At 38.9% G+C, this 110,000-nt stretch overlaps 3 protein-coding genes across 7 annotated transcripts in view; all 3 read right to left on the reverse strand.

Annotated features, from left to right (window-relative positions):
* Positions 1-11,413: 11,413 nt before the first annotated feature.
* On the reverse strand, positions 11,414-63,971 carry kdm4b (lysine (K)-specific demethylase 4B). 2 transcript variants are annotated; one of them, XM_062028068.1, is made up of 23 exons: positions 63,837-63,971; positions 50,514-50,930; positions 49,996-50,171; positions 46,672-46,786; positions 44,981-45,174; positions 40,602-40,651; positions 36,106-36,209; positions 35,272-35,409; positions 30,199-30,395; positions 29,870-30,117; positions 29,544-29,788; positions 29,316-29,436; positions 27,870-28,030; positions 27,430-27,637; positions 21,551-21,627; positions 21,367-21,422; positions 20,301-20,409; positions 18,629-18,814; positions 18,300-18,515; positions 15,449-15,568; positions 15,245-15,337; positions 12,690-13,290; positions 11,416-11,753 (listed from the first exon to the last, which is right to left on the reverse strand). In XM_062028068.1, the coding sequence occupies exons 2-22, from the start codon at positions 50,898-50,900 to the stop codon at positions 12,736-12,738; spliced, it is 3,756 nt and encodes a 1,251-aa protein (XP_061884052.1). In that variant the 5' UTR covers positions 50,901-50,930; positions 63,837-63,971; the 3' UTR covers positions 11,416-11,753; positions 12,690-12,735. The 2 variants fall into 2 exon arrangements, with proteins under 2 accessions (XP_061884051.1, XP_061884052.1); XM_062028067.1 differs by having other exon boundaries at positions 11,414-13,290.
* A 1,260-nt stretch (positions 63,972-65,231) lies between these two features.
* Positions 65,232-91,213, reverse strand: uhrf1 (ubiquitin-like with PHD and ring finger domains 1). Its single transcript, XM_062027519.1, has 17 exons — positions 91,059-91,213; positions 83,577-83,739; positions 82,354-82,620; positions 78,436-78,590; positions 78,028-78,243; positions 75,921-76,036; positions 75,642-75,828; positions 74,638-74,761; positions 70,337-70,444; positions 70,069-70,173; positions 69,122-69,228; positions 68,868-69,030; positions 68,634-68,771; positions 68,460-68,559; positions 68,120-68,268; positions 65,788-65,886; positions 65,232-65,692 (listed from the first exon to the last, which is right to left on the reverse strand). Exons 2-17 carry the CDS (start codon positions 83,727-83,729, stop codon positions 65,546-65,548), a joined length of 2,334 nt encoding a protein of 777 aa, XP_061883503.1. The 5' UTR covers positions 83,730-83,739; positions 91,059-91,213; the 3' UTR covers positions 65,232-65,545.
* Positions 91,214-92,971: 1,758 nt separating this feature from the next.
* LOC133635185 (small conductance calcium-activated potassium channel protein 3-like) overlaps positions 92,972-110,000 on the reverse strand; it is a 27,792-nt gene continuing 10,763 nt past the window's right edge. For 3 of the 4 annotated variants that reach the window (XM_062028070.1, XM_062028069.1, XM_062028071.1), the window contains 6 exons: positions 108,527-108,945; positions 101,390-101,531; positions 99,458-99,568; positions 99,260-99,387; positions 96,437-96,506; positions 92,972-93,959 (listed from right to left, as the gene is read on the reverse strand). In XM_062028070.1, the coding sequence (XP_061884054.1) occupies positions 93,693-93,959; positions 96,437-96,506; positions 99,260-99,387; positions 99,458-99,568; positions 101,390-101,531; positions 108,527-108,945 (1,137 nt within the window). In that variant the 3' untranslated portion in view covers positions 92,972-93,692. The remainder of the gene's footprint in view (positions 93,960-96,436; positions 96,507-99,259; positions 99,388-99,457; positions 99,569-101,389; positions 101,532-108,526; positions 108,946-110,000) is intronic. The other variant, XM_062028072.1, reaches the window with a different exon arrangement.

The following is a 110,000-nucleotide window of genomic DNA, read 5'->3' on the forward strand; positions in this document are numbered from 1 at the left end:
GTTATAGGGGACTCCATCACCCGAAACATAAAGCTTAGCAAACCAGCCACAATAAAGTGTATCCCCGGGGCCAGAGCACCTGACATTGAAGCTAATCTTAGGGAGCTAACTCGCAACAGGCCTAGTAAACACGTACGACAGGCTAATCGCACCACTAATTATGCGAATATAGTTGTACACGTTGGCTCCAATGACACTAGAATGAGACAGTCAGAGATTACAAAGAGAAACATAGCCAGGACTTGTGATCTCGCCAGAAAGATGTCCAGGCATCGAGTAATTGTCTCTGGCCCCCTGCCTGCGAGAGGCAATGATGAGAGATATAGCAGATTAGTCTCGCTTAACAAGTGGTTGGCTAGCTACTGTAGGCAGCAGGGACTAACGTTTATTGATAACTGGCCCTCTTTCTGGGGCAAACCAGGCTTGCTGATGAGAGACGGCCTTCACCCTAACCAGGAAGGCGCCATCATCCTGTCTAGAAACATAGACTACTATTTAAGTCTCACTTGACTGACTACACTAGAGCAAGCCCGGTCACAGGCAATTACAATGTCTGTTAGTCCGGGTGAGGAGTCAGTTAAGCTAGAACTAGCCAGCGCCAGGCTGGATAATCCATGTACGCATAGCAATTCTCTTAGAATAATACACAATTCACATAATGTTTTTTCTGTTGTGTCTGTGTCAGAGGTGGACATGCATTCTACTGAGGTGGCAAATTATGATATGTCCAGTCTATTGCAGCACCAAGCAAACAATCGGAAAATTCCAGTCATATCAATTCCTAGATATGGTCGAAACTATTTAAAGTGCACTACGCATAATAAACGCAACATTGTTAATATTGCCACTACGGATAATCTTAACAAAAACTCGTCAAAACAGCCCAATACCTATAATATGGGCTTTTTAAACATAAGATCATTGTCTCCCAAGGCGTTATTGGTTAATGAGGTCATTAGAGACAACAATCTTAACGTCATTGGTCTTAGCGAAACCTGGCTCAAACCGGACGAATTTTTTGCGCTCAATGAGGCATCTCCTCCTAACTATACGAATGCGCATGTTGCCCGCCCTCTTAAAAGGGGAGGAGGTGTCGCACTAATATACAATGAAAATTTCAACCTTACCCCTAACCTAAATAATAAATATAAATCGTTTGAGGTGCTTACTATGAGGTCTGTCACACCGCTACCTCTCGACCTGGCTGTTATCTACCGCCCCCCTGGGCCCTATTCGGACTTTATCAGTGAATTCTCAGAGTTCGTTGCTGATCTAGTGACGCACGCCGACAATATAATCATAATGGGGGACTTTAATATCCATATGAATACCCCATCGGACCCTCAGTGCGTGGCGCTCCAAACCATAATTGATAGCTGTGGTCTTACACAAATAATACATGAACCCACGCATCGCAACGGTAATACAATAGATCTAGTGCTTGTCAGGGGTGTCACCACCTCCAAAGTTATGATACTTCCATATACTAAAGTAATGTCCGATCATTACCTTATAAAATTTGAAGTTTTGACTCTTTGTCAACAAGCTAATAATAATAATAACTGCTATAGCGGCCGCAACATTAATGCTGCCACAACGATGACTCTTGCTGACCTACTGCCTTCGGTAATAGCACCATTCCCAAATTATGTCGGCTCTATTGATAAACTCACTAACAACTTTGACGATGCCTTGCGCGAAATTATTGATAGTATAGCACCGCTAAAGCAAAAAAGGGCCCCTAAAAGGCGCACCCCATGGTTTACAGAAGAAATTAGAGCTCATAAATTATCATGTAGAAAACTGGAACGCAAATGGCGCGCGACTAAACTTGAGGTTTTCCATCAAGCATGGAGTGATAGTTTAATAACTTATAAACGCATGCTTACCTTAGCTAAAGCTAAATACTACTCAAATCTCATCCGCCTCAACAAAAACGATCCTAAATTTCTGTTTAGTACAGTAGCATCGCTAACCCAACAAGGGACTCCTCCCAGTAGCTCCACCCACTCGGCAGATGATTTTATGAATTTCTTTAATAAGAAAATTGAACTCATTAGAAAGGAGATTAAAGACAACGCATCCCAGCTACAACTGGGCTCTATTAACACAAATACGACTGTATATACGACGGACACTGCCCTCCAAAATAGTCTCTCTATTTTTGATGAAATAACATTAGAGGAATTATTACAGCGTGTAAGTGGGATAAAACAAACAACATGTTTACTTGACCCACTTCCTGGGAAACTTATCAAGGAACTGTTTGTATTATTAGGTCCATCAGTGTTAAATATTATAAACTTATCACTTTCCTCCGGCACTGTTCCCCTAGCATTCAAAAAAGCGGTTATTCATCCTCTGCTCAAAAGACCTAACCTCGATCCTGACCTCATGGTAAACTACCGACCGGTCTCCCACCTTCCGTTTATTTCCAAAATTCTCGAAAAAACTGTTGCACAGCAGCTAAATGAACACTTAGTGACTAACAATCTCTGTGAACCTTTTCAATCCGGTTTCAGGGCAAATCACTCTACGGAGACAGCCCTCGCAAAAATGACTAATGATCTATTGCTAACGATGGATTCTGATGCGTCATCTATGTTGCTGCTTCTTGATCTTAGCGCCGCTTTCGATACCGTCGATCATAATATTTTATTAGAGCGTATCAAAACACGTATTGGTATGTCAGACTTAGCCTTGTCTTGGTTTAACTGTTATCTTACTGACAGGATGCAGTGCGTCTCCCATAACAATGTGACCTCGGACTATGTCAAGGTAACGTGCGGAGTTCCCCAGGGTTCGGTTCTTGGCCCTGCACTCTTTAGTATTTACATGCTGCCGCTGGGTGACATCATACGCAAATACGGTGTTAGCTTTCACTGTTATGCTGATGACACCCAACTCTACATGCCCCTAAAGCTGACCAACACGCCGGATTGTAGTCAGCTGGAGGCGTGTCTTAATGAAATTAAACAATGGATGTCCGCTAACTTTTTGCAACTCAACGCTAAGAAAACGGAAATGCTGATTATCGGTCCTGCTAGACACCAACATCTATTTAATAATACCACCTTAACATTTGACAACCAAACAATTAAACAAGGAGACTCGGTAAAGAATCTGGGTATTATCTTCGACCCAACTCTCTCGTTTGAGTCACACATTAAGAGTGTTACGAAAACGGCCTTCTTTCATCTCCGTAATATCGCTAAAATTCGTTCCATCTTGTCCACTAGCGACGCTGAGATCATTATTCATGCGTTCGTTACGTCTCGTCTCGATTACTGTAACGTATTATTTTCGGGCCTCCCTATGTCTAGCATTAAAAGATTACAGTTGGTACAAAATGCGGCTGCAAGGCTTTTGACAAAAACAAGAAAGTTTGATCATATTACGCCTATACTGGCTCACTTGCACTGGCTTCCTGTGCACTTAAGATGCGACTTTAAGGTTTTACTACTTACGTATAAAATATTACACGGTTTAGCTCCAGCCTATCTCGCCGATTGTATTGTACCATATGTCCCGACAAGAAATCTGCGTTCAAAGAACTCCGGCTTATTAGTGATTCCCAGAGCCAAAAAAAAGTCTGCGGGCTATAGAGCGTTTTCTATTCGGGCTCCAGTACTCTGGAATGCCCTCCCGGTAACAGTTAGAGATGCTACCTCAGTAGAAGCATTTAAGTCTCATCTTAAAACTCATTTGTATAATCTAGCCTTTAAATAGACCCCCCCTTTTTTAGACCAGTTGATCTGCCGTTTCTTTTCTTCTCTCCTCTTCTCCCCTGTCCCTTGCGAGGGGGAGTTGCATAGGTCCGGTGGCCATGGATGAAGTGCTGGCTGTCCAGAGCCGGGACCCATCGGTTGGGGACATCTCTGCGCTGCTGACCCGTCTCCGCTCGGGATGGTTTCCTGTTGGCCCCGCTGTGGACTGGACTCCCGCTGATGTGTTGGATCCACTGTGGACTGGACTTTCACAATGTTATGTCAGACCCACTCGACATCCGTTGCTTTCGGTCTCCCCTAGAGGGGGGGGGTTACCCACATATGCGGTCCTCTCCAAGGTTTCTCATAGTCATTCACCGACGTCCCACTGGGGTGAGTTTTTCCTTGCCCGTATGTGGGCTCTGTACCGAGGATGTCGTTGTGGCTTGTACAGCCCTTTGAGACACTTGTGATTTAGGGCTATATAAATAAACATTGATTGATTGATTGATTGATTGATATATATATATATACATATATATATGTAGATATATATACTGTACATTTTGTAAGGGGTAAAGTTTGCTCTCTTTGGTGTCAGTTTGTGTTTCTAAATATAAAATATTTTACACACAAGTGGTAACATTTTTTTTAGGAAAGGTAGACTAATGCGTTTGCCAGCTAATATTTATTAATAATTTAATATTATACATCCAAGGTCCTCGAGGATTTAACATGCATGAATAATTCAGTCCACCCATGCCAAGTAATAGCGAGCAAATTAACCTGTCTAATGCAGTGTTGTAGTTTATATACACACACACACACACACACACACTATGACTGCCGTACTGTTTTTTGTCACCTGATGTTTCGATGAAACATTCAACAGGTGCATCATGTCCGTGTCTCCCCCAGTACGTCCTCCCCTCGGACGGAACGCCAGGACATTGTTGACAGATTGACTGAGCCATGACAGTAATTCTGCTTCAGTAACGTGATTTACCAGGCACACGTGTAATAATGACTGGAGGTGATAGTGGAGTCTGTCAGCTTGTCAACATAATTGCCACTTCCAGCGGTGATTATATTCTGCAGCCATTCAGCGCTCATTGCTGTCCTCAGCTGCGACGACTACTTTTCATTGGTTCTGTGATGCGAAATTGGAAAAAAAAAAGAACAATATTAATATGTGACATGCATGTTAAAAAGAAAAAATATTGGATAAAAACAATTGTTTTCAGTCAAACACACCATCCGCAGACTCTCCATATTTTCATGGATAAATTTCCTTCGTTTTGATAGTATTTCAGCGTCCTCATTCTGCTTCAGTATGGTACAGACTAGCAGGGCTATGTTTTGTCATGTTTTTTGATGATTTGTATCTTTATCCAATAGTTTCTCAGCACGGTCTTTCGCACTCATTTTATTTGTTCCCATAGTTGGAAAAACAAAGTTATGTCAATTTCTAGCTACAAGCTAATGCTACCGAGTAAGACACTGGATGTTTTGGTCAAAGTTTACTGTGGCATTCGCTACGCTAACATTACAATAATTTTTGCCAGCAACCTAAAGCATAACAATCATCCAAGAGACAGACAGTGTGTATACCAGGGCTATTCAACTACATAATGAAGAGGGCCACGGATTCAAGAGTCCAAGGTCTCAGGGGCCGGACATCGAAATGTGAATGTCTCTTTTAGAAAGTGCCTCAGCAGGTTATGTTCCTTTGAGACTGCGTTTATTTACTGAGTAAACACATCACCTTTCACACTGTAGTCAATAAATTCCTTATTCTCCCCTCGCTACTCGTTTCCAGCGTGTGCAGCTACACAGATAGTTAACTGCATGAAGAAACCGAAGCAAAGTTTTGTTGACTGATGTTGCTTCTTTTTCATTATTTTTCTTCCTCAGTTTTATTTCTTTATACATCTTCCTTTATTTAGGTTTGGAAGACAAATTATAAACATAGGGTATTTTACATAAATGTACATTACTGTATGTATGTTACAAAAATAAAATAAAAGGTTTAGCGTTAATACACACAGCCAACATTGCACACATGTGGTTTAACACAATTAAACCTAGGGTGTAGCTTTATCACCCGCTGCTGGTCAAATTGAGCACTACTTGTATTTATCAAGTTTTGATTGCCATTTATCAACAACACCCAGAATACATTCATACTTTGTTGTGCAGTCGCTGTAAAAAGTCAGATGTTTGCGATTTATTTTGAGGGTTTTTTTTAGGGTCGATGGTGCCATCTTCTTCTACTTACCCACTGCCGCTTCATTGTGGCGGGAGTGCTTGCATACATGACCAACCCTGTTTTGGATGCTTTCAGCAAGCCTATTTGGGTGATGTTCGGGCGGGCCAAATGAAAAGCTTTGGCGGGCCAGTTGAATAGACCTGTCGCATGCTAAATAACTTGTAAAATAAGTGATTTGCAAATCATTGTATTCTGTTTTTATTTACCACTTACACAACGTGCCAACTTCACTGGTTTTAAGGTTTTGTAGTTTTCACTACCAAAATGTTTCAATTGCCATGTAAAATCACTAATGCAACCCGTAGCCCGTCAATGGCAAATCCAATGTAAATGTGCATCAAGCGTTGTTAGGGCTGCGAGAAACATATTGAAATGTGGCACCATTTGATTTCACATAAATCGATACCTGGTAGCGTTCCCTCCCTTTTAAACAACCGCATAGTGTTTATGCCAGGGGCCGGCCCTGACTGCTAGACTTTTGTTGCTGCATCTCTACTCGGGTCAACATAAACTTTTGTCCTTTTGGAGTCGTCTTCCTCATTAATTCCTTCCCGTCCAGGTCCAGCCGAATGGAAAAATTCAACCGTAGGAGTTGTTAAAGTAATTGCCAGGCTGGCACTTCCCCAGCTCCTCTCCAAAGACACCGCGGGCCCCTCAGAATGTTAATGGCAACCCTGAGCCGGGGGAGGGCATATGCACAAGCACAAGCACAGGAAGTGTGTGTGTTGTCAATGACCTCCTCTCGCTTTCTGCATTTCCATGATGTCCTCATTGGGCGTCTTCCAGCTGCAAATGCTCGTCACACCGATGACTCGACAATGCATCCCGTTCGAGCAAGCGGACGTTAGACAGAACAACGCTTGATGCTCTTGACCAGCGTACATTCTGCTGCTCCGAAGATTAATTTTACATCCTTTTTTTTTTGCAGACGGCGAATCAGAAAATAATGTAAACATGGGCCGTGATGTCGCCCACAAAAAGAAGCAGAAACCTAATTTAGTATAAAAGTGCAGCTTCCTCTCAAAGGTCAGTGACATTCTACTTGGCATTATAATGTAAAAAGTGCATTTGTTTGAAGGCGATTTACTGCCATCTTGTGACCGTGTAGTGGTATTGCACCGACTCATGTCAGGCAGCACGAGGATGAGCAATAAAGACAACTATTTTCCATTATCATTAAAAAACAACTAAAATATTATTTACATGTGATTTATTCGTTTTTGGACGATGAATAGAACAAGTGTTTCTATTGATCATCAAAAAATATATAGTAATAATAAATACTAAAAACTCACTCCTGTTATTGTTAGTCCTGTTTCGCAAATGAGTCACCTTCGTAACCTTATACAAAAATAGAACCCTGTCCCTTAATTTTAATAATAATAATAATAATAATAATAAACACATGTACATAAGTATTTGGAACATGGGACTTGTGAATTAAATTAAAAATATGTACATATAATATTGAGAATATGTAATGTTGGATAATATATATTGCTTTTGTCTCAGATTCTTCCCTAAAATATTTTTACAAGAGCTGTTTTTGCTAAAAAATAAAATAAAAAAAAGTCATGGTTAAATAAAAATATTTTTAAAAAATATTGAGGTTATGCAATGCCGCCAGATAATATGCAATATTATTGGTTTTGTCTCTTATTTTGTCTTGAAATATTTTTACAAAATCAGGTTGTATTGAAATATTACGAACAGATAATAATGTTGCATGATATATATTTTGTCTCCGATTTTGAGAATATTTATACAGGTTTAATTGAAAATATTAAAGACTATACAGAACAATATTATACCATTTTTGATATTGTTGTCTCAGATATTGTCATAAAAATATTTTTACTAAGACAGGTCTTATATAAATATTATTATTATTATATTATATAATACAAATATTTTTACTAAGACAGGTCTTATATAAATAGTATTATTATAATATTATATAATATAAGTTCTGTCTTAAGATATGTTTTAATAAAAACTGTTTTTTTTCTTTGTTAAATTAAAAATATTTAAAAAAAAACATTGAGGTTATGTAATGTTAAATAAACTGTCCTATATTATTTCTGTCTCTGATATTGTCTTACAATACTTTTACAAAAACAGGTTTTATTAAAATATTAAAAATATATGTTATACATATACATTATTGTCTCTGAATTTGCTTGAATATTTTTACAAAAACCGGTTTTCTTAAAAATATTAAGCATTGTGTGTGTATATATATATATATATATATATATATATATATATATATATATATATATATATATATATATATATATATATATATATATATATATATATATGTATATATATGTATATATATATATATATATATATATATATATATATATGTATATTTATTTTTTAAATTTTTTCATCAAAATGTCTTTCCTAAAATGTTTTTAGAAAGACAGGCCTTATTAAAACATTAACATATTTTAATAATATACAATTTGTCTTAAGATTTATTTATTTTTTTTACAAAAACGGGTTTTATTAAATTATCTTTCAAATTAATTATTAAATAAAAGATATATTTTTTAAATTATATTGAGGCTATGTAATGTTAAATATACACTATTTTTGTCTCGGATTTTGTCTTAATATTTTTTACAAAATATAGGTTATTAAAATATTATGATAAATATTTTTGTCTCTGATTTTGTGGGAGAATATTTTTACAAAACAAGTTTAATACAAAATATTAAGGGTCATATATAACAATATGATATATTTAATAATTTTTCTTTTGTTTTGTTCTAAAAAATATTTTTGCAGAGACAGGTCTTATTAAAATATAGATGTAGGACTTTTTTTTTACAAAAATAAAAAAAAATTGTTAATTGTTTAATGAAAAAAAATATATTAAGGATATGTAATATGATAATGTTAAATAATATGCAATAATATGACACTAAACTCCTGTATTGTTTGGAATCTGACACAGCAAAAAATATAACAATGTATCAAAATTACTTTATTGTATTTTGTACTAATCTTATTTATATTCAGGCCTGATCTTTACCCAAGTCCTTTAACATGTATAACTAATTTTGTGCAAATTTAAATTTAAAAACTGGCAGTTAAAATCAAGATGATGTGACATTTTTTTCTGGTTTTATTTAGGAATGAAGTTAAGAGATTTGAGCAAAACAGTATAAAAAAAATGTTTTAAAAGTATTAAACTGTACACTCTTACCTCCAATAAGACTTTTTCATCCTGGCATGTATTAACTGGGCTAAAATATTTTCCCAGGGTATCCTTTATCTGAGATAATTATATATACAAATTAATAAAATTGAAGGTGGGGGAAAAAAACCTTTAGAAAAATGATTCTAATTAAAGTAACAACCAAAGTTATGGCCAAAAGGACGGAAAACCCCTCATTATACTCTAAAGAGTTGAGCAAAAGATACTGATTGAGTTGAAGGAGCCATATGTAATAATTGTATGTCAAGTCATCATTAAATGGCCCTGATATGTCAAAAAGCATTAATAAATCATGTTATTTTCGAATACTTTTACAATTGATAACGGGATATGCTCATTTCAATATTACATTTACAGCCCCGAAATATTGTTATCGTTTTCATTTCGATGTCCCGCCCTCTACCGTTTGACCAATTAGAAAGTCTGTGAGTGTATTCCAACTGACAGGGCAAAATATCTGTGGATATGGGTAGTGTCAGTGCCTATTTCCTTCTCAATATGCTGACACGCTGAAGAAATGGGTTCCAACATTAGCACGGCTGTCATGGCAATGTGAAACGTATGGAGACAGCCAAATCACATGATAAAATAATTCTTCATTGCATATTGTGGACTACATGTACCAAGTTATATGGCAATCTGAAACGTTTGAAACAGTAGCCTATGTAGAATGTTCGAGGGTGTGTTCCTGGTTTCTAATGCAAGTTTATTGTAGGCATGCATATGTGACAGCCTATAGCAGGCCTGGGCAATTATTTTGACTCGGGGGGCAACATTTAGAGAAAAAAATGTGTCTGGGGGCCGGTATATCTATTTTTCGGAACACTAATACAAAACCTCACAATGTCTGATTGAATGCTAAAAACATTATGACAGACCGCCTTAAAAAACGTAATGGAATTTTACATTTTTCTATGAACGATAAAACACTGAATATTGACAAAATATGAATGTCACACCCCCTTTAAGATCGACATATTTTACAATCAAGTGAAACGCAACAAAAATGCAATGCGAAGGGTACAAAATAAACCCACCTACAATCTGATATTTGCTGAATTTCCCCCAGGGATCAGTAAAGTACTTTCTATTCTATTCTATTCTATATATCACTAAGCTTTAGAACTTTGTTGTGAAAATCTCCTTCCGTGTCGGTGGAAACGCTTCCCACCCACACTGCTTGGTGCCTCTTCTGAGCTGCTGTGACATAGATTACCATAGTAACTAATTAGATTACCATAGTAACTGGTCAATCATCCATAAGCGCAGATTCCAACCATTGAAATACTTTGTATAGTTGAAGACTTACGGTCATTAGAAAACATCACTGCACATCATAATGGCAGCTACAGTTTCCATCTTAAAGATCTAAAAAAAATTATTTGGGAATGTCCGGCGGGCCAGATTGAAAAACTCAACGGGCCACATGCCCCCGGGCCTTAATTTGCCCAGATCTGGCCTATAGGCATACCTTGGTAAATTGTCTCCTTTTCAGTTTTGGGCGTACATTAGGCTGCTAAGCATGCTCTACTTATTTTCAGCAGTATAACCATTGCTAGTGTTGGTTGTAGTTTGTTTGAGTCTTTGTTTTCTGATAGTTCAAAGAATAACCATAAGATGGACATTTGTTGTGATATTGTACACAGGCATGATGTACTTCTTCCTGAAAATAGCCTAATTTCTGTGTAAAATGTGTGTTAGAGATTTGTTCTTGATAAAACGCTCATCTATTCAGCTTTTATGCACATCAACCCCTAGTAAGAGGCAGTGGAAGTTTGAAGTTAGTGAAGTGAAGAGAATTATATTTATATAGCGCTTTTCTCTAGTGACTCAAAGCGCTTTACATAGTGAAACCCAATATCTAAGTTACATTTAAACCAGTGTGGGTGGCACTGGGAGCAGGTGGGTAAAGTGTCTTGCCCAAGGACACAATGGCAGTGACTAGGATGGCGGAAGCGGGAATCGAACCTGGAACCCTCAAGTTGCTGGCATGGCCACTCTACCAACCGAGCTATGCATAGTTCCTTGGAGTAGCCCAGTCAATCGAGCTGGATTCAGCTGCGCATCTGGCCACCTCAGTCAGGGAGTGGGTGAGGGGACTGTAGAAATTTGACCGTGATTGCAGTACCATTTCTGGCCAGATTTTTTACATATGGCAAAATACAAAACACATGACATATTTTCCCCACTGTATTTTTAAATGTAACTAAATTCCATATTGTTAGGCCAACTAAAATCGTAAACAGACAGACAAAATATCTGGCGACTAGCAAGCCACTTTAATTTCTATGACATTTTTTTTTCAAGGTTATTACTTTAGACACAAAACCACTTTTTCCAACATTTGTGGTGACGGGGGTGGGGGGTTAAGATTTCATGTTTGACATTTAGAGATTTAAATCACAATACACACTAATGACTTGATGCTATGTACAAAGTGACAAGGAGAAGGTGAGTCCATCAGTAGTCGGAGATCAAAATGGCCATAGAAAACCAAAATACAGATTAATAATCCATACAAATTGAGTGATCATCCAAGGTACACCTGTAAAAAAAAAATCATTAGTATTTAAAATGGCCAAGTTTGTGTGGACTTCATGGACTAGGAAAAAGCTACAAGAAAAATGTTTAACAATATTTCACACTTCCGGGTTCCTATGTTGAATCATTTGAGCTAACAGGAGAAATATGTTACATCTAAACCGGGGCAAACAATTCCTGCTCCGATCAAAAGCAAGCGATCCTTAGCGGAGCGAGTTACGCCAAAGTTGTTCTTGTGGATGTAGGAACCCTGAGACAAGATTTGCAAGTGGAAAAGTGGGAGTGGCCTAACGACCATTCAATACGTTGGAGGCCTGCTACAGCCTTCACAATAATGCGATGCATCGCGTGGACTCGTACTACATGTTTGCATTGGATATGCTTCTTCTATCACCATTCCTTAAATATCGAAGACATATAAATACTGAGAATACCCACAATACATTGCAACCCCAGTGCCCCCATTTCCTGCTAACAAAAAACACTTTACAGTAGATGGACAACATGTGTGTGACTTGGCTAGACTGAAAAATAGATCTATTTGTTGCTGGTTGCTTTGTCTTAAAAAAGAAAGATGTCCTCTACAGCGGGACAGTAAAAGACTCGCTTGCTTGACCCCCCCAAAAAACGTGCCGTTGTCGAATAAATGCAACGAGGTACAGAGTTGATACCACCCAGAGATATTAATAATAAGATGGGAAAGAAAAGCACTGCAGGGAACCAAAATAAAACCTGCTGAAAAACACAAAGGACAACAATAATATTGGGAAAGAAATAGAAAATGTGTGCTTCAGAGCGAGCTAAAGCTACAATTCAATCACATCAACTCAAAAAAAAAAAAGAAACATGCATTTTAAAAAGGAGTGCTTTCATGTCTTTTTGGAGCACTGAGCTTTGAGAGACGATGCAACATGTTTGTGTCCGTTAATGCAGCACTCACCGCCGTTAGCGTCCCTCCCCTTGGTGATGGCTGGAAACTTGGCGGTCTAAAACAGAGTCCCGGGGCCCTCGTCCTGGGGGAAATGTGAATGCAGTAGGGTCTCCATGTAGGAGACGTAGCCGCTGCTTGGCGTGTAGCTGTCGGACATGTGCCGCGGGGGCGGGGGCAGGGATGGCGGCGGGGACAACGCGGACAAAAGGGGGTCGGAGTTCAACTGGCACTGGAAAGAGATGGGATTCAGAGTTAATGCGGGGTCTGAGGCCATGGTGGAGTCCGTCAGAGGGGTAGGCAAGGCCCTGCTCGTGTCCATGGGAGCATTGAGAAGCTCCTGAATCACGCTGGTGGGGGCGCCGTTCGCGGAGGACGCCACGCTAAGGTGGCTTAGGAGTTGTGAGGCTGGCAGTTTGACAATACTGTTAGGTTGTGGTGGCGGGGGCTTCTGCGGGGCGGGCGCCGTCTCCATGGGGGTGGGGGCGATGCGGACGGGTGTCGTCTGCATAGGGGCCGCCTTGCGTGGGGCGGAGGGTGAGGGCAGGCATCGACGTTTGGCCGCTCCAGCTCCGTCTGCTGAGGAAGTGTTCTCCTGGGACATTGGTATCGCCTGGAAATAAACCGGTACACGTTACAGAACACTTCTGGATTCAACTGTTCTGACAGCTGGCTGGGAAAATGCATTCATTCTGTTACGGGTGACTAGGAAGCTGGAGTCTACCCCAGCTGATATAAACCGAGCAGGATACACCCTGAACTAATAAGCTGTCAATCCCAAAACTCCAAAGAGACAACTAACTAGGGATGTAAAAAATCCTTAGGCGTGGGCGATATGCCGGTAACAGGTATATTTTAGTAAGGGGTATATATTTGAGACAATACCGCCACACCGGTATCTTATGCTGTGCCTTTGTTACAGCCGTTCGCGCCACATTTGCCTTCGCGCACAGTCAACGTGCCCGCACTGCGACTCTGGCGGCTCCTCTTTATCAACCAGACAAGCGAGTGAAAAGATCCAACAGAAAAGCCGTCAGAGCCGATAAACTGCCGCTGCTAACTGCTAAAGCGAACTAATACAGTGAAAACCTCGCTTTTATATGAAGCTTCTCTCAACTGCATGTGACATATTTAAAGTTTTTAAGTAACGCATTATTTACTTTCCCTAGTAATTAATTACATGTACCGTATTTTTCGGAGTATAAGTCGCTCCGGAGTATAAGTCGAACCGGCCGAAAATGCATAATAAAGAAGGAAAAAAAACATATAAGTCGCACTGGAGTATAAGTCGCATTTTTGGGGGAAATTTATTTGATAAAACCCAACACCAAGAAGACATTTGAAAGGCAATTTAAAATAAATAAAGAATAGTGAACAACAGGCTGAATAAGTATACATTATATGACGCATAAATAACCAACTGAGAACGTGCCTGGTATGTTAACGTAACATATTATGGTAAGAGTCATTCAAATAACTATAACATATAGAACATGCTATACGTTTACCAAACAATCTGTCACTCCTAATCGCTAAATCCGATGAAATCTTATACGTCTAGTCTCTTAAGTAAATGAGCTAAATAATATTATTTGATATTTTACGGTAATGTGTTAATAATTTCACACATAAGTCGCTCCTGAGTATAAGTCGCACCCCCGGCCAAACTATGAAAAAAACTGCGCCTTATAGTCCGAAAAATACGGTATCAAAATAATTATACTACTTTTTGGGTTCAGTAACAAGTAACGTTTTCAAAGTAATTTGAGAACACTGGTAGTAACAGTAATGTGGTGTGGAGTTTAAACAAAACACGTCGTTTGAAATACCGTTATATATTGTACCTAAAACCTAAAAATATCGGGATATCAGTTTTGGTCAGCCCTATTTCGAATGAATCGCGATTCCTATTTGTAACGATTCTTAATCATTGTAGCGATCTGGCTGTTAAAATGTAGGAGTTTTGTGATTTCAAACTGAGTACACCACAGGGCCAGTGACGGTGTGTGTGCGTGTCGGCAGGGCGGCAAAAAATGAGGACAGTTCAGCTAGTTTTTGTTGTTTGGGCTTGTTTGTTAAATAGAAAGTTGATCCATCACCCCCTGTTTGTGTTTGAACACAATATACAACGCTAAACAGTACTGTATATCTAACAAAGTATAAAAAACGAAAATATGGGCTTTTGTCAAGGCTGGAACCCATTATTAATTTTTATTTACATTTTCCTAAGGAGAAATTTGCTTCAATATACAAACTTTTCTATCTATGAAAGGACCGATTAAGTTTGTAAAGCGAGGGTCCACTGTAAAACCAACAAGCATAAGACAGTGGCTTAGTATCCTCTTCTTAAATATAGTTTAAAAACATAACATATTGTCACACATTTGCTACGATACAAACCAAAAAGCTCAGTTTTACCCGTTACTCGTTTTGCGTCATGGACAATTATGCAAATTAAAACGATGACTACATCACCACAAGTACATTTCAGAACTGTTCATAATTAAACCACACTGGCCTGTATGGCTGACGAAAAAATAAAACAGAACTTGAAGTGGAATACTCACAAGACGGGTCCGGACTCTCTTGGGCAATTCCTGTTCCATCAGATGAATCTCTGAATGTTTCAACAGCTGTTGACTCTTGTCCTGAAACTCAACCTGGGCAGATCAAATTGAAGATTAGATAATTGTGACAACTGCACCACTGTTTCAATGACAAGGTATGTAAACAACACTCATGAAGCTAATTAAGTGTTCGTTCTTATTTACCTGGTAGAGTTTGTGGATGTGCACTTTGACAAAGTTAGCATTGCGGTCCTGACAATCCTGAGTTCTGACCACGATCGACTCCCCCGCGGGTGGAGGACCACTACGCAAGCAGTCGTGACTCTGACGGGGAAATAGAAGAGATGTGAGACGTGGTATAGACATACATCTCTGCACATGACAAGGTTACATCAAAGCATTAGTCTGCTCCTTAAGGTGATGTTTTTTTTGTTTTTTTTAAATAATTTCTGAGCTTAGCACAAATGCGCTAATTGTAACCGGGGCGTTTATTTACCCAAACTGCAAGGAGAATGAGTGTAATTGTAATCAAGCGATTATTGGAGAGAGGCTGTTTATTGTTTGTTTCTGTTTTACAATTAAATAATTATTGTGTACAACAAACAATTTCAAAATGTGAACAATTTTAAGTGCACAAAAAAGTGGAAAGGAAAAATAACTCTTAGACCACATGGTCATTTATGTAGAATATCGTTGCAAGAGACAGTGTTGTAATACCAGTGATATCAAGAATATTTACTGTATGTAACAAATGGTTGCTAAATATAAACAGAACAATAGAGTGTAATGATACATCTCTGGATGTCACACAAATACCATGCTTTCAATACCTTGACATATATGGCCAACCCACATACTAAGTGTGTCCTGATACATCTTTATCTCTTCCAGTACGATACCGATATAGGAGCCTTGAGTGTTGGCTGATACCGATATTGAACCGCTACGATATCAGTACAAGTCATACAGTAACCTATTTATTATTAACTGTGTGGAATTGATTTATGCTATCTTTAAGATGAAGTGGAGTAGTAATTGTTTTTTGGCGACACATAAGGCCCTTTTCAACCACAGGGACTTTTCCATTTACCCTGGTAAATGAAATGTCACCATGTAATACAAATGTTTCCACCAAAAATGACCCGGGTAAATAAAGTTCCAGAGGAATTAGCTTTAGTTCCTAGTAGCTAAGCGGTAAGTTTCTACAGGACGTTTTGACATTTTATATTGACAAATGTGTTTTCAGACTGCAATATTGTTCAGTTGAGGACAATTATCACGTATGACTAGCTAGTGTGCTATTGTGTGCTTAGCTGTTGTGTAGCTGCCAGTTCCTAGTAGCCTATAGTCTACCATGTTGACTTTTAGTAAAGGACGTCACTAAAATACAAGAAAAGACCAACCTTGTGTGTTAATTGGAGGACATTTAGATGTTAACTGGCTGTCAAGCTTTGCACAAGCAAACTTGCTGCAGGACTTCTTGTATCAGAGCTTACCATAAATTCCGGACTATCAGCCGCTACTTTCTTCCTACGCTTTGAATCCTGCGGCTTATACAACGGTGCGACAAATCTATGGATTTTTCTTCGCTAATGGCCATCATGTCCGCCCTGAGATCGGTAGGTTGTGAGTTCAAACCCCGGCCGAGTCATACCAAAGACTAAAAAAATGGGGCCCATTACCTCCCTGCTTGGCACTCAGCATCAAGGGTTGGAATTGGGGGTTAAATCACCAAAAATGATTCCCGGGCGCGGCCACTGCTGCTGCCCACGGCTCCCAGGGGGTGAACAAGGGGATGGGTCAAATGCAGAGGAGAAATTTCACCACACCTAGTGTGTGTGTGACAATCATTGGTACTTTACTTTACTTATAATGTTTTGTGTTCAATAGTTTTCATTAAACGCAAGCAGAGGACTGAAAATGTGTGTTATTGTTTGTGCTATGGTGCCATCTTTTGGACAAGTTTACTCACTGCAGGTGTTGCGTGTTGAAAATGTACTTCCTATTTAATGCCTTGAACCAAAAGTAAAACCGTCCATAACATTCCCGCTTAAAAAGATTCTTCATTCATCACTCCAAGCAACGTTTGTAAGTTTCACAATACAACTAAAACAATTCATTCTTACTAAACCGTCCCATGTGTGGTGTTTGTAGGAGTGTTTTAATGCATATTTGTACGTTCTATTGCAATGTAACGAAGCTAACGTCATTCGCATTAGTTAATATGCTAACAAAATTACAAGTGTCTGTGTTTTTTGTATTGCTCCAGTTTGGAAAATTTCCCTAAATGTCAATTATTGAGCCTGTTTAGCTGATTGGAGCGCTAGCTTCTGCAGCTAGTAGGTTCACTTCTGTTTTGTTTGATCAGACGTTTTACTGCCATGTTACAGGCAGCATTTGGAAACAATTAAGGTATGTAAATAAACATTTACAAAATATTTCTTTGTACATAACTCATCTCACAACGTATGTATCTGCGGCTTATAGTGTGGTGCGGCTAATATAAGGAAAACTGTTTTCTTCTAAAATTTAGTTGGTGCAACTTATATCCTGGTCCAGATATAAGGTCCAGAAAATGCGATTTATCGGAGATCTTAAATGCAAGTCGATATACTCCAACACATACTTTTTATCGGACCGATATCTAACGATATTGGATTGGGACACCCCTGACACACATAGTACTACTTCTTAAGACAGTACCATGAAATGTCAATAATAAGCATAAGTCATCTTTGTCAGCCACCTGTTCTGTTCTTTGTGTACGTAAGTAGTGTGTTGGTGACCCAACATCTTTCTCTCTCCCGCTGTTCCGAGCCAGTACGGTACACAAAATTGTCAGTACAGTTCCTCAATATTGCAGTCTGTAATCATTGTGTCTTATGTCCATCATTGACCTAATTAGAAATCCCTTAGCAGTTATTAGCTTTTGGAGACCGAATCAGCGACAATAGAGACTCAGCGGCTAAGTGAATAAAGACGTAATTGGAGCATTTATGGTAGACTAATGTGTCTTCATAGCGATAAATAAGATCATGTTGGCGAGGGCACTTACTATGATGTTTTCTGGATACAGGTTGTCACAGTATGCACCGTCATTAAAGTTGACCTCGTAGAATGTTTGCGTTGCCATGCCGATTATGTTACAATGGTAATACCAGCTGTCGGTGTTGCGACCAATGACCATCTGACCCAGGGTCGGACCCTGCTGCGTTTTGGGTATTTTGGCTGGCATCCTCGGCTGAGACTGAGACTGAGGCTGAGGCTGAGGCTAAAGACACAAGACAAGACTTTAATAAATACCACACTCAAAATATCATGCTTATTGCTTTACTCACACTATACTTCCTAAACATTGTCAAAAGGCAAGCTGGAAGGACTTACCTTCGGAGTCTTTTTATGTCTGTGGCAGGTGACGGACACCACATCGGGCCAGTCGGCTGGGGCCATGTGAACGCCAGCAATTTGGCCGCAGGTAACGTGGAAAGATGTTGTGCAGTTCTCATTGGAGCACTGGATGCACGCACCGCGGTTCTTATTGGCAGTGTTTCCATGGCAGAACACGCACACCTGAGGAACAAAAATTTACAAATATATATGTTCTGGTGAATATGTTGCCGACATACAAACGAGTCATTATGTTTTCCCCTCAACATCCTGCTGCTACTTTGCATCACGTTCTCCATCCCTAGAAAGGTGCAAGACGGAGGGTAAAAAAAGTAGCAGAGAGGATATTCTCCATGTCATACTGAGTTATGTTTTCAATACAAAAACGTGTCCTCAGGTGTGTTTCACAATCATTATCTCGCAACGTATATTGTCTTGCCTCACAATAACAAAGGAGCTTGAGCTACTCGGTTTTCCTTCGTAGTTTTACTATTTGCAAGTCACTGGAAACTAGTGACACCGCAACAGAGAAGGCCAGAAATGCACAGACTGAAGTACACTATGCATGATAAAAGATAGATTATTCATTATTATTTATTTAATAATACCTTCCACAGCTACTGGGTCCATGACAATGACTTTTTTGTTTTGTTTGTGTAGCTGTTTTACTACCGTGTTACAGGCACCATTTGGAAACAAATAAGGTACATAGATAACATTTACAAATTACAAATTCCAGCTGCAGAAGGCAGGATACACCCTGGACAAGTCGCCACCTCATCATAGGGCCAACACGGATACAGACAAATAATTAAATTATTAACACATTTATTTAATATTTTTTGTTTGTGTTTTATTACAATATTATTTGACTACTGCTGAATAACAATCTCTAAGGAATGCCACAGTGATTGTATCCATTTTATGTTGAAAAAAATCTGTGCATAATAATCATGAAACCGTGATTATTACTCAGACTGTGATCTTACAGTTAAATTCTATAATCGTTGCATCCCTTTTGACACATGATCAGCCTTATCCTCTGAATTATTAGAACCATGAGTTTTCACTCTTGATCTTTTAAGACAAGCTCGGGGGGAAACCTGCCTTGACAGCACTCTGCTGTAAATGCCATCCAGTGTGTCTTTAAAGGATTACTCAGTAGAGACAGGAGAGAAGTGACATTATTTGCAGATCTGTGAATATGCACCAGCAAGCAATACTGGCATCTATAAAGTGGGATTGAATGAGCGAAGGGGGAGTAGATTCCAAGATGCTGAGATTCAAGAAAGAGAGTGAGTATAAGAGAAGAAAGGAAGGAGACAAGTTGCTTCAAATGGTAATCTGGAAAATTGTCTCCACCTTAATTACACCTGAGTGTCATCACCCCTCAGAACATCAGTTTTTTACCACACATCTCCCTCACATTGAAAAACACTGCCAACTAATCCATAGGAGTAAGCGACAGAATGATGGATACAGAGTCAATGAACAAGAAATATATGACACGGTGTGGTACATTCCCCTGCATTAGAGAGTAGATTATGGAACAGTGAATAAAGCTACAGACAGGAAGTCAGACAGCTGCAATGAACCGCGAGTGAAGACAAGCTGTTCACTTTCTATTGCCTCTTTGATGTCACCTTGCTTTATTTCTGCATGAACTTACCAGATTTTTGCGCGTTTCCGGAACAGCACTGACATCCACTGGCTCCCTCTCAATAGCATTGATGAAGCGTGCTTCAGCCACCGCAATGGCGCAGATAATATGGACCCACCTGGTTTCCAGAACAGAAAATACCATATTTGGTCATACAACGCATATGACCTCCAAGTAACTCACTGTATTTTCCGCACTATAAGCCACTACTTTTTCCCAAAATTTGAACCCTACGGCTTATACGAATGTAGAGCTAATCTATGGATTTTTCTTTGCCAACAGCCATAATGTTTTATATACAACAAACTTTGATACTAGTAACGCAGACAGAAAGACTGAAGGTGTGTTATTGCTTGTGCTATAGCGCCATCTTTTGGACAAGTTTGCTCACTGCAGATGCTGCGAGTTGATCGTCTACAGTGTTTCCTTTCGTTTCGTGCCTTGAACCGGAAGTATAAGTGCCGCTCTGTCTATTTGTCGTCCATAGCATTTCTACTCGTATGGTTCTTTATTCATCACTCTAAGCAACGATTGGAAGTTTTACAGTATAAGTAAAACAATTCATACTTATGAAACGTCACATGTTTGAAAGTAGTGTTTTCGTGCATATTTGTACATGCTATTGTAATGTAATCGTTAGTATTGGCTAATTTGCTAAAACGTTAACGAGTGTCTGTGTTAGTATTATTAACGTACAATATCATTATTTTTGTATTGTTTCAGTTTCACAAATTCCTCAGTAAATTCACTAAGGTGTCACTGTGGAGTTATTGAGTCTGTTTAGCTGATTGGAGAGCAAGCTTTTGCAGCTAGTGGGTCCATGACAACGACTTTTCTGTTTTGTTTGATCAACCATTTTACTGCTGTGTTACAGGCACCGTTTGGAAACAATTAAGGTAAGCAAATAAACGTTTACCAAATCTTTCTGTGTAAATATCTAATTTCACAACATATATATGTCTGGTGCAGGTATTATGGGAAAAAAATATTCAAAAATGTAGTGGTATATTCTGTATTGTGGTTTGGGACAGCTACTAAAATATCATTTTTCAATGATTTATGCTGCACAACATACCGGTTGTCTCCAGTAACCTTCAGCGCTCCTCCCCGCAAGTTGCAGAGGCAACACTCCTGAACAAAGAAATACATTAATAGGACAAAAAATATGCAGTTATGTAGAGAATGTGACTTGGTTTTATTGCCTCTCTCAAGACAACAAATTCCTTTACGCCCGTTGAACTCAGTATCAAGTTACGTACCACTGTCCAGGCACCTGCCACACATCTGGAGCATGTCCAAGACCCTTCAATTGTCTCCGGATCGACACCAAAACAACCTGTCAGACAGAAGAGTGTGATGGTAAGCAGAGTAAGAATAAAACAAGCAAAGCAAAATGGGACTTGGTGTACTGTTAAATGTTGGTACGCCATTAATCCAGCACAGACATAAACACTGTCGAACTATTACCAATTTTTTTAAACCTGTAACATCATTTGCAATGCTACTTTTTAAATTACCGTAAGTCTTGAACTATTGAAATAATTGTTTCTGAAACTTGGGACTGCACTTTCCAATTATATATATATATGAGTCATTACGGTAATCATAGGGACTTTGTCACAGCAGCTCAGAGAGGACAAAGCTTAAATACAAAACATTGTTAAAGCACAAACCTTAGAATGTACGTATGCAAAAATAATACAATTTATAAAACCATGCTGCACACACTTACCACACTTTTCTCATTATAAATCACCCCTACTCCATCCACAAATGGTCATGCTAATTAGCTCACAAATATAGTGATTTATTGGACTGCCAATTAACTAATATAGAGACAGCGACTCCAAAGAGAGTGGTATTTTTTAGAATGATGCTTATTACGTAGAGCACCATAACAATGTTTGGATGGCAAAGTGAAGTTATATCTAACAAAAATAATTGTAATTGTTGACCAATCATAGTGTCATCTACACTGTGACTGAGAACGGTTACTTACCGTATTTTGCGGACTATAAGTCGCAGTTTTTTTTCATAGTTTGGCCGGGGGTACGACTTATACTCAGGAGCGACTAATGTGTGAAATTATTAACACTTTACGGTAAAATATTAGATAATATTATTTAGCTCATTCACGTAAGAGACTAGACGTATAAGATTTCATCAGATTTAGCGATTAGGAGTGACAGATTGTTTGGTAAATGTATAGCATGTTCTATATGTTATAGTTATTTGAATGACTCTTACCATAATATGTTACGTTAACATACCAGGCACGTTCTCAGTTGGTTATTTATGCGTCATATAACGTACACTTATTCAGCCTGTTGTTCACTATTCTTTATTTATTTTAAATTGCCTTTCAAATGTTCTTGGTGTTGGGTTTTATCAAATAAATTTCCCCAAAAAATGCGACTTATACTCTAGTGCGACTTATATGTTTTTTTCCTTCTTTATTATGCACTTTCGGCCGGTGCGAGTTATACTCCGGAGCGACTTATACTCCAAAAAATATGGTAAATGGAGAAAAACATGTTCATTTTTTAGCCTTCCGTTTGCCAAGTCTTTGTCCAAATAATTTATTATTTTTCTGTCTTTATTTGATTAAGTAATGCAAAGTATACAGTCTGCTATGATATTACATATATAATTTCCTAGCTCCATAACATAATTTTATCTGACAAAATATTGTACTGCAATCTGTATTTTTGGTCTTTAGTCCTAAAAACATAGGTTTTACTGTGGAGCCACACAGAGAGTCTATGTCTACAGTGGTATGCAATTAAAATTACGTAGATAAGATCAAATTGAACAATACTTCAATGACCCACCACATAACTGCATGTACATTAATACAGCTCTATATTTTAATATTTAGGCTCTGACCAAAATATATAACATATCCAGAATTAGTGCAACGTTTATACATTTTTAAATATGTGCTGCTATGTACAGTGCACATGTGCTTTTCATGTATGAGCTTTATTTTGTGGTGACACCAACCACCGTCGCTTATTCCGTTTGAAAAACTCTGCATGAGCTTTATGCGTGGATCAAAGACAGCGTAGAAATACAGAACCTTTCCCAACATTAAATGTTCCTATAAATACCGTTTGCTCTGAAAGTGACTAACGCACATTTCACCCCTGCTGATGCAACCTTTATGTGCGCAGCAACTTTTATAAATGAGGCCCCTAGTCTTTGCCAAAGCCTCACTCCAGCTTTTTGGGGATAATAAGAGCTCAGGGGGCTTGTCTGTTGTGTTTGTGGAATTGCCTGATCCAATACGCTTGTGCTACAATTGTGCTGATTCTCTTTTTAAATAAAAGAATATACACACGTATACTGGTGTTTTACTGTGTATTCAAACTGTATATGCCAAAATGTGGGCAAAGTGTATTTTTGAATGTGAGCTTTGTCACGCTACCACTCACCACTACATTTATGAATGATATGAGATCTACAAGTGGGCGGATTGATTCCAAACATTGATAGCACCGATACCGAGGTGAGTATTGGTATCGGACAGATACTAACATGATGGGATCAAGATTTTTGTTCTAGTTTCCCTTCTATAAATTCAGCAAATCACTCAGAATTCTTCACAGAGTTTGTGTGAGCACAGCGTCTCTCTGTCCTCATGCACAGCGCTCCTTCACCTCTCAGTCAGCTCAATAAGATCCACTAGGCACCTCCCTGCTGTCTGCCAGTCAGCACAGATGGATTGGTGAGATGTCGGAGAGGAAGAGGAGCGCTGTGTGGAGCTATTTTACGGTGTCAGACAGAGACAATGCTAGCTGTGACATATGTAGTAAAGCTATACGATCCCGTGGTAACACTACAAACCTGCACAAGCCCTTAAACGATATACACCCAAAAGTAAATGCTAAGCTGCACAGCAAAAGGAGGGAGGAGGGAGCTCCCCAAACCCAAACTGGACCCCTGGTACAGAGGCAAACGTCACTGACAGAGGCCTTTCAAAAACATAAACAATATCCAGGTAGCAATAAGTGAAAGTTATCTCCAGCATTACCTGTAATTGGTGGTCAGATATGTAATTTAGCAGAGAGATTAAATTACGATCACATATTCATTCAGTTGAAATACATCCTAATTGTTTGACTGGAACTCAGAAATATACACTTTATATTAACATTTCCAGCCTCCCTCAAATCTGAAGTATGAATATAGCAGAAAATAATGACCCTTTTCTTTATCTGTTGAAGGAAGATTAGTATTCCTATTTAGTCTAAACACGGATAAGTTATCGATTATTTTTGTCATTTTTGTAATTGTAACCTAGATGATTCACCAAGAGTCATGGGTATCACAAAAAGCATTGCCGAAATGATTGCAAAGGACTTGCATCTTCTCTCTGCGGTTGAACGGGGTTTTTTAAGAATGTTCATAAATTGCTAATAAATATAATATAATATGTATTTTCTTATTTTAAATTGTTGTCCTGTGTTTTATTATTATCATAATCAATTACTTAAAGGCAAAAGTACAAAAGCATTAAATGATCAGGCATTTTCAATTAAAAAGTATCGGTATCAGCAACACTGGCATGGTAATTACTTGGTATCGGATCAATACCAAATTTTGCAGTATCGCCCACCCTTAATAAGATCATTCCCATCACACTCACGTTTCTCTTAAAGGGTCACATTATGATTTTTTTCATACATTTAAAACAATTCCCTGTGGTCTACATAACATGTAATGGTGGAGCGTTGGTGAAAATTTTGCAATGATTTTGTTTTACAGACTATCTTCAAGCCACTCTGATTGTCTCTTCAGAATGCACTGTTTTATGGGCGGTCTTATTTATGTGCCAAAGCCCTCCTCCAGAGCAAGCCCTCTTTGCCTATGTTTCAACCCCGTCAGGCATGTTGTAGTTTTTTTAGCGCTTTCATATCAAGTCTACTGACAGATATGACATAAGTTAGACTTAGACCAGGGGTCGGCAACCTTTACCACTCAAAGAGCCATTTTGGCAAGTTTCACAAATTAAAGAAAATAATGGGAACCACTAAAAATATATTTAAAATGAAAAACACCGCATACAAAGCTTAAATTGCTTTGTGCTATGTTAACTTGGGGTCTCAGACACACGCACTGGCACGCACCTTAATATGGAAAGTTGATGTTAGTGCGGCCCGCGAGTTTTGAATGAATGGTGCTTGATAGTGTCATACTTGCCAATCCTCTCATTATTTCCGGGAGACTCCCGAATATCAGGGCGTGATGGCACTGCTTTTTGCGCCCTCTACAGTCTGCCCAAACAGTGTACCTGCTCGACCACATGTAGAATGCAGCTTCAGCTTGCTCACGTAAGTGACAGCAAGGCGTACTACTTCAACAGCCACACAGCTTACACTGACGGTAGCCGTACAAAAACAACTTTAACACTGTTACGTTACAAATATGCGCCACACTTTGAACCCACACCAAAAAAGAATGACAAACACATTTCTGGAGAACATCTGCACTGTAACACAACATAAATACAACACAACAAATACCCAGAATCCCATGCAGCCCTAACTCTTCCGCTCAACCGACGCACGGAGGGGGGGAGGGTTGATGTGTGGAGGGGTTTGGTGGTAGCGGGGTGTATAATCTAGACCGGAAGAGTTAGGGCTGCATGGGATTCTGGGTATTGGTTGTGTTGTGTTACACTACCGTCAGTGCAAGCTGTATGGCTGATGAGTAAGTATGCTTTGCTGTCTCCTACGTGTGCAAGTAAAAGCTACATACAACATGTGGCCGGGCTGGCACGCTGTTAGTAAATGCTATAGAGGACAATTACTGCAGTGCATTTAGGGCACGCCCTTTATATAGTAATTAGAGTGAAAATAGGATTATAATTGCCCTTGGAGATTTCTTAGAGAGGCACTGAGTTCCACAAGTCTCCTGGGAAAATCGGGGGGTCGGCAAGTTTGCAGCTGAGCCGCATCAGAGTGGTCAAAGAGCCGCGGGTTGCCGACCCCTGACTTAGACAAACTTTAATGATCCACAAGGGAAATTGTTCAACTGGACCAGGGGTGTCAAACACATTTTGGTTCGTGGGCCACATGGAGAAAAATCTACTCCCAAGTAGGCCGGACTGGTAAAATCACGGCACGATAACTTAAAAATAAAGACAACTTTACATTGTTTTTCTTTGTTTAAAAACAGAACAAGCACATTCTGAAAATGTACAAATCATGTTTTTTTACACTTACATGTTGCGGTTAATAGTATTATATCTTTATTTGTCGTTATTTATACTTTCTGAATAAATTATGTGATAATGTTCATCAGTCAACTCATTGGTGTTAATTTTCAATCTATTAAGATAAAAAAATTAAAGAAAATTTTTGGATGTTATTTATGTAATTTGCTAATTTTTCTCAACTGGTGTACTAACATGTGTTTTTTTTTTTTTGTTTTTTTACAAAGAATTGCTGTTGCGACATCTAGTGGACACACTTAGAACAGCAGTTTCTTTCATAAAAAAAATTCACAACCTCATCCCGTGGGGCAGATAAAACCTGTTTGCGGCCGTACGTTTGACACCACTGAACTATACGCTACTCTTTTAATACAAAAGGCAATAGTGGAAGATTAAAATAGCAAACTCGTGCAAAGCTCTTCGGGTAAACGTCTACCATGCATGGAAATATCTGCTGACGTAACGACAGTAAAGCAAAATACGCCTCTAGAGTCCCAAATTCAAGATGTCTGGTTTGGAAGGCAAGATTGTTTTATACATATCTCTGCCATGCCTCCATGGTTAAATTTCAAATGTTCAGGACTTATGGGGATCCCAAATACATAAACACAGGTACCAACAGGCAAGAAAAGTTGGCTTTACATAAAAGGACCGGTCAGCCAATCGGAAAAATGGTTGTCAGATTGTTTTGTTGTCAACACAGACATTATTGCAAGTAGTATGATTTGATAGACCTCTCAGAATCAAATGTCAATTATGACACATTTGAACTTAATTAAGTACATACTCGCACATGGCTCACTTAAAAGTACTCAAAAGTGCCTGCTACTGTACTTTCTCCATGATGACACAAACGTAAAATCACACAAACAGAAACTGACATATGTATTTTCTCGTGTGTTGGGGGGTTTGAACACTTACTGGCATGAACTTGCATCTTGCATGAAGAGCAACATATTAACACGCTGGTTCCATCTTCCCCAATGTAACGGCTAGTGGGGGGAGGCTCAGTACTGCTCGCCCTGGCACTAAAGCACATCTCTGGGACGATTGGACGAGTTCGATTTCCATGACGGGGGACAGAAGAAACGCGCTGGCGATCATTTGCATTCAAGGGTACGTGGTGTGGCTGAAAGACAAACATGAGGTCACAGTTACACAATATTACAGCACTTTTTCACTAATCAAAATATTGTCTCTAATCTAAGCTCAAATGTCAATGGGACAGATAATTATTTAAACAATGTTTTACTCTAAACTAGATGAAAAAAAGTCCCTATTTACTATGCACTGCTGTAACTACTGTAACGGCCAATAGCGGTGTTACTCCACTTGTGGACTCCTGTAGTGTTTAGTCGTACCTTTGTGTAGGGACAGAAGAGGGAGCAGACAGCACAGTGTGGCTGGAGTACTGCCACGGCGGCATTAAAGGCCTTCTCTGCCAGGAAGTTGGGTGAGCGATTCTGCCACAGGTGCTCCTGTTTCTTCATGCTGCTTTCCAGCGCCATGGGTGAGGTAAGCTCTGAGGGTGATAAATAAGACGCATTTAAAGGGCACATTAAGAATATGAACGTAGTTACAATTGTGGTTGTCTTTTTTTTTTTTAAATAGAAGACTTTTGCAGAGGGTCAAAAATGTGTTATTTAGCTAGGTTCAGCAAGAGAATCATTGTGTTAATGAGTATGGGACAGCTCTTGAAATATGATTGGCTGGTGGACACATTTAGTGCAGGGTTGAACAATCAGCTCTCAAAGGTTGAGAATCAATTTATTAGACCTGAACAGGACACGGGAAGGTATCACCAGGATTCCTTTAAACGCTCCTTTTTCACACACCATCATCCTCACATTCCCCTCATCCTCCATCCATCCTTTTTGGAAAGAAAAGCTTCTAGTTGTGTGCCCGCTTTCAGATTATAAGAGTCTTTGGAAAGCAGGTAATTAATTGGAAGTCATGATCCCCAGTAGGGCTGCACGACTAATTGACATCAAATCAACATTGAGATTTGAATTAGATAAATAACCGCGAGAAGAAGAAAAAAATACACTTTTAAGATGTTCAATATTCATTGAAGTTAAATTTTTTCTTACAGAAAATAGCCAATTTTATTTTTTTGTTTGTATATTTATTTAAGATTAAGTTATTTACCTTCCAATTACAGTACAATGGTAAACAATTCTAAAATAATGAGAAATATAAGTTAATGTATTTTTAAAAGGTTATTTGCATTATATTTATATATTACGATTGCATTACATTATAACCACTGTATAGTTTTTATTGTTATTTCTTCAGTTTAAGAGCATGATGAAGACAAAAGCTTTGAGTCTATCTGCATAAAGCCAAATATTTTTAAGTAGATTATTGCATATAGTTGTAATGTGTGACAGTCTAAAAGTAACATGTCTTCCTTCACTCGTTATTTCTGCAATTTTATGTATATTTATGTATAAAATATAAAAATCGTGAATCGCAATCTCGGAGAGAAAAATCGCAATTAGGTTTTTTTCTCAAAATTGTCCAGCCTAATTCCCCAGATCAATAACTGTCAGTCAAGAAACCAAAACAGGACCTGAATTTATTAGCCACATAGGGAACTTTAGTCTAGTTAGTTTTTCCCACACAAGATTAATAATGAAAATAAGTTATCCTCATTTCAAAATGTGTAGTGGCTGCAACAACAAGGAAACTTATTTTTTTTAAATGCAACAAAAAAAATTCCAAAAGAAAGCGATGTGTGAGGATTAGCAGGAATCACTTAGAAAGTGTTAAAGTCAGCTAACGAACAAGAAAAAAAGACGAGATACCTATAGCACCAGTCGGATCCTGCTTGACCACAGACAAAGGAGACCGGGTCGGTGGCTTGGTGAGGGGGTGACGACGACTCTTCTTAACTTCTGTTGGCATCTTCATCTTGGTGTAGCTTGCCTGACAAACAGAGTTGTTTTCAATGTGACAAACTATTGCATTGTATCATACTACTAATAACCTGGTATTATTTTGACAACCAATACATTCATTAAATTGTAAAATACCATGGTGCAATTTGCTTCCAGTTTGTTGTCTGCTGGGATGTCAACTGGTTTTATCGGTTTCACGTCTACAGGCTTCTTCTCCTCAGTTTGATCTGACGAGGCAGACTTTGAATTTTTCATGGAAGATGCAGCAAATTGTTCAAATGCCGCTTCAAATCCAGTCATGGCAATATCCTTCTGTTTTATATGCATCTTAGTTTCTACATCCTCTGTCACATTGTCAGTCAGGTTCGGTGCCTCAGGGTCTGTCAACAAAAAAAGGGCGAAAAACAGACAGTTTGTTAAAATCTATATTCAAAATAAATTTTAAACCCTCTGTTACTTACCCTCTAGTGCTAAAGTTTGAGCTGCTCTTGAAGCAGCTTCTGCATCCTGGATTTCTTTGAGCTCCATGGCCTCAAGGGTCAACATAGCCTCTCTGGCGAGACGCTCCTCTCGTTCTTGCCTTCGCTGGGCTTCCCGCTCTTCCACCTGACGTTGGTACTCAACAGCATTCAACTCGATGCCCTCTTCCGCCAGTACCTTTACCTCATCCAACTTAAGACGGCGGAACTGTTTCATTTTCTGCATGGCCCTAGGACAGTGAAGAAAGAACCATTAAATCAACATTCATTTCCTGTGTAAAAACTATTAAATTAATAGACATTTTGCTTACTTCCGCAAGAGGTTGGCTCTGAATGTGACGCGTTGCTGTCTCCAGCCCTCCAGTTCTGGGCTATTCAGCTCAGTGACCTTACAGTGGTCCAACACTATGAGGTCTTTGCCCTGTTTCCACATGTTATACCGATCCGGCTGGAGGCAGCGCACAAAAACATCCATAGAAATCTTGACCATATCCTTACGGCAAGAGCACTAGAGAAAAAAGATAAAGAACACATAAAAAGACTGTACTGTACAGTACAATGAAACCCTTTTAACTTTGTCCAACTTATCTCGACAACCAGTCGAAGTCAACCAATTATGGTCCACTCTTCCTTCCATCCATCCATCCATACATTTTCTACCGCTTATTCCCTTTTGGGGTCGCGGGGGGGCGTTGAAGCCTATCTCAACTACAATCGGGCGGAAGGCGGGGTACACCCTGGACAAGTCGCCACCTCATCGCAGGGCCAACACAGATAGACAGACAACATTCACGCTCACATCCACACACTAGGGCCAATTTAGTGTTGCCAATCAACCTATCCCCAGGTGCATGTCTTTGGAAGTGGGAGGAAGCCGGAGCACCCGGAGGAAACCCACGCAGTCACGGGGAGGACATGCAAACTCCACACAGAAAGATCCCGAGCCCGGGATTGAACCCAAGACTACTCAGGACCTTCGTATTGTGAGGCAGATGCACTAACCCCTCTTCCACGTGCTGCCCATTGGTCCACTCTTGTTATTATTAAAAAGTGCCCGCTTAAACATGGTTGACTGCTTTTGTCAACATAAAAATTGAGACCATGCGGGGGGTGTATATTGTAGCATCCCGGAAAAGTTAGTACTGCAAGAGGTTCCGGGTATTTGTTCTGTTGTGTTTATGTTGTGTTACGGTGCGGATGTTCTCCCGAAATGTGTTTGTCATTCTTGTTTGGTGTGGGTTCACAGTGTGGCGCATATTTGTAACAGTGTTAAAGTTGTTTATACGGCCACCCTCAGTGTGACCTGTATGGCTGTTGACCAAGTATGCCTTGCATTCACTTGTATGTGTGAAAAGCCTTAGATATTATGTGACTGGGCCGACACGCAAAGGCAGTGCCTTTAAGGTTTATTGGCGCTCTGTACTTCTCCCTACGTCCGTGTACACAGCGGCGTTTTAAAAAGTCATAAATTGTACTTTTTGAAACAGATACCGATAATTTCTGACATTACATTTTAAAGCATTTATCGACATCTCTAATAATGATTTTCGTTTAGTCAGACTTCAAACCTTTGCTACTGCATGTTAATATTGGCTTCAAACACAAATACACAATAAAACATTTTACACACAAGCTGATGCGCCAACACTTGCATATTCCACCAAAAACGTTGTCTTCTAAACGGTCTTCTTCATAAAGACAAGCGAAAGAAAGTAAAAAGAGCACAAGTAAAGCCAAACATCGCGTGCCACGGCATCTTCAAAGTAAACAAACATTTGTCCCATCTGCCTTACGTCACTGCCGGAAAACGGCGAGAGAGGATGCCGTAGCGCACACTTGCCAACCCTCCCGGATTTTCCGGGAGACTCCCGGATTTTCCGGGAGACTCCCGGAATTCAGCACCTCTCCCGAAAACCTCCCGGAAGAAATTTTCTCCCGAAAATCTCCCGGAATTCAGTCGGAGCTGGAGGGGGCGCGGCCTCCAGCTCCATGCGGACCTGAGTGGGGACAGCGGCGACAGTCTGTTTTCACGTCCGCTTTCCCACGATATAAACAGCGTGCCTGCCCAATCACGTTATAACTGTAGAATGATCGAGGGCGAGTTCTTGGTTTCTTATGTGGGTTTATTGTTAGGCAGTTTCATTAACGTCCTCCCAGCGCGGTAACAACACACAACAACAGCAGTCACGTTTTCGTCTACCGTAAAGCAGTTTGTCTGCCGTAAACAGCAATGTTGTGACACTCTTAAACAGGACAATACTGCCATCTACTGGATAGCCCCCGGAACACTGAAATTCAAGTATTTATTTTATTTATATGTATAATAAAATAAATATATATATATATATATATATACATACACATATATATATATATATATATAGCTAGAATTCACTGAAAGTCAAGTATTTCATACATACATACATACATACATACATACATACATATATATATACACACACACACACACACACATATATATATATACATATATATATATATATATATATATATATATATATATATATATATATATATATATACACATATATATATATATATATATATATATATATATATATATATATATATATATATATATATATATATATATATATATATGAAATATATATGAAATACTCGAGTTGGTGAATTCTAGCTGTAAATATACTCCTCCCCTCTTAACCACGCCCCCGCCCCACCCCCGGTCTGCAGCAACGTTTATGAATGAGGCCGGTAGTGGGTGAAAAATATTGGGTTGGTACAAAAATAATATTATAATCATACCTATTGCGAGTACAGCCCATTTAATAATCAGTTACATAAACATGCATACAATGGCGAGAAGAACAGGCAGAACAGTCAAATGACAGCGAAATGAAATGACAGAAAGAGATTAAACCAAGATGGGGGATGAGAGCTCGATGAAAATATTTTGTTTTCTGGCATGTTGTATTAAATTCAAGTTGTATCATTCCCTGAGATGTGTGGAGGGCCATGTGTTCAATTACTGAAAACACAATGGCCTGTTCTCTCTAGCAATACAATATCCAACTTACATAGCATTTAGACACCACTTGACTGACACAAACATTAAAGTAAAGATGTTGATAGAACAGTATTTGGTGAGGCATAAAAAGGCAAATGAACATTTTCTACATTCATTTAGTAAAAAATAAAAATGTTAAAATTCCGAGCTTTCTGCTTCTCCACACAAAAATGTCAGTCTTCCAGCACTCAGAAGTTGGCATTTTTGAAAGGCTATATAAGCAGCCTCCATATGATTTGCCCCACTCTAGACGTTTCACATTGGTATGAAAAATATGTACAGAAAACTTATTTTGACTTAATAAATTCATAAAAGGCACTGATAATCTTCCATAAAAGAATATAATTGGTATGCGAATGTGAAACTAATTAGTCGTTTTCTGAATTGTACCAATAAGTTTATCACAGCCTGTGAACCGGGAAAGTCATCCGTTGAGATGAACAGCAACGGCAATGAAAGGTCACATCTCCAGCAAGCCGAAAATTTAAAAAAATGTGGTCCTCAAGACAACATGGTTCATTGGAGGCGATCTCAGTGAAAGTTTTAATTCAGAAGCTACAAATTAAAATAGCTTTGAGTCAAATTTGTAATATACGGAATTCAATGTGCCAAAGGCAGCCTTTGGCCTGTAACGTATTTATGAGCCTCCAAAGTGTGCTTTTTATTATTACTATTACACATTTCACCTTTCCCATAATGAGAGTATTAAAAGCAAAGCAAAGTCACAGGTTTCTGATGTGAGACTGAAAGTCTGTATCAGAGCGCATAGGACAAATCATCTGACAGATTTAAAATTGTCTTTATCTTAAAGCAAATGTTGCTTTTTTGGTTTTCCTATTGCCTGGTGCTGTGTTATTTTGTCACAACAATCAACATGACCAAATAACATCTATTGGGAAGGAAACTAGATAGTGAAGTGATGCAATGTAGACAAAGTGGATTATGACAGCAGCTCATTAATTTCATCATCGCCATCATCTTCTGTGTGCGTAAGAGGCAAACTAAGATCAAAAACTCCTGAAAGTAATGCTGCTTGGATGAATGGTTTTGGTGGGATTATTACTTGAAGCTTACAACTCTACTGTATGTCATTCCAATATAAAGCAATTAGTTTTCTTGTAGATCTCAATTGTACAGTGTTATTTATTGAATAAATTGATTAAAAAATGCTTTGATTTGTATTTTGATGCTTAGATGATTCGTTTCCATCCATCCATTTTCTACTGCTTGTCCCTTTCGGGGTAAAGGGGGGTGCTGGAGCCTCTCTCAGCTGCATTCGGGCAGTAGGCGGGGTACACCCTGGACAAGTCGCCACCTCATCACAGGGCGTTTAATGAGTACAATACGCAAACATTGTTTCCGCAAGACTGCTCTAACTGAGCACACATAAGAGCAGTGCACCTATTGGTAATGCAGCTCACATTGGGAGTGATGTGGTGTGGTGTGCGAGTGTGTTAGTGTGGCGGAACCAGCGGAGTGCCGAGCGAGATGGCTCAAAGACAAACAACCACAAGGTGTAAAAAGGGGGAAAGGGCCCAAAGAAGAACTGAAAAAGACAGACATTGTGTTAAAATGTTTGCACTGTCAAACGGAGCTGGCTTTTCACAATAGCACTACATTAACGATGCAGCACATTACCAGAAAGCATCCTGCATAGAAACAATGTAAACGTATGTTTGACTTGCATAACATAACATAACAGATGTTAAACACATGAAGCAAGTGAGGACATGTTAGCATCTACAAAGCATATATGTTAATGCTAACAAGTTGTTTGTCCAAATATTAAACACCAGTCCTCCAATTAATAAATTTTCAAATGTGTATGTGTGAAATTGTTGAATAAAATGTCACTCAATTTATTATACTTGATCAGAAAGTATTTTTGTTTAGTTTGGCTATTTATTATCTATTACCTGTTTCTTTTAAATATAGGTATTGTATAATTATGCTACCATTGGTAAAGTGCAATTACAATGTTATGTGCATTTATAAACAGACTAAAGGTCAATAAAAAAATTAAAAAATTCAATTATTTTCCTTAAAAGATGCGTAGAGGCTAGAAAGTTTGTTTTAGTCGGTTATTCAATTAATCAAACAAATTATTTAATAGATTCCTCAATTACAACAAACAATGGATAGCTGAAGCCCTAGTGCATTCATTTATCTATACTGCGATATCTAAAAGCTGCTGTTGGAGTGTTAAGATCTGCAATAAAGTTTAAAAAGTGCGAAAATTATGTTTAGTCCATGCCTGGTCCATTCTATGCCTAACTGCCAAAAGGAAAAGAGGCTGTATGCATCAATAGATGATTGATATGAAAGACCACCTTACCTGAGTAGCCATTTTGCCGTAGTCGACCCAGCGCAGAGTGGCAAAGTTTGTTGATTCTGCACAGTTGAAGCCATGATTGAAGCCGGCGTGGTAACCATAAGGAAAGGTTATCATGAATTCCCCTTCATTTTGAGTAACCTGTTCGAACAATAGAAATGTATTCAGTTTTCTCAAATGACCATTTACCCTGATGAACACATTATTTTAGCCATGGTAAAAATGGATGGCAAACTAAACAGTAAAAACGTTTTAGTGGCTCTGCCTTACATGACCACTTTCTTCCCATGAGTGACATGTTCAGATTTTTTTCTGTTATACTGAGACATACTTTATAATGCCATGCTCCAAAACACAGGTCCTATGTAAGTGATCATCATCTCTGTGAAGACTGGATCTAGGCAACTGAGAGAGACAAGTCAAGCCAGGCAAGGTGACATTAGATATAGAAATAGCTTACAGTGGTTTTCAGATATCAAAATGCAACTTCCTGCATTTGTCAGATTGCAGGAAAGTTCTATTTCAACACATATAGGCCATCTTCAATGCTGTAATGATGTCCTATGAGAGTGAGTGATAACATCGGAAAAATGTGAAGGTCTATGTGAGTGTGTGTTCGTGAGTGTGCTAGTGTGTAGATCAATGTCCTGTGAACAGTGAGGGCACAGTGACATTTTTGCTAATTCAATACAAAAGCATTGGACTAGGAGTCGGAAGAAGTATAGAGAGAACTCTGGGAACTTACTGACAGTCGTCAGACAAAAGAAACCGCTCAGAAAACCCCAACGTGATAAATATGATGAACGTCACTATCAAGTTTTGCGGGTTGCTACTCACCCTGTCAAAGGGAATGCCATATTTCTTCAGGATGGATGGGGATATCAAAGTCATCTTGTGGCGAAGAAAGGCATCACACCCCTGGGAACTACCAGGGAAGAAGCCTGCAAGGGTAACAAGTAATTAGATGAATCTATAAAAACTAGATTCCCAGTGGTCATATTTAAACATCCTACAATGAGGATCATATTCCTGAGTGCTTATGGAAATTAAAAGTCGCCGTGCTTTTGTGAGATATTGTGTAGCTTCTTGTGTCTCATGCTGCCACCATTTGGTCATGTCAGGACAGCATTATTTAAAAAAAATAGCAACATTGTTCTGCACCACTCACTTGGGCTAGAGCAGGGAGGTCAAACATGCGGCCCGTGGGCCGGATCAGGCCCGCGAACAGGTTCAATCCGGCCCGCGAGATGAGTTTGCCAAGTGTAAAATTGAGCTGCATTTTTAAAGAAACTGCTGTTCTAAATGTGTCCACTGGGTGTCGCAATAGCATTTCTACTATACAAGGAAAATGGGTTATACTGGCTGCGACTCCTCCCCCTCAACCCAACGTAAAACAAACAGGAGTACAATAAACAATTGGTAATCCCACTTTAAATACTGCATGAGCACTGCACATTAATATGGTTATATGAAAATGATTGTCTTCTTTGCAAATTTTAAGAAATTGAACAGTGGAAATCACAAATGAGGTATTCGATACATAGAAGCGTTTTTATAGGTAAAATTCCCCCCAAAAATGCAATTCCCCTTTAAGGACCGGGCAGTTGCGCGTTTAGGGGATGAATGAGTGGTCCCGAACGCATTATTTTCCCAAACAAATGTTCCTTCTCACATTGACAGCATTTCACTCACATTTATGTCAATTTTTGTGATATTCTGCATTTAACAGCGGATTTCGTTATATTGGCCAGTTCTGTGAGTCCGTCCGCTGTTATGTCAACGCGAAAATCAGATGCCTTAATTTTTCGTTTAGTTAAGTGATTATTGATTAGGCACACTAGCTATGTGCCAAATAAGTAGCAACCATGGTAAGATCCCAAACTTCTAGTAGACATGCCCTTTTTCTACTTATTCGCTCCTCATCCTTTTTACCGTTACTACATATTCATGATAGTGAGAAGCCATAATCGAAATCTAAATCAAAATTTGGTTAATTGTCTAGCTCTATCACACACTTGAGTTTAAAATGTCTCACGTATAATTTCATCTCCTTGCAAGGTCAGTGGAGTGCTCCTTCCTACCCAAAAAAACCTTTTATATGACAGTAACCAACAAACAATGCATCTATTGTTGTTTTGTTCTTTTTACACCATGCAGCAAGGGATAAAGAAACAGTCCCTCAATTGTCTCAATAGCTTCCTACTTGTTCGAGATGGCAAGGGTGAATAATGGGCTGACAGTCAGACTATTGAAGCCAATTAAAAGACCAAGATTTTTCTGTTGGTCAAAACTAACCACAACCATTGTGTCCTATCTCTGCACCTATGCTCCCCATTTCCAACAACTGTGTCCAAAAAAACAACACCAACACAGAGTATGTTGACTTGAGGATTGGAGGAGAGTAGACAAACGCCTGCCATTGTGGCAAAAGTCAAAAGAAGGGTTTGCAAGTAACAAGACCATTGTCACAGCCCCAGTAGGCATTCCCACGACACTCATAACTGTCTTTTTAGGACCTCGTAATCAGTTTGACAGCCAGAGATGACGATGGTTTTTCATAGGTCAGCAGGTGCTTGTTAAATAATGTTAGTGCTTCTTTCCTGACACTTTGCACACCCACTGCCAGCTGCTTAGAAAGCAGATGGCTACAATTGGCCTCGGCCAAAAGACTCATTGCCAATATCAGGACTGATAAAGTCCCCATGTATATACATTTTATAGGCTCTATGAGATCTTCTGTGGACTGAATTTGCATACATTTACAAATGTTGTCCATGTGACAGAAACATGTATTACAATATTCCGCCCATCGCAATAGTCTTAAATAGAGCTGTCTTCAAATAGTCAAAGATTCAATGATTCCGAGAAAGCTGATTTGACAATCAACCTTGCAGTCGAATTTGCGGACTTTAACCCTCTTCTTCCTTAAATATAAAAAAGATTACTTTTTACAGAGTAAGAAATTAATCTTAGTTTCACCTGTCTCTTCAAACTTCCTCCGAGCGGTCATTGCTTCCTGGTGACGTCCCATGTCTAAAAAACAGATGGCCGTCTTTTGACCTCCCACATCTCTAACCATAACAAAAATCTACCGTATTTTTCGCAGTATAAGTCGCACCGGAGTATAAGTCGCACCTGCCGAAAATGCATAATAAAGAAGGAAAAAAACATATATATGTCGCACTGGAGCCCGGCCTAACTATGAAAAAAACTGACTTAATAGTCCGAAAAATACAGTATTTGTCTGAACACGATAATATTTTATTAATTGTGCTCGGAAGATGTTTTTACATGGCGGATGTGAAAGAGGCTCATTTGGACGCTATGCTGTCGACAAGGAGCTCGCAGAGCCAAACATCGCTCCTCTGGCCGACTGAAATCCTACCAAGTGCTAGCCTCAGGCACGTACACAAAATGTCGCAACATGAAGACGCGCAGAAACCTACACATGTCACAACATGGAGTACACAGAACAGCTCAATTTCAAAATGAAATGTAAAACAAAGGTAGCGAACAGAAGAAAAAATCAATAACTAAATAACGTGACAACGTCGGACAAGCCTATCTTAGCTGCATTCGGGCGGAAGGCGGGGTACACCCCGGACAATTTGCCACCTCATCGCAGGTGAATACCCCATATTGACAATGTAAACATTTTTTATTTGCAAATCTATTAAAAACATTTTTTTAAGTATTCACAGTCTTTTCTCAATACTTGGTTGAAGCACCTTTGGCACCAATTACAGCCTCAAGTCATTTCAAATACGATGCCACAAGCTTGGCACACCTATCTTTGGGCAGTTTCGCCCATTCCTCTTTGCAGCACCTCTCAAGCTCCATCAGGTTGGATGGGATGGGTTGGCTTTCATCCAGGATGTCTCTGTAGGATCGTATTCAAAAAGACTTGAGGCTGTAGTTGCTGTCAAAGGTGCATCAAAAAAGTATTGAGCAAAGGCTGTAAATACTTGTGTGAATTGGATTTTTTTTAGTTTTAAAATGTTATAACATTTGCAAGTTAAAATATTAATAAAAATACAACTTTTCACATTGTCGTCATGGGGTAATGTCTGTAGAATTGGGATGACAAAAAAGTATATATTCCATTTTGGAATAAGGTTGTAACTTGTAACATAACAAAATGTGGAAAAAGTGAAGCGCTGTAAATACTTTCCGGATGCACTGTAGGACAGAAACTCCCTAAATGTAGAAGGATAACAATACCAAAGTTAGACCACTTAAAACAAAGTCTGCCATGGCCTAATGATGGAAAAAAACACTCCAGAAGTCACAATATCCGATAATTGACAACAGCATGACTGAGTCAAATGCAGTACAAAAGCTAATCCCCAGAGATCGGAATACACATACAAAGAGGAAAACTGATGTGTGGATAAAAACGAAAGGCAAAGACTGTTTCTTTCTAAGTCCTTTTTAAAATTGTGTGACATCTTTCAGGTGGACATTTGACTACAATAAGTTAGAATGAATACGAGATTAATAAATTGTTGAACAGGAAGGAAGACGCTCTATGAATGCTTTAATCACTCATTTTGACAGTGTCAGACAACAAAATATTGGTGCTTGGGGACTACAAACCACTTGAGACAGCAGGTTGCAGAGAGCTAGTGGATTCTCTGTTGCCTCAATTCAATACATTTCAGCAAAGCCAGACAGATAACTATGTGTTGTAAAATGGAGGAAACAAACTTCCTCATCTGAGGGAAAGAAAAGTAAATGGTGTGTAACAATGTGGCCTAAAACCATTGTTTACTGTGATAGCTACTCGCCAAACTAGGCGTAACGCCTTTTTAACAAGGTTATTAGCATGTTAGGCTTAAAAATGTTCTACTTTTTAAGCTCGGCCTTTCCCATACATTGATTTGTGGTGCTTCTACCACAAATATTGTAGAGTTGGCGCTACCTGTTCACACTTGCTCCTAAACATATTATAACAGTACTGTCTGTGAATAAATCTTGTCGCTACAACACTGTACATAGGTGGCAGTATATATTGTAACACAGCTTCTAAACACCTATTACGCACCTGCTCTGCAAGAGAATAAGAAGACCGAACAGAGTCGGTCGGCTTTATCACTTTTCCCAACTTTTGTCTCCCACGCTCTTCCACTCTCCTATAGCGTTACATTACAATTGCATGCAAATGCATCATAACCAATTATGCAAATTCAGTGAATATGTAACACACGCCACAACCCACCACCGCCACACTTAAGATTGCAGTCCTGTGGGAAGCACTGAAGCTTTTAGTATATTGTATGAGATTAAACTGTTTCACAGAGTGAAAAGTGAAAGTGACAAGAGCATCATCTCACCTTGTGCTAGTCTCTCCAGCCTCTTACCATGTTCTGGCGGGATAGCATACCTGCAGAAAAAAGGAGACAAAAATTAGTACTGGCTGGTCAAAGACAGAAAAAATAACTTATTGTTTTTAGGAGAACACTTGGCTAAGGTACATGTTTTGAGAGGGTAACAACATTAATTGTCAACTTTAGCCTCTCGTCTTCTGCCATGTTGCTTTCAGATATATGATTCAATTCAATTGGGATTTATTAGAAAAAACACAATTCATTTATGAAGTTATTGACTTACTTTGTTGCCTTTTTTGTAACAGTAAGTGTTGCAGAAATATTTGGTCCATTTTTCTTTCAACGCTTCACAAAATGCAATTTGAGAGAGAAAAACAAATCGGAGTAAAAGCATCCAAACATGATGGTTGTTTGGCATGAAGGGAGAAAGTGAAGTGTAAAATAAGACAAGAGAGAACAAAGATGAAAGTGAGCGCCAGCAACACTGACAGAAGAAGAATGGGGCTGTAGCATGAGGCATCGGGAGGGGAATCAAAATTATAAGGACGGGGGTGGAAAAAAAGCCTAAAAAGTTTATTTCAGTCAAGAGATTGAGACACGGCAGCACACTGCCATCTGTAGGCCAATGGTTACAGCATCAGAGAGGTTTCCTCATCTTCACTGGTTTATTACTCAATAATACATACGTTTTTGCCTTTGTAGCAATGTTTTAAAATTGTTGCGGTTCGTTTTGGACCCTATGTATAATACAATAACACAGTCAGTTAGACAATTAAAAAAACCAAAAGAGTTTTAAACGAATCCCAAACTGGTCCATCAAAGAGTGTTTGTTACCTGTACATGTATATATTTCTAATACTATAAACATATGAGGATCCTATGTAGTAGCAAAATGACACAGGATTTCCTTGGATTGCAGCATCACTTCATTTAAACAGGTACACAAAAACTTGCACTGTTAATAAATAGAAGGATAACAAAGACCACATCCCAAACATCTGAGACACTCGTGATTTAGGGCTATATAAGTAAACATTGATTGATTGATTGATTGATCCTACAGAATAATCATCCTTATGATCTCTACCCCACTGTTGCTATGGCAATAGAATGTTTGACCTTGGGCTTTAGAGCGCAGAGTTCGGGTCATGACAGAATTAAAAAAGGCACACTAAGGTGCTTTTCTCCATTAGAACATACATGCTAACAATTTGGTAATCTTCACCTTCAAATAATGCATTATTATCATCATTGTTATTAGCACTCACAGAGGAGAAAATGGTTTTATTTAGGAAACATGCTAGACTGCCCTGGCTGACAAACAGTAAATAAAATTACAGTGGATTTCAGCATTTTTATACTTCCGCATTTTTGACCCTGCAACTTTGCAGATGTTTGGCCAATAATATTTTTTGAGGGTCTCTCAGAAACTAGTCGACAAACAGGGTAAAATGTACAGGAATAGATTATTTTTACATGCACCATGTAAATAAAGACCTAATGTCAGTGCCAAATGGCGGCATTACAACATGCAGCAATGTGAACACAAGTTAATATAAGATCATAAATCATTACTGGAATTACAACCGGCAAGTATGTTTCAAAATTAGTAAGAATAAGACTGAAACTAACAACAATTTTGATAGTCGACCATTCATCAATAATCTTAACGATTAGTCAACTACTGGAATTATGAAGCATTAGGGCTGGGCGATATATCGAATGTACTCGATATATTGCGGGTTTGTCTCTGTGTGATATAAAAAATGACTATATCGTGAGTATTCGAGTATACGTTCTCACGCAGTTGCTTTCAGCTGCGGGCATTAAACTACAGGCTTTTTTCACTCTTTTTTTGTCTCTCTTTCTCACAGAGACATAAAACAAGCGCACCTTCTTACATTTGTCACATACTGTCGCGCGTGCAACGTCATACGCTCTCACGGAGCAGAGAGGCAGCAGACGCGCGTGCAACGTCATACGCTCTCACGGTGCAGAGAGGTAGCAGAGAGGAATGTACCGTAGGTAAAGTTAGCTGTGATAGCTAACTTCTGTGGCAAGTGTAAGCGGAGCGGTGCGAGTGGTAATACGAGAGAGAGAAGGTGCGAATCTGGTAACAAATGGAGGAAGAATACTTAATTCCAAAGCAAAACAGCACGGGGTCCATCGTCTGGCGGTGGTTTGGCTTCAAGCGGGAAGATGTTGAACAGACAACTGTAATATTTCAAGTATGCGGCAAAAGCGTTGCTACAAAAAGTAGCAGTACTACTACTTTGTAGCATTTTTTGAAAAGTCACCCGCTAGAGAGCAACCAGCACTGACCCAATTGAGCCTGGCGTCTTTCAATTCCAGATCAACACCTTATGAAAAAAATAGTCAACAACAGGAGATAACATCCGCAGTAAACTACCACATAGCGAAGGACATACACTATTTGATTTCCTATTATGCAGCTAATTTTTATTTGACAGTTATTGAAATATCTTGTGTGACATCATGCACAAAAGTGCACTTTATTTGTTTTAAACAATTATAGTGGCGTTCTGTACAAAAAGTGCACTTTAATTTAGTGTTGTTTTGATATGTCATCTTAGTGACATCATGCACAAAGGTGCACTAATAGCTTGTTTTAAAATGTCTCAGACAATCTTGCACTTTCTGTTTTGAAATTACATGAATGTTTGTGCCACTGCTTAATAACTGTTTAATAAATACAGTTTTGGTTAATTGACTTAGTTGTGATTTCCCTCTCTGCATGAAAGTTTAAAATTAGCATATGTTAATGCAGTATGAACAAGAATGTTTTAATGTAGACACATAGAATCATCATACTGGTGTGACTATATGCATCAAGTGTTAATTCAAGGCTAAGGCAAAATATCAAGATATATATCGTGTATCGTGACATGGCCTAAAAATATATTAAGATATTAATAAAAGGCCATATCGCCCAGCCCTATGAAGCATATACATATTTAGCGGCTCTAATTTAGCAATTTGCTATTAAATTCATTTTAAGATATTTTAGGCATATTCTAACTAACAAAGATGACTAATTAATTCAGAAATATTTATTTATACTGTAACGGTGCTGCTCATTAGGCTGTTACAAAAAATCTATTAAACTTTTGTCCATTTCAAAAAGGGACAGGCCCGGTGCTGACAAAACAAGTATAATTTTTATGAAAATAAAGCACAGTAAAAATAGCAGCAATAAAAATAAACAGCAAAGACCAAAGCTATCTAACTTCCTCAAATAGAAACAAGCAGTTTGTGATGATGTGTTTAAAGAGTTGCTCACAGGCTAGGTATACTATTGATTATTGGTATATTTAGCAATCTAATCAATTTGTTTTATTCTGAACATTTTAGCTATCTAATAGATTGTATATTTATTATTTTATGATATCAGCGCCATAGTGTTCATGTTCAATCCCCACCTTCTACCATCCTAGTCACGTCCGTTGTGTCCTTGGGCAAGACACTTCACCCTTGCTCCTGATGGGCGCTGGTTAGCGCCTTGCATGGCAGCTCCCGCCATCAGTGTGTGAATGTGTGTGTGAATGGGTGAATGTGGAAATACTGTCAAAGCGCTTTGAGTACCTTGAAGGTATAAAAGCGCTATACAAGTATAACAAGTATAACCCATGTGAGCGCATGTGTATAATTGACGTGTGTGTCCAACATCATGCCCCCGCTTTAAATGCTTCTGTATCGTGGATGTAATGCCATAAAAAACAAGGTCCGCTTTGCAAAATGTGAAAGGTATTGATGTTATTAACAAGATTAGGGTCAAATATTCCCACACTTTATATGTTTTAACCTGCGATCTTGTTACGAGTGGTCGCCCTGACTCGCTTCCATCCAAAAAAACACTAGTCATGAAGTCACCGTTGATTGTCGACAACAAATGTTATTGTCGATGAATTGTTGCACCAGTATTTAAAAAGTATTATGCCCAAGCACATTTTTAAATAAATTGTTGTATCTGGGAAGGTATAAAACTGTCACACTGCTGCCGCCAGGCCAAGATACTCTTGAAAATGATGAATCTCCAAATGAAAGTTAATGATGAAATGGATACATTTTGAATATTACCCTTTGATAACTTCAGTAAATATCGTAAACCCACTGACTTTTTTTACGCATTAACATTCTCAGGGCATTTTGAGTATCAGATTTTTTGGACCATTGGATACTAGTTTGATATTTGCTAGGGTAAATAATGAAGACAACAACAACCAATAACTCATCCTGAATTTAAACCTTTTCACTATCTATAGTTCAACATATAAGAAAGATGCTCAAGCATTTTTGTTTTTTTGTGCCCGTGTCACAGCCACAAAATAATTCTAATTAAAATTTAGAAAAAGAAAGAGACTAACCAAGACTTGGACTGCCCAAAATGCAGGTAGTTAATGCTGTAGAGATCCATGTCCTCAGTGTGCCAGGCAAAGGTGGTCTTCCACATCCCAAAGTACAGGTAGGGAGTGTTGACACCCTCTATGACGATTCCACACTCCTGCTCCACCATATCGAGTAGTGTGTTCAGGTGGCCAATGTTCCACTCTGTAATTTCCTGCAAAAGGAGTAGCACATTTGTGTCATAGTTTCATATAAAAGATTGAACACGTTTTCATTGTCTTCAAAGCCTGTTAATAGTTCCACCACCAGATGGTGCTACAGCCTTCACTTGATGGCACAATGTAAATTACAGTACATTTATAGAACAATTTCCATTAAAGGCTTTGTCTTATTATTAAAAAAAAGTATTTCAATTTCCTTAGTGGAAACATTGTATTCTGCAATTAGTGTCTTGATATTACACAATTGCATCTTCATTCACCAGAAAATACCAGCTATTACAAGTTCACTATTGAGTTGTTGATTGGATGACAGAGGGTTTGTGAGGCATATTCTTGGATGGTCACATATCTGTACATGCAACACAACAGTACACTTGACTGCTGTGAGGGTACCGGTATAAAAACCCATACTCATACTCAGACCTCATATTATTGCAACATGCCTTGTTTTCTTCTTGTCAGCGTTAAAGACTTATCAGCGTCGAAGGCATTAATTTCATGCTCTACAATGCACATATTTTGAGTGTACAACCCATACAAGGGAGCATAACACAGTGGCACCTCAATTTAAAAGTGCTCCAACTTAAAACTATCCCTTGGCTAATTGTTATGCTTTAGGTTATGACCAAATATTTTAGTCACGAGAATCTCCACCAGTAGCTGACATAGTAAATGCCACAGTGAACTGCGTATATTTAGAAATGTCGATGCTTTTCCAACCATAAGAAGGAAAAACGTGAGTGTGAAGGACAGTGCTGAGAACAAGTGGTTGATATTCATTGAAATAAAGACATCATCAAAAACATGACAGAGCGTGTCCCCAACTTGGCAATGCAATTCGAGCGTAGCATTGCTAGTGTGTATCAAGCCAGTCAATAATGTTAAAATCATATGTAATGGGTAGACATGTATCCATGAAAATATGGAAAAGCCGCTGATAGCATAATCGGCGGAGAAGCAGCTGGAAAGAGATATCGTAGAAGTATACTTCCTGTACATTATAATTACAGCTACTCTACTTGTTTGTAATACATTCAATTTTACTGTTTTATACAATATTTCTAATCTAAAAGTTGTTTTTTAAAGGCATGTTACATGTTAAAATTGCGGTGTTTGGGTGGTGCAAGCACCAATCAACTTGATTTCAATTAATTCAATAGGAGATGTTGAGTTGAGATACAAGAGTTTTGAGTTAAGAGCTCCATCAGAGAACCAATTACCGTAAGCTCGTAAATTGAGGTACTATTGTACGTATTAAGTTACATTATTGCCTGGGACAAATTTAAAAAAAAGTGTTTGTTTGATATTTTGTTTATTTAATCATGTTCTTACTTAATTACCCAACGTAAACTAAGATTAACATTGCAATGAATACGCCAAACGTTTGGGTTTTTGTACATGTGTGTATATGCAGGTCTGGAAATTCTATTCCCCTTAGTGAGTCTTCACATTGTGTGTGTGACAGGACCACACACACACCCAACACTTACTTCATCATAGATAGAGCCACTAACATCTGCGCCGTAAATGGGTGAAACAAAAGTCAGGTTCTTCCAGTACTTCCTCTCTAGATCGTCAAAGTCTTTGTGGCGAGGTGTGCAGTACCTGAAACCAAGCAAGGCAGGATGAATGAGTAAACAGGTAACCCTAAAGCTAATAATGCCAAGCATAACTTAGTGTAAAATGTATGTATTTCAAGTTTTCATTTTAAGTGCGAGTAGCACTGAAATTGCATTGGATAGAATGCAACTCAAACAGGTTCAATAGGGTTCATATACAATATAATTAGAACAATTACAGGTGCAACGTACACAATTTAATTTAGGAGCAAACAACATACTTACCAACAACAAGAAATAAAAGTAACAAAATATACATAATTCAGTACTGCTTAATAAAATATTCTCCTGCAAGAAACATACATATGTATGCATACCGTACATCATCTGTGATTGTCTATGAATGTTCTCATTCATCCAGGTCATTGTAATCTCATGGCATTCAATCGATCGCAACTGGACTGTTTGGTTTGTCTTGGAAGATGTATCGCCTGTCATTCGAGTAGGCTTCATCAGTTTGTGCTCATAGACTTATATTGGTCAGATCTAGTCTAGCGGCAGGTGCCAAAACCCCAAATATTTATACTCCAAAACCAGGAGGGCGTGCCTGGGCAAGGATGGTTTCGCCCTATCATAGTGTGAAAAACAACTGTTTTGATGCAAACAAGCAATCCTACTGTTAAAGCAAACGACAGACGAAGTGTAATTTCCCCTCGTTAGTAGTGAGGTATTGTGTGGCAGAACGATCGCTGTAGACTACTACCAGTCCAAAATAGTCAGAATCCCCCTCGCAAGCATTCCATTCAGTTGTAAACAAATGGCACAAATGGCACTTCGGTGACCAGAATGTTTCCAACTCCTGTTATTTGTTGGAGGCTAAATTGCAGCGTGTTTTTGGAATGGTTGAAAGGACAGTGTTATATGTGGGGAATTCATAATAATTACACTGGATAGCATACACCAGATTGTTTTTGTGAGTGGGGGGGGTCTATAGGATGCACTAGTCTCTGTCTCAGGGTGTTGCATGATTTGAAGTGCACTGGGATGTTGTGTTGGTTAAAAATTGGTTGGTTAAAAATTATTCTGAGTTCCTCAAATAGACCTGAAAATATTATTGTGACTCACTCGATGGACATTAATCTGTTTGGTGGTTTGATGGGGGTTTTTTTGCGTTCGCACTCCATTTCTGTCCGCATAGCTTGGCTACAAATTCCCCATTTACACATTCAAATCCCAATGGTCCTGACTATCAGCTTTCATCTGCTCCAACATTTAAGCCTCTTTTTGTGCTCACTAAACTTCTATAACTAGTAGTTCATCCTCAGTATGTTCAGGTTAAAAAAGATAAGGTTCTGAATCCTCATTGTCCAAAACTAGTCATCTATTACGAAGTCTGCCATGGCTAGAACACACATGCGTATTTTGCCAGAAGTAGGAAGTGCATTGCTATGGACACTAAAATAAATGCACCCATGAAAAAAGTTCCGAAAATGCTTAAATGGTAAGGATTTTGAACGATTGGCACAATTTATTAAAAAAAAGTGCAGTTCCCCTTGAAGAGGAACAGCAGTTGCATGCGGTACAATATTTTTTCTGTCAAAATTGAAATCCATTTAACAAGACAGGTGAAGTACTTTTCTGACGCACATTTACATGCTTTTGCAGGCCACATAAAACCCAAACTTGAGTTTGACACGTGGTTTAGAAAAAAACATGAGTGTCCAAACCCAACAGTGAGGTCTTCAGACGTCCAAGCCTGATGGGGTGCTAGGGCCCAGTAAATCTTTTTTTTTTTTTTTTAATAAATATAATATAATAATAACATTTATATATCTACCGTAGAAATAAACAAAATACATCATAAATATTTTTTTTGACAATTACACGAGAATATTCAGTAACATGTAGTCGTGAGTTCAATCCCGGCCTCGGGATCTTTCTGTGTGGAGTTTGCATGTTCTCCCCGTGACTGCGTGGGTTCCCTCCGGGTACTCCGGCTTCCTCCCACCTCCAAAGACATGCACCTGGGGATAGGTTGATTGGCAACACTAAATTGGCCCTAGTGTGTGAATGTGAGTGTGAATGTTGTCTGTCTATCTGTGTTGGCCCTGCGATGAGGTGGCAACTTGTCCAGGGTGTACCCCGCCTTCCGCCCGATTGTAGCTGAGATAGGCTCCAGCGCCCCCCGCGACCCCGAAGGGAATAAGCGGTAGAAAATGGATGGATGGATGGATGTTGAAAATGTTTCTAATAGAAATACAATTATTTAAAAAATAATAATATATGAGGTGACCACCAAGTCCAACCATTTGCAACTATCAACAATAAAAATTATCCATTATTTTGCAGAAAAATAAGCATACCTGTTTTTTCAGGAAGGATACGCAAATTTTCTGACAAATGACTGTGTCTCCTCAGTGGAGACAGTTTTTAAACGGAGAGGTGGTGTGCAGTCTCTAAACAAGTCCTTCTCAAATAGTGGGGTGTCAGGCCACCGTGGGAGGGGAGGCGCAGTACAATGCCGTAGGGGGGCACGTGTGGCGTCGGGGAACTTTTTTTTTGCCATACTAGAATATAACGAAGCGTATATAGCCCTTGACTTTACTGTGACTACGGTGGGATACGAGGAAAAACTGGTGTGTTGTTTCCTTTATAAGGAAACAATGTTATGCAGAGGTATACTGTACTTTTAACAATTTTATAGATACATTATGCCATTTGTAGTCGTGGTGGAGAGTGGGTGTTTTTGGTCACAAAATAGTTTCTTCTTTCTAAGGGGACATAACAGAAAATAATTGAGAAGCACTGCTCTAAACAAATCAGACACGGTGTCGTCATGTAATGTATGAGAAGCACTAATTTCATGTTTACAGTTAATACCTGGTTTATAGCGCTTCATTCTTTCAAAGTTATCACTTTCTGCTAATGTGCCAATGTTTCCAGTATTATTTACTCTTTGATTAATTATCCACTTTGCAATTTACAAGTTGCTCTTCCTTTCCCGTGAATTACTCTACAGCGTTTGTGCCACAATCTGTGCCGTGCATGGTTACGTCATGCACGCTCACAGGCATCGATAAGTGAATCGTTAACAACAATGATTACATCATGCATGCCCAAAGGCATGGATAAGGGAATAGTTAACAACAATGATTCTGAGGAAGCGAAACACTGGGAGAACCGGTTTTTGGAGTCCCATCCCTAGTACTAGATGCGATTTAAACACAGCAACAAATATTCTTGTTGTTAACTTACTTTTTGCTGTTGGCCAGCTTGCGGTACTCGCTCACAGTCATAGACTTCTTCTGGATGTTGTACTGGGTAAAAAGGCCTGACTGACCAGTCACCACTTGCATGATGGGAGCCGGGATCACCATTTCCTCAATGCTGTCGTAGCATTTTCGTGGTTTCCAACCCTCTGGCGGAATCACCTAGATAGGGACACAAGTATTTAGTATCTTACAATCATATATTATCATTAAAACTGTTTCAAAAAGAAGTAGATGACCACAGAAGTATATAAACAGCAATGGTGTTCCATTAATACAATTCAAATAAAGGTTTTAATAAAATAGAAAGGAAGGAGGTAAGCCCAACATTTTCAGCAGATTAAAAAACAGTAATGATGATTAGCTGTCGTATTAAAATGATTGTCTTTAGTTTTCATCGAATTCAAGTGAACCAGTCCTACAGGAAATGGCACACATCTCATTTGTACCAATGGGAAAACCTTGAGCAACATAAGTATGCTCATATGCATGGGTTATCTTTACCTTGGCCAAACCAGCACGATGAGCTCCTTGACTCTCCATGTAGACAACGTACTTGGCGAAATCTTTAAATTCCTCCATGGTAGGACGAAAGGTCATGATCTTGCAGTTGGGGTTCTTAGTGCAAGACATCGGTGTTGGGGGTGGAAGATCAACCTGGGGTAGCTCGAAACCGGGAGGCAGGCCAGGAACATGGCCGGGCATGCCATTGGCCACATCTAGGTCTGCAAGCTGAAGCTGTGTGGCAGGACTTGGATCCAAGGACATTTCTGTGTCAGGTTGATCAGCCAACACAGGCACCTGGCTAGGAATTAGATCCTGGGATACAGGTGGTGAGGCTAGGACAGGCCGGGAAGGCGGCATCATGTCCATTAGTATGTCCGTCGCCATTGCGAAGACCTCTAAGTGGCGCAGGTAAACCTGGGGAGGACAAAGAGGACGTTCAATTTTTCATTTGCAACTTGCCAAGATATCCTTGCTCTAAGATCAGAGGTGAGCAAATCTACTTGACATGTGTGTCACTGTCGGATATTCTTGTCCAGAACAAATATTTATTGCGTTCACGCTTGAGTTCTTTCCACAGGACTTAAATCTATCTGTGGCAGTAAGAACTATTGTTGAAAGCACTAAATGTTAAATCAACCATAAATAAATTACCAATTCAGTAAAATGTTTTCAGAAGCGGGGCAGAACTCTTGTATTTGTTACAAAAACCTGTTACAAAGACTTGAGGATGGTAGCATTGTGTGTGCAGTCTTCCCTTGCCACACAGCGCTTCAAATATTGCAGTTTCCCCACGCCACAGATTTTTTTTTTTAGTTTTGTAAAACATGTTCAAAATTTTTGCCCCAAATTATACATTTTCAAGCATAAAAATGGCTAAATTAACTAAAAATATCAGTACTACTGTACTATTAGCCACTAGATAATACCAAACCAGAGTGTGCTGTTTAGTATTGTGGCCTCTGATTGGCTCAGCCCCAAGCAGCATTACTATAATGGATTAAAAAGAGTTAAAAAGGTAACTAAAGTGTGTTATTTAATGTCTCGCAGGACTGTCATAATGTTAAATGATAAATGATAAATGGGTTATACTTGTATAGCGCTTTTGTACCTTCAAGGTACTCAAAGCGCTTTGACAGTATTTCCACATTCACCCATTCACACACACATTCACACACTGATGGAGGGAGCTGCCATGCAAGGCGCTACCAGCACCCATCAGGAGCAAGGGTGAAGTGTCTTGCCCAAGGACACAATGGACGTGACTAGGATGGTAGAAGGTGGGGATCGAACCCCAGTAACCAGCAACCCTCCGATTGCTGGCACGGCCACTCTACCAACTTCGCCACGCCGCCCCAGGACTGTCATAATGTTGTAAATTATATCTGAAGGTTCTGGCTATGAAAATTATTCATTTTAGAATGAATAATTACGGCTAAGCCGAAATGTATTTATCACGGTCATGTCCGGAACGAACTAACCGCGATAAACGAGAATTAATGTATAATTGTCTCATATGTAGTTTAAATGGCATAAATGTTGCTCAGGTTACTGGAATTTGTAAATAAGTGTACAGTTCCTTGGAGATGGTTTTTTTCATTATTAACATTCTCCTAATATTTATTGGGCCGGGAATCTCAGGATACCTCCCAATACAATATTATTTCGACATGGCAATATAGAAATACTTTTTTTTTTTTTTATTTCATAGTTTGCAGCATAATTTTACTAGAGTACAAACAGCAAAAGTGCAAAACCTGCTCAGTGGCCTGGTGGTTAAGAGTGTCCGCCCCGAGATCGGTAGGTCGTGAGTTCAAACCCCGGCCGAGTCATACCAAAGACTACAAAAATGGGACCCATTACCTCCCTGCTTGGCACTCAGCATCAAGGGTTGGAATTGGGGGTTAAATCACCAAAATGATTCCCGGGCGCAGCCACCGCTGCTGCTCACTGCTCCCTGAACAAGGGGATGGGTCAAATGCAGAGGTTAATTTCACCACACCTAGTGTGTGTGTGACTATCATTGGTACTTTAACTTTAACTTTACAAGGGTTCTGGCAATGCATGTTCGTTATGTGTGCACACTGCATTGTATTTTCACTTAGACTATTCTTACATACTGCAAAGTCTTATCCAGCTTTGTCCCACTCCCATCCATACTGTAAAGCCAAGGTAAGTCTTGACGCATCTTTTAGTTTACTTCATCCCCAAAGTTCCCCCCATTGCAGCACTTTAGTTTGTTTCTTCTTCTGTGATTAGTGCAAGGCGCAAGGTGTAAGGGTATATACCAAGATGACTATTGGTATACAAGCAGTAGAAAATAGATGGATGGATCAATACTTGTTGTAGTTTTTCAATGTGTCTATGTCTCCTATTCTTTGCAAACAGGGCAGCTCTCTCGGCTGCTCATTTCCGCACACACCGCCCTTCCCCCTTCTTTGCTCTGCCTGTTAGAGGTGAGAGTCAACACTAAGAGCAGCCCATGTTTTTTTAGAATTATTGTGCATTTATTGCTTTTTTTTTTTCTTATTCTGTACAACTGACTTTTTTCCTTAACTAGTGGAACAAAAAGTAAATATTTTTGTATTTTTATACAGTTACATTGTCTTATGTTGTTGTATTTAGTTAATAAAAAACATGTTATTTGCATACACGTGTCCTGTGCTTTATGACAATCATAATCAAACTAACAAGAGGCAAATTCACAAAGTTAAGTAAAGGTAGAGCCAAGGGAGCCAAGGAAGAGAATAGGTATTTTGGCTCTGGCAGTTTTACAGGATATTTTGCTTCGATGGCTACTTGAAGAGCGTGTCTGTAGGCGAGCAATCGAAGACAGGAGAGGAGAAGTGGTAAAACTTTCACACGAGTCTCTAAAACATTATTTTCACCTGTTTTCAGCTCCGTTGTTACCTATTTTTTCTGGTGAATAATAATGACACTTATCGCTTTTTGATGATGTCCTGGTCAGATGAGTAGCGTTCACACAGGACGCATCTCATATATACCCGATTTATATCCACATACAAAAGAGACCTGGGTCGGATATGAAAAATTCGGAATTGCACTGTTCACACGGACATGAACAAAATCAGACATACAGGCAACAACATCTGAATTGACCTGCATTGTGCGCAAGGCCTGAATTACCTTTTTGAGGCTTAACAAACTCGAAAACTCACCGACACATGTAAAACACATTTATCTTGGTGAAAATGTTAACGCCGCAAATATAATAAAAACAAATTTAACTTGACGAAACTGGTCCCTCTTTACAAAAGATGTCACAGGAAAGCCGCAAAAAAAAAAAAAAAAATCAGTTAAAGGCCTACTGAAACCCACTACTACTGACCACACAGTCTGATAGTTTATATATCAATGATGAAATCTTAACAATGCAACACATGCCAATACGACCGGGTTAAATTACTAAAGTGCAATTTTAAATTTCGGGCAAAATATCCTGCTGAAAACGTCTCAGTATGATGACGCCTGCGCGTGACGTCACGGATTGTAGAGGACATTTTGGGACAGCATTGTGGCCAGCTAATAAGTATTCTGGACATCTGTGTTGGTGAATCTTTTGCAATTTGTTAAATGAACAATGGAGACAGCAAAGAAGAAAGCTGTAGGTGGGAAGCGGTGTATTAGCGGCCGGCTGTAGCAACACAAACACGTAGCCGATGTTTCATTGTTTACATTCCCGAAAGATGACAGTCAAGCTTTACCATTGGTTTGTGGAGAACTGGGACAACAGAAACTCTTACCAGGAGGACTTTGAGTTGGATACGCAGACGCGGTACCGTGAGTATGTACGCAGCTGCGGCTTCCAAACATTTGATCGCTTGCCTGTACGTGCGTGCCGCTATGTGCATGTCACGTGCGTAACTTTGAGGACTTTGGGGAAATATATGTGCTGTATGAACTTTGGGGAGGTGAACGGTACTTTGGGCTGTGGGATTGAGTGTGTTGTGCGGGTGTTTGATTTGTATTGGCGGGTTGTATGGACGGGAGGGGGGAGGTGTTGGTTATGCGGGATTAATTTGTGGCATATTAAATATAAGCCTGGTTGTGTTGTGGCTAATAGAGTATATATACTGTATGTCTTGTGTTTATTTATTGTTTTAGTCATTCCCAGCTGAATATCAAGTCCCACCCGCCTCTCACAGCATCTTCCCTATCTAAATCGCTTCCACTGCCCTCTCGTCCTTCACTCTCACTTTCCTCATCCACAAATCTTTCATCCTCGCTCAAATTAATGGGGAAACCGTCGCTTTCTCGGTCCGAATCGCTCTCGCTGCTGGTGGCCATGATTGTAAACAATGTGCAGATGTGAGGAGCTCCACAACCAGGGACGTCACGCGCATATCGTCTGCTACTTCCGGTAAAGGCAAGGCTTTTTATCAGCGACCAAAAGTTGCGAACTTTATCGTCGATGTTCTCCACTAAATCCTTTCAGCAAAAATATGGCAATATCGCGAAATGATCAAGTGTGACACATAGAATGGACCTACTATCCCTGTTTAAATAAGAAAATCGCATTTCAGTAGGCCTTTAATCCTTGTATATCTACTGAACAAAGCCATGTCCACACCAGTACGGACATTTGAAAAACACATTTTTCTTTGCATTTCATCTCTCAATGTGCAAATTATCCTTAAAGCCTTTGATGTTTGTGTTTAGATGGATGAAAACGCAGCTTTTATGTTCACTTGCGACATAATTTCCTGTTTCTAAACCTAATTTAACAGAACGTGAAGTTTCGACTTATGGGAACTTCTTTCATTTCAAGCAGCGGTAACGTAATGTTCTGTCATTAAAGTACCAGTACAGTGGAAAAACAAGTTGACTTCATATGCTTAATTGTGTTTCATTGTATTCATTAACATATATAATGTTTTCCAAATATCGGCAATGTTGTTATTATAAGCGTTAACGCAGACAAACAATTTTTTTAGCTGCGGATTGATAGCACACAGCTAAGTAGCCCTCTGCTACTTTACTGTGAGCTGGCCGCGATGCCCTGCTGCTCCCGAATAATCGCGTCTCAGCTCGTTAAAAATTATTCTAGATTATAAATCATGCCTCTCATCTGGATATTAGGAGGATTTAGCCATTATTCTGGAAGTTGTTAGTCTGTGACATTCAATGTATATCCGGAGATGGAGACAAATACACACAATTGAAGATTGGATTATTTCTTCATATAAACTGGAAGATATGGACATCCTATCAGTCACCATCACAGTGAGAGCAGACATCGTACAGTAAGCTATCGATTTATTATGTTTGTATTTCTTGTTTAGCACTTAGCAATACTCCTACATAATGCTTAGTGTTTCACTAAAGCTGGCTCTGTTTAGCATGGCTTCTAAAACTTGTAGCTCATCCACCTTATAGTTAGGATCAACAATATAAGTTTCTGGATCATAATTTTTCCGAAAGTAATTGTTGTTGCCTCCAATAATGTCTGCATGATTTGCATTGTTGTTAGTGATTAAGGGATCTGTGGTTTCTCCCACGACGTCACACAATTGTGTCTGGCTTGCTCATTGTCTCTCAAAATGTCTCAGGAATCTACCTGAGATTAATACTTTTTGATCATATCTATTTACTCACAAACTTTGTAAGTCTTCCGATGTCATACATCAGATATATATGATAATAGCTTCAATATAGAGGCAACTAGTTGTTCCACTATACTGGTACTTTAAGTGGGCAGAATAAGCCGTGCAATGTATTTTGCGTCTCAGTCTTCATTAATATGCAGAATATATGCTAATCATTAAAACAGTCACAATACTGGGAGGAGAAAATGAAAATATATTATACAGCCCTCGCAATGCGATTGATCAATACTCATCACCGTTTTGGGAGCACTATTTTGCGTTTTGTTTAGCATGTTTGAAAAGGACACGTTAACTGACAGTTACTCTCCTCTCGCGCTGCAACGACACACGATAGACAAATAATCTTCAGTCCTATGTGTACGTTTCAACATGTTTGTATGATCAGAAATAAAAAATATTATAAGACACATCGTCTATTCAGCAACATCCTTTTATAATTTCATAGCTGCTGGATGACTAAAGGGGCTGATTAAAACAAATTCAATTGATACATTTTGCTGTCATTTAAATTGTTTTAATGACATTTGTTGGTTTTTTTACATATAAGATATATTACTAATATATTTCCTATATGATCAAAAAAAACTTTTTTAAAGTATGTATTCTTTGCGTCTTGAACACAGTAGTGCAGCCTCCCTCTCGTGCACCTTCAGCGGTAAAACAAAAAAAGGAAAACAAAATTGGTGTCAAGTAAGGCTGAAACGACGCGTCGACGTAGTCGACGTCATCGGTTACGTAAATACGTCGACGCCGTTTTTGTGCGTCGACGCGTCGCATAATGACGTCACACTACCGTCATGGCGAAGCGCAAAGCAGACGATCAAAGAAGACGATGCGAGCGGTGCGAGCGAGGGGGGAAAAGCATGCCAAAAGTGGTCAAAAGTGTGGGAGTATTTCAATAAACGGCCTAATAATGTTGTTGTATGCACACTGTGTCGAGCGGAAATGGCCTATCATAGCAGCACAACGGCTATGAACGAACATTTGAAAGAAAACCATCAACTAGTCAATCGTCCGCGCGAGCATACGTTGTCATCATTACACAAAAACATGAATGTGTCATTTGTATCTGCTAGGGGTGTAACGGTACGTGTTTTGTATTGAACCGTTTCGGTACGGGGCTTTCGGTTCGGTACGGGGGTGTACCGAACGAGTTTCTAAGCTAAAGTCTTAGCAAGCTGCTTTGCTCCGTCTGCCTCTGTCTCAGCACGCAGCATTGTCCCACCCACACAACCATCTGATTGGTACACACGCAGCATTGTCCCACCCACACAACCATCTGATTGGTACACACGAAGCATTATCAGCCAATCAGCAGTGCGTATTCAGAGCGCATGTAGTCAGCGCTTCAGGGTGGAGCAGATAGGTGTTTAGCAGGTGAGCATCAGGCAGCGGACTCTCCCCAAATGATAATAAACACCTCCCAGTCAACTACTAGTAACATCACTATGAGCCCGTTGACCTTCTAGAAACTTAAACTGCAGCTCAGCTCACTCGCAATCCTGGCTTGAGGTGAAGGCTAATTAGCTCTCAGTTCCAGCCACATCGACCCCTTCTGAGCGCCTATTTTCAGCTGCTGGGAATATTGTAAATAAGAAAAGAACCAAAGCATGTAGACATGCTAACCTTTCTTCATTACAACTGTTAGACACTCACTGGAATGAGTAGAATTGGTTATTGTGTACTGTGTTGGACTGGATGTTTATTTTGCACATTTTAAAAGCAATACTTAATGTTTACAGTGCTCCAGAATATTTAGATTGGCACTTTTTTGTATTGGATGTTTATCTTTATTTTTGCACATTTTAGCAAATAAGCAATACTTTCACTTTTGTTGAAATGTTTACACTGTTGTTACAGAATATTTCGTTTTGCACTTTTTTGTATTGGATGTTTATCTTTATTTTTGCACATTTTAAAGCAAAATAAGCAATACTTTTACTTTTGAAATGCTTATACTATTGCAGAATATTAAGATTTGCACTGGATGTTGACTCTTATATTTGCACATTAAAAAGCAAATAAGCTACTTTTAATTTTGTTAAATTTTAAAAGTTTTAAATGTTTACATTGTTACAGAATATTTAGTCATGTTGTTGTCAATGTTGACTGGGTGGCCATACTTCTTTTTTTTTGTAAATAAAAGCCATGCCTTTTGAAAAAACGGGCCTACATTTATTTTTTCATCTTCATTTTGAATAAAAAAATAATCGGTAAAAGGAAAAATAATCTATAGATTAATCGAAAAAAATAATCTATAGATTAACCGATTAATCGAAAAAATAATCTATAGATTAATCGATAGAAAAATAATCGTTAGCTGCAGCCTTAGTGTCAATGTAGATGCACTGCACGACTGCTCTAAAATCAAATGCCCATAAAGAGTGGTACATGTCTCCTGCTTGTTTGAAAACATAGCAAAACGCCACAAAAAGGAGCATGATAACATGAAAGTGCAGTAAATGAGTGTCTCAGTGTTGATGCCCCGTGTAGTACAATCAAAATCCTCATTTAAATAAGGCAGTTTGCATCACTTTTCAATTGCACATGTTAGTACACAATGTTGGCGCTAGGAATCTTCAAAATGGGGTCCCAGGGACCCCATCAAGTCAAAAAATGGGGTCCCACAGTCAATTTTTGGTGTCCCACTTTTTTGTAAGCGTTTTGAAAACAAATGATAAACGTATGCATTATCCTGTTATATCTCACATTCTATATTGTGTTTTGGAAAAATTTTGTCATAAAGATGAATAATGTAAACTTACTACACCGGTATGTTTTAGCGCTTTCATAGCGAGTTTATTGACAGATATAAGTAAGAACTTTACAGTACTTTATATTAGAATTGGCACTAAAATATTAACTACTAAAACATTTTGTTTGAGCGCCATGTGTAATGTTCTATATTTTCAGTGGGACATTTAAAATGTTGGTGTTGTTACTTGAGACGTATCTCTTATGTTTGACTGCTATCTACTGGTCACACTTATAATTACACTCTGTACCAAATAAAATAGTGTAGCGCCCGAGAAAGTTAGCACTGCAGGGAATTCTGGGTATTTGTTCTGTTGTGTTTATGTTATGTTGCGGTGAAAATATTCTCCCGTAATGTGTTTGTCAGTGTTGTTTAGTATGGTTTCACAATATGGCACACCCTTAGTGTGACATGTATGGCTGTTGACTAAGAATGCCCTTTATTTATTTGTACATGGGATATCCTAAATCAAAATGTTCATTAAAATTGGCTTGAAAATACAGAATGACAGCATTTCCTTTTTAGCAATTTTAAGGCCATTTTCACCCCTACTGATGCATCAAAAGCATTGAGGTGGGTAAGCTCAACATTATAGCCCGGAAAACACGGTAAACAAAATGTCGGGGGAAAGCGATGATCGGTAAAAATTCATAGATTAAAAAAAACCTCGTCCTGGGGACACGTGGACTTCCGGGATTTTGCGTCCTTTCTGATTTCAATGCGTAAAAAGACACAAAAAAGTGCATTACTGCCAACGCTGAGTACAAGCCATTTTATAGATTGCAAACGCTGTTTAGAGCGTGGTATTTGAATACCGTATTGGTAAATCAGGCCCTATGGAGCTACTGGTCCGACGTTTCCGTAAAAAATATTGTTAAAAAAAAAACCCTATACCTTTGTCCAGCTGTTTACTGACGTATACTACTTTTATTTAGATCATTTTTACTGCAAGTGAATATCGACTCCAAATATTGGTTATCGGCCTTCTTCACTACTAATAATTGGTATCGCTATCGGCCCTGAAACAAAAACAGTCGATCTTGAGTGTACATTGTCTTTGAATCAGATTCTGGTGTCGTTAAGAGCAAAACGGAGCAACAGAAGAGCATCTCAAACAGACACTTGTTACAACAAAACTAAGCAGAAGAACATCTCTCAAAGAGCAAAACATAAAAGATCTTGGAGACAGAATACAACAACAATATATCTCGCGATAGACACGTAATCGATATCAAAAAGTATAAAAATAAATAAATATATCGACCGTTTTATCAAATGCACTTTTTATTGATATCGATTGTCACATATATATATATATATATACACAGTGGGGCAAAAAAGTAGTCAGCCACCCATTGACAATCAATGGGTGGCTGACTAAATACTTTTTTGCCCCACTGTGTGTATGTATATATACATATATATATATATATATGAATACATATATACATACACTACCGTTCAAAAGTTTGGGGTCACATTGAAATGTCCTTATTTTTTAAGGAAAAGCACTGTACTTTTCAATGAAGATAACTTTAAACTAGTCTTAACTTTAAAGAAATACACTCTATACATTGCTAATGTGGTAAATGACTATTCTAGCTGCAAATGTCTGGTTTTTGGTGCAATATCTACATAGGTGTATAGAGGCCCATTTCCAGCAACTATCACTCCAGTGTTCTAATGGTACAATGTGTTTGCTCATTGGCTCAGAAGGCTAATTGATGATTAGAAAACCCTTGTGCAATCATGTTCACACATCTGAAAACAGTTTAGCTCGTTACAGAAGCTAAAAAACTGACCTTCCTTTGAGCAGATTGAGTTTCTGGAGCATCACATTTGTGGGGTCAATTAAACGCTCAAAATGGCCAGAAAAAGAGAACTTTCATCTGAAACTCGACAGTCTATTCTTGTTCTTAGAAATGAAGGCTATTCCACAAAATTGTTTGGGTGACCCCAAACTTTTGAACGGTAGTGTATATATAAATATTTTTTCGGGGGTTGGAGGAAAGAATGAAGCAAGGTTGGTTGCAAGAACAAAGGCTCTCCCGGTCTGGTAACCCAGCAACACACTTAACAACCAATCGCGTATTAACCATCAAGTTTGGTTGCCCCATCTTGCTGTCGCACTGTTATTCTCTGCATGGAGTAAAAAGAGAATCTAAAAATGAGTGCTGTGGAGAGCGAAGAAATTGTGGATAAAACAGGAAAAGTCACCTCAACTGTATGGCAGTTTTTTTGAGTTTTTCAAACCAACTTTTCCTTTGCCACGCTCATCTTTTCTACACTCGTCTGTTCCCTATTCGAATGTATGGAAAAAAACAAATAGGAACTAAAGTGCAGGACTGTATAAATAAAATAACAAAATACGACCCCGAAAGGGACAAGCCGTAGAAAATGGATAAATGGATAACAAATGAGCTACTTTTAAATAATAACAATTTGGTCCAATTATATTTAAATATTTGTTGCATAAAATAAATAATTTCCATACTTAAATAAGAATAACAGACCAAATAAAAGTTACACTAACCACATAACTTCTTGGCAGTAAACCTGCAAAAAAATTGTTTTTTTCAGTTTTCTCTGCGTTTACATTTTCACACTTTGCACAATTTTGTTACACTTTAGTAAAGCATTCCTCACATATTCTTTATTATCGTACCTTAATTCAAAGAGGTTATTGTTAAGTGTTCAATGTGATTTTAGAATTGTGTTTACATTAAACGAGCATTTTCCATGGCTGTGTTGAAATTTCCTTTCCTTGCTGCCTTGGTAGCTGAGGGGATTATAATCAGAGGAAGGTTACATTTGACATTAAAATGCTAATATTTTAACATATTCTCCTGGTCCATATTTTCCATTGGTCATTAAAAAAATTTTAAATTATTGGTATCGACCAACATAAAATCGTTTTTTTTATATTGGCCGATATCGATAATTATGTAAAAATATTTTAAAAAACTACAGAAGTCCGATAATATCGGACTGCCGATATTATCGGCCGATAAATGCTTTAAAATGTAATATCGGAAATTATCGGTATCGGTTTCAAAAAGTAAAATTTATGACTTTTTAAAACGCCGCTGTGTACACGGACGTAGGGAGAAGTACAGAGTGCCAATAAACCTTAAAGGCACTGCCTTTGCGTGCCGGCCCAGTTACATAATATCTACGGCTTTTCACACACACACACAAGTGATTGCAAGGCATACTTGGTCAAGACCCATACAGGTCACACTGAGGGTGACCGTATAAAACACTTTAACACTGTTACAAATATGCGCCACACTGTGAACCCACACCAAACAAGAATGACCAACACATTTTGGGAGAACATCAGCACCGTAACACAACATAAACACAACAAAACAAATACCCAGAACCCCTTGCAGCTCTGACTCTTCCGGGACTCTACAATATACACTCCCCACCAAAACCTCCTAATGCTCTCGCAGGGAGCGCACGTCCCAAATTCCAAACTGCTGTTTTGAGGCGTGTTAAAAAAAAAAAAGCACTTTGTGACTTCAATAATAAATATGGCAGTGCCATGTTGGCATTTTTTTTTCCATAACTCGAGTTGATTTATTTTGAAAAACCTTGTTACATTGTTTAATGCCTCCAGCGGGGCATCACAACAAAATTAGGCATAATAATGTGTTAATTCCACGACTGTATATATCGGTATCGGTTGATATCGGAATCTGTAATAAAGAGTTGGACAATATCGGAATATCGGATATCGGCAAAAAAGCCATTATCAAACATCTCTAGTATCGACCAACATAAAATAGTTTTTTTTATTGGCAGATATCGATAATTATATAAAAATATATAAAAAAAAACCATCCTGATACAGTTTTCAGCTTTATTTCCCAGCACTGGTTTATCAGCAATACTTTGGAGGTAAACATATGGTTGAGCAAAATGTGTTATAGGCCCAAGCGTAATGGTGTGTATGTGTACATTATCTTTAAAAATCAGACTCCGGTGTAGTTTAGAACAGAAGTGAGCAACTTAAAACAGCCACTTGTTACTACAAAACTAGGCAGAAGAACATCTCTCAAAGACCAAAACAAGATATTTATTAACAGAAAACTACTATTTCTCCCAGAATGCCAATATCAAAGCGCAATCACCTTCTTCATGCACACATTTTTTTTGGATTGAAATTAACTAGACAACAAAGCAACATCCGAGTAACATAGGAAGCAGTAGTTAGCATGACAACACAGATCGCGTTAATGTTCCTCCTTTTAACGGGGCGTGTGAGACAAATGACACGAAAAGTCACTTGGGTGCAATATTACCGATTTTCGGTAGCTTACGTTACTTTCTGACATAAACGTATCACGACACTTGGTTTTAAAAGGAGCGATGACTTGTACAGAAGAAGGCAAATGCACAAATATATTCTTTAAACGAAAACAAATAAAGGCCCCTTAATTTACAACTAGGCCTAAAACCGATTTCGATACAACAGCGAGTTGCTTCTTTTAGTCCGTAATTAAATACCTCCATGTTAATGATGTAATAGTAATCCCATTACTTAGTTTACAAGGCGAGATCCGCTGGTATTTAAGGCAGCAAGCAGCACTAGTCGTAGAAAACCTGATAGTAGTGCCTCGGCTAGCTAGCATAATGTCCGAGACAAGAAAGAAAACTTGACAGAAGCGTCTCTTATTTCACTGTGTAGTTCAAAAAACATAATTTAAGATCGTAAGTATTGCTGCGTTGTGTGTTTTTATAAGCAACAACGGTATTAAGATTACGTTTCACCGTGTCCTTACATTGCCGCACCATTAGCCTACATGGGCTATCTTCGCTTAGCTATGCAGTAAAGGGGGAGAAAAAACAAAACACCGCGACGACTACATGGCGATTAACTGATAATGTAGTCTTTGTGACCGAATACGATGGCTCTAATTGTGGAAACATTACCTCCTGCCGCGTCTTATCGCCTATATCCGTATTTCTTCCGTCGGTTTTAATGTCGTTTGCAGCAAAATTCTGTGGATCGAGCTTCCTCTTGCATTAGCAAGCTAGAGCTATTTGGGGTCACGCCTACTCCAGAATCCACGATTTACGATTGGCCATGACGGGACGCTTACGGACGATGTCGATGATGTGATTGGGCCATTCTCTTGATAGACAAATGTATAAGCCAATGAAAACCGCTGATGTTTTACTACTTGTAACGTGCATGTATTTAGCAGATGATTATGCCACGCACGTACACACCGCGCATAGTTTTAGTCGGTGTTCTCTGAAATCCACCAAAAACACTTACATCATACATATTTGATATTCATTGTACTATGTAGCTTGTTTGATTTATTTATATATATATCTCTCTCAGAGAGCTCAAACGATTTGTAAAAGCCAGTACACAAAACAATAGTATTTTATTATTTTATTGAATAACATATTGACAAAATTGCAACATGTGCAAGCAGTTCTAAAACCATACATCAAAAGTAAAACGGACATACAATTTCAGAAAAATATACATTTCCCATTCTGTGTGTGGTGACTATTCACACTGCTGTTTGAAAATGGCAAATTATAAACATAACAAATACAAAAATATCAACCATTCAAGATTCCATTTCAAGAGAACGGTGGTATTTTCCAAAAACAATTTACCGCCTCCTAAATGCAATTTTAGTAGTTTTAAACAAGGTCAGGTCCCTAAAAAGGAGACACTTGACTGAATAGCAATGCATTAATTAAAAAAAAGGGAAAGAACATGTGAGATTTCTAGACTTAACAGTGAGAGAGCATGCTAAATATGGAGTTCTACATGACTCTTTAGACACTTATTCTTTGGAATCAACCTTTTCTACAGATCCAAATCCATTACAGATATACTTAACACATGAGTGCATTGGAAACCTACAAAGTAATTGGTAGAGGGGGGGAATCATTTACAAAACCCACAAGCTTGAAGATACCATACTTATAAAAAAAACTGTTGAAAGTACTGTATTTAGAAAACCAAAACAGATCTGGGTAGATACTTGCATAGATTTCCTATAGTGCAGTTTCAATGACCGAATTATGTAAAAGCAAGTTAGCATGTTTATAGTCTGACAGGGTAGCTGGCAAATGCCGGAATCGGTTTCTGTTAATAGGGCATTAAGAGGGGCACAGAGGAAAAATATATATGTAAAAGAGATGGCTTACAGATTAAAAAAAATAGATTGCACCAAAACTGATTTGCCAAGGCCAACGTCAAATAAAAGCTGCCACAACAAAACGGACTCTCAACTGTGGACAGTTGGGAAGATATCTTAACCACTTCTGGCGGCACAAGTTTAAAAACGGATTAACCTGTCTGACTGCTTTACTCTGCGGGTATTATGAGGTTATTGGAAACAAAAACGGTTAAAACAATAAAAAATAAAAAAAAATCACATTTTAGGGTAACAATGGCGTAATGGTACAAGCAGTAAGAAAGGAAAATTTTCAATTTGTCTTTAACTACACATCAATGAAGAAGCATTGTGGAAAAATGGTTGCAGTAAAGTCCACAAAAACGGTCAATTTATAAATCATAAAAATATATTAAGAAAAACTGATTCTTTATTGCCTCTGACTGAAAATTGCCCTTACACTTTGCATTGCTGAGTCTGAGGAGCTGCTGGTGATCATCGGCCACTGCTGTAACCTGGGAAAAACTGATTTAGGATTTCCTGCAGCGGTTTGTTGACAGTCATGGAGTAGTTTTTGCCCAAGTCGTTTCTGCAGGCCGGGCAGGTGTACACATCTGCTTTGAAGGACCGCTGAAGGCATTCCTGCATTAAAAAGAAAAAAAAAAGTATTTCTATGTTGCACATTGCTTACAGTAAGTCATAATATTTCTAAAAAAGATTAATGGGCCATTTCTTACCTTGCAGACATTGTGTTGGCACTCGGTGGTGACAGGTTTATAGACCACTTCTTGGCAGCAAATGCAGAGGAACACTTCTTCAACCTTGTTCAGGAATCTCTGCAGGCACAAAATCATAATTTTCAATTTCAAAGAAAAAAACTAAATTTCAGCAAACCTTAAAAGGGTTCTTTTTCCCTGTTGATATTGTTTTTTGTGTATTTGGGATCCACACAAGTCCCGAAAATGTGAAATCAAACCATTGAGTCATGGCAGAGATATTTATAAAACCATATTGCCTTCTTCCAAACAAACCCTTTGGTATTGAAGACTTTAGTGACGTATTTTGACATATATGGTAGCGGTTTACCCGAAAAGCTTTGCAGAACTCCACCATTTTTATTCAGTTGTAGTAAATAAGTTCCCTATTTTTTTCCACTATCCTCCCGCTGCGGGGCAAACTGCCTTGTACATGCACGCTAAAATCCTTTACTGCTGCCATTCCTAATAAAAAATAGATAGTTTAGGGGACTCCATATGGAAGTACTAAAAATTACAACATGAATGATAGGGGTGGAGACGCAGTAGAAGGGGGCAAATAAGACCGCCCACAATATGGCACATTCTGAAAAGACGGTCAGAAAGCGGCTTGAAGACAGTCTGTAAAACAAAATCTACGCAAAATGTTGACCAAAGAGCTGCTATTACATGTTATGTAGACCAAAGTAAGTGTTTTAAATGTAGAAAAAAACCCATAATATGACCCCTTTAACTGGTCATGTCAACCATATAAACCATACCATATAAAAACTTTTTCCATCTTATTTTGTTTTCAGAAATTGCAACAACTACCGTACCTTGATGCTTTACACTTCTACACTGTACATCATTTCCGGACTATAAGATGCTACTTATTTCCCCTACACTTTGAACCCTGCACCTTATACAATGCTGCGACTAATTTATGTTTTTTTCCGGGTTCACAAACTTCACATAATTCAGCGAGTTAGGGACTCACCCTCGTTGTGGAGAAAAAACGACAAAATGCCAACGATGCAGCCCCAAGGATGATCGACACATCCATCGAAAAAGGAAACAGCCATGACGGAACGTAAATTCACTACCAGCGGGCCCCAAGAGGCCGGACCGCCACTTAGGCTTGGGTCTATATTCCATATGTCAATTAACAAAACGATAAGTGAAGATGAAGTATGCCTGAAACGGTTACTCTTTTGCATCGGTTGCATCAGCTGCGGGCGTTTGTACTACATGCACATAAACGTAATAATGATAAGCACTACAAAACTCCCGACTGTTAATATTACCATATTATATTAAAATTATCGAAATATCGTGATTGACCAATGCACTTCGAAAAACTTATGGAAGGACTAGCGTTAGCATGCTAGCTAGCTTCAATGCCAACCATAACAAACAACATTAACGTCTTTTCCCCAAAAAGAAACGTCATCTAATCTAATCTTGTATAAACACATTACTGTCTAAACAACTAAGATAATGTATTGAAATTGAACATAAAGGCTGAGCTGTCTTTGCACAAAGTGATGAATATAAATTCCACACTTTCGACTTGAAACAGACATCCATCAGGAAGTGAACTCGCGTGACGTCACACATACCCGAAGTGAAAGGAACTCAAGAAAGAATATCGTGTCTATTTTAGTAATTTAGAAAAAAAATACAACTTGGTTAAAATATTTTAGTGTGTGTGTGTACAAGTAAATAAATAAATGATAAATGGGTTATACTTGTATAGCGCTTTTCTACCTTCAAGGTACTCAAAGCGCTTTGACAGTACTTCCACATTCACCCATTCACACACACAATCACACACTGATGGCGGGAGCTGCCATGCAAGGCGCTAACCAGCAGCCATCAGGAGCAAGGGTGAAGTGTCTTGCCCAAGGACACAACGGACGTGACTAGGATGGTAGAAGGTGGGGATTGAACCCCAGTAACCAGCAACCCTCCGATTGCTGACACGGCCACTCTACCAACTTCGCCACGCCGTCCCCTTTTTACTTTTTGAGCACTTAACAATACCACAATAATGATAACCATGATCATTTTGGTCACAATAACTTTGAGCCATTGTATTTATTGTTTTGGTTGGGTATATTTGAGGGTGCTCCACAGAGACATAAACTTTTATATTGCGTTTGGTAGATTGTTATTCAAGTGCAAAAACAGACTATACGTGAAGTACAAGTTTATTGCATTTGAAAGGGTAGACTTGCAATATTCTTATTTGTATTATTACATCAGTGGTTAATTTGTTAATTTAAAATATCAGCCTTGGGGATAAAAAAACAAACAAACAAAAAATACTCACCGGGCCAAGTGACAGAGACTCCATGGCTTCATTCCACACTTTTTTATTTAGCGTATCATTCTTGATGATTGCCTTCTGTTCTCCAGAAAGCTTGTAAACCTCAACCTTCATTTTCTTGGGACTCTTGGCTGGTGAGCTTTTGCTGGATTCTGAAAGAGATAATAATGAAATTGTACAATTCCTCACAACAGATGTCAAACTGTAAAATGTCTTGATATATTATCATTGCATACCAAAGACCAAAAGATAATTTGAATGTCAAAAGGTTAGTTAGTGGTGTTATTGCAGTCAATGTGATTTTAAACAAAATGCATTTAAGCTACTTAAGCTATGAACTTACCGCTGGTTTGAGACTTTCTCTTCCTCTTTGCCTTGCTGGGTGTCTCCTCCTCTTCCACTTCACTTTTGTTCTCTTGCTCCTTCTGATAGCCCGCAGGATACTGTGAAAAAAGTACATTTAGTAGATACAGCATGAAGCTAAAAGCGTGAAAGTTGAGAGTGAGGGGAATATTACCTGCATGACAAGACCAAGCTTCTTGACGCGTTCTTTGCCATCTCTGGTCCATGGCGCCGGCTCCTCGTCATCACGCTTAAGAAGAAAGCGCCATACCAAAAAGCCAGACTTGCCTTTTTCTGGCCAGTACTTCACTATCTGCAGCAAGGATAAAAAACAAAAAAATTAAATCAGTGCAGCAGATCCTTTGTAAGACATAGGAAATGTTATGAACACTGAAAACACCCCTCTTACCTTGTATATGCCATCATATCGGTTTCCTTCTTCAGGAGAGTATTTACTGTGTTTGCGACCCTTCCAGCTGCGAATCACCCTGACTGGCTTGCCATCCTTCCAGTTCTTTGCCTGGGCACCATTCTTGACATTAACCGGGACATTGCAGTTGATGGCAAGGGCACTGCGGAGCACCAGAGCAAAAATAACGTTCGCAAAACAAATGGTGATAATATTTTGTTTTTTGTTCAATCCTTTTTTTGTCAGCATCCTACCGATTCATGTGGGTGAGCGTCTGGTCACATGATTGCTCAGCAGTCCTTTTGTTCCCAGACAGATCTCGCCCTCCAGAACCAGTGTAAGTGAACTCATTTCCATCATCCTACAATGAAACAACAAAACATCAAGAGGGAATCTATACGGATGTTAAGTTACATGCAAAAGAGGCAGAATGAGTCATTCACATCCACATTAGGAAAGCACAATAAATAAAAAAGCTTTTTTTTTTATTTGCTTTTTTTTTTTTAATACAAACATTTGCAGGTACCGGTTTGGTACTGGTATCAGTTAAAATGTAAACAATACCTATCCCTAATCAGGACATAAGATTTATAGATGTGATGTTAGCGCTATCATAGTAGCCTCTTTGGTTAGGACAAATCTGCAGGTACAGTTTGCCAAATCCACCTTTGTTTGACTCTTTCTTTCCGCCAGGTGTGCATAAAGTACAGTCAAATCTACATTTTAAAACATTTGATATAAATAAGTTATTGTTGGTTTTAAGAAGCAGGAAGTTATTCAACTTGCCACCAAAGAATGTCCATATAAATTACATTTTATTGATCTAACTTTATGTACAATAAACGGGACCAGATCCCAAACGCATCATTCTGATTGGACATTTACTTCAAGCGCGTTACGGCTGGATCCCCCGCACCAAAGGCAACTAAAAGTGAGACAAGATGGCAGCTACAGGCAATTTGGAACTTCCTACAAGGTAGGAGCTATTAATTTGTTCACCCCTACCCACCTACAGAGTTTTTTCTGTTTTGTTTATAAAATCGGATATCGCAGCTTTTTTCTTAATGTTAACAGATTATCGGTGAAGCCATAATTCATAATATTAACCCGATAATTATGCCCCCGGTCGATATAGAAGTGTCATACTTAAAAATAGAAAAGTGTTAAGACTCTAAAATGATCCTTTCTAGATAAAACATACCACATCATCCTCATAGCCTCCTGCCAAGACGAGAGAAAAGGCACCGTCGTTGCTCCTGCCGTGTATCCCAGCTACGTGTGGCCTGTGGACACCAGACTCACTGACCTATAATGAACAAAATATTTCATTTATAGCCACTGAGACAAATAACCACAGACATTTGACAAGTGCAGTAAGGACTGGAAATGTACACTGCTTAATCACAGCATTGTAATTGTAAATTCTTCTTCATGCATGGAAATGATCGACTGAATTCTGCTTTACCAACCTGGACTCTGAACTTCCATAGGGAGCCAACAGGGACCCCAGGGATTGGCCCATAGTGGTTTGATGGTACGATGGTACACTGCTTTGTTCGACCAACACAAGCCATTCCCTGCGCAGAGGATAAAGCCATGAACATTATGTTTAAAGACAAAGATAGTATCTACCTGGCGTGTAGAACACAAAAAATAGCAAGTCATTTAATGATAAAGCTCTAATGTCTTGCAAAATTAGAGTTACATTCAACATTTTGAGAACAATATTTAATTTGTACAGTAGATTCCTGCCTATTTGCGGTTCAGAATTTTTGAGCATGCATATTCATGGATTTGTGATTTTTTTAAAAAACATTTTATTTGTGGGAAAACTCATATAGGCTTTCATTTATGTATGAATTTTTTTAAATCAAAACCCATCTCGCTTATCCCAAGTTGGTAATTTGTAAATATGTGACAATTAGCAGAAAACAGCATAGATGCTCGCAAAATGGTGACGTGTAAGATGACGGCACTTTGTGTGGGAGTGTCAGCACTAGCTTCCAATAGTCAACTTTATTATACACCAGCAATGTTAGACGTGACCAATTTAATAATCTTTAATTATTATTAATTAGTGGTGAGTACCTATACCTTTTGCTAAAAAAAATATTTTAATGAACGTGTGATGCATATTGTGGGGCTTAGAGTGACTAAAATAGAAATTACTATGGGTGTGTCTATTTTAAGCGAGCAAATCTCAGAACATAAACTCTGCAAAAGTCGTGGATCTAGAGTTAGGCGATATCAGAAGGGAAAGAAACAACATTTTTCCCCCCGTCAGTCGACTTCAATATGTATAAATAAAATCTGCTAATAAGTGATATGTGAAGACAAAAGGTTATTTTTGATTTAAATACTCATTTTCTTACAGGGGTTGAACATGACCAATTTACTGAAGAACATGATACAACTTATAACCAATTCAAATAAATAAAGTGGGTGCACATATTTAAACCATAAAAATGTTTTAGTTTAAAGTATGACCAAGCCAATGCTTTCATGTTTTCAAAGAGAACATAGACATCAGCGTTACAGGCATGGCCTTGGATAGCTATTTTGGGTGCCTGTGTGAACTTTGACATGGGTTTGGGAATAAAGGCGGAAGTGGATTATGGACAGCTAAAAACCAGTAGGACTGTCTCAATGCATACTTCTATTAAATGGAGTAGCGGCACACATTTGTTGGCTGCATTTTAGGAGTCTCAGTGACAGCCTTTGCGCAACATGATGCCGTCAGCTGCCAACAAATGTGCAACGCTAAGGCTGCAGACCCCAAATGTGGACGCAGTGTGTGTATCTAGTGGGAGGTGTTGCTGTTTCAAATATTGTCCAGTGCCTGAACCTGCCAGGCATGTGAGCACACTTTGAAAAGAAAAAAAGGAAAACTGATGAAAAACGAGAAAGTTAAACTTTAACTTTCTCGTTTTTCATCAGTTTTCCTTTTTTCAAAGTGTGCTAACACACACACACACACACACACACACACACACACACACACACACACACACACACACACACACACACACACACACACACACACACACACACACACACACACACACACACACACACACACACACACACACACACACACACACACACACACACACACACACACACACACACACACACACACACACACACACACACACACACACACACACACACACACACACACACACACACACACACACACACACACACACACACACACACAGGAGGTTAGGGAGGAGTGAGCCGCAGCGGTGGCAGCGCTCATGAATCATCTTGGTGATTTAACCCCCAATTTTAACCCTTAATGCTGAGTGCCAAGCAGGGAGGTAATGGGTACCATTTTTATAATCTTTGGTAGAGCTGGGCAATATGGCCTTTTATTAATATCTCAATATATTTAGGCCATGTCACGATACACGATATATATCTCGATATTTTGCCTTAGCCTTGAATTAAGTATGATGATTCTATGTGTCTACATTAAAACATTCTTGTTCATACTGCATTAATATATGCTCATTTTAAACTTTCATGCAGAGAGGGAAATCACAACTAAGTCAATTAACCAAAACTGTATTTATTAAACAGCTATTAAGCAGTGGCACAAACATTCATGTCATTTCAAAACAGAAAGTGCAAGATTGACATTTTAAAACAAGCTATGAGTGCACTTTTGTGCATGATGTCACTAAGATGACATATCAAAACACTAAATTAAAGTGCACTTTTTGTACAGTACGCCACTACAATAGCTTAAAACAAATAAAGTGCACTTTTGTGCATGATGTCACACAAGATATATCAAAAACTGTAAAATAAAAATTAGCTCCTTAATAGGAAATCTATTTGTGTATGTCCTTCGCTATGTGGTAGGTTACTGCGGACGTTATCTCCTTCTGTTGTTGCCTAATTTTTGTTGATGTGGAAATGGAAGACGCCAGGCTCAATTGGGTCAGTGCTGGTTGCTGTGGCATTTTGTTGGGTGTGGCACCGGCCGGAGATTTTGACATGCAGAGTTTCAAGCACTCATTCTCTAGCGGGTAAATTTTCAAATTATGCTACAAATTAGTAGTGCTGCTACTTTTTGTAGCAACACTTTTGCAGCCTACTTGACATATTACGGTTGTCTGTTCAACATCTTCCCGCTTGAGCCCAAACCCCCGCCAGACGCGTTTTTTCTTGGGAATTAATTCTTCCTCCATTTGTTACCAGATTCGCATCTTTCTCTCTCTCATATTACCACTCGCACCACCTGCCACAGCTAACGTTACCCATGCTGCTACCTCCCTGCTCAGCGAGGGCGTATGACGTTGCACGTGCGACAGTATGTGGCGTATGTAAGAAGGTGCGCTTGTTTTATGTCTCTGTGAGAAGGAGAGGCAAGAAAAAGTGAGTAAAGCCTGAAGTGTAATGCCCACAGCTAAAAGCAACTGAGTGAGAACGTATACTCAAACACTCACGAAAAAGTCATTTTCTATATCGCACAGAGACAAACCCGCGATATATCGAGTATATTCGATATATCGCCCAGCCCTAGTCTTTGGTATGACTCGGCCCGAGTTTGAACTCACAAACTACCGATCTCAGGGCAGACACTAACCACAAGGCCACTGGGCACAATTTCAAATCGGCAGAAAGTGCTGCTACGCAAGCCCAACATTTTTTTTTTAAATGAAGACTTCATTTCCTGCAATGGAGTGCATTTCTAAACTATATTTTACTTTTAGATTTATTCTCATCTACCAACCTCTTTTGACTTTCTTTTTGACACTACCATGTTGTCCCATGTAATGTACCACAAAATGTTAATTTTTTTTTAGTCTATAATTAAACAATAAAATATTATAATTGAAAATGTAATGTAAAATTCTATAACATGCATGCAGAGAAAAACGTTTACCATTTGGCAACTCTATCCTGTAGCCATGATCTCTCGGGTTATATAATCCCACTGTTGTGACCTGTTTATCTCCGTCACGTCAAAAATATACCTTCTATTTGGCTACTAATAAAATACTCTAGAACTACAACTGGTTCGTAACTAAGTGTTCGGATTGTAATCATCCAAATACGATTAGCAGCAAAGTAGACAGCCGTCAACGTTGTGGCTCGGAGAGTGAAAGGAGGCGACGACAAGCAAACTAGCGAGACGGTTAGCTAACTAGCGAGCTTGTTTCATTGCTCATGAGATCGTCTCGCCGTCCTGCAACTTAAGGCGGCGTTTCGGCAAGAGGAACAGCGATAACCCGGGGCTGAGGCGAGCATTCAACAAATTGTGTTTAGATTGTCTTTTTATTAACATTTCATTAAAAAATCGTGGAAGTGATATTTTGACGCAAAAATTAATGTTTAAAAACACAGATTTCCACGTTTCGCTGACATTTCACATCCCTGAAGTCTGCACGTTGCATGACAAATGTTTGTGAATAACAAATTTAAATGTCAATATAAGAATCTGCCAATGCGTTTACACTGGTCCAAGTTCCTTTATACAACTGGGGCGCTCTAGTGTTTTTAGGAACTCGGTGCAAAAATGTTCAAATCAAAGTTTTGAACCGAACTGGTGTCAGTGATGGATTTGGCCACCAGGCCGCCAGTTGAAAAGCACTGCTGTAAACCGACTCACCGAGCCAACTAAAGAGGTAATTTGTTTTTCTATCGAGGAAACGTTAATTTGCAATATACACCAAGTATAATGTTATCCTTTAATTGCCCAGCCTAAAGTGGATCTACATTTCCTAGAAACAACATGGATTACACATCAATCACTCACCTTGCCCCAGTCCCTCTGGCTTGATGAGCTGGCAGAGGCCATCTTAGCTTTCTTCTTACTTTCTTTCAGCTTCTCTCCAGCAAGCACAACCTCGTTTGTATCACGGCGGCAATTTGGGCAATACCTAGAATAAAGTCATACAGCATGGAGGAAACGTGTTTAAAAGAGACTGGTTTTGTCAAACAACATCCAAAAGTCTGTCACAATAAAAGCCCAAGCAGATTATTTTGCAAGGCTATGTAAATGGAGATGTTTTCTTAATTAGTTATTGGCTAAATGCACGTGAGAATGAGACCCATCAGCCGGATTTTGAAAGTCAAATGTCAGTTTACTGTACAGCAGGGGTTCTTTTTAATCTTGGGCCTAATTTTTCCACAACAGACGGACCTGTGGCCTACTCAAATAATAATACTGAATTAGTAACCTTACTCTTGATTTTAACCGTATTCAATAATTACATTTTAACCTACCTACAGTTTAACACCTTGTCAAATGATATGAAACAAAGTGTTAATCAAAAAGAATATTAGTTAACACATAAACCTTAGGCTTAGGTCAGGCTGATTAGAAAATAAAAATACTAATCAAATATACAGAATAAGAAAGGTCTCATAAATAACAGTCACATTTTTTTATATACATTTATGTTGGGCTAAAAAACTAATTTGATAATATATATGGCTCTGAACTAAACCATCAATAAAATCAAAGTGAAAATTAAAATACAGCTTAACCACTTTAGTCATAATTTTTGCGCTTTAGAAACTATGACTTTAGCTCCGGACTTGTTTGTATGATATTGTCATTACTGCCACAAGTGGTGGAAAAGTGTATTACAACAGAGTAGCACTGCAACCACAGCTGAATAAGATATTTTTTGGAGGGGCCCTTGCGGCCCAATGGTTAAGAAACACTGCTGTACAGGATGTACAATAATGAATAGATTGGAGTGCCTGGATTCATTAATAAAGCATACTGATTTCTTGACAGCTAATTGTACTGACCAGTCCTCGTCATCTGGGATGGTGGTGATGGGTGGGTTCAAGCAGTATGTGTGATAGGCCATGTCGCATTCATCACACAGAAGTTGTTTGTCGGGATCCTGCTTAATGCCACAAATGCTACAGTTACACAAGCGGCAGTTTTTATCGGGATCGTCCTTGCAGCGCTTGCACTCGGGACCATTTATTCCTGGAAGATAGATATTTTGTTATGTAACAATATTTAGAATTAAAAACACAAAAAAGTTACAAGGTTCAAATGGCAACAGAAGTGAGTCTTACTTTTCAAAGGACTCTCAGATCCAGCAGGGGTGTCATTTTTAGAACCAGGCTCCTCTATTTTGTAGATTTCATTCACAAACATAATTCGGCAGTCATTGAGAGAATCACCTGCATCTCTGCAAAGCAGGAAACTAAATTGTAATCTTAAATTGCCAACATTATACTGACATTTTGCAGCACAAAACTTGCTATTTACAAGAAAACGCCTGCAGTTTAAAAAAGGAACCCAATGACGAATTTCATCCTTTTTGACTTAAGTGCTGTTGCAATGTTGGATACTCGTGTTAAAACGTCAAATCATAAGCTTGCATGCAGTTTTGGATGCCTCTGTTCACAGGGTTTTGCAGTCTGGCTATGTCATGATGTCAGGGGTGTGGATGTACTTATTTGGACATTAAGATTACATTTAAAATGCAGGCCAAAGTGGCCCAAATCGTTTTTTTGATCGTATTTTTTCCAGGGGACTGTTTACACTGCAAGGAAAATGTGATTTTTATCAGACTTCAGTGTAAACGCGAATGTGGCCTCAACGTCACTTGTATATACAGTGGGTTCAAGTGAAAACAAAGGAAGGTGACCGGTAGGAAGTCACAGCTACTACTACAAAATAAAATAAGTCGCCACACCTTAAAAATGAGCGTTTTTACATGAAAATGAAGTAATATAATATATAAATGGATGTATATAGTGTAATATATTTGTGAGGGTTCTAATCTTTTAATGACTGTTAAGTAGAGGAAACACGGACATCAGCATAGATCTACGTGAGCTTTATTTTTCAACTCACATGTAAGCAAATGCGCCAAAGCGTCAATTCCAGTCTTTCAACAATCGCTATTTCTTAGGAATCAAAATATATATTCATATATTACATATAGCCTATTATTTGCGCACTATTGACAAGTGATTCACTGAAGATTTGGTCGTCTTAAATAGACTTTGCAGACCGAAACCGGATGTTGTGATGAAATATTCACTTCCGTTGGCGACTGCATCTTTCCCCACGCACACGTGACGTAGCTCGCCCAAAGCTGACGAAAAAGCCACATAAGGGTCGCATTGCATTTAGACTAAAGTCACATTTGAAAAGATCAGATTCCAATCAGATTCAGGACTACCTCCTGGTGTGGCCTGAATCTAAAGCCAAAAGATCAGATTTGAAGCACTTTGGAGTATTTAGACAGAGAAAAGTAAGATAATCTGATGCCAAAAGGTAAGATTTGAAGCACTTTGGAGCATTTAGACAGAGAAAAGTAAGATAAGGTATTATTTCTATATAATCATGCCATGCGCATATAAACACAGACGTGCAACAGGCGGTGACAAATGCTGGTAAAAGCAACTTTTTTTAGTCTGAATTGATCAAGTGTGCAGGTGTACCTGATGTTATGACCAGGTGAATCTATATAATTTTAATGAAGATTATTTTCGACTGTGTCTGGGAAAAGAAAAAAATAGCGGGGACGACTTAATTAAAACTGCGTATATTTTCAAAAGATAAATTATAATACTTGGAGGGTGCGGTGTGGTTTCATTTGTAGGGACGGCGTGGCGAAGTTGGTAGAGTTGCTGTGCCAGCAATTGGAGTGTTGCTGGTTACTGGGGTTCAATTCCCACCTTCTACCGTCCTAGTCACGTCCGTCGTGTCCTTGGGCAAGACACTTCACCCTTTGCCTCTGATGGCTGCTGGTTAGCACCTTGCATGGCAGCTCCCGCCATCAGTGTGTGAATGTGTGTGTGAATGGGTAAATGTGGAAATACTGTCAAAGCGCTTTGAGTACCTTGAAGGTAGAAAAGCGCTATACAAGTATAACCCATTTATCATTTATTTATTAATAATTTGGGAACGCTTCCAGAATCGAATATCTTGCAGACCCAAAAAATGGTTATAAAAGTGACTGTGGGGTAAAATGTACGCACAATTTACACCAAGGCATATCCAATACATTGTATCTAGACCTCAATGAAGTGTTTTATATATATATTCCAGTCATCTTAGGTCCCATTTTAATATATCTATAATATTCCATGCAACATTAGATACAGTATAAGTAACGGTCAATCATTGAGCAGAAAAATTTAGCTTTTCACACAAAATTCAACTTACCCGAGAAGAATTTTGGCATAAATCTCTCGCACAGTGCGTGTCTCCTTCTTCCTCTGGATCTCGGCGTCATACCAGAAGCCACGCTCCGTGGGATCGTCTGTGTTGTAGTTGATCATAACGATCATACCAGGCTCCAACTGCTCCCACTGGAACACGGTGCGGGCCCTTGGGCGAATATCTTTGCCCAGAAACTGAACCACTCCGTTCTCTGGGTAGCTGCATCAGTAAATGTGACACGGGTGTGAGTATTGCAGTAATGTTTGTCATACATGTTTGAATGATGACACCCCACTGAAACACAAAATTGCTCCAACAGGTGACAAGTTGTGGGATATACTCAAAAAAAAAAAAAACATTTGAAAACACCATAGTGAGGATTGCCAAGCATTATAAATAAAGGCGGCTTACTCGTCATATTTAATATGGTACAGTATCTCCTCTTCTGCAGTCTCCCCTTCGGCCACTTCTACTTTAGGGGTCTTGGCGGACTTGGTGACATTCACAATCTGGGCCTCAAACCACGCCCCCATATTCAAGTCTCTTGCATCCACCATTTCATTGATCTTAATGAAGAGGGAAAACAAAAGAAAATAAAGTTTAAAATCGGATTCTTGTTGGGTTAAAGATGGGAAGCCAGACACCCAATAAGATATGAGGCCTGTTCAACCAAATACTAAAAAAACAACCAGTTCTTGCTTACTGTAAATCAAAGACTAACGCGTAGGGTTCTTCTGATCAGGGTTTCATGCTGCCAATTCTGATACAGATCATCCAAGAATAAGATTGATCGATACCCATCACAAGTATTAATATATCTAAGGTGAGTGCTATTGACAGTTAAACAATATCAGCACAATATTTAAACCAGTTTCTTATTCTCATATATTACATACAATTGTTTGAGTAGAACAAAATCAACATCACACAATAATTAAAATAAAAAATGAATATCGTTCTGTGTCAAAATAATTATTACAATATAAACATGTGGGCTCAGATCAGAGGATGTTGTTGTGGTTGGTGAAGCCCTTTGAGGCCAAGAGTTGTGTAAAATGTGATTAAGTAAGTGAATAAATAGGGATTGCTTTAACAGCAACAAAAACATTTTGAGAAAATAAAAACACCATTCTCGTATCAATCATACACTGATACTACCCTTGGTAACGACACCACCGATTTACGGATCAATCTGCCCTGCACTTACGTGTTGTATCTTAACTGCGACAATGCTGACACCATGGCTGGGCAATATGGCTTTTATAGTTTTTTATATTGGTCGATATCCATAATTATTGATATTTTGAATGACCTTTGGAATATATGTACCAGGAGAAAACCATTAAATGTTAACATCTTTATTTCAATAGGAACCTTCCTCTGAATAGAATCCCCTCAGCGATCAAGGCAGAAAGGAAAGGAAATGTGAACACAACCATGGAAAACACTTAATGTAAACAACATTCTAAATTCACAATTAACACTTAACATGTTTAAATGAATGTGCAAAAAATAAGAGATTTGTAAGAAATGCTTAAGTATGACTAAATATTGCAAAGTGTAAAAACAAACAGAGAAACCTGAGAAGAACAATTTTTTGCAGGTTGAGTAAAAGGGAAGTTATGTGGTCTATGTAACATTAAATTTGCTCAGTTATTCTTATAAGTATGGAAAGTAATTTATGTTATGTAGTAATCATTTAAATAATGTAGGACTAAATTATTTTTTTTAAAGTAGCACATTTGTATTATTTATGTTATTATATAGTCCTGTTTGCATACATTCGAATAGGGAACAGACGTGGGTTGAAAAGAAAAGATGAGTGCGGCAAAGGACATTGGTCTGTTTGAAAAAATCTAAAAAACTGCCATACTGTCAAGTTGACTTTTCCTGTTTTATCGACAATTTATTCGCTCTCTGCAGCACTCATTTTTAAATTAATCTTCTCACTCCATGCAGAGAATCAACAGCCAAAATGTGATAGTTAATACTGTTACGCGATTGGCTGCTTAGCGCGTCCCTCACATTGCCCGCTGACCACTTCTTGTTTTGCTAGGTTACCAGGGCACGAGCACCTTTGTTCATGCAACCAATCATGCTTCATTCTTTCCAGTTTCTTCCAACCAGAAAAAAAACATGTATATCGAATGTTTTATCAAAGACATTTTCCATATATCTATTTCATTTCTATCGCGATATAATGAAATCATTTAACGGCTCAGCCTTAGCTGACACTCCAGTTATATTATACTCTTTTGTCTCTTATTGATCTGTGTGTTAATTTAGAATAGGAGAGAAATAGACTATTTATCCCAAAACAGGGAAATTATGTGGTTGCAGTGTTTCACAAAAACAAGTAAAAAAAACATGAAAACAACAGGGAAACATCAAGGAACACAAAGGACATTAAAAAGAGCAGAGCTGATGCCACCATCTGCACTTCTTACATACAGCGTAAAGTAAAACAACAAAAAATTAGCGATAGACATATTGCGCACTTACGATTGCATAAAACATAGGAAAAACAACAAAACAAAAACACAATTTCAACATCCACACACTGTACACCACGGTGGCCTCTGCAGTGCTCCACGCCATTGTCTGTTGGGGCAAGGGGGGGCCGCACAGCCAGAGACAGGAACAGGCCCAACAATGCAACCAAGAGACTCGACTCGTCCTAAGCTACCCAGTAGCCCCCAGCCAATGTCAGGTCTGATAATTTCCTGTTGACTGCCAACTTTCTGCTTTAACATGGTTTCATCTAGACTTCTTAAAAAGTTTAATAAGCACTTATTTATTGTGTAATTTCAAGCTAGTTTATTAGCTAGCTTAGCTATTGGCTTGTCTGCTCCCGGTATGTAACACGTTTAGCCCGGTCATCTAGTGATGACGATAAAATGCAGTTTATTTGCCATCATGGAGAGGATTATTATTAAATTAGGGGAGCAGCTCCACACTGCGTATGGAGACACATGATTAGCTGCTAGCCGCTTGTCAGCTGGGGGACTAAAAATAAATGTCAGCCAAAGGGGATCGGCATCAAAAGGCTAAACAGCAATGTCCGATCACATACTTTTACATGAAAATTGTCCGAAAGCAATAATCGGTGGATAATCGATTGGCACGTCCCCAGAAACAAATGTTTTCAGAAAGGGAGCATCGTGGTTCTGAGGAATAGAACATAATGTGCACCGTATCAGTTCTACACATTTCAGAAATGCAAGTTTGAGCACTGATGCTCAGCCATTGCATAAGACAAACCATGGCGGTCGCAACATGTCGTCGATGAAATTCACATTTTTATTCAGTTGATTGACAGCTAAAAGGTGAATGATTCAGCAGGTGTGCTGCAGGTTAACTTATGTTTTGTTTCTTACTGTGAAACAATTCACTGAAGCCAATACGAAAAGCAAAAGTCACATTTCACCCCTGTGGACGCAGTGTTTTTGTATGAAATATCATTTATAAAATGAAGCTGCCAGTCTGCCAGAGAATAAGAAGAGATAGCAAGAGAGACCAGGGTTGCCAAAAAAGTGAATGGGTTGCTATATTTTGCATGTACTCAAATTAGGGCTGCAATGATTAATCAGTTTTAAAAAAATTCCAATTTACATTCTGTTGCTTTGATTAATCGTTTAGATGAGTGTTACTTATAAAAATGTATCAAATACGGAACCGCGGGGAGTGCTCGGAACTTTAAGTACGTGGACATAGTTTCCACGCAGCCTTTCCAAGAGCATACATGCAATGCGGTGGTACAGTGATCTGTGTGGTGGCAAACAGGTGGATATTTTGAATTTTTGATCCTTATTAATGCACACGTGTTAAAAGTGTAATTTCAATATTGACAATGTGCATTTATTAGGAAAAAAAGATGGAAGGTTTTGGCAAGCAACTATTTCCCCTAAAATACACATTAAGGCTATAGTGTTTTATTACAATACTTGATTATCGGACACACTAATCGATTGATTACTAAAATAATCAATAGCCAATTATGTTGCTTTTACCTGGTCTTATCGGTGACTACCATAAGCATGTATTACTTTTCTGAAAAATAAAGTTTCTGTATTTATAAACTTATGGTTTTTTTTGCTTTTAATTATTTTTTTGCTCACCCCCATGGCTAATTAACTACATTTGAAGTTGAGGTCATCGACACCCCCCAGGACTGTAAATACATTGCAGTCCTGAAACAACACGGTTACTTTAATTATATAGCAGAGGAATAAAAGTCTCAATACTCAAATATTGTTCAGGGCAATACACAACTACGTTTTCAAAAATATGTGTACAAAACCAACAGGATACCATCAAACTTAAAAATACCTTGTAATGTCCGAAGCCAGGATCAGTCAGCTCTGTTGTGTTTGTTTGGGCAGAAGTACCGGCGGCCTGAACCTCTGTCTCACCATGAGTTGAGTTCTTGTCAGACTCACTCTGGGTTGAGCCACAGCCAGAGTCCGAGTCCGAGAGCTCAGCTTCTTTGTCCTTGTTTTTGGCAGCTTCAGCAGGGGGCGCATTCTGTCTAATAAGCAACTGCACGATGTCATTAAGGCCCACGTTATAGTCGAATATGGTGTGTCCGTCCTCCATCTGTCAGAGAAAAGAAATAAGAACAGAATAATACTGTGCTCACAATAAACATGTTAAAGACTTTCAAAGCATTTATCATCAAAACATTTACTGTGTTTTCTGGACTATAAGCAGCTACTTTTTTACTATGCTTTGAACCCTGCGGTTTATAAAATGGTGCAGTTTATGGATCTTTCTTCGCTACAGGCCATAATGATTTGTATTCAACAAATAGTTTAGTGTTATTATTTTTGCTATGGCGCCATCTTTTAGACGAGGTTGATCACTGCAGGTGCCGCGGGTTGTAAACGTACCACGGGTTTCGTTCCTTGAACGGGGAAAAAAAACATCTATAGCATTTCTGCTCGTATGGATTCTTCGTTTACCACTCCAAACAATGTCTGTAAATTTTACAATATAACAAACAATTCATACTTACTAAACCGTCCCGTGTGTATCAGTAGGACTGTTTTTATGCATATGTGTATGTGCTATCGTAATGTAATCAAGCTAGTGTCGTTAGCATTAGCTAATATGCCATAACGTTTACAAGTGCCTATAGTATTATTAACTTACAATGGCATTCTTTGTGTATTGTCTCAGTTACGTAAGTTGACGAAAACGTCACCGTGGAGTTATAAAGCCTGTTGAGCTGATTGGAAAGCTAGCTTCTACAGCTAGTGGGTCTATGACGATGACTTCTGTTTTGTTTGACCAGCCGTTTTACTGCCGTGTGACAGGCACCGTTTGGAAACAATTAGGGTATGTAAATAAACATATACAAAATCTTTCATACTGGTATATACAGTATCTGCAGCTTATAGTCCGGTGCGGTTAATATATGTAAACCTTCATTTATTTTTAAAATTTGGTGGGTGCGGCTCAAATACTGGTGCGCTCTATAGCCTGGAAAAAACAATAATTAAAATATTATTTCATCTTTTTTTTTTTTAAAAAAAAAAGGTATTTGGATTTACCTGCTTGCCGCGGTAGAACAGCCTCTGCTTCTCAGGCTCCACTTTGAAGAGCTCCGAGATCTTCAGTCGCAGCTCGTCCACCTTGGTGAGCTTGGATAACGCGTCCACCTGGTGGGTTTCTTTCCCATCCATTGTACGCACCTGAATCCACATTGCAGCTGCCCTGTGATGAGATTACCTCCAGGTTAACTCATATACATGCTGTAATGTCCTGTATGTTCACATGCACTAAAAAAACAAGCTTTTATTCTGCCACATCTATGTGGCAGAATAAAAGCCCATATATGGGCTCAGATGTCAACCTCAAATACCAAATCTGCCCACCCACCCCACCATTTTCCTTACATAAGGATTACAAACATCACTGGTAAAACAGGATTTCGGCTACATTATTTAGACTAATGTACATGATATTAAAACACATTAGCGTAGTATGCCCTAGTATTTATTAAAAACAAGGCAGGGGTTTCATTTAGCAGGTATATTGTAACATTACACAGTTTGAACTAGGGCTCGGCGATATATCGATATATCGCGGGTTTGTCTGTGCGATATAGAAAATGACTACCGGTATATCGTGATATTCGAGTATACGTTCTCACGCAGTTGCTTTTAGCTGCGTGGCATTAAACTGCATGCGTTTCTCACTCTCTCCTGTCTTTCCTTCTCACAGAGACTTAAACAAGGGGACCTTCTTACATACATCACATAATGTCACGTGACCAACGTCACACGCTCCCGCGAAGCAGACAGGCAGCGACATGGTAACGTTAGCTGTGATGCTAACAGCTAACGGTGTGGTTTGAGTGGTAACACGAGAGAAAAAATGTGCGAATCTGGCAACAAATGGAGGAATAATTAATTCCCAAGAAAAACAGCACGGGCTCCATCGTCTGACGGTGGTTTGGCTTCAAGCGGGAATATGTCTTTACATGTCAACATCTCCGTTCGGTGCCACGCCAACTAAATGCCGAAGCAACTATTTCCACATCAACACCGTAGGACATATACTATTTGATATGCAGCTCATTTTTATGTGACACTTATTGAAATATCTTGTGTGCCATCATGCACAAAAGTGCACTTATAGCTTGTTTTAAAATGCCTCTGACAATCTTGCACTTTCTGTTTTGGAAATGACATGAATGTTTGTGCTATTGCTTAATAACTGTTTAATAAATACAGTTTTGCTAAATTGACTTAGTTGTGTTTTCCCTCTCTGCATGAAAGTTTAAAATGAGCATATATTAATGCAGTATGAACGAGAATATTTTAATGTAGACACATAGAATCATCATACTGCTGTGATTATATGTATCAAGTGTTCATTCAAGGCTAAGGCAAAATATCGAGATATATATTTTGTATCGCGATATGGCCTAAAAATATTGATATATCAAAAAAAAAAAGGCCATATCGCCCAGCCCTAGATTAAACAGTAACACTGTTTCAATAAAACTCTTATATTACAATATTTACTTAGGTGATTCTTTGGCAACCACTAGACAGAGCCCAGGTACCACTACTAGGGCTGGGCGATATTCTGAGTTTGTAAGATATATTGATATATTTTTAAACGAGATATGAATTAAGAAAATATTGTTATGTCGATATAATCTATTTCACGTTAAAATGACCAAACGCCGCTTATTTGTTGTGTTCCTTGTTCTATTTTTTATCTGAGTTTGATACATTTTGTATTATTTGCACAGCTATGTTATTTATTTTACAGAGAAAGAATATTTTTCTATTTTATTTATGTTATGTAATTCTGTACTACTTAAACATTTTATTTTCTTTGCTGTTAATACCCATCTTTACTAACTGGGTTAATAAAAGTGCCACTGACTGTTTACAGTACAGTTGTCATTCACTTCAATTTCACTGAATATCTTTATATGTATTCTTTCACCAAAAAACATAGAGATATATATCGAATTTAAGTAAAAATATATCGAGATATACTTTTTCGTCCATATCGCCCAGGCCTAACCCCTGCAGTTTGAGAATCACTGCCGTATGGGATTGAAATCCTCCCTTATTTTGCTGATGTACACTTAAAATTGCTGTGTCCATTTTTAGTTTGGCCCTTAGGGACAAAAAGTTTGCACAACCCTGCACTAGATGGAGCCCACCTACCACAGTTTGAGAATCAGTGTTCGTGTATTTCAGGGGTGGGCAATTAATTTTTACCGGGGGCCGCATGAGCAACCCGAGCACTGCTGGAGGGCCACATCGACAATATTTCAATTAAATTTTGCTCAATATTATTTTTGATATATACCGTAAGATAAATAATAATAATAATAATAATTAATAATAATAGTAATACTTCAACATAGTGTATGTAACAGCATTCCATGACTAATATAAATAAATTAACATTAATAATAAATGACAGTAAAATAAGCACACGTATGACTGAGGAGTCATAGTGTAACTTTGTGTGATGTTTGAGTTGTCCGACTTTTTGTGTGGCCATAAACGCACCAGTGGTTTAGTGCTATGCGTGTTGGTGACAGATGACAAGTTGGTTTTGGCCTGGTTTGTACGGCAGAAAATGACTAGTTTTTCGAGATAGAAGTGTTTTACTTATGTTTTTGGTGTGGTTATGGCCGAATATAAACAGTTTTGCTCAATAAAGTGATCGATATAATTCCTGGCCTCGAAGCATCTCGATAGACGTTACAATAATTGAACGGTGTTCAATTGAACGGTGTTGACGAACACCGTTAGGGCCGCTTGTTGTCACTGTCACTCAAAGTTGCATTGCAAAATTACATAGAATAAATATGTTTATTTTGTTTAGAATTCAGATGGGATTTGATTTGGTGCGCGGCATATATTTGCTGCGCGCAGCAGACGCTTGAGCAGTGCGCAATTGCGCAGGCACGCACCTTAGAGGGAACGTTGCATGGCAGTCCATGTCTTGTTGGAAACACGCCATTCTTCATCAACTTTTCTCTTTTTAGCGTCTCTGGTGTAAACCGTGCATCACTTGTCGCTGCATGTGCACCTTCACTCGCAGGTTACACACTGACACACGCCCATAAATAATAATTTTCAAAATAAAAGCAGCACAGTTGTATTGCGCGCACGACATAGATGTTTTTTCAACTTTATTTTGTAATTAATGATTGCAGCTGTTCACATTCACTCACAATCACGCACACGCATACGTCCACACGGAAGTAATACAAATAACGATTTTCAAAACAAAAGCAGCACCGTTGTATTGCACACTCGACATAGATACTTTTTAAAATTTATTTTGTAATTTATAATTGGCCTCACGCGGGCCGGACAGGGACGCACAAAGGGCCGGATGCGGCCCGCGGGCCGCAGAATGCCCAGGTCTGGTGTATTTGTACTACGCCCAACAGAGGTAAACAAAGAGCAACATCCATACAGAGAAATAGATCAAAACCAAAAACACAATACAACAATAACAAAATGGGGGTTGTTTGTGTTTTTGGAATTTGTACCATTTTTTTTTTGCATCGCTGCATGCATGAATGTTTTTGTTTTTTTCTCTATGCTTTTTAACCTGTAAAGCACTTTGGTCCAATTTAAAAATGGTTGTAAATGTGCTATATAAATAAAGTTGCCTTGCCAGGGTTCGTACACCATTTCCATGGCCAAATTTAAGCAATTTTGAAGGACTTTCAAGATCAATTTTCCAGTTTTTCCAGTACCCTTCAAAAGGCGAAAACCAGTGTGAATCAATCCATAGCCTTGTTGTTTGAAGTCACCAAATGCTGTCTGTAGGAAAAATACGGAAAATCTGCTAAAACCTAAGCCTAACATTGAACCAGCGGTTAACATTAACTGAATGGGGCAAAGAAAATGAAGCAGTGTTTCTGTAGACTATTCAATGTCATTGGTGTTTGCAAACGTGTCTCCATTTGTGTTGTTTTTCACATTTCTTGTTCTTTTTCTTACTTACAGCACTCAATGACATCGAACAGCACGGATTGATTCACAGCGTATTTGTGCTTGTAAACTGCATAATGTGATATAGATACATGCACCCTCAAAATTTAAATTTCTCTCATTTATTAACAAAACTGTTCCACATTAATGTAAGGATAATACATGAAAGAAAAATATTTTGTTTGTTTCACAACACCTCAGTCACCTTTCATTAAGCATATCTAGCCTTATAACTGTGGCTATGATAAGAAGTTAACAAAAAGACAAAAGTTAACTTTTTTTGCTTTCACCGAGGTAGCCAGACAAGTTAAGTCGACAATGAAAATAATAGAGCAAGAAATGCATACAACCATGTTGTGTAAAAACTACAAAATCATTCATGTTAACTCAGCTCTAAGTTGTGAACAAGGTTACAAATTATACCTTACATGACCTTCACAGTACAAACAAGTCCAATAACGGACTAATAATTTCCATCCAGTGTTCATTAAAACGATAACCTCCCGGCATGATGGATCGATGCACCACTGTCCTCTTGTGGGCGACACAGAGCTCAGGCATGACAACAACCTAATGTAAGGGCTTGTGCAAAGCCAACAGATCAAGCGCGTAGCTTTCATTTTCAAGGAAACTTATTTTATAATTTGCCTATTGAGTCAGACTGCCGAGAAATATGATGAACATTTCCAAGCACTTCACCCAAAATTCAAGCATTTTTCAAACCTTGAAAACTAGAGATGTCCGTGCCGATACTATCGGCCGATAAATGGTTTACAATGTAATATCGGAAATTATCGGTTTCAAAAAGTAAAATGTATCACTTTTTAAAACGCCGCTGTACGGAGCGGTACATATCCGGTAAAACACGGACTTAGGGAGAAGTACAGAGCAGTTGCGTCTCCCAGTCAGCAGCCCCTCCCCTCTCCCCACACACAATACAAGAGTTGACGACTGCTGCATGAGAGGTTTACTGGCGACGCTTGATGACATCATCAAACCGCCGCGAGCGGAGCATAACAACAAGAGTGTGTTGTTGCCGGTGCTGTAGCTGTGGCTAACAAGCGAGCGAGCTCGGTGACTGACTAACGACACCATGTCTATGGTTTGGGATTATTTTAAAGTGTGTCTAATGGCTAAAAAACTGGCAATTTGCAATGACTGCAAAAAGTTGGTTATGCGAGGAGGAACCAAGACGTCTTCCTTTAATACGAGCAATTAGATCTCCCACCTCTTCAAGAATCATAAGGAGATACTCGATGAATACAAGCGGAAGATGGATGAAAAGCAAACAGCGAAAAAAAGTAGTACCACACAGTTGTTGCTTAAAGACTCCGCAGAGAAAAAAACAAAATGCAACAAAAACCACCCCAAAGCGAAAGCCCACCCAATATGGCAAAAGCTACGGTGGAGTTTGTTGTGGATAGTCTGCCCTGCATGGCGCACACTTACAGCTTGCAGTGAGCGGAGATGCCCTGTCTCAACGCAGCATTTCAGAAGCTCTGACTGACTGCTAGGCCACTTCAAGCACTCACCACTAGCTTGCAGCACATTTTTGTTACTCATACGAACATGTTACAGCAGGGCAGATTGAGCCCAGTTTATAATTTCCTGTTTTACAGTATACCAGGCAGTCTTGCACTAAAGGAGGACTATGTTATTGTGTACTTTATTACTCTAGTATACTCTGGACTGAAGCTGTGTGCCTTCATTGTTTTTGTAGCTGTTGTTTTGAGGCATGTTTAAAAGAATAAAAAATAATAATGCACTTTGTGAAAGCCAAAGTATAGTATTTCCCATAGTTGTAGTGGGTATCAGAATTATCTCAGGGAGAGCATGTCCCAAATTCCAAGCTGCTGTTTTGAGGCATGTTAAAAAAAATAATGCACTTTGTGACTTCAATAATAGATATGGCAGTGCCATGTTTTTCCATAACTGGAGTTGAAGTTGTTCTCTTATTCCCAGTCCACAAGCATCCTCATTCACAACACGTTCTCTTAGATTTCCATGTTATGATACATGTTCACATTATTTATTGACTGTATCTAAAAAAGATAAAAAAGATATTTTTATTTAAATGAAGATATGGTAAATGGCTCGTACTTGTATAGCGCTTTTCTACCTTTTTAAGGAACTCAAAGCGCTTTGACACTATTTTCCACATTCACCCATTCACACACACACATTCACACACTGATGGCGGGAGCTGCCATGCACGGCGCTAATCAGTCCCATCAGGAGCAAGGGTGAAGTGTCTTGCTCAAGGACACAACGGACGTGACTAGGATGGTAGAAGGTGGGGATTGAACCAGTAACCCTCAGATTGCTGGCACAGCCACTCTCCCAACTTCGCCACGCCGTCCCGTTATGAAATAATCCTAAATGAAATACAATAAATAGGTTTATATTATTGTATATACTGGGTCATAAAATCAGTGTCAGTCGAGTCGGCCCATAGGTTGCCTGTAGGGATTTTTAATGTCCAGCAGATGTCAGTATTTAGTGACACAGTATCAATAGTTTTGCAATGTGTCGAAACGCTTCATGACGCCTCATCAACCCATCACTAGTATCGGTTGATATCGGAATCGGTAATTAAGAGTTGGACAATATCTGCAAAAAAGCCATTATCGGACATCTCTATTGAAAACACAACATTAAAATCCAGGCATTTTCAAGGTTTTTAAGCACCTGTATGAACCCTGTGCATGACAAAATGGACAATTCGGCACTTTGTGGGAAAAGATTGCATATTAATTGGATTTTAAAGGAATGCTGATGCCTTTCCTCATACTCAGACATGCTGCAGCTCGAGCACTGACTGGACATTGTATTGGTGATGCTGTGAGGGGGGGGGCGCTCGTCATTTGTGAACAGCAGAAAGGGAGGGAAGAAGCTCATTTAAATACAGTGCGGGAAAACTGTCACAGGCCACGCCCAGTTCTTTTAAAACCAAGCACATCCGGACGCGAGGGAGCGCTAGCAAACAATATGACCGTGGAACATGCCCAAATATTCCCTTTCTGAGCTGATTAAAACAACAATAAAGTCATCGATTGTGCTCATAAGAGCACCACGGGGCGTCCCGACGCCTGCAAAGTGCTGTGTGGCGTGCATTTACGCGTTGATCGAAAAACACCAACTCAAGAGGACAAAATACAGGAAAAACAACAACATTAGAATGTGTTGTGTTTATCGTTTGGGGGGGGGGGGTGACGCACATGGGATTAAAAAAGGACGATTAGTTTCACTTTAAAGCGGCGAAGCCTGCTGCAGGAAATGTAACGTATTCTTCACAGTCACACAAGGGAGCTAAGCAAGGTTCACCTCGGACTTATTACCAGAATTAACCGTAAAACACACAAAAAAATGGTGAAGTTTAAGTCGGTTTGCTCTCCGGTAGATAGTAAAATAACACTTGGAAAACTTTTGAGTGTGTCCGCCTCGGTGAGTCTTTGTGGTAAGCACGCGAGAAACGAGGCATGCTAACTATGCTAGGCACTGGCTGTAAACACCAGGAATTAAATCAAATAATATAAACAAAGACTGTACCTGTTTGTTCGTCCACGCAAGAAAAAACGGAAATTAACGGAGTTGTTCGTTTAACTACCGGTAACTTCTCCACAGTCCAGCTCCGATGCCTGTTGGCTTCTTTTCAATGAGTAATTCTTCAAGACTTCGGGTATCCCGCCCAATTTTCCAACCCCGCGTCGCTATTGGCTGCTGCGCTCCCACTGGCTGCATTTCATTGGTTCGCAGCGCCGTCACTCCGCAGTGTAAATGGCGCTCAGTTTCAGCGCGCGAAACGACACTTCTCGTGGGTGCAGCTCACTTCCGACCATTCATCGCGAGATTATGCAGTGCCCTAAATCTCGAACCCCGGGCAGATGGCAGAGACCTGAGTACTGTACGCTCAACAGCATTTTCGACCGAGTGGTACTTTACTTTTTGTAAGAATGTTTTTGTTTGCTATTTACACAAACTAACACAGGCAAATCATTCCAGTTTCTAATCGTCATGCTATTACACAAATTATACAAACTTATTACGAAAAATTTCCCCAAAAAATTGTGGGTTGCCAGACGTGATTTAAGTACCTTTAATCTTTCTACGTGTATTTACGTGAAGATCCTACCTTATTTTACATGTTAACACTTACAATATTTGGTTTTATTAAATGCTATTTATCTACTGGATCTACTCTCTATTTTATGCTGCTGCTGTCACATATACTGTAATATTGTACATGGTAATTGTTATATATTGTATATATGTTATAGACATAATATAATATATCTGTATGTATAATACTGTATACTGTACACATATGTATATATTCGTATATACATTATAATTTATATCGCTACATTTAGTCTATTTATACCTGCATTGTCCTTTCCATCCTTACACTTTCCATCATTGTAACTGAGCTACTGTGTTGAACAATTTCCCTTGTGGATCATTAAAGTTTGTCTAAGTCTAAGTTTAATTTAGTCATTTCCTGAGTAAAAAAGGGAAAATAGCAATACGCAAATGTAAACAATTATAAACATATAGTGTTAAGGAAAATACATTTATTAAAAGCATACAAATTAAAGTAGACATTCAATGAGTAAGACAAATGATTACAAATATTAACTAAAAAAAGAAATAATACAATAAAAATAAAATTAACCCCAAAAGGGACACGCGGTAGAAAATGGATGGATAAATGTAATAAATAAAATATATTATTAAATAAAATTAAACACAAAATAGAAAATAAATCAGTTTGAATAAGTAGAGTCATTAAAGACAATTGAATAAAAATCAATGAGGATAAATATGCAAATATTAACGTGGATCTAAATGAAAGAATAACTGGATGACATGTGCTGCTTTATATGTCAAACCTAATTCCTGTTATTATTGTAAAGTTGTAGTTAATTTAAAATGTGTCAAATCTTTTTAAGTCGTGTAATTTTTTTTCCCCTTGGAAGTCGAGATGATTTATCTTCATTTAGTATTTGTTCAGTCATTGACAACAATTACGTTGTCTTCTTCCAGTGATTTTGTTAATTTAAAACAAATAGTATACATAATGTTCAGTGACAAATTTAACAGTGTTTGTTATTGTGATTTTTCTAACTAATTAATTCATAAGTTAGTGTTTTATTTTTTTCATTAATTAACTAACTTAACTTTGTTTATTTATAAAGTATTTTTATTTTGAACGCCTCTAGTATTTTAGATCAGAGGTCTAAACTTTTTTCAACAAGGGCCTCATACTGAAAAGTCAAGAATGGGGGTGTCGTTTTGATATATTTTAAAATTAGAATTGTTTTCTTTAAAAACATATATATATATATATATATATATATATATATATATATATATATATATATATATATATATATATATATATATATATATATTATATATACAGTATATATGTTTGAAGACAAAACTTTGTGTTATAGGTGACATTATTATTAGTTAGAAAATGTCATCTTTTGCTCCTTACATTCCAATTTTTACTGTTGTTATTTTTAGAAATATGTTATTTGAAAAATGCAACTTTTAAAATGTTAAGCCAATAGCAACACAGCCCATAAATGATCAAATATTTGAAGAGAGTCAATCAATTTGTAACCACAATCATATTTTCACTAAGCACTTGCTTAAATTGGATGTAATCCATATGAGCATGAAATCAATTCACAGTCAAAGTAAACACAAGTTAAAATCCTTTTATGTGCTTAAGTCATATAAGACATCATAGTTGAATCAGAGGACTCAAAAAGCACAAAATATTTTTTTTAAATAATTGTGGAAAAATAATTTACCTGCTAACTTGTTTTGAGGCTGATTATAGTCTATTTAGGTGATATTATAATCAAAATAGTTAACCACGATGTTTCCAAAACCCTTCTTAGTTTGAACACATTTTAATACAGTCTATGCTTAATTCACACAAAATAATACACAATAAAGACAGGGAGAATAAAGAAAATCTAAAGAAAATCCTCATAATGTAAAAGTACTTAAATTTGTGAGTAATAAATGAAAAAATAATGAGCTGCCCTTCCCGCAGTCCTAGTATTTGGAGCTGCTCTGTACACAAAATGTACAAATTGCATAAAAGTTGCCAAAACGACAAGTTTTAGGTGAAAAGTTTGAAGCTGATCAGCTGTATGGCATCTGCGATCAGACGGGGCCCGCAGGACCGAGCGGCCCGGCGGGAACAGAGCAGCACTCTGAGCTCAGGGAGGACGACAGGAAGTGAACGCGACAGGCCAAGTCATCCAGGAAGTCTTTTTGAATCTTAGTTATTGCTTGAGAGAGCACATCAGGCAGCGAGTGCATGTTGGCGAGCATGAAGTCCAGTTTGTGCTCCAGGGCCACAATCCTCCGGTCCAGCTCCTCGCTGCGATGCTGCAGGTCCGACACCAGATCGTACATCATGTTCTGAGTCTGCGGAGTAACAAGAGGGAGAAATGTAAACAAAATAAGAAGTTGGACCTCGGCATATTCGAAGAATACAATTAAACAATAAAACATACCATTGAGTAGTTTAACTTAGCATATACTGACCAACATTGGATTGCTTTTATCTTATTTTAATGCACAAATGGGTAAGAAAATTAAAGTGGCCACTCCCATCCTTCAGTATTACTGTATACTAAATGAAAAAAGTGTCGACAATATTCATAAAAAGTTTGACATGTAATAAAGAATATATTAAATACCACTTAGAACGTCAACTCGGGTGGCTTCACTTTATCGTTCTTTTTCTAAATATAATTAGTTTTTAAAAAGTCACCACATTCTTGCTCTTGTATTTGACTATGGCCTATTACTAATCACAAATATGCATATTTAAGCACATTTGACAAATGTTTGGCTTAAATTAAGCCTCAAGGCACCCCTTTAGGTCCTCTCCTTTTTGGCAATTATTTTTCAGAATGTGATTTATGTAAGTAAAGTGTTGCTTGTTTACTTCAGATGAAGTCAGTAGTCATTTGTTCAACTCCTTTACTTATACTAGTGGTGTTCCTCAAGGTTCCGTTTTAGGTCCTCTCTTTTTCATCATTTGGGCTATTCAACTGGTGGTCCGCCAGTTCAGTTGAAAAAAACCAAACTTGTAAGACTGAGGTGTTATAAACAACTTGGTACTAAAAATCTAAGTGCTGTCATAGAGATGATTTTTGATGAGATTTGTTGCAGAAGGTCCTCAAAAACAGCAGAGCGTTCCAGTCACTCTGACAAAATAGTACAAAATCAAATGTCTACTGTAGAGGACGCCGGTTCTACGGAATATACAAAATGTGACTTATAGTGGAATGAAAAGTACGGCACCCCAGTCCTTAGCTTTCTGGAAATGTGGCCCTCAAAATACTTCAGTTGAATATCCCTGCTGTACAGCTTATCTTATTTATGTCATATGCATTACTTACTGTACAGTAGGTCTAGATAATTAATTAATAAATAACATTAAAAAACGTATTTAGAAGATTGTTAACATGTTTTATGCTCTACTTTGTGGAAATTCATTTATCACAACCACTAAGAGCGTCAGCTCTTGTGGCTTCATTTTATCGTGCTTTTTCTAAATATAATTAGTTTTTAAAAAGTCACCACAGTCTTGCTCTTGTGTTTGACTATGGCCTATTAGTAGTCACAGACATGCATATTTAATCACATTTGACAAATGTTTGGCTTAAATTAAGCCTCAAGGCACCCCTTTAGGTCCTCTCCTTTTTGCCAATTATTTTTCAGAATGTGATTTATGCAAGTAAAGTGTTGCTTGTTTACTTCAGATGAAGTCAGTAGTCATTTGTTCAACTCCTTTACTTATACTAGTGGTGTTCCTCAAGGTTCTGTTTTAGGTCCTCTCTTTTTCATCATTTGGGCTATTCAACTGGTGGCCCGCCAGTTCAGTTGGAAAAAAAAACTTGTAAGAGACTCAGGTGTTTTAAACAATTTGCTACTAAAAATGTAAGTGATGTCATAGAGATGATTTTTGATGAGATTTGTAGCAGAAGCTCCTCAAAAACAGCAGAGCGTTCCTGTCACTCTGACAAAATAAATAGTCCAACATCAAATGTCTACTGTAGAGGACGCCGGTTCTACGGAATATACAAAATGTGACTTACAGTGGAATGAGAAGTACGGCACCCCGGTCCTTAGCTTTCTGGAAATGTGGCCCTCAAAATACTTCAGTTGAATATCCCTGCTATATCTTATTTATGTCATATGCATTACTTACTGTACAGTGGGTCTATATAATTAATTAATAAAAAACATTAAAAAACGTATTTAGAAGATTGTTAACACATTTTTTATGCTCTACTTTGTGGAAATTCTCTTATCACAATCGGGTTTGGAACCAATTAACAGCAATGAATGAAAAACAACTGTATTCAATACATATTGTATACATTCCAGACAGGTTAAATTTGTGCAAGAGCATTATTTGGCCCGACACAGTAATTAACGTGGCCCGCCACATCATTTATATGGCCTACGAAAGGCTGGGCGTAATAAAACACCTTCTGGTTGAAGGTATTTGTTCTTTTCATTTTGATATATTGCATAGGTTCTACACTTTAACATTAACCTAAACATGCAACAAGATGTTGCAAGCATTTTTTTCTCTTAAATTCCTGCTGGTCACCTGGACTTACGATTTCAGAGCATGTTATCAATCGCTCCATTTGTAAAACATATAATATGTAGCATATGTTACATATTATTATGTGTGTAACGAGGCTATTATATGTCAATATTCACATATACTCACATATACAAAAGGGCTTCTGAGATCAGCCATAACTGTAATAAAAACGAGTTGACACCACTGGACTAAATCAACAGTTTTCACCAAATTTTGACAGATTATTGCTGAATATTTATGATGTGAAAAAGTGAAAGCTATATTTTGTACATACCTTTGCAAGATCCGCAATGGTGTTGGCTTGGTCAGTTAGCTTCCTTTGCTCCATTTTAACTTTGCGCAGTCTTAAACAAAACAAAGTTACTACATTTTAGTCTGGAAAAACAACTTAAGACAGACAGTAGCTAGATTTTCACTCCAAAAATGTCAATGCAAAATGAATGTTTAACAGCCCCTCCAGGATTCCGCCGTCTTTTTTGTGTGATTACTGCGGCTTAAAGCCTAAATTTGCGGCAGCTTTTTAAAAACGTTGCGATGTTTTGAGACTTATTTTTTTCCAACGACATCAAACTTGTGATTTTATGAATTTGTCATAAGTGTTTTAAGTGTTTATTGTAACCTGTACCTCAAAACATTGTTTTATACGGCACAGACTTACAAGTAGACCTGAGATGAAAATATAAGCACATATCCAGAGTGCAATGTCAAATTGCTGTACTGTTTTCACTATAACTAGTAATAGTAGTAATTGTAATTATAAAAAGAAAAGCGAACAAAGTCTTCCAAAGCCCAAACGTTAAGAACATTTGTGAACTATTAAGTGAGCTACAGTGGTAATTTCTGTTTTTAAATGAGGGATTATCATCACACTTCAACTTCTCTAACATGTATATGCTGCCTCTTTGCTAGGTCAGCATTGCAAATGAAAATCTGTTCTTAATAGCCTTACCCTGGATAAATAAATAATACAAATGGGGGCCATATGAATTCCCGTTCTACTGTAGGTCTATATATGCTAGACTATTGAAATAATACATCCACATCTTAGTTTTGTGTTATAGGTAAAAAAGCAAATTAGTGTAATATCTTATCTTTTTTTTTTTTTACAAGTATTATAATTAAACTAAAACCTTTTTCAACCATCTGATATTTTTTTGGGACTTTCAGTAAACGTTGCTGTATTTTGGCCATTATTTTTGTTGTGTTATTTAATTGTACATTGTATTTTTCTAAAGAGTTTGTAGGGATGTGATTTTTTTTTCTTTTTTAATTGTTTAACAGTGACGTCATTGTCTTTGTGCCTTTTTAATGGTAACTTGCCATTGAGTAGTTACACAAATATCCATACGTTTTTTAAGCAAATATTTTAACACTTTGGTGAGCTACCCAAAATCAACTGGCGAGCCACCAAAAGCTCACGAGCTACTGGTTGAAGACCCCTGATAGAGAGATGATCATATGCAGTGCATTCTTTGTTATTTATTTTTTTCTGATTTGCATGTGCATGTTTCATGTTTTTAAATTCCAAAAATGTAAAACAGGAACTGCTCAGTTTCCATAATTAGTTACTCTCTATTGCATTGACACATTCCGTACCAGTATCACTGGATGGATTTATTGATGACTTGCACGTATAGTCTCATGAACACCGTTTATGATCGTTTCGATTCACTGCCAGAAATCTCCATTTGCATCTTCTCCACTTTTTTTAATAAATATATAAACATATAAAAGTCATCACGCCAGCGTGTTTCAAAATGCTTGTATACTATATTACCCAGAAGCCTTAGCGGCGTAGACATGAACCAAAAGTAGGTCTGAGCTACAGTATGAGGAAGGACAACAATTGTGCAGTTTAAGCAATAAAGACTTGATATCTTGTTTCACGTCCGGACAAGCAACAAACACAAGTTTGGATTAGACCAGTGATTCTCATACTGTGGTACGCCAAAGATTTAATTCATTATTTATGTACAGTGTTTTATTGTCCTATAGATAGATAGTACTTTATTAATTCCTTCAGGAGAGTTCCCTCAGGAAAATTAAAGTATTCAAAGACAGTGTTACCGTTCAAACACTGTAATGTAACAGTGGCCAAAATAATAAATATACTTGTTAAATTAATGAATATTTAGGCCAACTACGCTACTGTCATTTTAATGTAGGTCATTACGGTGGTACTTGGAGAGCCGAGTGTTTACTTGTTACCTGGTGAAAAAGTTTGAAAACCATTGGATTAGACCAGGGGTGTCAAATGAATTTTAGCTCAGGGGCCGCATGGAGGAAAATCTGTGCACACGCGGGCCGGACTAATAAAATCATGGCATTAAAACTACAAAATAAAGACAACTTCAGATTGTTTTTTTTGTCTTTCTTTGGCCGAAAACAGAACAAAAACATTTTGAAAATATTACAATGAAAATATAGAAAAAAATATTGCCACCGGTAAAGTTTAGATCCATGAAGGAAAGAAGCAAGTAAATGAAGGTTTCTAACTGAATACATTTACATAAGCATAAAATTTTTTTTTCTTTTGTATTATTTTTTTAAAATAAATTAAGGAATGTTTATTACAACATTTTTCCAAAACACAATATAGAATGTGAGATATAACAGGATAATGCATACATGTATAATTGGTTTTCAAAATGGTTACAAAAAAGTGGGACCCCAAAAATTTACTGTGGGACCCCATTTTAATGACTTGATGGGGTCCCTGTGACCCCATTTTGAAAATTCCTAGCGCCAACACTGATGGAGTATTGGTGCGTGCAAAACAGCAGCAGGCGGCTGTGGCCTGCGGGCCGTTTCTAATACTAATCAAATATCATCCCGGGGGCCATAGATCATTCTTTGGCGGGCTGGATCTGGCCCGCTGGCCTTGACACATAGGGATTAGACAGTTCAGACAAAATGTGGGAAGTTGTGAACAATACACCGAGTTGCAAGGCTGCACATAATTCACAGGGATTTGTTGAATTTGCATGAATTGGCACAATGGCAACATCTGGAGGGACTAGTTTAATATAAGCAAGGTTATTAAAAGTCCCAGTGATGAATGACTTTAGAACATGTAACACGACAAATGCGTACGCACTGGTGGATGGCTTGCAGGAATTTCCGCTGATGGTGGCGCACTCGTGCACGATCCACTTTCTTCACCAGCTTGGTGTGCTTGTAGATCAGCCACGTTTCCCTCAACACATTAGCTGCTGTGTTTTTTATCTGAGAGCCAAAACAGGAAGATAAGTACTTGTTTGGATATCAATAAAACAAAACAAAATACACGTCAGACCTTTTTATAGAGCTGAGTATCCATCATGAAGTTATGGACGTGCTTCTCAGCTCGGGTGAGTTCGGACTTCCTTGCAACCACGGCGACCACCAACGCTGTACAGCCTGCTCCCTGAGGGCAGAAGCAGTAAGTACAGTAATTACACCAGACTCTGTGACAATGTGGGTACGAGTACACCATGAAAGTTGTTAGAATAAACAAATGGTGGATTTTAGCTCACACAGAATCATTTTATTTACATACCTATAAAAAAGGAGCAATGCATTTTGTTTAACTTTGTAGTATCACTCCTTTTATTTTGTGTATATTCCTGCAATGTGCCCTTGGTGATGACCCTACAGAAGGGGTCCCCGAAATACGGTCCACTAGCAGGACACTGGCGCCAGTGTCCACATTCTGGCACGCGGGACGTCCCAAGTTTAAGTACAAAATTATTTAAAACTATGAATGAACACATGTGGAGTTATGCACTTAAGAAAAAAAAGGTGAAATAACTGAAAACATGTTTTATATTCTAGTTTCTTCAAAATAGCCACCTTTTCGCTCTGATTACTGTTTTGCACACTCTTGGCATTCTCTCGATGAGCTTCAAGAGGTAGTCACCTGAAATGGTTTTCACTTCACAGGTGTGCTTGAAGCTCGTCGAGAGAATGCCAAGAGTGTGCAAAGCAGTAAACAGAGCAAAGGGTGGCTATTTTGAAGAAACTAGAATATAAAACATGTTTTCAGTTAGTTCACCTTTTTTTGTTAAGTACATAACTCCACATGTGTTCATTCAGAGTTTTGATGCCTTCAGTGACAATCTACATTGTAAATAGTCATGAAAATAAAGAAAACACATTGAATGAGAAGAAGGTGTGTTCAAACTTTTGGCCTGTACTGTGTATATATATACACAGTATACACTACCGTTCAAAAGTTTGCGGTCACATTGAAATGTCCTTATTTTTGAAGGAAAAGCACTGTACTTTTCAATGAAGATAACTTTAAACTAGTCTTAACTTTAAAGAAATACACTCTATACATTGCTAATGTGGTAAATGACTATTCTAGCTGCAAATGTCTTGTTTTTGGTGCAATATCTACATAGGTGTATAGAGGCCCATTTCCAGCAACTATCACTCCAGTGTTCTAATGGTACAATGTGTTTGCTCATTGGCTAAGAAGGCTAATTGATGATTAGAAAACCCTTGTGCAATCATGTTCACACATCTGAAAACAGTTTAGCTCGTTACAGAAGCTACAAAACTGACCTTCCTTTGAGCAGATTGAGTTTCTGGAGCATCACATTTGTGGGGTCAATTAAACGCTCAAAATGGCCAGAAAAAGAGAACTTTCATCTGAAACTCGACAGTCTATTCTTGTTCTTAGAAATGAAGGCTATTCCACAAAATTGTTTGGGTGACCCCAAACTTTTGAACGGTAGTGTATGTGTGTATAAATATGTCTAATCTCTCCCTGACACACAGTATATACATAAACGTACATATGATATATATATATACACACATTTATATACATATATATACACGCACACACATTATATACTGTATTATGTATATACTGTATATACACTTATATACATATATGTATACATATATATATACACACACACACATACTGTATATACACACATATATGTATACATATATATATACACACACACACATACTGTATATACACACACATACATAATTATTGTGGCCACCAGGTGTCGCCAAAAACTAACACTGCACTTCAAAAACATAAGACAAAAGGTTAGTGTTTACATACCTACCACCCAATGTTATTATTGATTCCATTTGATCAAGCCTTTTCTAACATTCCACACTACAAAATAATAAAAGTGTGTGCTAAGATTCGTGCTGGTATTGTTTGGATTTCACATAGGTATCGGCCAAAAGTCAAGTCTACAATATGAATGAGCCTTACCATGATTCCTGTTAACAAGCAAACTCCCTTTCCACAGTAAGTGTGAGGCACCATGTCGCCATAGCCGATGGACAGGAAGGTGATGGAGATCAGCCACATGGCTCCCAGAAAGGTGCTGGTCACCTCCTGTGCATCGTGATACCTTTTGGAACACAACACCACCTTGTCAGTTTTATACTGTAGAACACAGGTACATTATGGAGGAGGAGGAGGGGTTTGGGGTCGATTTAAATATGGATAGTGTCAATACCAAGGGTGAAGATACCGATATTTTGTATGTTGTTCATATTGTTATATTAAGTGATTCTCAAACTTTTTTTTTTTTTTTAACCAAGTACCATTTCAGAAAAAACTTGGCTCTCTAGGTACCACCATAATGACTAACATTAAAATACAACAGCATAGTAGGCCTAAGTATTCATTAAGACAAGGCAGAGGTTTTATTTAACAAGTATATTAAATACTTTAGGCCACTGTAACGTTAAACACGGTTTGAAACAGCAACACTGGGTTTAATTGTAGGACAATGAAACACTGTACCTTAATCAAGTGATTCTTTGGCGTACCACTAGAGGGAGCCCGTGTACCACAGTTTGAGAACCACTGGTTATATAATTTACAAATTCAGGATTTGTGGGCAAAAAAACAAAAGATTTGAGTCACAAGCCAATAGTCGTTTTTGCTTCTGTGTAATTATTTTTAACTATTGACTTTATTTTGCTAAATTGTATGAAATAAAACCGAATCATTTTATTATTTGGTTAAATTCCTTGTATTATAATTGTTGAAATATTAAAAAATCTGATATATGTACAGCATTTTGTCTTCATCCTGTGTGTTTTATGTTTTAAATAGGAGTGTCCCCATTTTTCAAAGGTTTTACCGATATAGGAGCCATAAGTATTGGCTGATACCGATATTGATTCCACACGATATCAGACCGAATCATATATACCGGTACTTTTATCATTTTGTAGTGTGGAATGTTAGAAAAAGGTTTGACCAAGGGAAATTAGTCAAACAGAGAACACTGGTCGGTATGAAAAACACTAACCTCTCTATTATTAATAATCTGGAATGGATTAATGCTGCTCCTCTCTGAGCTGCCACCTTACCGTGGTAGAGGAGTTTGCGTGTCCCAATGATCCTAGGAGCTATGTTGTCCGGGGGCTTCCATGCCCCCTGGTAGGGTCTCCCAAGACAAACAGGTCCTAGGTGAGGGATCAGACAAAGAGCAGCTCGAAGACTTCTATGGAAATACAAAAACCGAGACTCAGATTTCCCTCGCCCGGACGCGGGTCACCGGGGCCCCCCTCTGGAGCCAGGCCCGGAGTTGGGGCACGACGGCGAGCGCCTGGTGGCCGGGCCTGTCCCCATGGGGCCCGGCCGGGCACAGCCCGAAGAGGCAACGTGGGTCCCCCCTCCAATGGGCTCACCACCCATAGCAGGGGCCATAGAGGTCGGGTGCAATGTGAGCTGGGCGGCGGCCGAAGGCGGGGCACTTGGCGGTCCGATCCTCGGCTACAGAAGCTAGCTCTTGGGATGTGGAACGTCACCTCGCTGGGGGGGAAGGAGCCTGAGCTAGTGCGCAAGGTGGAGAAGTTCCGGCTAGATATAGTCGGACTCACTTCGACGCACAGCAAGGGCTCCGGAACCAGTTCTCTCGAGAGGGGATGGACTCTCTTCCACTCTGGCGTTGCCGGCAGTGAGAGGCGACGGGCTGGGGTGGAAATTCTTGTTTCCCCCCCGGCTCAGAACCTGCATGTTGGAGTTCAACCCGGTGGACGAGAGGGTAGCTTCCCTCCGCCTTCGGGTGGGGGGGACGGGTCCTGACTGTTGTTTGCGCTTACGCGCCAAACAGCAGCTCAGAGTACCCACCCTTTTTGGATTCACTCGAGGGAGTACTTGAGGGTGCTCCCCTCGTTCTACTGGGGGACTTCAACGCTCATATTGGCAACGACAGTGAAACCTGGAGAGGCGTGATTGGTAAGAATGGCCGCCCGGATCTGAACCCGAGTGGTGTTTTGTTATTGGACTTTTGTGCCCGTCACGGATTGTCCATAACGAACACCATGTTCAAGCATAAGGGTGTCCATATGTGAACTTGGCACCAGGACACCCTGGGCCGCAGTTCCATGATCGACTTTGTAGTTGTGTCATTGGATTTGCGGCCTCATGTTTTGGACACTCGGGTGAAGAGAGGGGCGGAGCTTTCTACCGATCACCACCTGGTGGTGAGTTGGCTGCGATGGTGGGGGAGGATGCCGGACAGACCTGGCAGGCCCAAACGCATTGTGAGGGTTAGCTGGGAACGTCTGGCAGAGTCTCCTGTCAGAGAGAGTTTCAATTCCCACCTCCGGAAGAACTTTGAACATGTCACGAGGGAGGTGCTGGACATTGAGTCCGAGTGGACCATGTTCCGCACCTCTATTGTCGAGGCGGCTGATTGGAGCTGTGGCCGCAAGGTAGTTGGTGCCTGTCATGGCGGCAATCCTAGAACCCGTTGGTGGACACCGGCGGTGAGGGATGCCGTCAAGCTGAAGAAGGAGTCCTATCGGGTTCTTTTGGCTCATAGGACTCCTGAGGCAGCGGACAGGTACCGACAGGCCAAGCGGTGTGCGGCTTCAGCGGTCGCGGAGGCAAAAACTCGGACATGGGAGGAGTTCGGGGAAGCCATGGAAAACGACTTCCGGACGGCTTCGAAGCGATTCTGGACCACCATCCGCCGCCTCAGGAAGGGGAAGCAGTGCACTATCAACACCGTGTATGGTGAGGATGGTGTTCTGCTGACCTCGACTGCGGATGTTGTGGATCGGTGGAGGGAATACTTCGAAGACCTCCTCAATCCCACCAACACGTCTTCCTATGAGGAAGCAGTGCCTGGGGAATCTGTGGTGGGCTCTCCTATTTCTGGGGCTGAGGTTGCTGAGGTAGTTAAAAAGCTCCTCGGTGGCAAGGCCCCGGGGGTGGATGAGAACCGCCCGGAGTTCCTTAAGGCTCTGGATGCTGTGGGGCTGTCTTGGTTGACAAGACTCTGCAGCATCGTGTGGACATCGGGGGCGGTACCTCTGGATTGGCAGACCGGGGTGGTGGTTCCTCTCTTTAAGAAGGGGAACCGGAGGGTGTGTTCTAACTATCGTGGGATCACACTCCTCAGCCTTCCCGGTAAGGTCTATTCAGGTGTGCTGGAGAGGAGGCTACGCCGGATAGTCGAACCTCGGATTCAGGAGGAACAGTGTGGTTTTCGTCCTGGTCGTGGAACTGTGGACCAGCTCTATACTCTCGGCAGGGTCCTTGAGGGTGCATGGGTGTTTGCCCAACCAGTCTACATGTGTTTTGTGGACTTGGAGAAGGCATTCGACCGTGTCCCTCGGGAAGTCCTGTGGGGAGTGCTCAGAGAGTATGGGGTATCGGACTGTCTGATTGTGGCGGTCCGCTCCCTGTATGATCAGTGTCAGAGCTTGGTCCGCATTGCCGGCAGTAAGTCGGACACGTTTCCAGTGAGGGTTGGACTCCGCCAAGGCTGCCCTTTGTCACCGATTCTGTTCATAACTTTTATGGACAGAATTTCTAGGCGCAGTCAGGGCGTTGAGGGGATCCGGTTTGGTAGCTGCAGGATTAGGTCTCTGCTTTTTGCAGATGATGTGGTCCTGATGGCTTCATCTGGCCAGGATCTTCAGCTCTCACTGGATCGGTTCGCAGCTGAGTGTGAAGCGACTGGGATGAGAATCAGCACCTCCAAGTCCGAGTCCATGGTTCTCGCCCGGAAAAGGGTGGAGTGCCATCTCCGGGTTGGGGAGGAGATCTTGCCCCAAGTGGAGGAGTTCAAGTACCTCGGAGTCTTGTTCACGAGTGAGGGAAGAGTGGATCGTGAGATCGACAGGCGGATCGGTGCGGCGTCTTCAGTAATGCGGACGCTGTATCGGTCTGTTGTGGTGAAGAAGGAGCTGAGCCGCAAGGCAAAGCTCTCAATCTACCGGTCGATCTACGTTCCCATCCTCACCTATGGTCATGAGCTTTGGGTTATGACCGAAAGGACAAGATCACGGGTACAAGCGGCCGAAATGAGTTTCCTCCGCTGGGTGGCGGGTCTCTCCCTTAGAGATAGGGTGAGAAGCTCTGTCATCCGGGAGGAGCTCAAAGTAAAGCCACTGCTCCTCCACATCGAGAGGAGCCAGATGAGGTGGTTCGGGCATCTGGTCAGGATGCCACCCGAACGCCTCCCTAGGGAGGTGTTTAGGGCACGTCTGACCGGTAAGAGGCCACGGGGAAGACCCAGGACACGTTGGGAAGACTATGTCTCTCGGTTGGCCTGGGAACGCCTCGGGATCCCCCGGGAAGAGCTGGACGAAGTGGCTGGGGAGAGGGAAGTCTGGGCTTCCCTGCTTAGGCTGCTGCCCCCGCGACCCGACTTCGGATAAGCGGAGGAAGATGGATGGATGGATGGATGGATGGATTAATGCTGTCATTAAGTTGAAGTGGAGAGCCAATTGTTTTTTTGTTGACACAGTGGTCACAAGAATTCATTAGTTTAAGCTTATGACACAGTAAGATGAATGATGCGGACACGTTTGTTACTGGGTACTTTAATTATTTGATACTTGGTTATAATGACAAATGTTGAGATTTAGACATCAATATTGTTCAATTAAGTTAAAAAAATTCACATGCTTAGCTGTTGCGTAGCTGCTAGCCCTTTGTAAATTTTTTAACCAAAATACAAGAAAAGACCAAGCCTATTTGCTTATTCCAGAACATTTAGTTTCTAACCGCAGGACTGCTTGTATCTGAGATTTTAGATCCTATGTCGGACCGATATCAACATCAGATCGGGACACCCCTAGTTCTGATATAACATAAAATCATGACCAACAAATGAAAGGCAAACTTAAAAAAGTTATAGTAAAAAGTATCAGTATCAGCATCCTAACCCTGGAGATTTAATCAGAGTGCTCTCAAACGATACTGTACATCTTAAAACCAGATTGATCACACTTTTGAATGTTGATTATCACGATTCATCGCAGTAAATCCCTTGCTTTCATAATTCAAATTAGCTTTACAAATACCCTAATACTTTGATACAAATGCAATTGTACTGTCAAAATGTCACAAACAAACATTGTATATATTATTTTATTGAAATCATGTCATTTATTTGCTCAAAACTTTGTAAAAATGTGGTTTAAAGTCCTGCCGCGGTGTATTTGGCACGTAATTTGCCACAATCGGCGTCTTCTACATTAGGCCACCTACTCAGTGGCCTAGTAGTTAGAGCAGGGGTCACCAACGCGGTGCCCGCGGGCACCAGGTAGCCCGTAAGGACCAGATGAGTAGCCCGCCGGCCTGTTCTAAAAATAGCTCAAATAGCAGCACTTACCAGTGAGCTGCCTCCATTTTTTAAATTGTATTTATTTATTAGCAAGCTGGTCTCGCTTTGCCCGACATTTTTAATTCTAAGAGAGACAAAACTCAAATAGAATTTGAAAATCCAAGAAAATATTTTAAAGACTTGGTCTTCACTTGTTTAAATAAATTCATTAATTTTTTTAACTTTGCTTCTTATAACTTTCAGAAAGACAATTTTACAGAAAAAATACAACCTTAAAAATGATTTTAGGATTTTTAAACACATATACCTTTTTACCTTTTAAATTCCTTCCTCTTCTTTCCTGACAATTTAAATCAATGTTCAAGTAAATTTATTTTTTTTATTGTAAAGAATAATAAATACATTTTAATTTAATTCTTCATTTTAGCTTCTGTTTTTTCGACAAACAATATTTGTGAAATATTTCTTCAAACTTATTATGATTAAAATTAAAAAAAAATATTCTGGCAAATCTAGAAAATCTGTAGAATCAAATTTAAATCTTATTTCAAAGTCTTTTGAATTGTTTTTAAAATTTTTGTTCTGGAAAATCTAGAAGAAATAATGATTTGTCTTTGTTAGAAATATAGCTTGGTCCAATTTGTTATATATTCTAACAAAGTGTAGATTGGATTTTAACCTATTTAATCAAAATTCTAAAATTATCTTAATCAGGAAAAATTACTAATGATGTTCCATAAATTCTTTTTTTAAGTTTTTGTCTTCTTTTTTTTGGTTGAATTTTGAATTTTAAAGAGTCGAAATTGAAGATAAACTATGTTTCAAAATTTAATTGTCATTTTTTTCGTGTTTTCTCCTCTTTTAAACCGTTCAATTAAGTGTAAATATCATTAATTATTAATAATAACATAGAGTTAAAGGTAAATTGAGCAAATTGGCTATTTCTGGCAATTTATTTAAGTGTGTATCAAACTGGTAGCCCTTCGCATTAATCAGTACCCAAGAAGTAGCTCTTGCTTTCAAAAAGGTTGGTGACCCCTGAGTTAGAGTGTCCGCCCTGAGATCAGGTGAAGTGAAGTGAAGTGAATTACATTTATATAGCGCTTTTTCTCAAGTGACTCAAAGCGCTTTACATTGTGAAACCCAATATCTAAGTTACATTTAAACCAGTGTGGGTGGCACTGGGAGCAGGTGGGTAAAGTGTCTTGCCCAAGGACACAACAGCAGTGACTAGGATGGCGGAAGCGGGGATCGAACCTGCAACCCTCAAGTTGCTGGCACGGCTGCTCTACCAACCGAGCTATACCGCCCCAGGTAGGTTGTGAGTTTAAACCCCGGCCGAGTCATACCAAAGACTATAAAAATGGGACCCATTACCTCCCTGCTTGGCACTCAGCATCAAGGGTTGGAATTGGGGGTTAAATCACCAAAAATTATTCCAGGGTGCGGCGCCGCTGCTGCCCACTGCTCCCCTCACCTCCCAGGGGGTGAACTAGGGGATGGGTCGAATGCAGAGGACAAATTTCACCACACCTAGTGTGTGTGTGACAATCATTGGTACTTTAACTTAACTTTAACTTCTCACTGGCGTATGGATTGACCTGATCACTGACCGTATAACAACCCGCGCTACCTTTCGGGTAACCATCAGCTGTTACTGATTGATCACATTATGTGATCAATCTGCGTTTATACATGATTAGTGCGATCATTTTTTTTGACAGCCCTAGTCGATACCAACATTTGCATCATCGCCCATCCCTTTTATCGATGGAAGCCCCATTAAAAGGAAGTAGTGCTGATACCTCTCACATATGCGCACAGTCCATGCTGCGATGATCCAACAGGACACACTGAACACCAGCAGGACAGTGCCAGGGCAGATGGTCATCAGGGTCTTCATGACAAAACGGGTGTCAAAACTAATCTTGTTGAGCGCACCGATGCTGCGGGACGAAGCGTCGGTGAAGAGCTTGCTGTGGAGCAGCATGACCCGGCCGATCAGGTAGAGGCGCAGGAACATGGGGATGGACAGGATGATGTCCACGTCGGCGTCCGCTACAGATGTGGCGTAGCTGAAGGCCAGGCGAGCAGTCCAGCTGAATACATACTGTCCCGGGATGGGATGGATGGCGCAGACAAGGAGCTCCAACATCACCAAGAGAACCCGCTCAAATGTGACAGCGATCCTCCAGTCGTCTGCACCGTTGTCCACCATGAACAGCTGAGGAAAGGACAGTTAGTCCTTTAGTTCCTCAACAGAGCATGGATACCAAGAGAAGAAAGTACATGCTTAAATATCGTATTGACCCGAATATAACACAACCTCTCTTTTTCAAGACAGATTTATTTTCTCACGGCATTCAATCCATCGCAATTGAACTTTGGTTTGTCTTAGAAGACGTTTTGTCTCTCATCCAAGTAGGCTTATCAGTTCATGCTGATAGACTTACTCTGGTCAGATCTAGTCCTAGACTTACATTGGTCAGATCTAGTCCTAGACTTACATTGGTCAGATCTAGTCCTAGACTTACATTGGTCAGATCTAGTCCTAGACTTACATTGGTCAGATCTAGTCATAGACTTACATTGGTCAGATCTAGTCCTAGACTTACATTGGTCAGATCTAGTCCTAGACTTACATTGGTCAGATCTAGTCCTAGCCTTACATTGGTCAGATCTATTCTTACGGCTGGTGCCAAAACCCCAAATATTCATACTCCAACACCAGGAGGGTGTGCCTGGGCAAGGATGTTTTCATCCTACTGTAGTGAGGGAAACAACGGTTTTTTTTGTGTGAATTTTTTTTTCCAAGACAAAACCAAACTGTTTGAGCATCAGTGAAATCATATTTACTATATGGGAGGGGAAACAATTTTTACATCCCAATCACGATTCTTATTAATTCCTGATTCTAAATCAAGCCATAATTTAAAAAAAATCAATTTAAGGGGGGAAAAAAACATTTTTTTGTTTGTTTAAAAAAAATAAAAAATAATATTAAAAATACGTTTTTAGGCCAACCAGAAATTGCTTTTCTAACCTGCAACTTGTTTTTAAAAATATTAATTATAATTATTATACAGAATAATAATACATTACAAGAACCGGTTTGAATTGCGAATCGTGTTGAGTCGAGAATCGATTCTGAATCGAATTGTCACCCCAGGAATCGGATCGAATCGTTTGGTGCTCAAAAGATTCACACTTCTAATGTTTACTTTGTACAGTAATGCCTCACCACATCATGGTTCAAATATTTTTTAAAGCATAGTCCAC

This window comes from Entelurus aequoreus, linkage group LG19, assembly GCF_033978785.1.
Source record: "Entelurus aequoreus isolate RoL-2023_Sb linkage group LG19, RoL_Eaeq_v1.1, whole genome shotgun sequence".
NCBI classification, from domain to species: Eukaryota; Metazoa; Chordata; class Actinopteri; order Syngnathiformes; family Syngnathidae; genus Entelurus; species Entelurus aequoreus.

Bases quoted from the DNA above. Each gene is read 5' to 3' on its own strand.
- kdm4b (XM_062028067.1), bottom strand. From the start codon at position 50,900: ATGGCGACGGACATACTAATGGACATGATGCCGCCTTCCCGGCCTGTC. The intron at 46,787-49,995 runs GTAAGTTAACAA...GCTTGGTTTCAG, and splicing joins AAGCTGGCCAACAGCAAAAA to GTACTGCACACCTCGCCACA. The intron at 35,410-36,105 runs GTGAGTAGCAAC...TTGTTCGAACAG, and splicing joins ATGGCATTCCCTTTGACAGG to GTTACTCAAAATGAAGGGGA.
- uhrf1 (XM_062027519.1), bottom strand. From the start codon at position 83,729: ATGTGGATTCAGGTGCGTACAATGGATGGGAAAGAAACCCACCAGGTG. The intron at 82,621-83,576 runs GTAAATCCAAAT...TTTCTCTGACAG, and splicing joins TGTTCTACCGCGGCAAGCAG to ATGGAGGACGGACACACCAT. The intron at 78,244-78,435 runs GTAAGCCGCCTT...TTACTGATGCAG, and splicing joins TACCATATTAAATATGACGA to CTACCCAGAGAACGGAGTGG.